The sequence below is a fragment of the Panthera tigris genome, chromosome A1, assembly GCF_018350195.1.
Source record: "Panthera tigris isolate Pti1 chromosome A1, P.tigris_Pti1_mat1.1, whole genome shotgun sequence".
Lineage (NCBI taxonomy): Eukaryota > Metazoa > Chordata > Mammalia > Carnivora > Felidae > Panthera > Panthera tigris.
Window position 1 is genome coordinate 124,766,815 of NC_056660.1, and position 144,179 is coordinate 124,910,993.

Genomic DNA, 144,179 nt, shown 5'->3' on the forward strand with positions numbered 1-144,179 from the left:
TTGTCTTTTCTTTGCTCTCGGTAAGGTATTAATTGCCCAAAGTGTCTATTTCCCCGATGCAAACTAAACTAGAAGGTTGGGAGGTGAAATTTTTGTTGAATTTACATTCAAACATTCTTTCAGGGAGCTTTTAGAAGCCGTCCATTAAACTACAAATCCCATAATGCATATAAAAGGACTATAAAGTTACTGTGTATGAAGGCTTTGTGGCTTGGGGGAGTGCAGAGAGCCAACGACTTAATTACTGGAATTTCTCTGGTTGAGACACCTCCCTTAACATTGTCCCTTAAACACATGTGATTACTTTCATTCCTCTTAGAAAGCTAACTTCACAGGTTTCAAAGTAAGCCTCCTGTTACAAAGGGGGAAAGTATCGCAACTAGGTAACTGTGAATACCATTAAATTCATTAAAAAAAAATTGTGTGGGGTGTGCCGGCCAGAGACAGCGCTGAAATAATTCTCACCTCATGTAGACTTAGCAGAAGGAAAAATGATTATAGCACGATTACATCTAGTAGCCATTTTTACCCTTTAAGAATCTGAGCTTAGTACCCACCGAGTTAGTCCCCTTTCTTCAGCCACTGGACTCCGGTACAAATTGTTTATGTCTGACACACTCATATTTGCATTCGATGATGGATCCATTGCTTCAGGGCGCCCAATTAGCCCTGTGCCTGCACCACCAGCGTTCCGCCCGCGCAGGGCTGTGTACAGGCAAGCATGTGATCTCCCTTCCGCCCGGGCCCGAGCGCGGTACCAGGCGAGGGGCGCGCGCCGCGGCTCCTCCGAGCGTCCAGCCCGGGAAGACGCCGTTGCGCGCGCCACTACAGCTCGTGCGGCCGCTTCCCGGCTCAGCCTTCTCCCCTCACCCGCTCGGTGGCCCCACCATCACAGCCTCCGGGGCGGCCCCGGGTGGGGGAGGGGCGGGAGGAGGGGCTCCTCAGGGAGCGGCGGGGAATTCCCCCTTCCACCGAACGTTCCCGATTGTTCACCGTCCTCACGTCAGCAGCAGGGGGTAATCCCCGACTCCAGCTGCTCTTGACGTCACTGCGCGCAGCCACCGCCCCCCACGCGCCCCTACCTCCGGGGCTTCCTCGACGCCCCGCCCCCAGACGTAGCCACGCCCCATTCCCCTCCCCCCAGCCGCCCCACGTAGAGGGCGGAGCTTCTTCGGCCGGGGCGTGAGCGGTTGCTTGGGCCAGAAGGTTCTCTGGTGGAGGCGCTCCTCCTGCTGCCCCGCCCAGTAGGTTCGTTCGCAGCGCTTCTTCCACACCCTTTCTCCCTCCTCCTTCTCCTCGCCCCGCCTTTTCCCTCCCTTCTCTTCAACCCGTCTAGTTCCTTCCCCGCCTCGCCACCTTCCACGATCTCGCGAGACTTGACCCAGAACATTGCGGATCGGGTCGGCGCCATTTTGGGACTGAGACTGGTTGTGGGGGAGGGAAAAGCGGCAAAAGGGGATTATTCAAAGTACCGAAAACCTTCTCCCGGGATCGAGCGCAGCGGCACCCCCAGGCCAGGGGCACCTCTGGTGTGGCAGAAGGTAACACCGTCTTCCGTGCTCCGCGCTGGAGTCTGGGGGAGGAAGGGGGTGCCCGTGTCGGCGTTGGGGTTTGAGGGGTCGGGAGCGGCGTTGGCGGCGCGAGGTGTGAGGCTGCCCTCGGACGCGGTGTGGGGGGTGGAGGAGAGCAAGGAGGGGGACGGAAAGACGGCGCCGAGAGGCCTCTATATATTTATTTACTGGGCCCCCATGAGGCGGGGGTGGCGGTTGTGGCGAGGGGGTGGGTGGTTGAGGCTTGGTGGCTGGGGGGATGTTTGGCGGAGGCTCAGAACGGGTCCGACGCCCTCCGTGCTCGGTCTTCCTCCGGCCTCTCGCACACGCCCGCCTCCTTTGGCACTACTGCTCCTCTTAGAGAGCTGAGGGAGTCGAGGCCGAGTTGTGGCCTTCGGTTGTTTTCTTCAGTAGCGCGCCCGCTTTCCGCCTCTCCCCGGTCTGTGGCACTAGCTGTGTACTGAGTCCAGTGCTACCATGTCCCCCCGAGTCCTGTGGGGCCTGAAGGGACCTATTCTGTTTTTGGAGAGAACCACTCTTAACGTGATTTACGAGAAGGGTTGAGTACCTACCACCCCCTCAGTGTTGGGAGAAACCTGTTTTCTTAATTCAAGGAAATGGGGACCGACACGTTTCTTCCACAGTTGCCCTCAGAAGCCAGGGAAGTCTCACCCTCAGGCGAGTTTAAGGAATGTTCATATCCCGTTTCTCACCCACCTACTTTCTACCCTTAATGGGGAAATGTGTCTTTTCTTTTAGACATTCTAATTTGGAGGGAGCGTCTTTCATTTTACATTCCTTATTCTCTTAAGTTGCATTTACTAATGCCCCATGGCACCACACCTGCCTGTTCGTTTTTCTTCGGTAGCGTGAATTGAAAATATGGAAGATCTTTTATAAGATTGTGTGGCAGTTTCATAGTTTTAATTTTTACTCCCAAAGTGTGGGGAAGGTTTGTTTATATAATCCCCCTGTATTATATCTGCACCCCCTTCCCAGTTGAAATCACTCCTTGTGTTCTGTAACATCATCTCCCACCTTTTCCTCTCTTATTCTAAAGTCTTTTTAATACATTAAAGTGTTTTTGGGCGCTTGCTTGGGCAGAGCCTTTTTTTAGATCCCAGTAGAATTGGATAGAGGTGAATTTCTCTCTAGAAGTAGGCTTCTTCAAGATGGGGGTTAATTTTTTGCTCAAAATTAAAATTTCAGTGTGTAATTTTTTTTTTGTTTTTGTAACTTTTACAGGTGATTGAATTACCCGTTTGTGAAGATCATCTTCTAGGTTTTGTGTTAAAAGGCCCCGGATATTTGAAGTGGCCATTTTGGGATTACAATATCTTTGGATAATTTTGCCCCAGAAGTTTATTAAAAGTGGCAAGAATCATCTCTGAAGTGAATTTATAGTAGTGAACAGTTCTGCAAGCTACTTAAAGAGACCCAGTCATTTCTTCAGTATTTTGGTTCAAACGGATTATATAACTGGTTAAATTATTTCAGCTGGTGGTATTTTTTTTTTTGCCCCTTCCCCCCACCCCCACCCTTCTCCTGTAGTTGGTGTTCTTCAGCCAAAACTATAAGATATGTTTGATTTGTGTACTAAGTAGTTTCGGTGGTTTCAAATTACAGTTTAAGTACTGCTGAAGTTTCATGGCATTTTATTTTTACCTTTATTAAAAGTTTTAGGAATTTTTGACCTCAGCTATTTTCATGTCACAATGGGACAGCTTTTCTAAATGAAGACGTTGAAAGAATACAGAGTTTTTTTCCTTTTATCTTTTATTTACGTGGAAATTTAAGATGTTGCAGTTTTCCAGCAGCATGGTAGTATTGAGATAGCTATGTGTCTCTCTGTGCTGATGTTTAGGAATGTTCTTCAGATGTGAAATTTTCTTTTTGTTTTTGCTTTTTGGCTCATAAATTGGATATTTCATCTGGAGTGGATAAGTACAACAGTGACAAGTACATGGAATAATAAAGAAGACTTTAAAATCTTAAATCCAAGGAACTTGGCTAATTCTGGAGATAGCCGTATGAAAACTTTAAGACAGAAGTATGGGTAGCTGACTTGAAGTAACTCTATGTCAAATAGTCATAGGTTAAGTATCTTCAAAGAACTTGGATATTATTTCAGAGGATACAAAATAAAAAAGCAAACTGGAAAACATAAAGATTACAGAGAAAAACCCAACACCTTCCTGTGCAGTCCTGTTGGAATTTGTAAGTATTAAATGGTGAGCAAATCAAGAGTTCATTTGTAAATTAATGAGTCAAGTTTATCCTATGTTGGAAGACTTTCTGTTTCTTGGAATAATACTGCTTGGCTTAGTTTCCTGGACAGTCTGTAAAGTACTGTTAAGTAAATTGAAATGAAGAAAGAGTTAAGATTTAAGAATATTTCGGATCAAACAGTCCACATTTTACATTTTTGTGTTCCGAAAGTAAAAAAAAAAAAAAACGCAAAAATCCTTATGATCAGTATTCATCTTAATTTTTATGGATTCATAGATTGTTAAAAAGGCGAGAAAAATGTTTCATGAGTCTTTCCAGCCAGTTTATTTTTAAAAATTTTTTTTAATCTTTATTTATTTTTGAGAGAGATAGAGAGGGAGACAGAATCTGAAGCAGGTTCCAGGCTCTGAGCTGTCACCACAGAGCCCGACTTGGGGCTCAAACCAGTGAACCATGAGATCATGACCTGAGCTGAAGTCGGATGCTTAACCGACTGAGCCACCCAGGCACCCCCAGTTTACTTTCTTAGTGTGAGTTTAGACTGCTTTCTAAAGGCAATTTTGTGTTACAGTTTAGTTAGGTAGTTTAAATTATAACATAGGGCTTGGTTTTTAAATCTGATATTTCATAATCGTTCATAATTCTTTTAAATAACTGATTTCCTTTTCGGAAGTTTATGCTGGCTTATGTTTATAAACAAAGCTTTTTTAAAAAATTAGAAATATTGCTGTAATAGAGATCTTCTGACAAATGAGAATTCTGATTTAATAATTGTTATATTTTTCAGAATTGAATAATAGTACTTTTAGTTACCGTATAATTTTTCAGTCTATTCTAGGCATAGGAGTGTTTTTAAAAATTTATTAAAATACATTTTTTAGATAGTTACTACTAGTGAATATAATAAAACTAGAGTTTATTTCATTTAATTACTTTTCTGAGATAAAAGATTGTAATTTTGAACATTTTGCCAAGATGGCCTTACAACTTGTCAGTACTTCACTTATTTCAAAACTTTTTTGCTTTGCTCTTGAATCCTTTTATCTCACTTAGAGCAGAAGAGGTAGTAGAGTCCAAAAGAATGGAAGTATCCAAATATAGCATTTATTTTCTGATCTAAAATTGAGATTAGAGTTCATTAATTTTGTTAAAATAGACTGAGTTAGTTGTGTTTTCTCTGTCAGTGCTATGTAGTACTTTTAATTGAACTTCCACCTTGATTTATGTAAAAAAAGTGGCAAGACCATTCTCCACACCTTTTCACTTCAGATTGCCTGCTATTTTATTCATTTCTCAATTTAATGATTTTTCAAGTAATTTGTCTAAGAATATATATCTTAAATGAGATTAAAAAGTTGAACTGCGGAGTGCCTGGATGGCTCAGTTGGGTAAGTGGCTGACTTCGGCACAGGTCGAGATCTCATAGTTCGGGGTTCAGGCCCCCCATCGGGCTCTGTGCTGACAGCTCAGAGCCTGGAGCCTGCTTCGGATTTTGTACCTCTCTCTTTTGTCTCCCTCTCAAAATTACATAAACGTTAAAAAAAAAATGTTGAACTGGAAGGGCACTTGGGATGCTCAGTCGGTTAGCACCTCCCTCTTGATTTTGGCTCAGGTCATGATCTTCGGGTTTGTGGGATTGAGCCCCAGTGTGGTTCTGTGCTGACAGCACAGAGCCAGCTTGGGATTCTCTTCTGTCTCTCTGCCCCTCTCCTGCTTGCACGCGGGCTTTCTCTCTTTCAAAATAAAATAAACCTTTAAAAAAAGAAGTTGAACTGGTAATTATTTTTTTTTCGTGGAAAAGAACAACATTAATTGTGATTATCTTCCTTTAAATTATTACTATGGATGTTACCTGAAAGCCTTGGTGTCGGGATAAAACTAACTCCAGAGTCAGGGTTTTTAACAATTAACTTTAATCTTTGAATAGTCTGACGTTGGTGAACTTTGCTTACAGCAGTTGTTCAAGGACATATTTACTTACTTGAACGTCTTGATAAATATTTTATTATATTCTTGGCATTGAGTAGATAGCAATACTAATTGGAACAGTTGCTGGGCTGCTCCCCCTACCCTCTTAGTACCTCTTTTGAGCCTCTTTTTCTCCCCTACTCTATTGTTTTTTTTTTTTTTTTTTTAATCTGTGCCTAGACTATAGACATAAGAAGTAATCTAGTAATGCTTATAGATGATGACAGTGTCACATATTCTGTATAATAAACATATTTACCTAGAATACCTTAACCTTAGAATAATTCTGTGAAGAAAGTGCTGTTATAGTGGTATAGATAAGAAAATTAAGATTTAGAAAGACTGTAACTTGGAGAAAGTTACTTGGTTAGGACCAAAGTTACCTAGGAGTCTGGGCCAAATCTCTCAGGTCTGACTGGAGGGCTCCACACTTTCAGTCACCATGCTACACTATAAATGCTCATTTGAGCATTATCCATGATATTTTTGTTTCTTCTCTTATACTGCTTCTCTTTGGTTAGTATTGACTACTAGTGGAATTTGGAATTAGGCTAAAAGGTAGAAGAGAAAATATTGTTCGTATTGCTGTTTGTTAGTAACTGGTAAAATTTTGGTTAGCCAAAAATTAAAATGTGGTTTCAGGTTTTGTTCATGTCTTACACACCCATAGCCTCTTTGTACAAGTATGAAGCTAAATTCATTTTAGCTTTGTTGTACTTTTTCTCTGGTTTTGAACTGAGATTAGTCCATGAATTTTTGTGCTTAAAGTTCCTGACGCTTGAGAATTGATGAAGGGAAGAATAGTAGGGAAATAAAAGGAATGGAAAATAATAGGGAAACAACAAGAGTGAGCAGAAGAAAGAAAAAAATGAAATTTAGAGAGTAACAGAGGAATAAAGATGGGAACCTCTAGTCTGAAAGTGAAATTAGCAATTGAGGATAGAACCTAAACTCCAGGCCAGGGGCCCCTGGGTGGCTTAGTTGGTTGAGGGTCCCACTCTTGATTTCTCCTCAGGTTATGATCCCAGGGTGGGTCATGGGATTGAGCCCTGTGTTGGGCTCAGTGCTGAGTGTTGGAGTGGGTTTGGGATTCTCTCTCTGTCCCCTTCTGCCGCTCTCCCTCATGCTCTCTTTAAAAGAAAAACAAAACAAAACCAGTAACATAAACCCAAGCAGGATCATCTAATTGTCTTTGACCTAACCACCTTTTCTGTTTAATTTTTTACAAAAACGTTAAGGTAACCATTTAGATCCAGGTAAGGGTAGTGATGTAGAAAAAGAGAAATGGCTGGGAGTTAAAAGAGATTTTTGGTTTAGGGATTGGAAAATTTAGAAAAGAGCCTATGTGACCTTGTATATTTACCTAATCTCTTTGGTGTTAGTGTTTTCATAAAACTGATGACAATAATATATGAAGGCTTTTTGTTAATGGAGAAGCATAATCTATAAAGTTATATTCTAATTCCAATATTTTAAGATTCTGAGTGTTACATGTCAAATCAGTATTTGTCATAGTCTGAAGTTATTTCTTCTTTCAAGTTTATTTGTTTATTTTGAGAGAGAGAGAGAGAGTGCCAGCAGGGGAGGGCCAAGAGAGAGCTGGAGAGAATCCCAAGCCAGTTCCATACGTAGAGGGTGTCTCTCTATCCTACAACCCAGGAGCTGAGCTGACATCAAGGGTTGGGTGCTTAACCCACTGAGCCACTCAGGTGCCCCTGCAGTTTCATTTATTATCCTAGCTTGGCCTTTGAATAAGAAGGTAACCGTACTATTTCATCTCTTTGCCTTTTAGTTCCATTCTCTTTTTTCCCATAGTCTCTCCGTGGCCAGAAAAGTCTACCTAAAGTAGGGCTCTTTGTTTTGTTATCTCACTAGCCTTTAAGGTGATGGATTTGACATATTTAGGAAGAGCAGGTTGGAAAGAGATTTGTTCACTGTCCCCTTCTCCCCTTTTATAAATGTTTTATATATCAGGATTTCCTAAAAATTTTTTTGGGTGGGGGGGAGGCAGCTACATAAGTGGGTGTGGGAGACTGTGGTTTGAGAACTGTCTAAAATTGATTATTTTGGGGGCGCTTAAATATTTTTTCTCAGGAGCGGGTCCATTGCTTTGAGCAGGACTCTCATTAGAAATTGAATGTTAGAATTACTGATAAACCTTTTGTGGTTTGATTTTCAGTTTTACCTGCTTGCTTTTCTCCTTTTTGTTAGCTGCTACACCCAGCAGAATAGTTAGAGGCTTTTGCTCTGTGTCTTTTCAAGTAATTACTAGTTTCTGCATCTTTTTATACAAGGTATCCCATTCTTGTTCTTGAGTCATCTTTGTGTTCACAGCTTTGGTGAGTGTAGTGTTTTGGTGTTTTATTTTCTGCCCTTTAATTCAGTTTACAGATTATATTTTTTGAAACCGTATTTAAAAGTTTTTTTCAGGGGCGCCTGGGTGGCTTGGTCGGTTAAGCATCCGACTTCGGCTCAGGGTCTGTGAGTTCGAGCCCCGCGTCGGGCTCTGTGCTGACCGCTCAGAGCCTGGAGCCTGTTTCAGATTCTGTGTCTCCCTCTCTCTCTGCCCCTCCCCTGTTCACGCTCTGTCTCTCTCTGTCTCAAAAATAAATAAAAGTTAAAAAAAAAATTAAAAAAAAGTTTTTTTCAGACTTATTTTTTAGCAAGAAAGTTTTAAAATTGTAGTTAAATATGTTGTGTTTCCTTTGAAACTCAGAACTTGCAAATACCCTTTAAGAAATTCTTAAACTGAAAATTGTCAGAAAGTTATCTATACGTATACATATTAGTAAAAGAAATTAGTTGGTTTTTCAGTGAATGTAAATATTTTAATGAAGGAGCTTTAAAAAATAAAAATTGTTACTATCTCACATGATTTCTGTGGGTGAGAAATTTGGCAACAGTTGAGCTGAGTGATTCTGACTCCCTCTAGGTCCGAATCTAAAATCTACATCAATATGGTAACCAGGGCTGCAGTTATTTGAAGGCTTGACTGGGGCTGGATGATCTTCTTCCAAGATGGTGTACTCATTGGCCTGGCAGGTTGATGCTGGCTCTTACCTGGAGGACTCAGTTCCTTACCGTACATGGATCTCCATGGAGCTCTTTTGAGTGTCTTCTACGGTTTCTTTTTTTTTTTTTTTTTAAAGTAATCTTTAGGGGTGCCTGGGTGGCTCAGTCGGTTGGACATCCAACTTCGGCTCAGGTCATGATCTCGCGGTCCGTGAGTTCGAGCCCCGTGTCGGGCGCTGTGCTGACAGCTCAGAGCCTGCAGCCTGTTTCAGATTCTATGTCTCGCTCTCTCTATGACCTTCCCCCATTCATGCTCTGTTTCAAAAATGAATAAACGTTAAAAAAAAAAATTAAAAAAATAAAAAATCTCTACACTCAACTTGGGGCTTGAACTCACAACCCCAAGATCAGAAGTCCAGTGTTCCACCAGCTGAGCCAGCCAAGTGCCCTTCCTCCTTAAGTTTCTTTAAATGTGGCAGCTGCAGTTTGTAGAGCAAGTCATCTGAGAAGAGAGATAGGTAGAAAGCACAGTACCTTTTAGGACCCATTCCAGAAGTCACTTCTGCCACATTCTTTTCGTTAAAAGCAAGTTATTAAGTCTAGCCCTCAATCAAGGGAGGGTAGTTAGGCTTCATCTTTTTTCAAAACAATTTCTGGGCATACTTAAAAACCACAATAGGAGGTAATATTTCACAACCACTAGTTGTCGGCTTAATTGGAATTAGGCAAAGTTGGAGCCAAAGTCTTAGCTAAGTATGGGTAGGTTGGGCTATTATAAGTTTAGAGAAAATATATTCTAAATTTAGGAGATTTAAATCTTTCTACTTTTTAGCCATGATACGAGATTTGGAAGTAAGGGTTTTTTTTTCCCCCGCCTTCATACTAATCTTCCAGTCATTGTAATGAGGGATAACTTTTTTTTTTTTTTTAATCCTGGCAAAAAAAACATAAGGTTTACCAATTTAGCCATTTTTGAGTGTATAAGTGGCATTGAGTGCCTTCACATTGTTGTGGATTCTTCATTTCCAGAACTTTTTTTATCTTCCCAAACTGATACTCTTTGTACCCATTAAACATTAACTTTGCATTTTTCCATCTGTAGCCCCTGGCAATCACCATTCTACTTTGTATTTCTATGAGTTAGGCTACACTAGGGACTTAGTGTAAGTGGAATTGTGCATATTTGTTGTTTTGTCATTGCCTTATTGTACTTTGTGTAATGTCTTCGAGGTTCATCCATGTTGTAGCATGTGGTAGAATCAATTTCCTTCCTTTTTAAGACAAAAGAATAATCCATTGTATGTATGTATCAAATTTTGTTTACCCATCATCTGTAAATCGACACTTCAGTTGTTTCTGCCTTTCTGAAATCATGAATAATGTTGCTGTGAAAGAGAGTGTACAAATAATTGTTTGAATCCCTATTTTTTTTTTTTAATCTTTGATTTTAATCCTTTTGGATATATACCCAGAAGTGGAATTGGTGGTTCGTATGGTAATTATATTTTTAATTCTTTGAGGAGCCCCCATAGTGTTTTCCATAGTGATTGCACCATTTTTTATTCCTACCAGCTGTGCACATGGGTTCCAGTTTATCCATATTCTTTGCAACATTTGTTGTTTTCTGTGTTTTTGATAATAGCCATCTTAGTGGTTGTGACGTATCTGTGGTTTTGATGTGCATTTCCCTAATAATTACTGATGTCTTCTCATTTGCTTATTGGCCTTTTTTTTTTTCTTTTTTTTTTTTTTTTTTAACGTTTATTTATTTTTGAGACAGAGAGAGACAGAGCATGAACGGGGGAGGGTCAGAGAGAGGGAGACACAGAATCTGAAACAGGCTCCAGGCTCTGAGCTGTCAGCACAGAGCCCAACGCGGGGCTCGAACTCACGGACCGTGAGATAATGACCTGAGCCGAAGTTGGCCGCTTAACCGACTGAGCCACCCAGGCACCCCACTTATTGGCCGTGTTGTAAAAAGTTTATTTATTTTGAGAGAGAGCATGTGTGTGGGGAGGGACAGAGAGAGTTGGACAGTCCCAAAGAGGCTCCATGGTGGTAGTGTGTAGCCAGAGGCAGGGCTCAGTCTCACAAACTGTGAGATCATGACCTGTGCTGAAACCAAGAATTGGATGCTTAACCCATTGAGCCACCCAGGCGCCCTTGCTTATTGGCCATTTTATATCTTCTTTGAAGAAATGTGTATTCAAGTCCTTCACCCGTTTTCAAATTTGAATTGTTGGAGTTCGGCATATATTCTGGATATCCACACCGGTCATGATGACTAGATTTTGATAGCTACTATTTATCAGTGTTTACCATGTTCCAGGCAGTGTTCTAAGCCTTGGAAGTGAATTAACTGTAATCCTCATGGACGGTGTGTGTGGGAAGGTCCTATTTTCATTTTACAAATGAGAAAATGAAAGCACAGAGATAGAAGTCACAAGGTCACATAGCCAGTAAGTGATATTTCTGAACCTACACATTCTGTATATCCAGAGCTGAGACTTCCAATTATGAGGGCTTATAGTTTAAGTTTTTAAGGTGTTAATAATGAGCAAAGTAAAAATACTACTGTTTCAGGACTGGGAAGATACTTTATCGTAAGCCAGTGACTAAATTTTATTTTCCTTAATGAGATACAGTTGTGACTTGTTTATAATCTACCTTTCACATGGGTATATTCTTTATTCTCATTCAGGAGTATTTTACTTTTGGATCACTTTGTAACTAGTATTCACAGTATTTTAGATTAGAAAGTGCTTTTCCCAGTTATAATGTGAAATAACTGCTCTTTCCGCTCTGAGGTTAATTTACCCAAGGTTGTCATTAAGTGACAGCCAGAATTTCAGTTCCGTTTATCTGTATTTCCTTAGGGTTCTAAGTAGATCTTATTCTAGAGCAGTGCTGTCCAATAGAACTTTGTGAAATGAGGGAAGCAGTCTGTGTCTTTGCTGTTTGTTAGGATAATCTCTAGACCTAGGTCATTATTTGAGGTGTGGCTAGTGCCGATGAGGAACTGAATTTTGAGTTTTATTTAATTTTAATGTACATTTAAACAATCACATGTGGCTGTTAGCTGCCATGTTAGTGCAGTTCTAGAGCCAGCGGTGTAGGATCCAGTAAGATCTGTGTATCTTTTTTTTTTAATGTTTATTTTTGAGAGAGAGAGAGAACACAAGTGCTTGTGCCCATGAGTGGGGGAGGGGCAAAGAGAGAGGGAGACAGGATCTGAAGTGGGCTCCATGCTGACAGCAGAGAGCCTGATGTGGGGCTCAAACTCATGAACTGTGAGATGTTGATGTGAGCAGAAATCAGGAGTCAGACAGTTAACCGATTGAGCCACCCAGGTGCCCCAGATCCATGTATGTTTTATAACAAGTACTTATCAAAGTCCCCTTCACTATCCTGAAATAAAATTTTATTCACATAATAAGATCATATTAATACACACCTGAAGAAAGACATTTATAATAATAAATTTTAATATGTAGTAGTACAGATGTGAGAATTCTAGAAGACAAATGTTTCCAAAACATTCTCACAAATTTCCAAACACTATTTGCCCTTCTTAAAAGAAACAAAGTGACTAGTGTTTTTTTTTAATAATTTTTTTTTTTAATTTACTTATTTATTTTGAGAGAGAGCGTGTGTGCACATGAGAGAGTGGGGAAGGGGCAGAGAGATAGGGAGACTCCCAAGCAAGCAGTCTCTATACTACCGGTGCAGATCTCTAAACAGGGCTTGATCTCACAGACCCTTAATGGTCTGAGCCACCCAGGTGCCCTAGGATTAGTGCTTTCTTAAGTACTTCTGGCTTTTTAGGAAGAAAAGTATGTCGGGTAGATTAATAATACAGTGATTAAGGTACGTTTCATTTATTTTTCTAATATTTACTGCCGTTTCAGTTGAGTAGGCAGTTAGCTAACATTAAATCTGTCTTATGGTGTAGTGGCATGGTATGTGTAGATATGATCAAAAGAAAAGTAATTATCAGCTTTCCTCTCATTTAAATTGAAGGTAAAAATCAGTATCCAATTTGGATTGGTGGCCTTGGTTGTTGATGTAGAGGGGAAATTGTGAGATTAATTTATAATTCCTCAGAGCAAAGAATATAAATATAGGGTCAAAGTAGTATAGGGGAAACACTATTAACAATAAAAATTAACATTTTAATAGTTTGTTTTTACAAAAGTGTGTGTGCCTGTTAGTTTATTTTAATGGAAGTGTGAATGCATTTTTAAACTAGGTGTTTTGAAGTGTAGTTTACATACAGTAAATTCACTCTTTAAGCGTACAGTTTGAAGATATTTTTTCAAATCAGTTGTGTAATCTTACCACGTGAGAATGTAGAGCATTTACATCACCTCAGTTACTTTATTGTCCTTTATGGACAGTCCTCTTCCCTCACCTCTGTTCTCTGGAAACCACCAATCTGTTTTTCTTGTCTTTTGTGTATTCTGGAATGTCATATAAAGGGAATCAGACACTGTGTATACTTTTGTTTCTGGCTTTTTTCATGCATGTTATTGCATATGTTATAATTCATTTTTTTTTTTTTTTTATTGCTAAGTGGTATTGTGTACACCACAAATGTTTATTCATTCTCTGGTTACTAGGCATTTGGGTTGTTTCCCATATTTGGCTTTTGTGAATAAAGTTTCTGTGAACATTTGCATACCGGTTTTGTTTTGTTTTGTGGAGAATTATTTTCATTTCTCTTGGGAAAATTACCTAGCAGTGTGATTGCAGGGTCATATGAATTTGTGTATTTAACTCTGCTGAAAACCTACCAAAGTGTTTTACAGACACTAAACCGTTTGCATTTGCACCAGCAGTATGGTGCATAGTTCTGCATTCTTGCCAGTATTTGATGTCAGTCTTTTAATTTTATCCATGGAGTTGGTGCATTGTTTGAATTAGCATTGTGGGTTTTTTTTTTTTTAAGTTTATTTATTTTGAAAGAGCACAAGTGTGAGCTGGCGAGGGGCAGAGGGTGAGAGGGAGAATTCCAGGCAGGTTCTGTGCTGACAGCGCTCAAGATTTCATCTCACGAACCATGAAATCGATGTCAGCGGAAACCGAGTTGGATACTCAACTGACTGAGCCACGTAGATGCCCCTTGCATTGTGGTTTTAATTCGTATTTCCCTAATAATGATGCTGAACATCTTTTTATGTTTTTGGTGGTGTCTGTTCAGATCTTTTGCCTGTTTAGAAAAGATGAGATTGTCTTGTTGAATTGTAAGAATCATTTATATATTTTTAGATACAAGTGTGTGCAATACATGTTTTGCACATAATTTCTCCTAGTCTCCTAGAAATCTTTCTTTAATCCATAATTGCAGGATTTTGTCTTGCTTTCTTCTAGAAGTTTTGTAGGTTAGCTTGTAAGTTTTTTTTTTTTTTTTGCATGTGGTGTGAGCAGTGGGTTGAGGTTCTTTCTTTCTTTTTTTTTTTTTAATACTGTAGATGTCCAATTGCTCCCCAAAAAAACAAAACCTTTTTTGTTTGTTTTGTTTGGTCTTTTTCCAGTACCATTTATTGAGAAGATTTTGTTTCCCATTGAATCAGTTTGAAATACCTCTTAAAATGCAGTTCTGCGAAACTGCTGATTTATTTATCATTGCCGTATATGTTAAGTCAGTAGTTGATAAATACAGATGCTAGCATAGATCTTTTCTGCCTTATTTTTAAAATCCGGATATCTCTTGCTTTCTAAAATCTTTTATAGGAAATGTGGACTTAAAAGGAGAAATTGTTTTTATGGGCATGTGAATAAGACCTGTTGCAAAATAATGCCATCTTGAATTGATAGAGCAATCTTCTTTTGAGTGGCTTGAAATGTTAGATATTATCTAATTTGTACTTGAACATAAGTGAAAATATTTCTTCATTGGAAGTGAAAGGAGGGAACAAACTATCAACTTACTGTAAAACACTGACTCACCAATGGTTCTGGGATTCTTGAGTGCTAGTCTGCTAGAGATGTTCATTGCCTTAGCAGATGTTTTAGTGCCTACTGTGTGCCTGCTCTTTCATGTACTGAACATTCATTTTACTTTTATTATTATTATTATTATTATTTTTACAATTTACTAATTTATTTTAAAAGGATATGGTAGAGGCACTGGAGTGGCTCAGTTTATTTTTTTAAGTTTATTTTGAGAGAGAGAGAGAGTGAGCACAGTGGGCTGGGAGAGAGAGAATCCCAAGCAGGCTCTGCACTGTCAGCACAGATCATGATGAGGGGCTTGAACTCAGGAACCATGATATCATGACCTGAGCTGAAATCAAGAGTTGGGACACTTAACCAACTGAGCCACCCAGGCTCTTCTGTACTGAATATTTAGTAGCAAGGCAAAAATGTACTATTTCTGAACTCATCTAGTCGGTCTGCTCTGAAGTTCTGTGAATGCAGAGTAAATAGAGTCCTTAAATTGGAATTGTGGTTTCTTTGCTTCTGGTAAATAATAGCTATTTAATGATGACCAGGGTAGCCTTTGTAAGACTCTTACTTTTGCTCTGATAAAACTGTTTTTTTTTCCTGCCTCACAAGATTATCCTTACAATCCAGTGAAATAATGAGTGCTGAATGCTTTGAAATTGTAAAATGATGCAGACGTTATTAGCAGTATTGTTCTGGCTTCATCACATAGATAGTCGTGATTGAGGAGCATTATGATCAACTAGGAGAGAGAGAGCTTGTAGATTGGGAGCATAGGTAAATGTAAATTGAAAGGACAGAACTAAGCAGAAACCAGGTATATTTAGATTGTATTTTAGAATGTTTGAAATTGATGAAAATATAATGCATTGCCTTCTTTTGAAGCAATATTTGTGTAATCTGGGTTATGGTACCATAGTTTATGGTACACAAATGATTTCACGTTAAATCTGCAGTCCATCTCTCTTCCCCATATTATACTCTTGTATTTTTTAACTGTCTTCTTGACCTCTCCATTTAGTTTACAAATTTAATATATCCAAAACTGCACTCTTTTGAGTCTTAACTTAGCTCTATTCTTTCTCCATTCTTTCCTAGCTCAATAGATGGCTACATAGTCCATCTACTCAAGCTAAAAAAATGTGGCAATCACCTTTGGTTTCTTTTTTCCCATCTAATTAGCTAGCAAATCTATTTGAAATATGTCCATTTTTATTCCACTGCCACTGGACTTGTCCAAGCCACCATTTTCTCTAACGAGAACTACTGCTATAGCCTTGTAACTTTGTTCCTCTGCCATTCTTATACACTTGTAGTTTATTATTCACAGAGCCCACTGTACATACATATAATATGTAGACTCTAGGCTGTAAGCATTTATGCATTGTTTGTCCCTTCCATTTCTTTGCAAGCTTCCTTAAGGTCTGATACCATTGGCCTTTGGCCCTCTTTCTCTTTGAACACAGGAGGCATTTTCTTTCCTGTCTTAGGGCCTTTATGCTTACTCGTTCTTCTGTTTTCCCCTTGTTAGCTCATTTTTAGTGTATATGTTATATTCTAAGTGACCCTAACCTTTCTGTGTGAAATTGGCAACCCCCCTTCCTAATCCTTTGGTTTCTCTTATCTGTTTATCCTATTTATTTCATTCAAAACCCGGTCTCTGTCTTGTTTACTTTCACCCATATTTATCACTTAACTATTCTGAGGGCAGGGACCTTGTCTCATTTATTTGTTATATTCTTAGTGTAGTTACTTGCAGAGTAAAAGAATTAACAATTTAGATAATTTAGGTTAACTTATTTGTTTCCCCACCTTTGAGTATGTGCACTTGGTATTTTTATTATAGCACTGCTTTTTAACTGTTGGGGGACTAGGAGAAATTTGTTAGGGATTATTTATAGCCCAGTTGATTTGTTGTCAGATCATTTAGAAGCTTTTTTTTTCTGCCTAGACTTAAATAATTTGTTTTATGAGCTTTTAGTCTGTTTGCTAGATTTAAGACTGGCTTTGAATTTGCTGTTAGCTTATTGTAGGAACTGCCTTTTAAGGACTTACACGTTATGACCCTTGCCTTTAAAAATGTTCCTTAGTTAGAACTGTTGAGTTGGAGGGATTAAAACGTAGTAAAATTGTTCTCTCAAGTTTAAAAAGATAAAACACACTTTAAATTTCAAGGAGTAACTTTGAAATAAGTGAGTGAACAGAATTTTTGGCTCCTCATTTTCAGAAATGAGAAAGGCCCCGACAGTTCATTTATATTAACTAATGTCTTGTTTTGAGAAGGAGACATAATCTTTTTATGTTTCTTCCTCCATGATACAAAAGGGGCTGTGTGCCCATAGAGTTCAATTATTTTTGGTATTAAAAATTTTCTCAGTGTGTTCTTGCTTTGGTTCTTTCTAAGAGCATGTTAAAGGTTGCTTACAAGGGGCTATACTTACCAAAGCTCTAGAAGGATGCTAAACTTGAGGCTGTTACAGTGGGTGATGAAATAATTGTTTGAAGGAACAGTAGCTAGGTTGAAAACTGCTTGAAAAATGCATTCACCTGATAATCATGATGTTTTAAGGACTTTTCGTTGTAACTTAGTTGCCTCAGTTTTTCCATTTAAGACAGACAACTGGTAGTTTTCAGATTTTTCACATGAATTACTCTTTAGTCTTTTTCATTAAAATGAATCCTTGTTATAAGAACATTGTAGAAATGGGGACAAGTGAGTGAAAATGTTTTCAAGTTAGTCCTTTAAAGTAGGACTTTGAAGGCAATTTGATGAGAGGAGCGTCGGTTGGACACAAAGTTGGCTTAGGTTAGTGGAAAGCAAGTTAGGACTGCAGTGGTAGCTTAAACTATTGCTCTTCTACGTGTTTTGGAGATTACGATTGTATTTTATATGGTTGTAGTTGTACCTCAAGGCAGTGCCTGACAGGTGAGACTAAAACTAACACACAGAATTTAGGGAATTACTAATACAGCTCTTACTAAGATTAATATTTTGTATAAGGTAAGATCTGTACTTAATGTATTCTCAGTTACAGTATGTAAATAGGCAAATATGTAAATATGAATTTCAGGGGGACCTGGGTGGCTTGGTATGTTAAGCATCTGACTTGGGCTCAGGTCATGATGATCCCAGTGTTCATGAGATCAAGGCCTGTGTCAGGCTCTGTGCTGACAGTGCAGAGCCTGCTTGGGATTCTCTCTCTCCCTCTCTCTTCCTCTCTCTTCCTTCCCTGTGCTTGCTCTATCAAAATAAATTAATAAACATTTTCTTAAAAAGCTTTAAAAAATAATTTCACTTATCACTGATTGGTGGGACCTTGGAAACTTATTATTTTTTTTTCATTTTAAAGCTTATTTATTTTGAGAGAGAACACAAGCAGGTGAGGGGCAGAGAGATGTATAGACAGAATCCCATCCAGGCTCTGTGCCATCAGCATAGAGCCTGATGTGGGGCTTGAATTCATGAACCATGAGATCATGACATGAGCAGAGATCAAGTCGGACACTTAACTGACCGAGCCACCCATGTGCCCCAGACCTTGGGAACTTTATTTACTTATTTATTTTTGACCTTGGGAACTTTAAAATGGGTTTCACATCTATACAAAAACCTATTTATCTTTTTTTGAAGAAAAGATTTTATCAGTATCCTCAGGGTGTACTGAGCACTGAGATACTTGTAAAGTCCTATGCAAATTGCCTAGTTAATAGTGTGTGTGTATATATTATGTATATTATATATATGTATTATAAATACATAATAAGTATATTATGTATTTTTAGCTATTGTCTTTATAATCAATAAATCAAGGTACTTGAGTTTCCAAATCTTTGATTTCATGTGAAGGTTCCGATCTCTGAACTCTTTGTGAAATGACTAGTTCATAGTGTTAGGTTCATTTTATAAATTCATTGGTTGAAACTTGTTTGCTGCTTTTCAGCCTTATTTGGCTTGAGAAAAAGGTAATGTTAGTTTGAGGATTCAAGAAATGATAAAGTTAAGTCAGAGTAAACAGAATTTAAAATTATTTTGAACACATGCACCCATTACAAATTACAAAAAGTACAAAGATTTTTAGAGATCACCCCCTCATGCCTGTTTCCCAGCACTTGTTCTTATCTGAAGAAACCACTGTTTTATGTACTTCTCTGGAGAGCTGTAATGTGTGTAAGCGCTTTATATTATTTTTAACGTAAGTAGTAGTAGCATGAGGTTCACCTTGCTCTACAGCCTATTTTTTTTTTCTTAAGGAAATATTTTGGATAGTTATTTCATAATAATGCATGTAAAGCTATAGCTATTCCATTCTTTTTATATTGATGGCTTAATGTCTGTTTAACCAGATCTTTTCATGTGCATTGTTGTTTTGTTTTTTTTTTTTTTCTATTAGAAATAATGGTAGTACCCTTGTAAATGTGGGATACGTTCTTTTTTATTTTTTAAGTTTATTTACTTATGGGAGCGAGAGTGAGCAGGGGAGGGACAGAAAAAGGAGACAGAGAAGAATCCCAAGCAGTCTCCATACTGTTAGTGCAGACCCCAGCACAACCCTTGGATCATGACCTGAGCTGAAATAAGAGTCTGACACTTAACTGACTGAGCCACCTAGGTGTCCCGTGGGGTACATTCTTACAAGTGGAATTTTTGAGTGCAATTTTGAGTGCTATGCTAAATTGCTCTTCATAGAGGTATAACAGCTTAAAGTTCTAACACTATGTGGTATCAGATTTTTTTCTTAGGTGTTTTATCTTTTGAATTAAAATGAAAATTTTTCATACATATGACCCTTTTCTGTCAATTCTGTTTATATGCTTTCTTCATTTTGAAGTTCTTTTTTTCTGTTGATTTGTAGGAGCATTTAATATATGAAGGGAAGTCAACCCTTTATATTTAATCTTTGTAAGGAGTATTCCCCCCATGTTGTTTGCTTTGACCTTGGTTGTGAATTTTGTCGTAGAAAGTGCTCTTTGTGTTTATCCTTATATTTGAATATATAAATATATTTTTATTACTTGTGTTTTGTATGTCATACTTAGAAAAGGCTTACCTTCCCCCTTCTGAGATTATAAAAATTTTTCTCATGTTTTTTCCACAATTGTGTCAGTAATTTTTTTGTCTCTACCCCTTTCAGTCCTCATATTCAGGATTTTTATTCTTCACAAATAAATCTGATGTGGAGTTTTCAGCACAGTGTAACCAATTATGGAATTACTTTGATATCATAGTAATTTAGTCTGCTGCATTTCCCATTTTGGTAGTTGGAAGATAATCCTTACCATTAATTGCACCTTTTTCTTTTTTACCTGTAATTGCTACTCCTGGTACCAGAAAGAATGCAGTAATCCCCCTACCTTCTTCACTTTCTTCCCCTCCATCCCCCTTCCTTCATTCCATAGTAGTATGCATTCTTGTCACAGAATATTGTTTAAAGTGCTTATGTAGAGTAGCTGCTCCATAAATGTTTGTGAATCAATTTTGTTATTCAATAAGCAGATATATCAAATGTTTCTTTAGGGAAAGCAGAATTTTCCTGTTTGTAAAGTGAAAAGAAATTTGAAGTTATTTTGGTTACTTTCTGAAAACATATTTGGCAGGGCAAGAGAATGAGTTAACTTTCAGTAATTTATGTTGGAGAACTTGAGAGATCCTGGTATTAAAAGAGCAAGCAAGGGGCGCCTGGGTGCCTGGGTGTGTTGAGTGTCTGACTTCAGCTTGGGTCATGGTCTCGCAGTTCGTGGGTTTGAGCCCCGCGTCGGGCTCTTTGTTGACAGCTCAGAGCCTGGAGCCTGCTTCACGTTGTGTTTCTCCCTCTCTCTCTGCTCCTCCCTCACTCACACTCTGCGTCTCTCCCTCTCAAAAATAAATGTTAAAAAAAAAAAAAATCAAACAAGGCCTTTTGAGACTGGAGGGGCTTGAGTTCTTCTTGTCTGTCCAGGTTCTGTCAATACTGGCTGTGTATCTTAGGGGTTGTTTGTCTCTTGGTAAATCAGTCCCTTTTTCAGAGCACATGTTTAAGCTGATTGCAGTGTATGTTTTCTTTTTTTTAAAGTGTATCAGTTTACTTCATTTGAACCCTCATAACTTGGGTATTTTCCTCATGGTAAATACTTCAGGTAAAAAACTAATTTGCTTTTACATCTCAACCTTTCTGATAGAAGGATTTGAGGTCACAACCTACCTTTCTTTTTTTTTTTGTTTGTTTGTTTCTTCCTTCTTTCCTTTCTCTCTCTCTTTTTTTTTAAATAATTATTTGTTAACCCTGTTATAATGTTAGATCTAGAGGGACGGCCTTCTTGAGTCTTTAAGGATCTTCACTGTTTTGACTTCACTTTGTTTTGAACACATAGGCTCTTTGGTAATTAAGTTTATTCAAATTAAGTTTTGTTCCAGTTGAGTCCAATTTGTTTGCGGTATTACTCTAAATTACAATATACCATTACCAATCCTTAAAGGAAAAGGGTTGAATTAGAAAAATAAGGCTGAATTAGAAAAAAAAAAATCAAGGATGACTTAACCTACTTGAGTTTTATGAAGAAAGAGAAGCTCAGTGAGCAAAAACTTGTTCATAGAGTAAGGCTTGTTTTTTTTGTAGTGAATTTTACATGAAAATTAAATCCTTTCATTTTATGTTTTTGAATTCTGTGTATTGTACCTTTTAGTAGTCTAGAAACTTGAGAAATAGAAGCATCGTGTTTCCAGTAATGATATTTTGTCCTTTAAAATTCTTTTTGAAGTGAATGTAGCAATTTCTATATGTGATAATTTAATAATAAGAGTTCTTTAATACTCTGGTTTTTTTGGGGGGTGGGTGGGTCGTGTAAGCAAAGCATGGGAAGGTACTGAGCAATTAAAGAAGGAAACGGAGCATAAGGGTCTAACAAAATTCCAGGGTAAAAGGAAGCAATAAAATGAACCTTTTTAATGGATGGAAATTTGTAATGCTCTAGATTTCTTTTTTTTTTTTTTTTTTTAATGTTTACTTATTTGAGAGAGAGAGAAGGTATGTGAGCAGGGAAGAGGCAGAGATAGGAGACCCAGAATCTGAAGCAGGCCCCAGGCTCTGAGTAGTCAGCACAGAGGTCCATGTTGGGCTCAAACTCGCACCACGAGATCATGACCTGAGCTGAAGTTGGTTGCTTAACCGACTGAGCCACCCAGGCGCCCCTGTAATACTCTAGATTTCTTGTGAAGTTTTTTAATGCTTTCTTATATTTGAATGTCTAATCTATAATTTTAAGTAGAGTTCGATAACTGAAAATACTGGGCATTGTTTCATGGTCCAAACTGTAAAATAACAAACTATAGAATATTTTCCTTTAGTGTGGCCATGGTCCTTAGGCAAGTATTTTTTTTTTTTTCTTCTTGATGTTTATTGCAGCATTTACCATCCTTTCTTGATGATCATCACTTTACTTATTTACTTATTTATTTATTTTAATGTTTGTGTATTTTTGAGAGAGGGACAAAGCATGAGTAGGGGGAGAGGCAGAGAGATGGGGAGACACAGAATCTGAAGCAGGCTCCAGGCTCTGGGATGTCAGCACAGAGCTCGACGCCTGGCCCAAACCCACAAACTGAGAGATCATGACTTGAGCTGAAGTCAGACACTTACCGACTTGAGCTGTCCAGGTGCCCCTGTGATAATCACTTTAAATGTTGATTTAAAAACATTTGTAGGCTCTGCTTAAGACCTATGGAATCAATCTATGGGGGGGGGGGGGACTCTTTTACTTCGTATTAGGGAAGTCTGGAAATCACTTAGCACTTAGTATGTGCCTACTTAAATATTAATAAGAATTTTACAACATTGAAAACAATTTCAGTGGAACAGGATGTCCTAGTATTAGTTCTCAAAAATTAGAAATGTGACTCACAAAACTATAGAATAAATGTCACAGACTGATCATTTTTAAAGAATGATTTTCCTTTTATAACCTGATACATGAAGGTTATCGGCCAGTTATTGTAGTATAACTCTTTGGAGAGTGGCATTTCTCATTCAGACAGGCTCTGCTTCTTTGGGTTATGCATCTTTGGCTAGAATATTACAAAGTAAAGTAGTGCTTTCTTCTGCTCATTGCATTCTATCATTTGGCACACTATTTCAGTTTGTTCTTTGACTGATGATATTCACTTTGATCTGTTGATTAAGGATTTCCCAGGCTATTTGCTTGGCTGTTTGACTGCAGAGCTGTAGTAAGTAGTTTGTTTTTGTTTTGGAGGGTGGGAGGTACTTAGAAATTGTGTAAATAACCTCTTCTTCCTTTAATTTTTCATTGTATGCCTTTATATCCAGATTCATGGTGTTTTATTCAAGGGGTTGTAGTACAGCACTCTTATATTTATTGAAGTGAAACTCATATTACATGATGTTAACCATTTTATTTTATTTTTTTATAAACAATGCATCAATTTTATTTCAGCCTTCACTTTTTTTTTTTTTTTTTTACATTTTTAATGTTTACTCTTGACACACACACACACACACACACACACACACACACACACACACACACACACAGCATGAGCAGGGGAAGGAGCAGAAAGAGAGGGAGACACCGAATCCAAAGCAGCCTCCAGGCTCTGAGCTGTCAGCACAGAGCTTGACACGGGGCTCGAACTCATGAACTGTGAGATCGTGACTTGAGCTGAAATCGGACGCTTAACCGACTGAGCCACCCAGGTGTCCCAGACATTTTATTTTATTTTAAAAATCATGTTATTTTTTAGAGGGAGAGTGTGCATGCAAGCTGGGGAGAGGGGCACAGGGAGAGGAAGAGAGAATCTCAAGCAGGCTCCATGTTCAGCCCAGAGCCCTAGACGGGGCTTGATCCATGACCCTGGGGTCATGACCTGGGCCAAAATCAAGAGTGGGATGCTCCACTGATTGAGCTATCAAGGCACCCCTGAAGTTAACCATTTTAAAACACAATTCAGTGGCATTTAGTACATTCACAATGGTGTAAAACCACTTTTATCAAGTTCCAGAACATTTTTGTCATCGTAAAAGAAAAATATGTATCGATTTAGCAGTCACTCCCCATTCCTCTGTCCCAGCAATTTTTGGCAACCACCAGTTGGCCTATCATCTCTATGGATTTACTTATTGTTGATATTTCATATAACTAGAATTATGCAATATGTGATCTTTTGTTTGGCTTCTTTTCACCACTTAGCATGTTTTTGAGTTAACTCTTTTAGCATGTGTCAGTACTTCATTCCTTCTTACACTGTATATATATATTATACCACATGTTTATACACTGATGTGTGATGGACATTTGGACATCCCACTTGTTATTGTGAGTAGAGCTGGTGTTGAACACTGGTGTGCAGGTATTTGAATACCCATTTTCAGTTCTTTTAGAGATATATACATAAATATATGTAGTATTTCTGGGTCGTGTGTGTGTGTGTGTGTGTGTGTATACACACACACACACACACACACACACACACACAGAGACATATATTTAACTTTTTGAGGAGTTACGGGAATTTTCCGCAGTGCTTGCATCAATTTACCTTTTTACTAACAATGTCAAAGGGTACCAGTTCCTCTCATATTTTTTTTATTTATTTATTAAAAAATTTTTTTTAAATCTTTATTATTTATTTTTGAGAGAGAGAGAGAGTATGAGCAGGGAAGGGGCAGAGAGAGAGACACAGAATCGAAAGCAGGCTCCAGGCTCTGAGCTGGTAGCACAGAGCCTGATGTGGGGCTCAAACACACGAACTGTGAGATCATGACCTGAGCTGAAGTCGGACGCTCAACTGAGCCACCCAAGCGCCCCTTTATATTTTTGATATTAGATCCTTATCATATAGGATTTGCAAATATTTTTTCCCATCCTGTGAGTTGTATTTCCACTTTCTAGATAATACCCTTTGCCATAGAAGTTTTGTATTTTTATGAAGGCCATTTTCCCCTCTATTGCTATTTATGCTCTTGGTGTCATCTAAAAATCCATTGACAAATCCAAAGTCATGGAGCTTTATCGCCTATCTTCTTCTGGTAGCTTTTATTTTATTTTATTTTATTTTATTTTATTTTATTTTATTTTATTTTATTTTATTTTATTTGTATTTTTCTGATAGCTTTTATAGTTGTTTGATGATCCATTTTGAGTTTATTTTTGTATGTGGTGTGAATAGTATAGTCCATTGAATATCCACCAGTCTCAGCATCATTTGTTGAAAAGACTGTTCTTTCCCCCATTAAATGTTCTTAGTGTTTTGCTCAAAAATTAACTGGCCATACATGTATGACCTCATTTCTGGACTCTTTGTTCTATCCCATTGGTTTATATATCCTTATGCTACTGTGATTTTATTTTTGTAGCTTTGTAATAAGTTTTGAAATACCCAAATGTGAGTTCTGTAAATGTACTCTCCTTCGCAGTTAATGTTTTAGATGTTTGGGATCCCTTGCAGTTCCAAGCGAATTTGAGAATGCCTTTTCTGTTTCTATGAAAAATGATGTTGGAATTTTAATAGATAGTATGCATATGTTATATACTTACACTGTGGTGGGCGTTGGTATGTTTGATGGTGTCCTACATGTCTTTTTGTAGCTGGGGTGCAGAGATAGGTGCAAAAGCACCTGGCTCTGAGAGTCCTCAATACACCAGGCTCAGCCCCTCAAGGCTGACAAAATCCAAAGGTAGAAAAGTGACTGGGGGTGAAACAAGAAAGGAATTTATTTCATTGAGGCCAACACCAGGAAGACTGTGGACTAGCATCTCAAAGATGATTTGTAAAATAACCAAAAATACTTCCGGGTTTTGCATAAGGAGAATGTATGCCAAGGAGAATGTGAGATAATTAAAATTTTAATGAAATTAAAAGAATTAATGGAAAAATCCATGGTGAACACAATGTAAAAGTGTAAATGAATATCAAGATCAGTAAGTTATCTTCTCTAAAGGTAGCAGATCTTTTCACACATGGGTCAAACGAGGAACCAACTTTTAGTGCTTACAGGTTGCAGCTTTTAATAAGACTTGACTAAAGATTTATTGGTTACAGAAAGTAATTTCAGTGCAATACAATAGGAGTTTTATTTCTGCTGTCTGCACATACTGCTACTTTGAGAGCTTTTCAAACAAGAGCCACTTTTACCTAAGTAGAGACCCCTTTAACCATGTTCAGCTAGTGTTTTGTTGGAGATGCATGTCTGAAGACAAAAAGGAATAAAAGTAAAGGAAAATTAAAAAGTAATTTAACTTTCCCAGTCTTTGCCTGTTGGGTCTTTGTTGGGGAATTTCTTGAATGGTTAGCCACACAGTTTACAACTTAGATTTCATTTCCTGCTCTTGTTGAAACTAAAGATCAGTCTGAAGTGAAAGTTGAGGGTTTTCTCAGGGTTTTTTTCTGAGCAAGTGTCTTGATCTGGGCATATATGGTGTGGTTTTCTAAGTCTCCTGGTATAAGGGAGTTCTCTGCAATGTCATAATTTCCCAGAGAAATTCTCTCTTGGCCTTTATTTACAGCCTTTGGGTGTGCTATTGTTTACTCAGTTATAAACCTTGGTCCCAGGGAGGAGGTTGTTGATTTGCTGTATAATGTTTTGCAGGAATGCCTCTAGCTTAGCAGTTTTTCCTTGCATGGTAGGTAAAACAAAGGCAGCTACCTCAGGTCATTCCTTAGCTCCCAGACAGGTTTATACAGACAAACATAATCCTTTGAGAATAAGGTCTACTTGACTCCAGAAGCAAACCTGGGTTTCACACTGGCTTCAGGACCTCCACTATGCTAGGGAAAGATGGGAGTCAATGACAAATAAAAATGCTATGAACCTTTTCTACTGTTTTTAAGTTTGCGTTTTCTGGATTCATTGTTTGCTTGATTGCTGTAAGCCTTTTGATTGTTTCAGAGTACTGACAAAGCTGATTTTGACAGATTTTGCTTGACTTTTTGGTGTTTCTGTGAAGGGGTAGGCTCTTGGAGTTCCTTTTTTGGTCATTTTTGTGTTGATGTCCTTCACATGTGTTTTCTTATTTTAATGTCCGTCTTGTCCCTGATTTGGCCACTGGGAACCCATTCATGCTGGTTTCTATGTCCTCTTGATACTTTGTAATCATTATTTAGACATTTCTTTGCTTTTTGCTAAAATAAAATATTCTGGGCTTATTTTGTCATCTTCTTTCCCCAGCCCTGGAATCAGCTATTTTTCAAAGCCCTGGTTTTGTTTAGTGGAAAACCATTTTTAGTTTAGTTTTAATGGAAAACCATTTTTAGAAGCCGAGGCCCAGTGTTAAGTATGCTCATTGCTATTGGAGTCACTATGCTCAGGCTCTCTCATTGCAGAGTTGGGGGAGGTGTATATACATAAACAGGAATATTTACCTTTATGGTTATATGTGAACATTAGTATCTTAATATTATTTTTTAGTATCTTAATATTGTTAATATGACTGAATTAATCGTTCATGATAGTGATACATTACATTACAACACCACAGCATTCTCCTTTAGTTTTCACCCTTTCTGTTACTAGTTGCTGTGTTCTTTGAATAGTAAGAAACTTACCTTTCATTATTCTGAATACTTACTTGATTATTTCCCCTGTATATAATCAGTTTTCTGTCGTAGCCATTGTCACCTGCCCCATGTGGATACCCACCTCTCCCAGCTTAGCCTCTTGACTGTGATCACTCCTTTCTTCCCCGCACATGGATGCCTTCCTTACTACTCTTTTGGGCTCAGTGTCCCATCCCTGACTGTCCCTCTCCGTGGATACCCTTCCTTACTTTGTTTTGATATCGACATCCTGTGCTGGGCCACTCCCAGGTGTTGATACCCTCTTATCTGACTCTGCCTGTTAAGATCTGGATCCCCTGGCTCCTCTGCTTTTCTCCCATATAATAACTGGGATAATAAGTGGGAAGAGGAAGACCCACTTTTTAAATAAAATCTAATATATTAAACTGAGCTTATACTAAAAAAGTATTTCACACGTGAATTTGAATAGTTGTTTTCTGGTTCTTACCTTATTAATGAAGGATTGTGAACAGTTTGGCTAAATGAAAAAGTTAACCTTGTTAAAGGGTTCTATGTAGATAGTCTGATAATAAAGGATAGTTGTCTTTTTAGAACTTTAATAGTTATCAAGTTGAATCTTGAAAGGTAATTGGTAGTTGTCTTAAATTTTAATAAAGAGAAGAAACATTTTGGTGTTAACTTACCAAAGTCAACCAACCTAGTAACTGAGTTGATTTGAATCTAGGACAGAGTCTGAAGCCTGTGTTCTTTCTTAAAAATCTTTCTTAGTTAAAAAGTTAAAATGCCTTAGCTGTTAGTTGGTTTTGCATGTTTTTGACGTGCTTTGTGACTTAAAGTTTATTTATGGTGTCTGAAATGTAAACCATTATAAAGATAGTAAGTTCACTGTTCATCTAAATTTGAGGTTTTCATTGAAAATATTTGGCACAAACTTTTGGTGGGTTCAGAAGTAAAAGCATTATAGGAATTAGGAAAAATCATATTACTTGTGTACTTTTTGCCACAGTGCATTTTTCAATCTGAAGAACTCCATTTTGGATATTTAAGTCTGGTGCGTACACTTAATAAATATACAGTATTTCAATTAGGGTTTTTTCAGAACCAGTTTTCCTCTGGAGAATTTTTTTAATAGTTGATGTTTTAGACTGAAGGCATTTATTCATGAACAGGTTGTAAGTTGGTTGAGATTAGAAATTAGTATTTTCATACCATCAGCTTTTTTTATAATTTTATTAAAAAAATTTTTTTTAATGTTTATTTTTGAGAGAGACAGAGTGTCAGTGGGGGCGGGGGTGCAGAGAGAGACTGAGACACAGAATCTGAAGCAGGCTTCAGCCTCTGAGCTGTCAGCACAGAGTCAGATGCGGGGATCGAACCCACAAGCTGTGAGATTATGACCCGAAGTCGGACGCTCAACTGACTGAACCACTGAAGCGCCACCATACCGTCAGCTTTTAAAACTCTTAATTATTTATGTCTACATGGGCCCATCAGACCTAATGGATCTGGTGGAAGTTTCCTAATAACCTGGAATTACTGGTTATTTACCCCCCCCCCCAGCAGTTTCCTGTAAGTACTAGTTTTTATATACAAACATTTTTGATGAGCATATTTCTGATACTGTTTGTATTCATTTGTGTTAAGAAACAATTCATCATAGTAAATTTAAAGATCAAATTGGTTTTATTCAGTTTCATGAATGGGGTAGCATCCTATCTATCAAATAGATAAGAGCTTCTAGGAGCTGTACAAAATGGCAGGCTTTTATAGGCAGAAGAGGCTAGGGACAGGGAAAAAGTGGACTACTATATCTTTCATTAGGGAATGGAAGGGGTCTATCAGGTGATTACCTCACTAGTGCTGACCAAGAAATTCCAGACTGACCAGCTAAGATTTGATTTTTGGGAAGGTCTGAAAGCACAGTCAGGTTACATAGTAATAAGTCTTGGTTTGTTGATGTGGGGCTTAGAATAAGTGACTCAGTTTGGGTCTTTTTGTTTCTTTTTAACGTTTACTAGGGAAGCCATAACAAAAACAAACTGAGTGTCTTAAATAAATTTATTTTCTCACAGTTTTGGAAGTTTAAAGTCCAAGATCAAGATGCCAACAGAGTTGGTTTCCTCTGAGACTTCTCTCGGTTTGCAGATGACCACCCTCTTGTTGCCTCTTCACATGGTCTCTTTTCTGTGCAACCCTGGTGTCTTTCATTGTGTCCAAATTTTCTCCTCTTATTAGGGCACAGAGAATTGGAATGGGACCCACTCTAACACCCTCATTTAAGTTAATCATCTGATTAAAGCCTTTATCTCCAAATATGGTTACATTCTGAGGTTGGGCAGTTAAAACTTGGATATGGGAGTTTGTGGGGGCAAGGGGGCACAATTTGTCTCCTAATATTATGCAGGGAAAGTAAGAATGAATTCTGATGGCACTAAGTGTGGCTAAAAAGAAAATGATAGGGTGGCACTTTCGAAAATTTAATTTGCCTTTATACAGGTAAGGGGGTAAAATTTCTTGTAGCCTCCTAGGTTCCCTGGTTTGGGGCACTGTAAATTAGACTGACAAAAGACAGATTAACAAGAGAAAAGAAATAAAAGTTTATTAGAATATTCTCTCATAGGGGAGTAATTTAGGGATGGTTAGAATTTGCTAAATAACTCTTTACCTAATTCCATTGGGGAGAGAGGGAGGGGAGAAAGGGCAGTAATGGAAAAACAAGATGGCTTGGGAAAGTTAGGTAAGTGGACCCTTAGGAAAATTGATGGGAGAAATGATAGTTTGTGGCAATATCTCCGTTTGGGACTGAATTTTTTTTTTTTTTTTTTTTTCTTTGTAGAGAAGAGTTGCTCCAGGGGAGCTGAATCATAAATCCTTTGGGAGGCTCTGCTTTTAGATAGATAAGGGATTTCAGGAACTAAAATGCTTTAGCTCAAAGCATTTGAGCTTTAGCTCAAAACTGTTAGGTTAAAATGGCATATTTTGGGGTGGCATATCATAATTCCTTCACACACTGTGTAAATGCCTTAATAAGCGTTTTTTACCTTTTTTTTCAGAACGTGAAAATTTCTACCATTAGCTATTCATACTTTGTTCGTTAAAAACTAGGTTCAAATCACATTTAAAGATATTGCAGAAATGAATATGTAATAATAGTGATTTGCCACCTAGGGATTGTTTTTAGCATATAAGTTAGCGAAGATTGTTTAAAATAAGCTTTAAATTATTGGTTATTTTAGGTTATCTGCATTTCCCTGTGAATTTTTGATATAAAGTATAAAAACTTTTTGTTCCCATTTAGTTACTGAAACTAATTTTAAAGAGTTTCCAACAAAAAGTTGTTGGAAAAGTAACATCTTGTCACAAACATCACAGAGCAGCTTAGTTTGTAGCTTCATTTCAGAATAGATAATGAAAATCCTTTATACATCCAAAGACACTTAAGTTTTACTTTTAATTTCAGAAAACTTGAAAATGTAGTGTAAGATGACAGTAGAATTAGAGTTTACTGGATTGTTTGAATTTTTATGTAGTTAAGTATACTCTTCCATTTGTTTCATAAACGTATTACTGGAATTTGTCTCATATTTTTCAGATTTTATCAAGGTTTTTCCACATTGGGCTCATGGCTCATACGAGCATTTAGTATTTGAACATTTTCATTACCATAGTGAGTTAACCATTTGTATCTATTTCTGTATCTGGACACTCTTAACCTTAACCTTTAAATTTTTAAATAGGTCCCTACTGTTTGGAATAGTAAAAAAAAGACTACTTCTGTAGTATTTGAGAATGTTTTTTTAAAAAGTATTTTAGCAAGTTGGTGTGACTAAAGGATTCTGCCATAGAAATTATATTTGAAAGAATTTGGAAAAAGGAAGATTAACAATGGTATCGATTATTATTATTTTTTTTTTAATTTCACTGTTGAGATTAAGCAATTGTAAATACATTAGTCATTAGTAAACTCAGACCTTGGTAATGCATAGAAAATTTGATTCCTTCATCAACTGATAGTCTAAACTTTATAATGAAAGGAGTACAGTTGTCCAGTTGGCTTCTGCATTATTTAAAACAAACAAACAGAGGCGCCTGGGTGGCTTGGTCGGTTAAGCGTCCGACTTCGGCTCAGGTCATGATCTCGCGGTCCGTGAGTTTGAGCCCCGCGTCGGGCTCTGTGCTGACAGCTCAGATCCTGGAGCCTGTTTCAGATTCCGTGTCTCCCTCTCTCTCTGCCCCTCCCCTGTTTATGCTCTGTCTCTGTCTCAAAAATAAAAATAAACGTTAAAAAAAAAACAAAACCAAAAACTATGAATTTCCTGTTTAGATTGGGCTGGCAACTTGAAACTTTGATGGAGTTGATAGAGGCATCCAAAAAGTTAAATTTAGAGTGCAGAAAAGCTGTAGCTCCTGAAATATTTAAGATGACTGTTGTGATGATTATAATTTTAAACAGCCATTTTAATTATGGGCATTTTCAAATACACCTGTGACTAGGGAAAAAGTATACACCTCCTTGTACTACCATTTATAAACATGTGCAGCCTTTTTTTAGAAAAAAAAAAATTTTTTTTTAACATTTACTCATTTTTGAGGGACAGAGAAACAACAGGAGTGGGGGAGGGGCAGAGAGAGAGAGAGAGAGACAGAATCCAAAGCAGGCTCCAGACTCTGAGCTGATAGCACAGAGACTGACGAGGGACTCAAACTCATGAACTGTGAGATCATGACCAGAGCCAAAGCCAGACGCTCAACCGACTGAGCCTCCCAGGTGTCCCAGCCCGTACCCCTGTTGAACATTATATGATTTTTAAAGCAAATTAAAAAAAAAATGTTTATTTTGAGAGGGAGACCGTACTCATGTCTGAGCAGGGGAGGGGCAGAGAGAGAATCCCAAGCAGGCTCCTCTTTGTCCACTTAGAGCCCCACTGGGGCTCAATCTGAGAAACTGAAATCATGACCTGAGTCTGCATCAAGAATTGGGACTCTTAACTGACTGAGCCACCCCAGGTACCCCTAAAGCTAATTTTAAAGCAGATCCCAGGTGGATCAGTTTAATAGACTTCAGTATTTCTTTTAAATACCACCATCACACCATTATTATATCTAAATTGACTAATAATTTCTTAATGTCATTTAATGTTCACTTCATGTTTAAATTTTTGATTCATAATATTCAGTCTTTAAAGGTTGTTTGGTTTGAGTAAGGATCTGTATAAGGCCCACCTGTTGTGTTTGATTATTTGCATATTGACAGCCATTTATTTGTTGGGGGGAAAAAAAAAAAAAACGCAGATCATTTGACCTGTCCAGTATCGTGTGATCTGGATTTGCTGGGTTATTTCCCTCAGATGTCCTTAATTTGTTCCTGTTTGTTGAGCTTCCTGAAAGTTGGTAGTTAGATCAGATTTCAGGTTACATCTGGGGTGGGAGCAAGAATGTATTATAGGTAACATGGTTGTGCATCTTCATGTGTCACATCTAGAGACACTTGATGTCTAGTCTATTTGTGATTAGACCATTGTAATTTTAAAAAATAAGGTTTACTGAGGTATAGTTTACTTACACTGAAGTTGGCCAGTATTAAGTGTACAATTTGATTTTTGACAGATGGGTACATTTGTATAACTACAATCAATATAAAAACCTTGTTAGCTCAAAAACTTCCTCCTTCCCTTTGCAGTCATACCTGTATGCCTCAGGCCCTCACCCCCACTCTTCTGATCTAGTTTTTGTTACTGTATTTTTGCCTATTTCAGAATTTCATTATAATTGGAATCTTACAGTAGTAAGATCATTGTCACTCAGAAGAGAGCATAAGAAGATAAATTGGGCAAGGAGCTCCAGGTCTAATTTCCTTCCGTTTTTATACGACAGGGACTTGCCATGAGGTGTTGAAGCCTTGTTTCACTGAGTTGGAGAGACTGGACCTAAATGGCGCAGCATGACTTTGCTCCAGCCTGGCTTAATTTTCCTACTCCACCATCATCAACAAAGGTACTCTTTCTTGCATTTCTCTTTGTCTTTTTGTGTGCCTCTCAGTTCATGTTCTACACAAAGGTAGCTTAAATGTGAAGCCTTAGTATTTTTGAGGAGAAAATTTGTGTTACCGTCTAAATTCTCTTTTTTTTTTAATGTTTATTTTTGAGAGAGACAGAATGCAAGTGGGGGAGAATCAGAGAGAGGCGGGAGGCACAGAATGTGAAGCAGGCTCCAGCCTCCGAGCTGTCAGCACAGACACCGACGCGGGGCTTGAACTCACGAACCGTGAGATCACGACCTGAGCCAAAGTCAGACGCTCAGCCGATTGAGCCACCCAGGCGCCCCAAAATTATTTCATGTTGAATTTGTCAGTTTTAGTATACCATCACCATACTTGTTTCATTTACTTTGGTTGTCTTTTGTGCTAATCAAATTTGTACACATTTTGTTTTTTCTTTTAAAGTTTATTTATTTATTTGAGCCCGTGCATGTGCAAGGGAGTGAGAGAGAGAATCCCAAGCAGACTGCATGCTTTCAGCACAGAGCCTGCTCAGGGCTCTATCCCATAAACCCTGTTATCAAGATGATTTAAATTGAAATCAGGAGACAGAAGCTTAACTGACTGAGCCCCCCAGGCATCCCCCCCACATTTTTATTCAGACCTGTTGGATACATTGAACTTTACTTTTGGATCTTCTTTGCCTATACTATTCTTCAAAGAAAATTTTTTTTAATATTTATTTTGAGAGAGAGAGAGAGACAGCACGTGAGCAGGGAAGGGGCAGAGAGAAAGGGAGAGGCTCCAGGTTCTGAGTTGTCAGCACAGGGCCCAACACCGGGCTCAAATTCCCCAGCTGTGAGATTATGACCTGAGGCAAAGTTGAATGCATAACCTGCTGAGCCACCCAGGGCCCCCTATCTGTACTATTCTTAAGAAAAATTTGAGGACTTTGAAGTCTTTCCATGCAACCAGAAGACTTTTCCAGATACATAAGACTTTGGCACAGCTCTAAAATTTCAGGAGTAATGAAAACTTTGCAGTGTTATAGATGAGGCCTCAGTAATGTAAGAAATGTTCCTTTTACTTAAAAACCCAAACATAATAGTTGGAATAAGATTTGTGAGGCACTGCAGTTGTCTTCCACTTAAAGACTTTTAAGTGTGGTGCCTGGATGGCTCAGTCCGTTTTGTCCGACTTCGGCCCAGGTCATGATCTCATGGTTCCTGAGTTTGAGCCCTACATCAGGTGTCTGCTGTCAGCCCTGAACCCGCTTCTGATCCTCTGTCTCCCTCTTTCTCTGCCCTTCTCTGTCTCAAAAATAAACACTTAAAAAGCTTGCTAAGTAAGAGAGGGACCTTGGAATTTGTTAGAATCCATCTGTCTGGCTTAATAGTTGTCTTTGACTTTGTTTTTTCCATAATGCAAAGGAATTGAGAGAGTCTTAATCATCTGTTTGCCTGTTAATCATACTCTACCATGCTAAGGTGTTCACCTAGGACCTTTTGAGGTACAGACAGTTCTTACAAAAACAGTTTGTTAAAAGTAGCTCTTATGGGAACAATTTTTGTACTTTGGAAAGTCGTTCCTCAGTCAGGACATGTCAGATCATAATAATTGGTCCATAGTTTTGGCTCATAATTTTGTACAGATGGATTCTCTGGAAGGTTAATTGAGTTCCTTGTTGTTCATACAATTACTGTGAGCCTAGACTAGAATCCAGGGTGCATTTCCTATTCCATTTCTTGACATAGGACTTATTTTGGAATGCTGTCAAATGATTAAACATCTCATTTCATAGCCTATAAAATGGGATTTGAGATTGGAGACTTCTGTTGATTAAGCTACTGAGATCACTTAAAAAAAATTTTTTTTTTTTTAACGTTTATTTATTTTTGAGAGAGCATGAGAAGAGGAGGGGAGAGAAAGGGGACACAGAATCCGAAGCAGGCTCCAGGCTCTGAGCTGTCAGCACAGAGCCTGACATGGGCTCAAACCCTCTAACAGCAAGATCATGACCTGAACCGAAGTTGGATGCTTAACCGACTAAGCTACCCAGGTGCCCCTGAGATCAATTTTTAATGTTTATTTATTTTTGAGAGAGTGCGAGCGAGCATGAGTGGGGGGAGGGGCAGAAAGAGGGAGACACAGAATCAGAATCAGGCTCCAGGCTCTGACCTGTCAGCACAGAGCCCTACCAGGGGCTAGAACTCACAAACCCCAAGATCATGACCTGAGCCACAGTTGGGATGCTTAACCAATTGAGCTACCAGGCGCCCCTGAGATCACTTCTTACAGATTTTCCTCCTTTCCTCTTAGGTATGGGTCTCTGCAGTTTGCTCCTCACCCTGTTAAAACCCAGCTGCTCTAATCTAGCCATTTAGGGGTCATTCTTAATTTGTGCCCACTTCACAGCCTGGATACATAAGAGTTTCGTGCTCCCCACCTTCCTTTTTTCTTTTTTTGTTTCCTTTTCTGAAATATGTATAAGACTTGTTTTCATTTGCAAGCCAATTAATAAAAATTATCAGTACCTGGAAAGTTAGTTACAACATATTAAAAAGTTTGGGAATACATCTTTTTTAATCAAAAGTGATTACTTTAACGTATAAATGTTATGGTCTGCCATTTTATTTATTAAAATTTTTTAGCTTTATTTACTTTGAGAGAGACAGTGTGAGCCGGGGAAGGGACAGAAAGAGAGGGAGAGAGAATCCCAAGTAGGCATCTCACTGTTAGCACAGAGCCTGTTGTGAGGCTCGAACTCATGAACTGCGAGATATGACCTGAGCTGAAGTTGGACATTCAACTGTGCCAGCCAGGTGCCCCTAAAAAATTTTTTAAGTATATCCATTTATTTTGAGAGAGGGAGGAAGACAGGCAGGGCAGAGACACTGGGGGAGAGAGAATCCTAAGCAGGCTCTGTACTGTCAGCGCAGAGTCCAGTGTTAGGCTCCAACTCACTGACCTGAGCTGAAGTCACGAGTTAGATGCTTAACTGACTGAGCCACCCAGGTGCCCCTGTGGTCTGCCATTTTAATCTGTAATTCTTTTTTATGTATGTATTTATTTATTTGTTTTAAACTTTGATTTAGTTTTTATTTGAATTATAGTTATTTAAAGTACAATATTGGTTTTAGGAGTAGAATTCATTGATTTATCACTTACAGTGCTCAAAAAATTGAGATTAATTTTTGTCTTTGTTCAGATGTTAATCTGAGATTTATATGTGGTGAAATCCTTACTGCTTTCCTGAACCTGACTCTTTCTGGATATAGGTCTACATGAATGATGATGATGATTTTAGAAATTGGGATTGCCTATTCTGAATCTCAATTCTAATTTGTTCTGAATTACCTACAGAAAATAGTATTTGAAGTCTTAACTAGCAGTAGTTGAAATTATTTGTTTAGACCTTACCCAGACCTTTTGTGACAAACACAAAACTTTTAGTAATGACTTCTTAAACTTTCCATCTTATCCTTTCATGTCTCAAAGTCTCACTATTCATCAAGTCTCATTTATAATTAACCTCTTGTTTTCTGCCAGAGCCCTTTTAATCTTCTATGAAATAAGTGGAACAGACATTAATCGACTGTGGGTTTCTCTATTTCAACATAACAGAATTCTTTCATTTATTTGTTGTTTGAAGGGATGATAAGAGGACTTGAAATAAAAAGAATGTTTTTAGAAGAGCATTTTAGCAGTTTTCTGAGGTGTGTAGAGTTTTAGCCCCATCATGTGGTGAAATTATAAACTGCATGTGGTTGATTATATGTCTGGCATAACCTTGAGCTGTTGATTGGGACCCAGTAAAAAGTAAATTTTACATAATGTTTTTGTATACACACAGGTGTAACTAAAACAAAAGTCAGTATACCTGTGGTGCACTAATATATTCTCTTGTGGTTTTCTGTTCTCTTTTTTTCCATTAAAAAAATGTAAATTGTTACTGTTACTATCATCCTTTAATAGGTCCTGAGTTGCATTTTAAAGAACATTTAAAAAGTAACAATTTTATTATTGAAGCATTACTGAACTGAAATGGTTGTAGATACTGGAAAGTTTTAAATAACTCTTTGGTTTAGAATCTTCTCCTTCTAGTTGTCTTACTTGAGGAAGGATGATAAAATGATCCCTGTAATAGGCTGCTCTGAAGTATCCTTTCATAGTATTGTTAGAAGGAGAAAGACTCCAGGGGCACCTGGCTGGCTCATTCAGAAGAGTACGTAACTCTTGATCTTGGGGTCCTCAGTTGCAGCCCCACAATGGGTGTGAAACCTACTTAAAATAAAAAGTAGGGGGGAAGGTGCCTGGGTGGCTCAGTCACTTAAGCTGTTAAGCGTCTGACTCTTGATTTCGGCCCAGGTCATGATCTCACTGTTCAGATGGCGCAGAACTTGTTTGGGATTCTCTCTCCCCCTGACCCTCCCTCTCTTTCTCAAAATAAATACACTTAAAAAACAAATTAAAAAAGAAGGAAGATTCCAGGGGTGTGATACTAAAAGAGCAAAGGGTGGTAGGAAATAAGAAAATATGGGAATTTTTATTCTTCTTAAATAAAAAGTGACATTAAACTTATGACCTTCCACTGCAGTTAATACATATTCATATTCAGTATTCTGTAGTTACTTCTGTCACTAGCATTAGTGCATTATGGATTCTTTTTTGGCAGCATCTAAAAAATAGTGGTTTAATATTTACCAAAACTTTGTTATTTTCCAAGTTTATTTTTGTGAGAGAGTGAGTGAACATGAGGGGGCGGAGGGGCAGAGAGGAGACAGAATCCCATCCAGGCTCTGTGCTGTCAGTGCAGAGCCTGACTCAGGTTCAAAGCCAGGAACCGTGAGATCATGACCTGAGCTGAAATCAGGAGTTAGAAATCAAGAATTTAAAGTTCAGGCTAAAGAGAGGATCAGAAAGTTCAGTCAGACTGGTAGTGGAGTTCATTGAAACTTCTTGTTTACTATGTAAAGTTTTTATTAACTAGGGACTCATATTGTGAGCATCTGAGAAAACATTGCTAAATTAATCTTTTAAAAGGAATCCAGGATAAGATTTAAAGTATGTAAAAGGTAAAGAGGGATAGAGATGGTTTCTTCCTTATTACAGATGTTGTAATAGCTTTTTTTTTGAGTCCTCATTATATGCCAGTGACTGTATATAACACTTGATGTGAATGCTAATAAAAATCATAGGCAGTAAATTCTCTTTTTTTCTCTCCCATTTACAAAGGAGGGAACTGAGGTTGAGAGAGAGGAATATGTGCCCCAAAGTGCTAAAGCTAGGATAGGAGTCCAGGTAGTAGTCTAATTTTCAAAAGTGCTTTTATGTAAATGCTTTTGTTAAATACTAGAATGCTTTTGTGTAAACATCAGAATATATATATTTTCAAAGTTTATTTTGAGAAAGGAAGAGAGGGAGGGGCTGAGAGAGAGAGACAGGGGATGGGAGTGGGGGGAGTGAATCTCAAGCAGGTTCCATGCTGTCAGTGCAGAGCCGGATGCAGGGCTCAATCCCATGCACTGAACTGTAGTATTGTGGTCTCAACTGAAACGAGCAGTCCTACGCTTAACCGACTGAGCCAGCCAGGCGCCCTTACACCAGAATATCTTTATTCTGGTTTGGATAAATGAAATTTTCTTCAGAGATGGCCTCTCCAATATCTTTCTATGATCATCAGTACATACAGATTGAACTATTCAGTGGCTGTGTAATCTTTTATTGAATATTTCTACATGGGTTATTTAATTAGTTTACATATTAATGGACTAAGCTGTAGGTTTAGGCATCTCTCAGATATATTTGTAGGGTGAAATTTAGCAGTATAATCAGTGGATCAGAGGGTTTGTACATTTTGGTTGGTAATGTGTAATTGCTTTCAAATTTTATGAGGGGGGCTAGTGTTCTCAGTTTTGGCAAAACTGGATGTTTTCACATTCTGTGAAATTAGATGTAAAATAGTATTTCATTGTTTTGATTTGCATTGTTTAATTATGGTTGAGTGTATTTTGGTGTTACGAAGAGTTTCTTAACTGCTTGTTCAGGGACACCTAGGTGGCTCAGTCTGTTGAACGTCCAACTCTTGATTTCGGCTCAGGTCATAATCTCTTAGTTGTGGGATTGAGTCTTGGCTTTGGCTCTGCTGACAGCACGTATCATGCTTGGGATTCATTCTCTGTCTCTCTTTCTGCCCCTTCCCCACTCTTATCCATGTACTCTTTTTTTTTCTCTCTCAAATAAAAAAAGAACTGCTTATTCATGTAATCTATTTCTTAGTGATTTGCAACATCTTTTTTCATATTGGAGAATTTGCTGTATGTAGTAAATATTTGTTTTGATAATTCTTCTTACATTTATTTTAATTCCTGTGTAGTTAACATGCAGTATTACATTAGTTTCAAGTGTACCAATGTAGTGTTTGAACAATTCAGTACATGTTTTGATAATTCTTTAAAAAATCATGTAGAGGGGTGCCTGGGTGGCTGAGTCAGTTAAGCGTCTAACTTTGGCTCAGGTCATGATCTTGGGGTTCATGAGTTCAAGCCCTGCTTCATGAGTTCAAGCCCCCCACGTCAGGCTCTGTGCTGACAGCTCATAGCCTTGAGCCTGCTTCGGATTCTGTCTCCTTCTGTCTATGCCTCTTAACCCACTCACGCTCTGTCTCTCTCTTTCAAAAATAAATATTAAAAATTTTTTTAAAAATTAAAAAAAAGTGACTTTAAAAAACCATGTCGAATTTTTTTTTTTTTTTTTTTTTTACACATTTATTTATTTTTGAGAGACACAGTGAGAGCACTAGCAGAGGAGGGGCAGAGAGAGGAGACCCAGAACCTGAAGCAGGCTCCAGGCTCTGAGCAAGCGTTCAGCATAGAGCCTGTTGCGGGGCTCAAACCCACAAACCGTGAGATCATGACCTGAGCTGAAGTTGCATGCTTAACTGACTGAGCCACCCAGGTGCCCCACCATGTAGAATATTTTAATGAAATACTCAAGCATACAAAGGAGTACAGATAATAATTAAATGAATACTTATTAAAAACACAAGACAGTCCTTTCTTAACATTTTGCTATGTCAGCTTTTATTTCTTTGGGAAGTAAGGCATTATGTATGCAGTGAAGTCCACTGTTGTTATTTCTTCACAGTCCTTTGTTTTTATTTTCCCCAAGTATTCTCAGTGCATGTTCTTATAACTACATATGCAAATGTCAAATAGTATTGTTATATATGTTTTTTATTAGTAATTATCGTTTATATAAAGTCTGCATCTTTTACATTCATTATATTTTTGAAAAATTTTCTCCCATGTTGATATCTGCAGAATTAGTGTAATTATTTTAAAACTCTATATGGTATCCTATTTTTTGTCTCTGTATTAGATTTAATTTGTCCATTTAAGTTTAGATTGTTTAAAACGTCACTCCATTGGAATGTTCTGGTAATATGTCCTTGAACACATGAATTAAGAATTTTTTAGGTCACTGCACTGCTCCTCACACTTTTTTTTTTTTTTAAACATTTATTTATTATTGAGAGACAGAGACAGAACATGAGCATGGGAAGGACAGAGAGAGAGGGAGACACAGATTCTGAAACAGGCTCCAGGCTCTGAGCTGTCAGCACAGAGCCCAATGTGGGGCTTGAACTCACCAATTGCGAGATCATGACCTGAGCCGAAGTCAGACACTTAACCGACTGAGCCACCCAGGCGCCTCTCCTCACACTTTGAATGGATAAGAAAATAACGTGGGGATTTTATTAAAATGCAGATTCTGATTTCAGTAGTTCTTGGATGAGACCCTAATTCCAACATATTCAAAGTGATGCTGATATCTGCTTCTCTGTAGACCAGTTTCAATAGAAGGTTCCAACTTACAGTTAGAAGAAAAATTGTTGGGACTTGGTTAGATATTGCCAAATTCATTTTTGTGTGGTGTAGTGATGTATACTCTTGTATGCTGTGTAGAACTATTGTCTTTACTTTAATTCTTGCCAAAATTTTGTCACAGTTAACTTCTCTGCAAATCCTTGTTTCTTGGACAAGGAGTTAACATTTCTGTGAAATGCCTCTTCACGTCATTTGTTAACTTCTTTTGGGTTGCTTTTTTTTCTCTTATTAGTTTAGGACAAAATTATACACATCATTACACACATATATGTATATATTATATGTATATGTGTGTATAGGTCATCTTTAATGTCTTTAAAATTACAGGTTTTTTCCAGTTTTTCATGAATTAGGTATATTCAAGTATTTCCCAGTACTTGTTGCTATTTTAAACAGTATTTTAAAAAGATTTATCACTGGGGAGCATAGCTGGCTCAGTCAGAAGAGCATGTGACTCTTGATCTTGGGGTTGTGAGTTCAAGACCCACAATGGGCGTAGAGCTTACTTAAAAAGTAGTAAGTGGTGCCTGGGTGGCTCATTAGGTTAAGTGTCCAGTCCGACTTTGACTAAGGTCATGATCTCACAGTTGGTGAGTTTGAGCTGTACATCAGAGAACCTGCTTTGGATCCTCTGTGTCCCTTTCTCTACCTACCTCCCATGGGTTTGCTCATTCACTCTCTCTCTCAAAAATAAATAAACATTAAAAAAAAATAAAAGACTTCATTATTACTGTTCGTTGCAGATATATTGTATCTTGTGCTAGTATTGTATCTAGCAACTTTAATTCTTACCCTGTGTTATATTTTGGATTTTTAAGCCTGGGCAATCATTTATTCACAAATAATAAGTTTCCTAGCTACCTTTTTGGTCCTATTGTATTTCTCTTTTTTTTCCCCCCGTTAGTTATATGTCTTATTCTTACGTTACTTTGCTGACTATATGTCAATCTGTGAAGGATCTGGGTTTTATCCTACTTGCAAGGTAATATAGATGCAGGGAGAAGACTGCTGAGTCCGTGACCAAGAGCTTTATTACTTATTAGCATGACAAATATGATATTGGCACTGATTCTTTATGCCCCCTAAAACTTTGGGTAGTTGACGTTGAAGGGCCCACGTGGATGCTACCCTTGGTGCTGAGTGGGGAATTTATTATAAGCCTGCTCTTTGTCCCAGAGAAGGATGTTACCTATCATCCCTCAAATGGTGCTTACTGCAAACTTCACCTTGAGAAATGGGCCATAGAAAGAGCAGTGAAGGTCTTGCATTTTTGGCATATTAGAACAGAAGGAAATGCTCACCGTCTGTGGTGGATTGCCTGTCCCAACAGCTCTACAATCAGCTCTATGTGTTCTTGGCCAAACTTGTATTTTCATATGACTACCATTCAGCCAGCCACTCTGATTATTTTGATAGAGGCTAGAACAAAATTCATTTAATTGTCTTAAACAGCATTTAATTAAGGCTACTGTTAACATCCCTGACAGCCAGGTGAGGCCAGGATTCAGCTGGATGTGAACAAGTCCTAGAGTGGATCAATAGGTAATTTTTCAGCCAGACAGTATATGGTCTATGCCTGCTGTATTATCCATTAAAATGCACTCAAGAGAATTTAAACTGATCTGAATTTTGGTGTCATTAACCTACATTTATAAGGATAATAGGTGGTCCAAAAATCAACTCTCACCCTTAATAGAAGACAATCTGTGACTTATTTTCCCTCACATAGAAACATTGAAGGGGTACACATCAGTTTAGTTAGGGATTTGTTATTAACCTTGTTTTGGATAACTTTTACATTAGTTCAGTTAAGAAGCATAGACGGTGTCACCATTACTTGCAGCATCATTTGCCATATGTGGCATAACAGAATACTGCTCAGGTGTTGGGAGAATCATGAATTTTTATCAGAATGAAACCATTTTTTTTAAGCGTTTTTTACACATTGACTTTCAGGAGCTGCTGTTGATATCAGGCACAGGAGAATATTTAAGGATTGTTTATGGCCATCTGAGTTTTTCTGATTTTGAAGTATGAGTAGGGATGACCCTTCTAGCAGTAGATCAGTGTTTTCTTCTCTTTTTCTGTTTGAATCAGGCCTTGGTGCTGTTTCTAGGGGATAGAGCATTAATTGTTTTCCTTTCTTCCAGTACTTTCTGGGGTCAGAGATGTTCCCTCTACAGATGCTAGGGGTTTTCTTTTTTAATATTATTTTATTATTTTTGAGAGAGAGAGACAGACAGTGTGAGTGGGGGACAGGCAGACAGGGGAGACATAGAATCCAGAGTAGCTCCAGGCTCCGAGCTGTCAGCATAGAGCCCGACGACACGGGGCCCGAGCCCACAAGCTGTGAGATCATGACCTGAGCTGAAGTCGGACGCCTCAACCAACAGAGCCACCCAGGTGCCCCTAGCGTTTTTTCTTTTACACCCATGAAATTGGTGTGTCTCATTTGTTGTTGTTGTTTTTTTAATGTTTATTTACTTTTGAGAGAGAGAGTGAGACAGAGTGTGAGCAGGGGAGGGGCAGAGAGAGAGGGAGACACAGAATCTCAAGCAGGCTCCAGGCTCCGAGCTGTCAGGACAGAGCCTGATGTGGGGGTCGAACCGTGAACCGTGAAAACATGATCTGAGCTGAAGTCAGACACTTAACTGACTGAGCCACCCAGGCACCCCTTATGTGTCTCATTTGGATAGCTGACTTCACTTAAAAGAAAATTCCCTACTTGTACCCAGATTTTTTGGTTTGGAAGAGTTGGATGTGAGTGGAACCAAGGACATTTTTACATAATTGCAGTGATGTATCATATTGCTCACCCTAGTCCACATTGGACCTTACTGAGGACTGGGTGAGAGATAGTCACACAAATGGTCAGTCTTCAGATACAGGACCATCTCCCTCCAAAAAGAGAATCCAGGTGGCCAAACCAGATTATTTGAATTCCTTAGATTTCTTTTTTGGCCAGTGCATCATCCTGAGAGGTAGATTGGCCTGCAGTTTCTCTTAGGAGAAAGAAACAACATGTCAAGGGATAATCAGGGCAAATCCTGGTATTTTGTTTTTTAAAGTTTATTTTATTTATTTTTGAGAGAGAGAATTCCAAGTAGGCTCCACGCTGTCAGTGCAGAGCCTGACGCAGGGCTTGATCCCACGAACCTGTGATATTAAGACCGGAGCCAAAAGCAAGAGTCAGATGCTCAACTGACTGAGCCACCCAGGTGCCCCCAGAATCCTGATATTTTAAAAATAGGTCTGTATTATCTCATAACTCATTTTTTAAAATCCTAAATACTACCTAGGAAATGGCTAAGAAAAGATGATTTCTTTATGGGTTTGTTGCATTCATTGACCAAAGTGTCTCATTAAGGTGTGTGAAATGAGGAATGTAGAGTTGTAGATTGTCCAGAGTTGAACGTTGAGACTGTTAGTGTTGCTTGACATTACTGGATGCCTGCGGATAGTAGAGGGTATAGAGTATCCATTTAGTATTTGAATATCGAACCATTGCAGGTTGAACTTTATGACAAAAGATGTACTATTACTGGAATGTTAGTGCTTGGAATACCAAAAACATGACATGGATTTATTTCAAGGGTCACGATAGTGTGACCAGAGTTAGAGTTAGCCAGTCAGATTGCAGCAACAATACTGTAACCTGAAAAAATTTCAACAGTGAAGAAACACTATAGATAGCTCCAAGAAGTGATCAATGATTTGATGCAGTTCATCTTGTGTAGCGTGGCCTCCTTTGCAGCCTCCTTTGCAGCACAACAAGTAGATGAGCTGTTGGCAGGAGTCTCAGGCTGGCATGCAGAGGTGGCTTCTGCATCAGAAAGGAAAAGTCGTTTATTTTGTGACCAGTCTACGGTAGTGGATTGTTACAGGTCTGGTGTGGTGGATCTAGGTAGCATGCTACAGACTTCAGCAGTATTCTGATTTTAGTTCTTTATGCTAGCGCATCTTACTGTGAGCATCTGAGTGACTCAGATTGTCTCATCAGCTATAGTTTCAGTTTGTGACTCCAAAGAATTACCTTTAATCTGCCAGTCTCTAGTTTCTCAGGTGACTGGCCAGATGACGTTGGCAACAGTGGAAGAGGCAGAAAAATAATAGAAAATGTCTAGTCCTTAAAGCTTATCTAAGGCCAGGGTCCTGCTTTTCATTTTAGCCCTTTGTGCTGACTGACAATCCATTTGGTCTTCCAGAGTTGTTGAGGCTGGATGGCTGCTGCCACCCAGTGGACACTGTCCTCTCTTAACCTAGTTGAACCAGACCCCGGGGAATTAAGGGAACTATGATTTGAGAGCCTTATTGAACCAGGAGCTTGTTAAGGTGGCAGGCAGAGGAATAAGGTTTACTGTAAAGGGTAGTTGCCACTTCTTTGTGCAAAACAAATGTCCCGGTAGCCAGGTCAGCTGCATGCTCAAATACTTTTCATTAGGTTGAGAGCCCTAATGGGCCCCTTTTTTTTGTTCTTAGTTTAAGTTGTTCACTTTAAGAGCTCGGCAGTAGGGCAAGAGCCATATTCCCTTTAGAAAGGGGATGTATGTGTCAGGCACATGGCACTTCTGTACTGGGAAATAGCCTCTCTGAATATCCCATTACCCATCAAATCTTCAACTCTGTCTCTGATATTTTTTCTTTCTTTTGAGAGGCTTTGGTGTTTCTGCTAGACGACCTGGAAGGGGGACAGAAATCACCTGTCATCCTGTCATATCCCTGAATGGAAGAATCTTGAGCATTTTCATTACAAGCATGTAACATTAGTACCAAGTTAAAACATAACAAACAATGGTAAATTGAATTGGCCTAAAGGCCCCACCTGCAAGATCACTTTAATTTCCCTTTCCTACTGCTGAATTTTCTCCAAACTCCAAAATCAGTCAAATTGGGTTTTAGTGGCATCTTTTCTCACTATAGTGACACTGACGGAGAAGTTTTGTCCATGCGCTTTAAGGTTACACTCTAAGCTTTCAGGAAATGATTTCTTCATCTGTGAATGAGGGAAAGTACAGGGTGGAGGAGAAAACCACTCCTTTGGGCATTGGATAGGTGGCTTGTAGGCTTTTTGTTTTCTGATTCCTCAACTCAGAGTTGATGTTGCCTCTTCTCTTGTGTACCTTTTGGCTTCATCAAACACCCAGGATGGGGCCTTTCCTCCCCCCATACACCACATTGACTTGGCTTTGCCCCACATTCCTCAGTATTTTCAGCCACCCTTCTCTTAGTACTGTGTTGCTCCTCATGGGAGTGAGATGGTGACTTGAGCATGTATGTCTAGCAGAGCTATAGAAGTTTGTCAGTTTCCTTAAATATCAGTGTACTTGACATTCTCATTAAAGTTGCTAAGGTTGATGTAGTTGAAAGTGGGGGGGGAGGTGGGATCAGGGAGTACAGAAGGCACAGAACACTTCCACTCCAGCATGCTAGGCTCTGCATTTACTTTGTTTCCAAGAAGTCAGTAGTGTTAACATAATTCCTTCTCATAAGTTTTTAATCTTCCTAAAACTCCATTTATCCTCATTGCTGACACCATTTATTTCAGTGTGTAGTTGCTTTGGCTCAGCAGCCACAGCAGTATTGCCTTTCACTTGGGGCCCCAGTCATAATAAAAAATCCCTTTGTTCTACCATTCATGGGAGAATTACAACAACTAAGGCACTGTTTGGGTGCCTTGTTTCAATTCTACTCCTTGCCACTTGGCTGTTAAACATTGAGGGATGCTTACTTCCACCTATCACTTGGATGATAGCAGTTGCTGCCAGGATCATGAGAGTCTTCTCTTACCCTAATCTGGCCTGCAGACCCTTGTTTTAATTTTTTTCTAGAGAATTTTAGCTCTGTTAGTGTTGCATCCTCATCACCAAAACTGTTAGGGTCTGTGAAGGGTTTGTGTTTTTATCATACTTGCAGGCCTAGCATGGTTAGCCTGTTGTTGTTTCATGGATGCTGGTGAAGACCTGAGATGGTCAAGGACTATCTTTCATGGCACAATAAACAAGCATCAAGATAAGGCTGGGGCAATAGGGGAATGATACCACAAGGTCCCACAGTGGCAATGTGGAAAGGCCCAGGGGATGACCCAGTATGTGCAGTGGTTTACATTTCAACTGATGTACTCTGCTCATTGTCCTGGAGATGGTTGTAACAAAATCCAACCCAGAGAAATGGTCAGGGCATTTAAAAAGTTGGAAGTTTTGATTGTGATTTTATCAGATTCATGGGCTAATGCTGGGGAAGAAGAGCAACCTTTAAAAACACTTGTGGCTTTTTATGTTCTTTGTAAATCCCTAATTTTTAAAAATAGTTTTTATAAATAATTATTATTTTTTTAGATTTTAGTTATAAGTAATCTTTACACCCAATGTGGGGCTTGAACTTACAACCCCGAGGTCCATAGTCACATGATCCACTGACTGAGCCAGCCAGGTGCCTCTATACATTCTTTAGATAATTTTCAAAAAACACTTGTTGTGGGGAAGAGGAGTTTGGAAATCAATCTGGAGAACTTAAAATAGAACTTAAGCTTCATTTGCCATAACTTTCTGTTCAAGAAAATCTTGAGCCATTTATATTTAAATTAAGTAATGTATGATACAGAATGTCAAATTCTGTTACTTAAGAGAAGTGTACTACGTTTTGCCTTGTTTCCCTTACAGTGGTATTTTACTTTTAAAGTTTTTGGGTAAGTAGATGTGGTTGTTAAGCTCTTTCAAAATAGCTTCCATTAGACAAGGAAAATAGACCAACAGTGGAATCCATCTTTTAATATGTTACCAGTTAACCAAATACATGGGCAGTAAATACAGAATGTTCTTAACCATTTAGAATTCTTGGAAATAATGTAGGCCGGATTATTACTAGTTTTTAAAGTTATATTTAGGTTTTATGTGTATGTTCATGTATGTGTTTATGATTTCAGTCGTCACTGAATTTTGAGAAGCATTCTGAAAATTTTTCATGGACAGAAAATCGTTACGATGTGAATCGTCGACGACACAACTCTTCAGATGGCTTTGATTCTGGTATTGGACGTCCTAATGGAGGTAAAATTTGCTAAGAAATGAGAGTGTAGGATGATTTTCTTCATGTTGTTTTAAGAATGTTTTGTGATTCAGTAGTTAACCAGAGCCATCTTTGAATTTATGTTACTTTACCATTCTTAAATAAGGTAACTTTGGAAGGAAAGAAAAAAATGGATGGCGGATGCATGGAAGAAATGGTACTGAAAACATAAATCATCGAGGGGGATACCATGGTGGAAGTTCTCGTTCTCGTAGCAGTATTTACCATTCTGGGAAAAGCCAAGGACTACATGAAAACAGCATACCTGACAATGAAGCAGGGAGGAAAGAAGACAAGAGAGAACGCAAACAGTTTGAGGCTGAGGATTTTGTAAGTTTCTTGTAACTTTAATACAAATGAGGTTTCTGCAAGCGCCATTTTAACATCAAGGCTTTCTTATGAGATTTTATCACTATGGTTCATATCTATAGAAATCACACTTGGTTCAATTATGTTTAATCTTTAACATTTTGTGAGGCTCTTTGTTTATATAATTCTCTTTCCTCAATTCCTCTCCCTCCTCCTACTTACTCCTGTGTCTTAACCATATAATCATTTAAAAACTTTCGATAATCTGTGTCATTTTATTCCTTAAATTTGAACAGTTTCCCTTAGAAACAATGGCTGAGCTTGCTAGCTTTTTTGCAAGTGCATCGTAACATCTCTGAAAAGCTTTTAAGCTTTTGGAAAGAATATTTTACTAGTACATTTTATTTAGACTGTCTCTTTTAAGTAATGTTTTATTATTCATTTATTACCTTTTTTTATAAAATTATTTTAACATTTATTTTTGAGACACACACACACACACACACACACACACACACACACACGCACGCACGCACACAGAATGTGAGTGGGAGGTGGTGCAGAGAGAGAGGGAGACACAGAAGCTGAAGTGGGCTCCAGGCTCTGAGCTGTCATCACACAGCCTGATGCAGGGCTTGAACTCAACTAATGGTGAGATCAGACCCAAGGTGAAGTCAGACACTTAACTGACTGAGCAACCCAGGTGCCCCCATTCGTATATTACTCTTAAGTTACTTCCAGGATAGTTCTCCTTGTCTTTCAGCTACTTTATTCAAAAGTTTCTTAGTGGTTAGGGAAGGTAAACCACTTGTTGGCTTAGGTCAGATACAATTAGAAAAGTTAACTCCACTCTTAAAAACAAATTATGAACTAGTTACAGACAGAATTTTTTCTTTCTGTATGTCTGTCTCCCTTTCCTCCTCTTCCTTCCCCTCCTTTTTTTGAGAGAGCACGCGCAAGTGAATGATGCGGGGCGGGGGGAGATAGAGAATCCCACAAGGGGCAGAGGGAGAGAGAAGTGGGGCTCATCTGAATTGGGGCTCGTGCTCACCTGCTGCAGGACTCGAGTTCACTAACTGTGAGGTCATGACCTGAGTTGAAGTCAGATGCTTAACCAACTGAGCCACTCAGGTGCCCTACAAAAATTCAGAATTTTCTTAATTCTTCTTTATTTTTAAATCTCACTATGTGACTGTCTAAACACACTGCTTCTCTAGTTGCATGAAAAATTGGTCTCGTGTAAAATCTTACTGATCTTGGCATTTTTTCTTGTGGTTCATCTCTGGTAATTTATTATTTGTATATGTTCGTTCTTCATTCAGTATATATTTGAGTGGCTCTGAGTCTCGCTGTTTTGAAAGGTGAAACAAGATAGCAAGGTCCTACTCTCACTGAGTTTCTGTTCTATTAGATGTATTCACAACATAAAAAGAAAGTAATTAGTATTTTGTAGAAAATTTAGGTAAAAAGTGACAGGACGGCTACTTTTTGGAGATCAGGAGACGTTTCTCTAGGGAAGTGACATTTAATCTAGGGCCTGGTTGGTAAGGAGTCAGCTTTATTAATCCTGGGAAGAGGGCCTAAGGTGGGGAGCAAGCTTGTAATGTTTGAGGGGGAAAAGGTCAGTATGGGTAAAGTGACTATTCAACCAGATTAGAGAGGTAGCAGAAGGTTTTGATTGAGTAGGACCTGGGCAGGTAAAGGGAAAGACTTTCAGTTTAATTATAGGTGCAGTAGGACGAAGCTCCTTTGGATCAAAGGAAAACTTTCGATCATTTGATCTGATTTTAATTTTTTAGAAGAATATTTTAGTTGTTCGATCTTGAATGAATAACAGTGAGTGAGAGCAGGGAGACCAGTTAGGAAATAGTGGTATTAGTTCAGAAGAAAATGATGGCTTGGCTTGAACTGTGTAGCTGTGACTAGCAAAGATAGTGTTTTTGTTACTTTATTACAACAGCCTTGTTGTCGCCGTTGCTGATAACTTCCGAGGTCATGATCCTAGCCCTGAAGATAGATAGACCTATAGTTAATTTCTAATACTGTATTTTTTAGAAAGCACTTATTGCTTCCACGAAAGTCTTCTCAGTCTTGTTAAGTTTGTATCAAGGAATCATACTGGTATGCATGTATACTCTTTTGGGACTTTACTTACAGTAATGTCATTAGAGTGTAAATAGTTTACTTTTGTTGGTAAGTAAAATATATCAGGATTCATTTTATTCAACATGTGTTAAATACCTTCTTTAAGGCAGGCATTGTTACTAGGTAACACAGAAAATACCTGGAAATTTAGGATTCTAAAATTGGTTTTGAGTACACATTCAATGCTGAAATCACTTTTCTTTTTAATATCCTGTGAATCACTTGTTGAAATAAAAATTTGTACTTTGTTTTGAGAATGAGTGTGTTACAACGAATGCATCCAGCAACGAAAACCTAACACCTGTTGGGAGTAGTCTGATTTTTCTCTTCCTTGCTTTTGACTTTAGACTAAGAAAGGGTGATTTTTTCCAGTTGATGAAAAGACCACATTGCCTTGTTTGCTCTTTTTTTTTTTTTTTTTTTTTTTTAAATCCACGCATTCTCAAGTAGTTGGGGGTAAGAATATTTAAAGACCATTTCCTTGTTTTCTCTTTAGTAGAAGTGAGTATAGATAGATAGTAACCATTTTGATGGTTAGCAGAATAAGTTAGTGAGGTTCCTGAATGGTCTTTAATAGTTAAGAGTTCATCGTATCATATCAGGGTTTTTATCAGTATGGTTTTGAGATTACTTTTAAAAGGTTTATTTTTAAAAAATGTGAGCAGCGTGAACATTTATTTTCATTCCAATTTTTTCAGCCATCTTTAAATCCTGAATATGAAAGAGAACCAAATCAGAATAAATCATTAGCTGCAGGTGTATGGGGTAAGTAATTTTTAATTTAACTTTGAGGGGTATAAAATGTTATTTGTATGTTTCACTTTGTTGTGTTTTTAAAAATAAAGAGTAGTCTAGAATTAAACTTACTCTTGTAAATATGTTTTTGAGTGCTCAGCTACACAAAACGGTAGCACTTACCTTTTAAAAAGATACTGGGGATAGAAGGAGTTTGATTTGAAATACTTGACTTGCACAGATTAGTACCATTAAGTATACTCACGAGTTTTTTTAATGGTTGTAAGTTAATGTAATGAATCAATGTTGTTTCAAACTCAGCCTGATAATCTTAAGGAAACAAAAAACTTAGTTTAAATTTAATTTTTAGTTTTTCACAGTTGAAAACTTAAACTGAAAAGATAAGTACTTCTAATCATAGTGTGACATAAAATTAATCTTTTTTACTTATGAAAATGGTTATACGTAGAGAGTATTAAATACTTGTATAAATTTGCCTATGGAACTAATCTGTTTGGAATTGTCTTTTTGATTGTCAGAGCTTAATGACTTTTTTTTTTTTTTGGTAATAATCCCTTTTCTTTAAAACTGCTGAGTTTAATTTGATAGCATCTTACAGAAGATTAAAGCGCACTCATATAGTACAAATCAGACAGCTTTTTAAAAATTCAAGTGAAGTTTAAAATAATGGAAAAAATTTTAAATATGAAGATTTGATATCTGAAAAATAAATTATTTGATGCCAAATTCAAAGGTGACGAATCCACTTTGGAACTTATACACATGTTCATTTGTATTTTCCTATTGAAAATTATCAACTTACCAAATAAAAGGATTGTGGCTTGTGACAGCATACTAGTGCTAATGATAAAGGCATTATTTTAAACTTTGCCACTTCCTATGCTGTTCTTTAATGTATTTATGGGTGATAACTCTGGGGCATTACTTTGTTTTCTTTTGATCTCCCGATTTATTTAAGGGCTTTTTGAGGGTGGGGGTGGGGGTGGTCAGACACTTTTGTTAGAACCATGTGAATGGCATTGTTTTTTCTGTATTGCAAATTAGTATTTCTACCACTCTCCCCAGGCCTACACGCCCAGACACACACATACCCAACCAAAAAAATCTCCCAAGCTCCTCTCTTAGGTATGTTTCCTTATTATTCAGTTTTTCTGGGAACAGCTGATTGCATAAGAATATAGAACCACCTGGAAGGTGTTAAATAGAGTCTCTTAAGAAATTAGGAATAATTTGGATTTGATTAGAATGAAAGTAAATAAAAAATTAATGTCAGTGAGCTTTTGTCATATAAAATTACCTATAGATACTATTGGTGCTGATCCTTGGTTAATTTAATAATTTTAGAAATGATTTAAAGGCAAGTACATCTTTGAAAATATTGAGAATAAAATGTATTAATATAAAGATTTTGGTTCTACTGTTTCAGGGTTGGTCTAAGGATTTTGAGCACTAGTTGAAAAGATGTTTAAAAGGAAGATGTTCTGTGCCTTAGGTAAACTAAGAAGTGTGTTTGCATTAGAAAAAAGAAAATGGTTAATTGTGGCTTGATTAACTGTTAAATTCCCAGTACTTCCCATAGGAATACAATGAAGTTTTCATTGTATTACACTTCACTATTCCTTTCTCACTTTCCCCCCTGGGTTCCCAAATATCGTTTTCCCCATTGCAACATTTAAAATAGCAATGTTCCTGAGGAAGACATGAGAGAATTTTAGGAAAGACTTCAGTAGAACTTTTCTAGTGCTACTTCCTTCCAGGTAAGTAAAAATTTAATAACCAAAATGTAATATGTATTAAACAAACCAGTTTGTCCCTGAAACTGTCCTTTTGTAGATCAGAAATTGCAAGAATCTAAACAAAATATCCCAATTAAAAAAAATACCTTGAGGGAAAGTAATTAAACTGTTTAAAATATAATTACATAAGTGTAATTCTACTTAGAACTTATTTAGCTTTTTTTAAAACACCTTCCTGCAGCTTATATCTGTGACTTTTTTATTGTTTTGATCTTAATCAGGAGCACTGTTGTTGGGTGTCCAAGATTAATGCTTACTAAATTAATCTATATCTTTAATACTTGAAAACTAAAAGGTACTTGAGTGTGCCTGTGACCTTTTTAAAATACTCAGTTGTGTGACTGATATATTTGGGAGGTGAGAAAGAGAAAAAATGATGTGTATATGTTTGTATACAATTTGATACATAATTAGTAATTGTTGATTTGTGTGTTTTCAGAAGTACTACTGGCTATTTTTGTGTTGATGAATTATGTCAGCAATATATTATTGGCAGAGTCTGACATTTAGTTCTAAAGATACTAAATAATGAAAAATTTCACTCATAGTAATTAATTTAAGCATAGTGTTGTTTAAACTTAGCATTTATTTTTGTGTCTATTCCTTGATAACTTGATGAGCTTTCCTGTTTTTTGCTTATATTTGATATACTACTTAAGAGCATCAATATTCATTTTTAAGAATTTTATTTGCTTGGCTTTCTAACAGCAAATTGGTGACTATTTCTTAAAGATGGGTTATTTTCTAGAGAATTCCAATTATAGTAGCCAAAAGCATACACATTGAGTGACATGCATGTTTGCATTAAGTGAATTCGATTATGATGAAAGCCAGTGAATTTTGTTTTTTAAAGGAGCTCTGTAAGTAGAATTAGGAGAAAGGAATAATCCTTACCGAATTTCTTTGTAAAAGTATCTGTTGGTAGTTTATACGTGGAAATGACTCCACTTTCCTTGAATGTCTTACGAAAATAGTTTTTAAACTTAGAACAAGAAGAAAAAGGTAATGCAACATACGTTAAATGTTGATGAGGGAAAATTAATAGAGTTTGATTAGACAACTTGACAGAAGTCAATTTTACTTGGTTGGAGTTAGAAGTATTAATTTGTTCATCGTGTAAGTTCTTTTAGAAGTATGAGTGATGTAGGGGGCCTTATTAAAGAAAAAACACCATACCCCTATTGTTGGCTTACATTATAAGTTAATGAAACTCATTTGTTTCAAACTTCTATTGTGAAACAAAACAGATTTGTACATTAAAAAATTGAAAACCAAAAAGATTCAAACCACGTCAGTTTCTTTAAGTCGGAAACATTTAGTTTTCTGCATTAAAATTAGCGTTCACAATAGGAATTTGTTTTTATTGCTGAGGTTTGGGTTTGATATTTGTGTGTTACTGTATTTTATGTGACTAAGTTTCTTCTTCAAATTAGTGTGAAAACTTAATTCACATGTGATTCACCCTTCATTTGGCCATATGCTTTTGTTCACCCCTTAAAGTTAACTCTTTTGTCAAGATCATGAAACCAAGTCAATAACTTGGCATCAGAAAAGGGTGGACTTTGATCTCACTTGGTAGTACGCAGACTTTTTTTCTGACCATTTAGTTACAGGCCTAGTATGCTTATTTTTAGTTGGGGATGGTAAAAATTTGAAGTATTTGGCATAGCAGTAAATACTTGAATTCCCATTTTCTCCACTAGTATATAATATAGTAGTTAAGGACATTAGTTATGGAATGAGATAGATCAGGGCCCCTAACATTAGGTGTTTTACCTGATGGTTAGACTTTTGGGTAGATTACTTAATCTGAGTGAATTTTCTCATCTCAGAGATGAGGGTGATCACAATTTTAATGAGAAAAGCAGTATAAATATTAAATTGCATAAAATATTAAAATTATTGTGTAAATCAATCTTTGTAAAACACTTGATCATGTTAGAGTTGTTTAATGAACCTGAACGTTAGCTAAGTTATGTTCAAATCTAGTTAAGTGATGGATATTCTTGTAGATTCATTAAAAGGCAAAAAAAGAGGAATTTTTAGGTTAGAGATCAAAGAATAAAGTAATAAGTGATTGAATCAGAAAACGTATAGAAGACACTTGGAGGGAATGTAGTGAAAGACAAGAGGATGAAGAATTGAAATGTTTGCTCTTAACTACACATGTTGCCAAATTAGTTTGTATTATAGGTGGCAGTATTTTAATTGTTTTTTTCTAGAAAGAATTGAGCCAGTCCTCCTCCCACCATTGACTTTGTATTTAAGAAAAAAAATCTCTTGTATCCATAGATATTGGGAGAGTATAAATAACAAGGAAATAAAGGGATATTTAAAGTCAGTTATTGTCAGATAATAGTTTGTGAGGGTAGCAGAAAACAGGTATATGAAAATCTAAAACTCCTTTGCCTTCAGGTGTTTTTAACTTAAATTTCAATGACGATGCCTGCTTATCTGAGTTGGAAATAATATGGACATGTAATTTACAGAGGAAGTCACTGAGATCACTTACTTTCTAGTTTTTTTTTAATACAAGTGTTTGCATATTGTTAACCAGTTGACAAAGTAAATGGAGAAAGAATAGAAGGAGACATTGGATACTGTTTGAATCTAACTGCTTCAGCACTTGAAAGATTAATGTCAGAATTTGTAGGGAGAATCTGAACAGATGAACATGTTTATGTTTATAAGTACATTTGATTCTTGAACAGTGCAGGAGTTGGGGGCCTTAATGCCTCTTACCCCACCCCTTTGGTCGAAAATCCCTGTATAACTTTTGATCCCCCCGCCCCCCAGACTTAAGTACTACTGATAGTGTACTGTTGATTGAAAGCCTTACCGATAATATAATTGATTAAAACATATATTGTGTATTACATGTATATTGTGACAGAGTAAGCTACGAGAAGAAAACCTTATTAAGAAAATCATAAGAGAAAATATACTTATAATACTGTTATGTATTTATTGGAAAAGTACTTGCATGTAAGTGGACTGGTGCATTTCAGACCTTGTTATTCAAGGGTCAACTGTAATATAAATGACTCAAAATTTGGACAGTTAGTGCTGCCATCATCCTTTCCATTACTTTTATTGTAATGGTTGCTATTAAGAGCTCTTGTTATTAAATGGGCAGGTTTATGTAGTATATTCAGCACAGTTACATAGGATATAGGTTAGTCTGTGTTTATTTCTGTTAGAATTTTTCTCATCTTCTGTAATTTTGTAAATCAACTTAAAGTTTAATACAATATTGAAATATGATTGGAAGCATACTATAATGGAGATAGTCTGACTTTTCTAGATTTTTTTTCTAGTATTTTAAAATATTTTACAGTAATTCTCTGACAGGAGCTATTGTTTTTCATTTTATAGATGAGAGAATTAATAGAGTTGGAGCAAGATTCTATCAATCTGGTATAAATGTCCATGTTCTTAACCTCTGTACTGTACTTACTTTGCTACTTAGTCTTCTATGATTTATTTCTTAGGCTTCACATTTCTTCTTTTTTTTTTTTAAATAGGTTTCACACCTAACGTGGGGCTTTAACTCAAGACCTTGAGATAGAGTTGCATCCTCTACCGACTGAGCCAGCCACATGTCCCTTCACCTTCCTTCTTTATAGAATATTCTGTCTTTGCCCTGAAGGCTTCTTTGAGGAAAAAGCCACATTATTTTTTGCTCTAGATGTCCAGGAATCCAGTTTTAGGAAAGTGAACTTAGTAGTCAGGAAGTATGTTGAGGTTTAAAGATAACATACCTGTTTGCTTGTCTGCTCTCTCTCTTCTGCCTTCTAATTTTGATTAATGATTGCTTATACACAAAAGTTTTCTTTATTTTTTTCTTGAACCTTCAGCTTTCCATGTGGGATCATTTTTCGCCTGCCTATAGTACATTGTTTAGGATTTCCTTTAGTAACTTTCTTTTCATAGCGATTGATCTTTGAAAAGTTCACTTTTGCCCTCTGCCATGTGTGGCTTTTTCAAGTACAGGTCTGTAATCCAAGATTCAGGGGTGGATCAGTCCCATCCTCAGCTGTTAGGTTCCTTTGTGCACACTCAATAAAAGTTTTTTTCTTTACTTCTTGATAAATGTGGGTTGACATCACCCCTTGCTGATGATGGTGACTCTTTTCCTGTTGTATTTGTTTTCCTCCATTATAGTAATTTTAACATAGGACCTACTTTAAGGTAAAGAAGGTAAACTTGTGTGCTTAATGGGCCATTTTGAACTGGAAGTGTGCTTACCAGTCATGTTTGAACTTCTTTAATTGTGGTGTACTGATAGAAATGTCCTCTGTTTCAGCACTTGACTTTCTGAGACCTTGCAAACTCTTACTGCCTTTTGCATTTCCCAGTATCAGTCATTACTGCTTCTTGAGATTCCTTTTAGCAATCTTTTTTTTCCCCAGTTTTATTCTCACTGTCATCATCTGTTTACCAGAATAATTGCAAAGCTTAAATGGTTTAGTGCTGTTTCTAGGGTTCTTTTTTCACCTGTGAGATCTTTCTTTCCCTTCTTTCTTCCTCCTCCTCCTCCTCCTCCGGGCACCCTGAAACATCTTTATACTTAATTTTTGTTTTGTTGACTTAATTGTGTAAATTCTTTAGAAAAGCTGTATATTGCCGATTTAATTTCTGTTTTTGTGTGACCAAAGATTTCTTTCTTAGCCTTTATTCCTTGGGCCTTGTAAGGCATCCAAGAAGTTGGAATATTTGCCTTAGTAGATTAGCCATGTGTTTAACTTTTAAGAGGATTTGCTCAGTTTGCTCTAGGTTCTTGTTCTTTTATACATCAGCAGTAAAATGAAGTAGCATACCAGCTCTATATTTTGAAGATTTTGAAGCCTCAGATGAAGTTTGAGAGTCTCTTCATGCCCCTATAAGTCCTTGTTTAGTTTTTGAGATGATCCAGTAGGAATTTTGGTTTGGTTTGTTTGAGGTGGGGCATCATCACAAACATTTAGGCAACTCAGCATGTCACAGGAACTTATTTAATACACAATGCTAATTTTGATTTAGATTTCCTAAGCTTTCTCCCCTTAATTCTTTTATTCTAAACTCTTCAACTATGAAACTGACACTTAGAGAATTTTTGTAAAGGAAGAAAGACATACTTCACCACAATAATTGTGAACATGCTCATGTGTAATACCTACACTAACTAAATTCTAGGATTAAAATTAAACTCTATGGGCAGTTTTTCATATTTTAGCAATTGAATTTCTCTTGAGAAAACAGCTCTGTTAGCAATTATTCCTAGTACTATCTTCAGAAGAATTGAGTTTGTTACCCTATAACTTACATAATGCCTTCATTATAGTTAGATGGCCAGTAAATATTTGAATGACTTGGTATTGTGAAAATAGAATTCTGTTTTCTATTAGTCACAACTTGAGTAGCAATTTAGAAATTGGACTATAGTTCTTTGTTTATTGATAGTAACTTTGTGAGATAAGAATGAGAAGGAGTTAGAAAAACTATTTTTTGAAAATGGAGAAGAGGAAAATATAATGTACTTTATATTCTAAGCCTTAGGAGACTAGAATGAAATTTGCAATTAAAAAAATTAATTAACGTTTTAGGCCAGTGTTCAGCTGAATTCATTTGTATTACTTGACATTGTGCAATCCTTGCTATATTCTGTTTATGTTTTAGCTTTATTTCTGAAGCAGGAATATAGCTTATACTTATTTAGCTTAATTATTTTGCCCAGGAAGCAGCAATTATTTTTAAATATAATCAAGGATTGGATTATGCTGTTTGTGTGTGTGTGTGTGTGTGTGTGTGTGTGTGTGTGTGTGTGGTTTAATTTTATGCTAAAATTTAAACTGTATGTAACTCTTGCTCGTGCTTTATTTATGCAGAATATCCTCCGAATCCTAAATCTAGAGCTCCAAGGATGCTGGTCATTAAGAAAGGTAATACAAAAGACTTACAGCTATCTGGATTCCCAGTGGTAGGAAATCTTCAGTCACAACCAGTTAAGAACGGGACTGGTCCAAGTGTTTATAAAGGCTTAGTCCCTAAACCTGCTGCTCCACCTACAAAAGTAAGTTCTAAATTGTTTAAAATGCAAGTTTTAAGTTGGTACCAATTGGGTTACTTTGAGAATAGAATGTTAAAAAATTTTATACCAAAGTGGGAGGGGTTGTTGGTGGGATCCTGACTTTAAAGTGGAGAGTTCACCCATTGTGTATCATTAGTTTTAATTATCTTTTAAATGATGTGTGTGTTTGCTCATGTATGTGTTTTCTTATATTATTGGTAGTAAATCTATAAAATTTTGTTTTGCTAAATAGTACATAGTGCTGTTTCCTTGGTGTTCAGTTTTAGGTTTTTGGAACTCGTACTTGTGTTTTCTTGATATTAGGCAAAACAAACCTAACTTCAGGTTTGTAAGACCTTGTAAAAATAGTAATGTAGTCAGATGTTTTTTGTCTAAATACCAGGCTTTGATTTTAGTTGTAGAAAAAGAAGAGAAATATGTAGGAATGATGTAATACAATAATTATTTTTATGAGTCACACACAGTCATCTGTATTGTGTTCACTTTGTTTTTCTCCTCTGAATAATCTGTTTTTGATAGACATTAATGTTTGATGTTTTCCTCTAGCCTACTCAATGGAAAAGCCAAACTAAAGAAAATAAAGTTGGGACTTCTTTCCCTCATGAGTCTACATATGGTGTTGGCAACTTCAATGCTTTTAAATCAACTGCCAAGAATTTTAGCCCATCTACAACTTCAGTGAAAGAGGTATGTTATTTAAAATTATTCCTGAGGAATGCAACATATCTTAATCATACAGTGTAATAGTGAACAAAAGGCATAGATTGATTAAATGAATACATTAAAACGAGATATTTTAGTTCTTCCCTAAAACTTGATTCAAGTACTTTGCTCTTTGCTTATCAGTTTTGCACTTTAAGTATGGATAATTTAAATATATATTTAAAAGTTTATTAAAAAATTTTTTTAATGTTTATTTATTATTCAGAGACAGAGCATGAGCATGGGAGGGGCCGAGACATGGGGAGACAGAATGTGAAGCTGGCTCCAGGCTCTGAGCTGTCAGAACAGAGCCTGATGTGGGGCTTGAACTCACAAACTGAGATGATGACCTGAGCTGAAGTGGGATGCTTAACTGACAGACACCCAGGCACCCCTCTTAATGTTTTTTTGAGAGACAGAGCACAAGCAGGGAAGGGTCAGAGAGAGGGGGAGACACAGGATCCAAAGCAGGCTCCAGGCTCTGAGTTGTTAGCACAGAGCCCGATGCGAGGCTCGAATCCATGAACCATGAGGTCATGACCTGAGTGGAAATCAGGAGTTGGACACCCAACCCATTGAGCCACCTAGGCTTCCCATTGCCACAAATAATTTTTAAGAAAAGAATTATGACAGTTGCAGTTTTGACATTTGTGTTAAGAGTTAGGCTATGCTGTAGGATTGAACTTTGACTGAAAATGAGGATTTGTATCATATAATCTTCCATTGGGTATGATGGACATTTCATTATTTTATTAACATGTTTTATTAGTGTTAACACTTAAGGGGCAAGAGAGGAGAAGAGGGAGGGAAAGGTGCATATTGTTACTTTATGGACTTAATATGCCTGGTAGCTTAAGTATTTTTTTGTCACTTGGCCAGGTTTCTGAAACTTCTAGACCAGGGAGTTCTCTGATTAGTTGAGGATCAAAAGACACTTGTGACTATGTTGCTACATTTGAAATTGCTCTCAGTACTTTGTTGGAACATCATAGCCCCTCATAATCATAGAAATTTAGAACTGGAATGAAGGGACCAGCATTCATAGCTGGTAATTGTGGCTTAGATTCCTTATAGTTTGTAGATAGTGTTGCCAATAGTTAAGCATTACGGTAGTTTTCCATGGCTACAAATTTTTGTGACACGGAGTGGTAACATTCTATTTTCTAATGTATTCCACTGTCAGAACCCCCAAAACAAAAGGGCTCTAGTACAGGTCTCTCCCTACCTCCCTCTTGCCCAACCACAAATATTTTCCTTGGTGAAATCCTACCTGATAAACCCTCTGTGTATCTGTGTGTAAATAATTATAAAATAGGTTTTATTGGAACTATTATTAGGACCCTAAAACTGAGGAACACAGTTTTAAAAACCACTCTTATATGTATTTTAGGCATATTTAAATAGCTTTAGAATATTTTATAAAATTGTATTTAAACTCTTAATTTAGGGAGCACCTGGGCAGCTCATTCAGTTAAGCATCTGGCTCTTGATTTTGGCTCACATCATGATGTCATGGTCGGGCTCTGTGTTGGGTGTGGAGCCTGCTTTAGATTCTTTCTCTCCCTCTCCCCACACCCTGCTTGCACACATGCCTTCTCTGTGTCTCTCAAAAAAAAGTAATTAAAAAAAACCCTCTTAATTTAAAACAGTAGTTTTCAGTATTGCCAGACCTTAATTGTTTTATGCTATAACAAAATTGTTTTGGTTTTGTTTTGGTTTTTAACGTTTTTATTTATTTTTGAGACAGAGAGAGACAGAGCATGAACGGGGGAGGGGCAGAGAGAGAGGGAGACACAGAATCGGAAGCAGGCTCCAGGCTCCGAGCCATCAGCCCAGAGCCCGACGCGCGGCTCGAACTCACGGACTGCGAGATCGTGACCTGAGCTGAAGTCGGACGCTCAACCGACTGAGCCACCCAGGCGCCCCTGTTTTGTTTTTTTTAAAGAAAAGTCTTTTGGGCACCTGGGGGGCCGAGTCGGTTGAGTGTCCCACTTCAGCTCAGGTCATGATCTCGCGGTTCGTGAGTTCAGGCCTCACATCGGGCTCTGCCAACAACTCAGGGCTTGGAGCCTGCTTCGGATTCTGTGTCTCCCTCTCTCTTTGCCGCTCCCCTGCTCACGCTCTGTCTGCCTGTCTCTCAAAAATGAATAAATGTTAAAAAAAATTTATAGAAGAAGAAAGAATCTGCTCATTCACTGGGGTAGATAAAACATACAGGTATAGAAGAAAATAGACTTAAAATCAGTTTTGTATTGTGAATAAAGATGAAATAGGAAGTTATGGTAGTTGTGAACTTTATATTGATACGCTTTGTCTACATGTTTATTAATATTTCTGAATTTTTTCTAGTGTAATCGCTCAAATTCCTCTTCACCTGTTGACAAACTTAATCAGCAACCTCGTCTAACCAAACTGACACGTATGCGCACTGATAAGAAGAGTGAATTTTTGAAAGCATTGAAAAGGGATAGAGTAGAAGAGGAACATGAAGATGAAAGTCATGCTGGCTCAGAGAAGGTAATTGAACTTGTAGTAACTCTTGGTTTGACATTAACATGTCATTGAACTATTTAGACAAATAATCATTTAAGACCTTTGAATAAACTTTATCAAAATAATCATCTTCCTGAAAGCAACGCTAGTTTGTTTATTTGCATAAAGAATGACTTCCTTTCTGAAGCAGTTTTTGCTCATTCTGGTGTTCCTGTGCAAAAATAATGTTTTCTTCTGTTTTCCACATTGCCTATCTTCATCCTTTTGATTTGCCTTTGTTGAATAGTCGTGAAGAAATAGTTGGAAAGCTTTGGGGTATCCTTCACAGCTTAAGTTTACATGGTCTGAGAATGTCTCCTAAATTTAATGATTATAACATTTATGTATTGTCTGGAAATGTAACAAGAGTCTATTAAAATTTTAGCAATTGTATTCTCTATCTCATTCTTTTTTTTTAACTCCCCCCAAACCAGGATGACGACTCATTTAATTTGCATAACAGCAATAGTACTCACCAAGAAAGGGATATAAACCGAAACTTCGATGAAAATGAAATTCCACAAGAAAATGGCAATGCCTCAGTAATCTCCCAGCAGATCATTCGGTCTTCAACCTTCCCACAAACTGATGTTCTTTCAAGTTCGCTTGAGGCAGAACACAGGTTAGTATTCATTTTTATTCTTTTCTTTGTGTTCTTTACAGGATTTTGATATTAGTATGGAAACGTTGTGATCTATTTAACAGTTTTATTGAGTTATTTACCACAAATTTTGGTGGTAGATATTGGGAGTGGAATTGATATGTTTAACATTTTGAGACTGCCAAACTATTTTCCAAAATGACTGTACTGTTTTACATTCTCATCAGCATTATATGAAGGTTCCAGTTTCTCCATATTCTCACCAACATTTGTTACCATCTGCCTGTAATTTAGCCATTCTTTTTTTTTCTATTTTTTTTTTTTTTTAAGTTTTATTTGAGAGAGATAGCACAAGTGGGTAGCAGTGAGATCATGACCTGAGCTGGCCCCTAGAGTCAGATACTTAACCAACTGAGCCATCTAGGTACCCCTAATTTAGCCATTCTAATGGAAATGAAATGAAGTGCTATCTTTTTGTGGTATCTTTAATATGTGGATAACAAGAGGTATCTTTAATACGCATTTCCCTTAAAACTGACAGTGACGAACATCTTTTCAAGTACTTATTAGCCATTTGTATGTCTTTTTTGAAGAAACTTCTGTTGAAATTCTTTGTCCATGTTTAAAGTATTTGTCTAATTGTAAACATTCTTTATATATTTTGAATATAAGTCCTGAATCATAGGCATAATTTGCAGGTATCTTTTCCCATTGTGAGTTGTCTTTTCACTGTTTCAGTGGTACTGTTTGAAATAAAAAACTTTTGATGAAGCCCTTTTACCAATTTGTGTGTGTGTGTGTGTGTGTGTGTGTGTGTGTGTGTGTGTGTGTGAGAGAGAGAGAGAGAGAGAGAGAGAGAGAGAGTGAGTGAATGTTTGTCCTGCCTCCCCCTTACTCTCCCGGCCTTCCCGTAACTCTATAGTTAAGAACAGGTATTTTTTTGTAGAAATGCCTTACCCTTCATGTGGTCTTGAAATAAACCACATGGTTTAGCATTAGTAAATGAAAGATTTGTGGACTTCTGCTTAATTGCTTTTGATTGTTTTGTTTGTTTTAATTTTAAAAGAAGACTTTAGTTGTGTTACAGAAATATACTTCAACTGATTTAACTCCTCCATGAAGGGAGAAATTATGGCACCAAAACTTAAGCTCTTCTGCCATAGATACTAGGATTATTTTAGATTACTGTTCAGTCTACAGTTTTCATTTTTATAAGCTTGATTCCATACATATTTATGCAGTTTGCCAATACAACTTCTAAAGCAAGAAAATGCTAATATATGCAGTTATATCATCATGTATTAGTCTGCAACTGCTTTGTGTAAGACGAAATTTAAAAAATTTTGTTTATTTTATTTTGAGGGGGAGAGACAGTTGGGCCGGAAGGGGCAGAGAGAGAGAGTGAGAAATTCCCAAGCAGACTCTGTGCTGTCAGCAGAAAGTCCCACGAGGGGCTCGAACTCAGGAACCTGCGTGCAGATCATGACCTGACCCAAACAAAACCAAGAGTCTGACGCTCAACCGACTGAGCCACCCAGGTGCCCCAGTTGTCAGGTTTAATTATATCATCAAGATAGTTTGAATGGCTCCACCTGATAGATTTGTGGTATCATGACTTGAGCAGAAGTCGGGAGCCGGACATCTAACCAGCTGAGCCACCCAGGTGCCCTTGAATTGTTGTTGACTAAAAATTCTTAACACCTTCTGGGACCAGGCTAAGTGTCAAGTGATACTTGTTAACTGCCTTAGTGATCAACTTGACTTTCTGTTTGGTTTAATGCCATTTCTCAGAGAATTTCATTTAATTCTAAGACAAGGGGAAGTGGGCTATACCTACTGTGGAATAACTTAAAAATTTATATTAAAGACTCCTTTAAGTCTTTGGTCTTTTTGGCCCAGTTCATTATTATTTATTATCCTGATGATTTTGGTTCCTTTTTACCAAAGTATGTTCTGCTCTTTTTAGATGCAACTGTAACTATTGTATATTAGAATACAGGCATTTGTTTTGATTTTTACAATCCCATACTAACGTGGACTTCATTTTTCCTTAAAATAATTTATTGGGCTGATGATAAATGGAAATGCCCTTTTGATGAGAGTTAATTTAGCTAGATGAATTTCGAGCTGACTTAACTAGGTAATATCTATAAATTTCCTTGTTTGGGCAAACTGTATTTTATTACTGTACATTTAGTATGAATGGATCAGTAACTACACTTTTTATTCCCACCCCAGCTGTAGAATTCCCGTTTACCTCATACTATATAGATTGTGGCTGAGATTAGGCTGAGTAATGTCTGCAATGTCCTGTGATGCAGAAAATAATAATAGTAAGCATTAATTCCTTTTTTAGAATATAGGCATAAGTAGACATTCCAGTATTTTTTCCCATTATTCTAGTATATCATCTTATATACCCCCTTTGAAGCTACTGTTCTGTAGTATAGGTATAATTTGTGACACAATTTCTCTATCAGGGATCTGTTTCTCTTTTATAAGTAGTGCTGGTGCGATCATACTTGTATTTATATCCGTAAACATTTGTATAAGTGTGTATAAAACATTACTAGGAATGAAGTTGATTGGTCACATGGGCACACCTAATTAGACTCTGCTTTGTTAGTACCCAAAGATGTTTTTTCCACTTTCCATTTTTACCAGTAGTCCTTTAAATATTTCTATTCAGACAGTTGATAGAAAAGAAGTCTTGTCCATAGAAAGGAAAGTATACAAACCAGACGTTCTAATGATAGTAAAAGATGAGTTTTCTTTTAGGGAAGATACAGTATAGGCGATAAAATAAAGGTAAATTATTTACCTATAAAATCTCTTAAGACTGTGGTAAAAAAAAGTTGAAACTTAATGCCTTTTGATTTTTATATATGCCTTCAGTATTTTGTAGCAAAAGAAAGTTGAGCCATACTTGTTTGAAAATATTCTTGATAACCCCGATACCTATAATGAGTGTTTTAATTTTAACACTTCATTATTATTTCTTCATTTGCAGACATATTTAGTGTAGGAAGTATTTTGGTGGTTTCTTTGATTCATGAAGACTCCGGGAAGAGAGATTTGAAGTTCCACACCTCAATACAGTTTGATCCTCTGGTGGTGACTAACAGGAGAAAATGGAGAGAATAGGGTTTAGGAACCAAGCTAAATAGAGCAAGAAGAGAACATTCTAAATTGGAATAAGCTGTAGCGGGGATGGGTGGGAACCCATGCTGCATAAGGAGATTATCAATGATGACTACTTAAATGAATATTTCATTATATATATGTCTTTTTTTTTTAAGACCTAATATTATTTTGTGGAAATGTTGTGTGTTCTAAAAAGAATTCCAAATCAGTAAAAAGAAGTAAACCTACTACTACTTTGGAAACATTTTAACTTTTTAAAATGTTTATTCATTTTTGAGAGGGTGAGTGGGGGAGAGTCAGAGGATCCCAGGTGGGCTTGGCGCAGTGAGTCCAATCCAGGGATTGAACTCCTGAACCTTGAGATCATGACCTGAGTGGAAGCCAGAATTTTTTAGCTTGAGTTTTCTTTCTGCTTAATATAGTATATGTTGTGTATGTGTTCCACAGATAATATATTAATACATTTTTTAGGTAACAAAGTTAATGGCTTCTTCTAGATGTGGGGTTTTATTTCTTTGAAAAGGAGGTGGTATTTCTTTTCCATGGCTTTAGATTTCTTGTAAACTTTGGTTCTTAAGTTGTGTGCATATTAAGTACTTACATTAATTGAATTTAACAAACCAGGTGTCAGCGATACAGATCACAAGGATGAAGATTGTGTTGCTCACATGTGTAAACTAAAATATAAAATGAAAAGTTATAGAAAATGTAAAATAGGAAAAATACGGTATTTTTAATTTGGTGTCAAGTTTCTTAATTATTTTTTTAAGTTTACTTATTATGAGAGAGAGAGAGACAGAGAGACAGAGAGAGAGAGACAGTGTGAATGGGGAAAGGGGAGAGGGAGAGAGAGAATCCCAAGCAGGCTCTGTGCTGTTAGAACAGGGCCACATGTGGCGCTTGAACTCAGAAACTGTGAGATCATGACCTGAGACAAAACCAAGAGTTGGACGCTCAACCAACTGAGCCACCCAGGTGCCCCAGTTGTCAAGTTTCAATATATCATCCAGATAGTGAGGATAGCTTGAATGTTAGAGGGGGTAGTTGTTGTTAAAAGCATCAAATGAATTAGCACAAATGAGTGCCAGAGAAATTCAGGGGGAGTTTGGGGTAAATCTCATAGCTTGAGTACCAGTCAGAAAGTTGTAATTCAGAGCTAAATTAAATCTTTAAAGGTGAAACATTATCTTATTAATGTGGATAACTGGATAGTCGTTTTGGAAGAAGAGGGTGTGAAGGGATGTTTAGGGTTGAATACATAACCTCGTTTGTTTTAGGAGCAAGGAGTGGAGTATCTTGACAGGAGAGTATAGTCCTTAATGGAATTAGAGGTGATGTTGAAGAGGCAGGGCCTTCCAGATTAGTCAAGCACTGTCATTGCTTCAGATGAAGAAATAGCTCAGGGAAGTGAAGGAATTTACCTTTGTTCTTTACCTGTTTGTGGCCCAAGTCTTCTGCTTCTAAACCTATGCTTTTTCTAATGTAAGAATTTGAATTTGTGGTCATGGTGTTCAAGTTAAGGAGTTTGTTCTTGAGGAAGTGGAAAGCCTTTGGAAACACTTAGTATGTAGTTATTGTGAAAGTGGTGTAAGGGTGATTTGGTAGTATTGTGAAAGAGCACAAGGAGAAACGCTAATGAGAAGTAAAGGTACAAATAACAGTCACAGTATATTCCTAACTGTGGGGAAAATTATTTGTTTTGGAAGCTATTTCAGGAACAGTTAACAGTTACACCCTCTGGAAGCGGAAAGATGTGAGAATGGACATTTAGGAATACTTGTCTTTTATACAATTTGAAATAACTTGTTTTGTTTGCATTATTGTTTGGTTAACATGCAGTTTTTAATAGTGAAACTAGTGAGTATCTAGCAAAAGAAGTTAGATTGCTTTACCAATCTAAATATGTAGACTCTGGTCTGGATGGCATTGGGAATGAAAATACCATTCCACAGGGAAGCCATCTAGGTTAAAGAGTGAAGACTGTGTTGGAAAAGTAGTGTTAAGTGATTAAAAGGATAGTAATTAACGATGATTATGACATTTTGGTCTAGAGGGTTTGGTACAATATATACTAACTTGGGAAGCTGGAAACCAGAATTCTGTTTCCTTCTTTGCTGTCAGGTAGGCAAGTTATTTTACTTTAGTGATCTTGGTCTTTTTACATTTAGAGTATGAGTGTAGTGTTAAATTTTATTCAGATTCTCTGAACATTGATATTCTGAGATTATTTGAAAAGGTACAGGACTCTTGTGGCAGGCTCAAGTTGAAAGATGAGTAGCCATAGAGTAACAAATATTTAAGAGATATAATTATTAGAAAACAAATTATTAACAGACCAATACATGCTATATATATATAAGTGGCCGAAACTTTGAAATTGTTGAGTCAGATGCATCAGCTATGACTATGGTGGTGGTGTTTACCTGAGTGGAGAAGTGGTTGGTTCCCCCTCTCTCCCCTTTGGGATTCTCTTTGCCTAAGATGGAGGTATTTTCTTTAAAACATGGAAGGAAAAGAGAATAACCTTATGATTTTACTTACTTGGATCCTAGTTAAGAGTGTTTAAAAAAGTTGTCTTTCTGTTATTGTAGAGCATAATGCCAGTTTCAAATTGAATTATGTGTTAAGGTTGATGACAGGTGGTATCAACAGAAAAATACAGTGTAAAATGCAAAGTAGGGAGTTATATAACTCAATCTTTTGTCTTCAAAGTAAAAAACTTAATGAGTAGCTAAGAATATGATGGATTGTTGTGGTGTTAAAGAAAATGAGGAGTATTGCTTTTACTTTTAGTGTAAGAATTTAGCAAAATTTTTTCAGTGTCTAGAGACCCTTTTGCAAATTTCCAGCCTAGAGAACCTCTGACAACAAGGTAAAGCAATTGTGCAATTTATTCTGAAGCTTATTGGGGTTTAAGCTTACTGGTTCATTTTCAGAAAGATTCAAAAACAGAGTAAAAAGGCTCTTTATGTATTTTGAGGACTGTGTGTAATGGATCTGGATGGTGTTTTCTTGCACATAATATAAGTGGAATTATCTTACTTGGGAGAAGCTCTCATTTACTTATTTCCTGTCCTTTTTTCAGATTATTAAAGGAGATGGGCTGGCAAGAAGACAGTGAAAATGATGAAACGTGTGCTCCCTTAACTGAGGATGAAATGAGAGAATTCCAAGTTATTAGTGAACAGGTAAGAGGACCTGAATCATACAGGTTCATTTTAAATTGCCTTTTCTTAATGAGAACAACATATTACATTAAGCATTTTTTAAGGAATTTCCTACTTAGGAATTTATTAGCCATCACAGCATAGGTCAGACTGCACTGACAGTGTGGATGGAGCTCTTTGTGAGACTCAGTCACGGACTGCGAGATCATGACCTGAGCCAAAACCAAGAGACAGAGGCTACCCAGGCACCCCGGAATTGCCTTTGTTTTAAACAGGTCTGCAGTGTTTGGGAATTAGTGTAAATAATATGTCTATGATTTGTCATGTTCCAGACTTTTTTTAAAAAATAGTATAGGGATAAAAAATAGAAAACATCAGTAGCTTCCCAGATGGCTTCACCTTTTACCTTTTCCTTACATAAGAATATTTAATGCTCTAACACATCCTGGTTTTTTTTTTGTCTTCATAGTCTCCTTTTTGAAAGAGTATTAGGAAATGTTTGCTAGAATTGGAATTGCTAGATCATGTGGTCATCTGTGTTTAACTTGAGGAACTACCATACTATTTTTCCACTGTAGCTATACCATTTTACATTCCCACCATTGGTGCTCAAGAATTTGTTTGTTTGTTTGTTTATGGTTAGTAGCTATCCTAATGGTTGTTAAGTGGGTATCTCTTTGTGGTTTTGATTTGCACTTCTGTATTGGTTCGTTGATGTTGACTCTTCATGTACTTACTGGTCATTTGTGTATCCTCTTGGAAGAAACGTTTATTCAAGTACTTTGCCCATTTTTAAATCAGGTTGTTGCTGAGTTGTGGCATTTCTGTATGTGTTGTGGATTTTCAATCTTCTATGATTTACAGATAATTTTCTCATACTCTGTAGTTTGCCTTTTTTACTCTTTGGATTGTATTCTTTGATGCAAAGAAGCTTTAAATTTGATGTAGTCCAGTTTATCTCTTGTTTTCCATTAGTTTCCTGTACTGTTATGTCATATTCCAGAAATTATTGCCAAACTTAATGTCATGAGTGTTTTCTTCTTATTGTTCTGTAGTTTCGGTTCTTACATTTAGATCTTGGATCCATTTAGTTAGTTTTTTGTTTGTGTTGCAAGGACTACCTTAATTCTTTTGCATGTAGATATCTCAAAACTTTGTCAAAAATCATTTGAGTATGCATTGTCTCTTGAACAACACAGGTTTCAGCTGCCTGTGTCCCATTTTATATGCACATTCTTCACAGTAATATACATGTATTTTCTGTCATGATTGTCTTAATGTTTTCTTTAGCTTTATTATAAGAGTACTGTGTCTAATATATACCATACAAAATATGTTAATTGACTTTTTGTTATCTGTAAGGCTTCCAGTCAACAATAGGCTATTAGTAATTAAGTATGGGGAGTCAAAAGTCATACATGGATTCTCAGCTGTGTTAGGAGGGGAGTTGGTGGATTCTCAGCTGTGTTAGGAGGGGAGTTGGTGCTCCTAACCCCTCCTGCATTGTTCAAGGATCGACTGTATATGAAGGGATTTATTTCTGGGCTTTCTGTTCCATTGGTCTTTGTTTTAAAAAAAAAAAAAAATTTTTAATGTTTATTTTTGAGAGAGAGAGAGAGAGAGAGAGACAGAGCTCAAGAGGGGAAGGGCCAGAGGAGAGGGAGACACAGAATCTGAAGCAGGCTCCAGGCTCCGAGCTGTCAGCACAGAGCCTGATGCAGGGCTTGAACCCACAAACTGAGATCATGATGTGAGCCGAAGTCAGACGCTTAACCGACTGAGCCACCCAGGTGCCCCATTGGTCTTTGTTTTTATGCCAGTACCACGTTGTTTTGATGATTGCAAGTCTGTAATAAGTTTAGAAATCAGAAAGCATGAAACCTCCAACTTTGTTGTTTTTAAAGATTGTTTTGGTGATTTGGAATCCCTTGAGATTCCATATGAATTTTGGATGAGTTTTACTGTTTCTGCAGAAAATACCTTTGGGATTTTGCTAGGGATTGCATTGAACCTGTAGATTGCTTTGGATGTAATATTCACATCTTAGTAATAGTCTTCTAACCCAGGAGTATAGGATGCCCTTACATTTATTGGTCTTTTTAAAAATTTTTCAGCGGTGATTTATAGTTTGTCTTGTGGAAGTTTTTTGCTTCCTTGGGTTAAGTTTATTCCTTACACTTATTCCTAAGTATTATCTTTTTAATACTATGGTAAATAGAATTGTTAATTTCCTTTTCAGATTATTTATTGTTACAGAAACACAACTGACTTTTGTGTATGGATCAGTATACAGCTTTGCTATTTTTGTTCAAAAATTTTTGTGTGGAATCTTGAGGGTGTTCTACATAAAAGGTCATGTCATCTGTGAACAGATAATTTTACTTACTTTCCATTTTCATATTTCTTCAGAATTTAAATTTTTTATTCAGAAGTTCTTACTGAGCCATGTGTTGTTCACAACATCGTTGTGAAGTTAATGATGGGTGATAGTTGTGAAGGGTTTTTGGTCAAGTTTATTGTACTATATATTTTACATATAGAAGTTTGACTTTAAGTGTATGGTTGGCTGAGTTTTTATAGGTGTATATAGTTGTGTAAACCATCATCTCTTTTTGCATTCAGTTCTTTTACTTCCAGTTCCAGTCCCTGGCGGACGTTGATTTGTTTTATGTCACCATAGCTTGCTTCTAGAATGTTTTTAGTAATTGAACCAAGCATTAATTATATAGTCTTGGATTTGGCCACTTTCATGCTTTTGAAACTCACCCATGTTTGGTGAGTTACTAGTCCATTGTATGGATTTACCAGTTTGTGAATCTCTCTAAACAATTTGTTCTCAACTAGGAAAAGGCCATCAAGAGAAATCTACCAGGTGCTGTAACCTCGTGATAAGTACAAGGTAGTAGTTTCAAAGAATACAAATATCGTCTGACTGAGATAGTTGGCTTTAAACATTGTCATAACTGGGGCAGGTAGAGAAAATCTTACTAAAAATGTGGTAATAAAATATGACATAAGAATTTTGTGCATACTGTATGTTGGAGAGCAGTGGCATGTAAGTATAAATTTTTCTGAACCGATGATAAGGACGTGGATACATCTGTTAATACGATATTAACGATTACCTCTTATTTGACATGTAGATGCCTGAAAAATCATTAGGGCTTGATACTGTTAATAAAAGGATTTATATTTTATTTGATAACATAGGAGCATCTGATTTCAAGCTTCTGTTTTTAAATTTCACAAACACCAAATAATCACTATGCCCGAGATGTTATGGACTTTACATAGATGAGCTTCTTCATAGAGTGACAATTAAATGAGGGTAAGAAGTGTTCCCACATAAAGCAGAATGTGATAGTTTTCAAAATATTTAAGGTGAGGGCAAGAGAGAGAGGGAGGGCCAGCATGCGTGCATACGTGTCATGTAAATCCATCAGATGTTTCTTGAGTGCTTACTGCATGCCAGGCCCTGACCTAGAATGGAAAACCACAAGATTTTTGCCCACATAGAACTTCTATTCCTAGGATTAATCTAGGCATTAATTCCAGTTGTATTTTGGGAGAGTGTATCTGAGGAGTTGGATTTGAATTGGCCTTTGACAGGTAAGATGAGGGAATGACATTCCTTCTGCAAGCCGTGAACAAAGGCAAAAAGAGTAGAACGTATGTTGGGATTCACAGTTCTTGGAGCATGGGGCAGAAAAGTTATTAATGAAAGATTATGTTAACAGTAATAGGGTAAGTGTTAAGTCCTGGTTTATTCTAGGGAATCCCAGTTTGTTATTCTGCTGTAGTTAGTAATAGCAAGTGCTCACTTTCATTCTCAAAAGTGCTCTCATTTGAATGATAAGTTACATGGCCTTCTAATTTAAGTAAAATTATATGAACTCTTTTTAAAATTAAAAAAAAAAAAATTTTTTTTTTTTTTTTTTTTAATTTTTGAGACAGAGACCGAGAATGAGCAGGGAAGGGGCAGAGAGAGAGGGAAACACAGAATCTGAAGCAGGCTCCAGGCTCTGAGCTGTCAGCACAGAGCCTGATGTGGGGCTTCAACCATGAACTGTGAGATCATGACCTGAGCTGAAGTTGGATACTTAACTGCCTGAGCCACCCAGGCGCCCCAAAATTATATGAGCTTTTAATGCCTTCTAGCTATTGTGCTAAGTGTATTTTTATAGCATTTGTATGAAGTAGGCACCGATAGTAGTCCTGTATAGATGATGAAACTAAGGTGCACAGAGGTTGTGTAATTTTCTCTTGGTGGTAACAGTTTATTAGTAGTAGAGTTGGAAGTTGAGCCCAAATCTGGTTGATATTGTATTCTGGGAGTTTAATCAAGATACAAGGTTGGAAAATACATTGGGGTCCTGTTATAAAGGTGCTTGTATGCCATGCCAGAAGTATAGATTGTGTTCTATGATTAGAAAGTTCTGAAGGTTTTTTTAGGGATGTGAAACAGTCATTTGTACATGAGGAAGTACAGGTGTAGTGTGAAGTGTACCTTGGAAAACTAGAATCAGGATGATCAGTTGGGAATATATTGTAATAATTAGAGGAGGGATAAATGAGGGCCTAAAGTAGAGGAATGATAGTAAGAAATGGTCTTGATGAAACTAAGATCTGAAATAGAATCAGCAGGATTTGAAATTTCAACCTATGAGCCGACTATTGTTTGATTATCAACAGAAATAAAGGAGGTTTTTAAAAAGAACATACTAAGATGTTCTTGGGGCCAGTGCAGACATTTAGAGAAAATACATGTATTTTTGCTTTTTTTATCATCAATATTCTGCAGCTGATTGCAAGGTGTGGTAAGATTAGGCAGCGTTGATGATAACGATGTGAAAAGCAAGGATAGAACTTTGGGGGATGGGAAAGGTGTACCTTTAAAAAAGGGACAGAGTGTATTTGTAATCATCACAGTGGCTGAGAATACCGGAGGATGCATACATAGGCCTTGGCTTTTCTCAGTAAAGGTGGTAGGAGGTTATTTGTTCAAAGTGAAGGGGAAGGTAATTTTAAGGTAAGTTCAAACTGTAGAATTTAGGTGGGAAAGAAAATCTGCTATGGAAAATAGAGAATTAAATAGGGTTAAAGGAAAATTGAGGGCTAAGACTCCAGACTTGTTATCTCTTGTTTGTCAGGTCTGTGACAAAAGTAGCTATGATGTAAGCAGCCCTTGTCATTTGGACCCTAACCTGATACAATTAAAAAAAGAAGCCCTCTAGAGTGTCAAACTTATAGACAGTTTCCAATAATATTATGTAGCTGGATTTGGTCTTATAGAAGGTTGTATTTAGGGATTTTGGTGTAAATTTCCAGAGTCTCTTTTTCCATTAAAGAAATTCAGAAGACCAGAGTTAATAGAGTGTATGTTAGCACTATTAATTTTGTGTCTTTTAATTGCTTCCAATTTGGATTCCGCCCCCCCCCCAAATATGTGATCTTTGGACCCTGTTCTTATTTATTACCATACCAACCCTTTTATTTCTGATTTCTCATTTTCAGAAAGAAAAGACTAGTTTTTTTCCCCCCAGTATCAGAATGTCTTCGGTTAAGCAAAGGGCTCTATTTGATTTTGTTATTTTGTTCACCTTAACTTGAATACTTAGTACTGGAATAGTTAGTATTCTTCTAATTCTGCAAAGTGTGAATAAAGCGGTTTATAGGGTGTGTTAATAGCCTAGTTTGGTCAGAATAATAAAAACAGCTAAAGCTTTAATGGCTGCTGATTATTTTCTGGTTAACATCTGAAGGTATTTATTACAGCTTTCACTTAAGGAAATTAAAATTTGGGAATGCTTATTAGTACCTTAACAAGTGATAGTGGCACTCACCCTGTCTGTATCTACAATCCATGTTCTTTCTACTATGCTAATACACACTAATCTTACTTATTTTTTGGTTTGATAGATGTTAATTGTGGTTCTCTCAAAGGTAAAGGTTATTCCTGGGAAATATTTTTTAGTACAGTTGGATCAATTACCTATATTTAACTAGTTTTTCAGAAATGATACCATCTGGGATTTTCAGGGTAGAATACAATTTTATTAATATATTCATGGTTACATTGAATTATTACAGTATTTTTAATTTCGAAGTTACCCCTGGAGGATAGATTGTTTATTTAATTTACTTATTTTTGATCTTTTAGTTACAGAAGAATGGTCTGAGGAAAAATGGTATTTTGAAAAATGGCCTGATCTGTGACTTCAAGTTTGGACCCTGGAAAAACAGCACTTTCAAACCCACTATTGAGAATGATGACACAGAGACAAGTAGCAGTGACACATCAGATGATGACGATGTGTGAAGGATTTCCTAACAGCTTTAGAAATTTTAGTGTGATACATCTCTCATGCAGTTTGGGGTGAATTGTAAAAATGAAGAACTATAATTTATGTAGTAAAATACCCCATTAGAAGATGATTTTTTTGAGGGACTTCACTATGAAGAAAACCAAGAATGTTGTGTTGGGCTGTGTTGAACATTATTTCTTTGTAAATGAATGTTGTAGAAATGAGGACTTTGGTTGATCCAACATTGACTATCTTCATCACTGCAGCATTTCTCTGACTAGCAATGTGACGATGTAACAAATGAGATTTTCTCATTTAATAATAAAAAATTGTGTAATGTTTTGCAAAGCTTCTGTCTTAAAATGTCCAGGTCTTAAGAAAAAAGGCAGCTTACACTGTTTGCTTGCAGAGTCATATCTTTTCGTACAATGGAAATCCTCAAGTCCACTTTGTGCCCCCCCCACCCCCACCCCCAAAGGACAATGTAGCATGTTGGCTAAAACTGGAGCAAAGTGCACTAAAACATTAATTTCCTGAACTCAAGTGTTGTACTAGTCACCTTTTAAAACATAAATTGCTCTTTAGCCATTTGTAGTTCAGTAAACTTTACAGGAAAGACTTGACACACTTTCTTCCAAATTTTAAGAGACGATTTTCAAGAATTTTATTTGGGTATGTTGTCAGACCAGGACTTTCAGACTTGATGGAAGAGTCTTGTGGGAAAACTTATTTTGATAAATTATTACACATGCAGAAAAACTGATCACACTGACTGGATCTGTCCACACATGGAAAATAAACTGGATTTTCAGAAGATTGTCGTTCTCTGTAGTGTTCAAGGTATTGGTGTCTAAACACAATGTGCTTTATTTACTTATTAAAACAAAGTTATACTTTCTTTATTAAAGATAGTGATTACTTTCTTAGTTTAGAAAAAGAAAGTTAATGGAAAATAGCCTTTTTATTATCAAATGCTTAACAAGTTTATTAAATGAATGTTAAACAGTCACTTTATTTTTCACTTGCATATTAATTTTAGAATCATTTGTTTCATTGCTGACTGGAAGAGTAATTTGGCTGTGTATATTTGTATTTTGATTTTTCTGGTTTTGTTTACCTGCATTTGCTTTTAGCTTCCCTCATCCCATTTCCATCCATGTTTAAATATATGTTGATTGTAAAGAGTGTAATCTCAGAGCAAAAATGTAGGTTTTAGGTCAGGTTAAGCTAATTCTCAGAGTTTTTTCATGTTTTAAATTGTATTTTCTCAGAAGGCTGCAGTGTTTTTTGCTGTTTCTACCTCAAGATCCTGCCCAGACCCCCCCAGCTTTCAACAGAAGCCAGATTTTTTTGTTCACACTGAGACTGGTAGTGATGGGGAAATTAAAAAAAACAAAAACAAAAACACAGTTTTACCCCCACAAAACCCAGAGGATGAGTTAGAGTGGTAACAAAGTGTTCGATCTAGCTTAAAGTTCTCTTTTAAATTACTATATAATATGCCACAATGCAATCTAGTCATCAAAAGTTAAATGTAGTGTTATGGCCACAGAAGAACTAGAAGTATGTTTTGACAAAGCTCTGTCAGTATCACATATTGAATGTTTGGGACTCTTAGATTGCACCATTTGGTTAACAGATTAATGAAATCTATCAGATGGAAAATGTATTTGGTAACAACATAAACTAGAAGGGACCTGAGAAATTTGGTTTACATTAAAATCTACCTGTGTCCACGGAATAGCTTTCAGGAAAGATTTCTTAAAAATGTTCTGGAATTTTCTGCTTTATATTCAGATAAATTTTTTTTGGCCTTAATTCTCATTTATCAGTAGCTAAGTAATGTTTATCGTGCATTCACACATTGATAAAGAATGTATTTAGTAGTTTACCTTTTATAAGCATGGTAAGATATGGTTGTGTGGTTATTCTACTTATTAAATGATAGCTGCAACAAGTTTGGTTACTGAGCTGGTGGATCCGTACACATGTATTTCAATAGAACCATTAAAGCTTAGCATAATTTTAACTTGCTGTCTGAATAATGGGTAGCTAGTAAACAGTTTGGACCATAATTGAAATGGAGCTCACCAGCACAGAAACTAGTTCAACTGTACATCTGATGTGGAATTGTTGAACTCTGAAATCGACCAGGGAGGTATGAAAAAAAAGTACTTTGGGCCGCTTCATACTCAGTTTCTCTGTAGCAGGTTATTTTTTTACAAACCACTTTATTAAAGTATAACTTGACATAAACTACACATTTAAAGCATATAATTGGATAACCTTTGACTTGTGAAACCATCACTGCAATCAAGGTAGTGAACAATATATGTCACCCCCAGAAGGTTTTTGGTGTTCCCTCCTTTGTAATCCTTCCCTCTTACTACTACCTCCCTGCTCTCAGCGCCCCCTGTTTTTTGGTATGAAATGTAATTAATGAACAAAAATCTTATGGTAATGGGTTTAAAATAGCATTTCAAAAATTGTATCTTATTTGCTTTATATTAAGATAAGGATTAGAATAATTTATATTTCCATAAATATTTCTATTGAAGTTGAAATAAATGTAGAAGTGTTAACCTAAAAATAATATTGATTTGATAACATCAGATTTGTGTTAACTATTAAAATTCACTGTCTTGAAGGGCCTGATTCCTATATACAAATACTTTTAAGTTCCTTTTACTAGTGTTTATTATATACTGTTGTTAAAATATGGTTATATGAACATATTTTAAACTTAGTAATATGTCAGAAATGACTTGTTTTTGACCCCCCCCCCCCCCGCAACCTATATTAACCTGATACCACATTCTCATTGCTCCGTAATCTACTCACAAGTTTTATAAAAGATGTTTGATTAAGAAGTACTCTTATTAGAATCTAGGTACCTGGATTAGAAAAGACACACCCTTTAGAAGTTTTTTTTTTAAATGAGATTTTAATTTTATTTTGGCTTATTACATGATAAACTTAAGGCTATATTGCTTGGGCTATTTAAATAATAGGATATCACTATTTGAGAGCTGGATATTTATTTTTAAGGTTTTTTTTTTTTTTTTTTTTTTTTTTTGAGGTTTATTTTTGAGAGAGGGGGACAGAGGATCTGAACCAGGCTGTGTGTACACAGCAGAGAGCCCTATGTGGGGCTGGAACTCATGAACTGTGAGATCATGACCTGAGCTGAAGGCAGACGCTTAACCTACTGAGTCACCCAGGCGCCTCACGGCTCTTTAATAGTTCTGTTTCTGGAGGTTATAGTGGCCACCTAGCCATAGGGGGTGGGTGGAGCATATCAAACAAATCTTTATTCTATTTTGCTATTTGATGATAGTTCCTTGCTTTAGGACTGCATGCTAGAACTTAAAAAGATGATCCAAAAGACATAACGATTGTTATAAAATATGGCACTTTGGGACACATGGACCTGAAAAGTTTTTAGTTAAGAGCTTGGAAAAGTGTAAGTCAGTACCTACTTTAAAAGGTTTTGTAATTGGGCTTTCCTTGTTAAGAGCCATAAATTGTGCAGTTAGTCATTTGATGATGTTTAATTTAGCCTGTAGTTTCACTCCACTTACCCTTGGTATTTGTAGAAACAATCTGGTACAATGATTGAAGTTTATAGCATGTCAAATCCTAAGATCTTTTGGAAGGACACTTCTGTGGCATGTTCAGTGCAATAGTATCCTATTGGTATGCATAAGAGCCCAAGGAGTAATGATTCCCAAACTTGTCTGTACATTGGTGTCACTAGGAAGCTTTAAAAAAATGGTGAATCTAACATATTGACAGGTAGTAGTATGGTGAAAATAGTCACACTTAGGTTTGAAAACTGACTTTGCACCTTAGGATCTGTGATTTTAATCCAGATACCTAATGCTTTTAGATGTTAATATCCTGAAGAGCTACTATGAGGACAAAAATCATGTAGGCCACCTGATGTAAATCCTGGGCACACAGTAGCTGTTGTGTAAATTTAACTTCACTGCTTAATTAATTTTCTTCACTGCTTAACACCATGTTATTCAACATGAAGTCCAAGGAACATAGAGTGTATCGTTTTAAAAGTACATGTTAGATTACACAGGCAGATCCTATTCTAATTGGTTGTATATGACAAGAAACATCGGGTTGAGTTCTCTTGTGAACTAAAATTTAGCTATTTGAGTCTTTGCTTCATTTTTTGGCATTATCTTCAGCTATAAATTAAGCTTGATCTGATTTAATATTTGAAGTCAGTTTCACCAGTTCCCTGAAATGTAATCGTTGTACTTTTAATGGTAAATCATGTCCTTGTGAACTAATTACAAAGATGGAGTTCAGTGCTTTCAAATCTTTAAGAATTGCATTCTACACATCATGCTTTTTGTGGAAATAACAGTTCTAAGCTGGAGTTTGACCAGCTACCTCCACTACATTTCTCTTTCCTTTTTCTGGGATGCTAAAATGAACAGATAATGAGCTGGTGAGTTGGGATGAAAGAGAACCTTTCTTTTGGCTTTGAGAGCGTGCTTTCGCGTAGGGGAGGGCAAAGAGGGGGGGACAGAGGGTCTGAAGAAGGCTCTGAAAGCAGAGCACTCAATGCAGGGCTCAAACTCACGAACCATGAGATTGTGACCTGAGCCAAAGTTGGATGCTTAACTGACTGAGGCCCCCAGACGCCCCTTGGCTTACCGTTCTTAAATGGACATTATATTAATAGAACAAGCTCAGTGAGACCAGGTGACGTTGATTTGAAAATAGATTATAGGTGCCAGCCTTAGCATAAGAGGTTTATGATTCTGTAATGGCATTTTTATTTAGATGTAAGCATGCTTTTTAAATAGGGAATATACTTTTGTCATCAAAGCCTTAATTACGTTTTAATGTTTAATGACCAAGAAAAGGGCAAACTGGTATGAATTGTAGTCATATTGCAAAATAGATAAAACCTATGTGTTGCAAAGTAAGAATAGAGACCATCTCTTGTGCCTAAAAAGAGGCATAGAGGTTTCATGACACCTGTTAAGATGTATGCAGTTTAATTTTGAAAGATAGTTTCTCAGTTGGGTGTTGGCAAACTTTCTGTAAAGTCTATAAAGGGTAGACAAATATTTCTGCCCATATAATGTCTTGCAACTGCTCTGCATCTTGGCACAAACATAATACCTAAATGGATGTGTCTTTTGCAATGAAAATGGCCAGCTCGGGGCAGTAGTTTGGTGATACTTCTTCTAAATATTAAGGATCAAGTATCTATAAACTTTAAAGTGAAAGAGATGTGGTATTGGATCATTATACCATTACCAGGATGATTTCTCAGTCTTAGAAATTGCTTAACTTAAACGTGTTTATTTATTTTAAAGTTTGTTTTGAGAGAGCGACAGAACCAATGGGGGAGGGGCAAAGAGGGAGGGAGAATACTAAGTAGGCTCCATGTGGTCAGTGCGGAGCCTGATGGCAGGGCTTGAACCCATGAACCATGAGATCATGACCTGAGCTGAAACTAAGACTGGGATGCTTAACCAACTGAGCCACCCAGGTCCCCCAAATGTTCATTTTTGAGAGTGTGAGCGGAGAGGAGCAAATGGGGACAGAGGATCTGAAGTGGGCATTGCCCTGATAGCAGGGAGCCAGATGTAGTTCTCAAACTCATGAACTGTAAGATCATGAACTGAGCTGAAGCTGGATGCTCAGCTGACTGAGCAACCCAGGTGCCCTAGAAATTGCTTAACTTTTAAGAAATTAATTTTGTCCTTTTTAGTAAGCATGGTTGTAGTATTGTGGCCACACAGGATAAAATATATTGCATACTGAATCACATGGAAAGAAACGCAGGTTTATCAGTGCAATACAAATGAGTGTTTTAGTGAGAAAGTGGGAAAACCTTAGTAAAACACAGGGACAGTTTTAAAGGAGAAAAATCTGATTCATTTCCTGACTTCTGTTACTCTGCCAGTATTCTCTACTTAGCATTTTTATAAAGATAAAAATTTTTGTCTTTTTGTCATTGGTATTGTGCCACTAATAATATAGACCATTTATTTTAAAGAAAGAGACTGTCTTCCTTCCTTTGGTGGAAATAAGAGCTTTTCTCTAAAGTGAGGGAAGTATTTGGTAAGGAGAATGTCAGCTCTGTTCTGAACATGAGTTGAGAAACAAGCATCTCTTTATCAGTAACAGGACATAAAATGGGACAAGAGCTCTCAAATAAGTGAGGGTACAAAGTTTGGTATCGGAAGTTGCTATTCCAAGGCCTCAGGTTCCCCTCAGAATTTTGGTGCCTGCAATGAAGTCTGGTGGATGCTGGTTAGACAAGACCCAGATAATAACTCCAGTAATTGAGGTGATGAAATTAAGTCTCAGTGGTGCATGCTTCAGGCTAACAACTGGGCATGTAGAAGAGGGCAGTACTGAAATTCTTCCTGGAGTGGAGGTGACGGAAAGATCTTGTGTCTGATAGAGGAAAAGTAGGGTAAAAAAAAAAAAAAATAGCATTATCAGTGTATTGAATCTGAGCCCAGGAACTGGACGTCGGGAACACCTTCCTCAGCTAATGATGGGGTTAAGCCACACCAGAGGTACCACACATGGGCTCTAGGTCCATAGAATAGGGAACAAGTTGCTTCTGGTTTCATTGATCTGTTCTACTGTTTGGTTGGTTGGTTTCGATAGCATTGATTTCTGCTCTAATCTTTATTATTTCCTGTTCCTGCTGGTTTGGGGTTTTTTATGTGCTATTCTTTTTCCAGCTCTTTAAGGTGTAAGGTTAGGTTGTGTATCTGAGACCTTTCTTTCTTCTTCAGGAAGGCCTGGATTGCTATATACTTCCCTCTTATGACTGCCTTTGCTGTGTCCCAGAGGTTTTGGGCTGTGGTGTTTTCATTTTCATTGGTTTCCATGTACTTTTTAATTTCCTCTTTAATTTCTTAGCCCATTCATTCATTAGTAGGATGTTCTTTGGTCTCCCAAGTATTTATCTTTCCAAATTTTTTCTTGTGGTTGATTTTGAGTTTCATAGTGTTGTGCTCTGAAAACATGCATGGTATGATCTCTATCTTTTTGTGCTTGTTGAGGGCTGATTTATGTCCTAGTATGCGATCTTTTCTGGAGAATGTTCCATGTGCACTCAAGAAGAATGTATATTCTGCTTTAGGATGAAATCTTCTGAATATATCTGTTAACTCCATCTGGTCCAGTGTGTCATTCAAAGCCATTGTTTCCTTGTTGATCTTCTGTTTAGATGATCTGTCTATTGCTATAAATGGGGTGTTGAAGTCCCCTACTATTATGGTATTATTATCAATGAGTTTCTTTATGTTTGCGATTGATTTATATACTGAGGTGCTCGCACATTTGCAGCTTAGTTACAGCATTTTTTAATTTCATCCTGACTAGTTTTTACTTCTTTATCTCTGCTGAGAGGAATTCTAATCTATTTTCAACCCCAGCTAGTATTCATATTATCATGATTGTAAATTCTGCTTCAGACATCTTGCTTGTATCTTTGTTGATTAAGTCCTGGCTGTCATTTCTTCCTGCTCTTTGTTTTGGGGTGAATTCATTTCATCATTTTGAAGGAAGAAAAGTAATAAGAAAAAAAAGATTACAGGTAAAAAATTAAAAACAACACACACAAAAAATCAAATAAATGATGCTAGATCCTAGGTGCGTTTGGCCTGGTTGTTGAAAGATGCTTGATATATTAGAGAAAAAAGGGAAAGATAAGAGAAGAAAAAAAAAATGTTTGAAAATTTGAAAAAATGTAATGAAATATAATAAAATGAAATGATGGCAGTAAAATAGAATTTAAGAAGCTTATAAAAAAGTAAAAACTATAGTAGAAAAAAGTTAAAAATATTTTTAATAAAAATTGAAAATAAAAAATTTTTTCTTTCTGTATTCAAGAAAAAGCAATGAAAAAGAGAAAAAAATTGAATAGATGGATCAGCGATCAGATTGAAATACGATTGAAATTACATCGTTTTCCCCTAGAAATCGAACTATGAAGCACTTTATATAGTCCGTAAACTAAGCAGGCAGAGAGACTTGTGTTCATCAAGAGTGAGGTTGGCCCCGTTGGCCCCGTTGGCCCCGTTGGCCCCGTTGGCCCCGTTGGGCATGGCTTAGTGTAATGGCTCCATTCTCCACTAGATGGCGCTGCTTAGCTTACTCGGGTAGATTGTGGCGCTTGTAGGTGTGTGCGCGCATGTGCTGGAGGGGTGAAAATGGCGTCCCCCAGCTACCAGTCTCTAGTAGCAGAGGTCTGTTCTCGATCAGCGATCGGGCACCCGTCGTCTGTTTCTGGCTTCCATCTACACTCCACTTTTACACTGTGACCAAGCCGTCAGATTGCCAGGCAGCATCTTCCTTCTGAGTTTTATCACAGATATGGCTGTATTTCCCAATCCCTCACTTCTGAGGGACTGCGGCTTTCACCTGCTCAGACCTTCTGGGGGAGGGTCTCACCGAGCAATGGCCAGGTGCCGGCCAGGCGGGACTGTGCTGCTGCCGATTCCCAGAGACTGCAGCTGGGTGCCAGCCAGCCCCAGAAAAAGTTAACACGATTGTGTAGCAGCAGTACTTCGGGGATTATGGAAAATCACAACACACATTTGGTACTGGACTTCACCCTTAACGTCCTTGTGCTGGCACCAGCAAATGTGGCTGTTCTCTGGGGTCCGCTGGGACGTTTGCCTGTGGGGAGGCCGCACAGCCTCTACCAAATGTCCTCCCAGGAGGGGACCCAACTCTCCTCATGTGGTCCAAGGACCCAGTGGACCTCCCTCTCTGATCCTGGGGATTCGCCCTTCCCATCACAGCATCACCAGGTATCCAGCTGTGGAGTTTCAGACTCTGACCTCCCCGTTTATAGACTCTTAATGGAATTTAAACCCTCTCCTTTCTCCCTTTTTTGTTCAGTCTCAGCAGCAGTTTCCACTTTTCCACTTTCTCTCCAGCTGCTTTTGGGGGGTGTGCTTTTCTCATACTCTCCCCCCATCTTTGTCCTCTCTCCACAAGAAAAAACAGTTCCCTGCACAGTGCAGTTCCCTGCACTACACGGCTTCTCTTTCCCCCAGTTCGCCTCTCTGTGTCACATATCTACTGAATTCTGTGGTTCAGGCTGTGCAGATTGTTGTGTTAATCCTCAAATGAGTTTTCTAGATGTACAGGATATAGTGTTGACCTGGCTCTTTTTCATGGATGCAAGAGGTGAAAAAAAAAACCCCTTCCATGCTGTTCCGCCATCTTAAACATGTTCTTCTTTGAACCTTAGACCAATTGCTGGAGTGTAGTGAATAGCCTTAGTACTCCCCATTCATACAATCTGAAACTCAAGGAGGTTAGCAAACTGCCCAAAGTCTTCCTGCTAGTATATGAGTGCACTGGAACTTGAATGAGGGCTTCTAATTTCCTAAATCATTGTGCTTTTTACTATATCAGGCAACCTTAATGAAGCAGTTAGGGCCAATTCAAAGATGTTGGATGGCTGCAGAGTTCTGTCACTGAATGAAAAATCTTTTACTAGAGTTCTTGCAAAATGGTTTGCTTGTAAGGAGAGAGTGAGCAGTGGCGGTATTCAAGCAAGAATTTGGTGACTGGTTTTCATAGATACTGTGAAGGACCTCTTGCATTTGGGAAAATCTTGGTGCTGATCACTGTCATGGTCCTTTTGACTTAGATTGTTTGGTCTTAAGGAGATTAAATGTGTTAGCTCATACTTTTAAAGTTTTCATTATTTTTCATTGTGATTCATCTCAGAGTTGTAAGAAATGTAAGCTGCTTTCACTTAGATGTTTTGTGTAATTTATTTGCCTTATGTTTTCTGATAGCAAAATGTGAGTAACATGACCTGGAATATTTAGCCTTATGTCTGTCCCAGTGCATCACACAGAATATTAAAAAGGCATGCACTCAAGTGTTGAAATCTAGCAAAATTAATAACTTTTACTGTTTTAGCAGAACATTCCTCTTTTTTAAATCTTTATTTGTTTTGTGAAAGAGAGATGAGAGGGAGACAGAGCATCCCAAGCAGGCTCTGTGCTGCCAGCGTGGAGTCAAATGCGGGGCTCAAACCCACAAACTGTGAGATCATGACCTGAGACAAAACCAAGAGTTGGACGCCTAACCGACTGAGCCACCCAGGTGCCTTTTTAGCAGACATTCTTAAAAAAATTTTTTGGGGGCTCCTGGGTGGCTCAATTGGTTAAGCGTCCGACTTTGGCTCAGGTCATGATCTCAAGGACTGTGAGTTCGAGCCCCATGTCAGGCTCTGTGCTGACAGCTCAGAGCCTGGAGCCTGTTTTGGATTCTGTGTCTCCTTCTCTCTCTGCCCCTCCCCTGCTTATGCTCTGTCTCTCTTGCTCTCAAAAATAAATAAAACATAAAAACAATTAAAAATGAAAATTTTAAATGTTTATTTTTAAGGGAGAGAGAGAGAGAGAAACAGAGTGTGAGCAGGGAAGGGGGAGAGGGAGAGGGAGACAGAAAATCCAAATCAGGCTCCAGGCTCAGGGCTCCAACTCATCAACTTTGAGATCATGACCTGAGCCAAAGTTGGACACTTAACTGACTGAGCCACCCAGGCGCCCCAAGCAGAACATTCTTAAGTGACTATTTTCCCCTCTCACCTTCCTATTAGTGTCTGAGAATTAAAAAATAGAATTATTACTAATACTGTTTGGTGTTACCACCTTGATTCATAGTGAAGTACCAGCAGTTTACCCGTTTATTTTCTGCCTGGAGTATGCACCCTTACCTGAATGTTAAGGCCTCCTTTTGGATACTGTAGAAGGAAGGGAGGCATAGGCACACGCATAACGACGGCCATACCCAGGATGGTCCCAATAAAGGCACTTTTACTTCAATTAAAGGGCTGGGAGTTGGCTGGGAGTGTTGTGGGGCTGGGGAGGAGTTATTTAAATGGAAGTGTTATTTGCAGGTTGCAGAGAGAAATGAAGGAGTTCACCTACATGGCACCATCTGCAGGTTCAGTAGGGGCTGCTCTATGTCTGTGCTACGTCAACTGGAAGGTGATGTAAGGGCATGATAGCCACAGAGGCACGTACTGATTAGGCCCGTACCCCTGCAATGATTTTGGAGTGGTTCTTCAACAAGGACGAAAATAGAGGTGATCAGGTAGAGGATGGCTGCTATGAGGGTTCAGAAGAAGTCACTTCTAGGCCAGTGATGATTTGTATCTTGGTGTGCAGGTCACACATGTAGATGACAAAGAAGATAGCAGCAAGGATCATCTCCACTACTGCCAGGGAGGAGTATCCTGGTGTGGAGGCACTGAAGCAGATCAGAATCACCAGGTACCATATAATCTCAGCAAAGAGGAGAATTCCCTTTCACGTTCATGAAAAGTTGGTACAGGATGCCCACCAGCTGGAGGCTGACAGGGGCTTGGAATCTGGCACGGGGTGGGCCGGAGTCCCTTGGGGCACAGATCTTGCTTGCTTGTGTAGTCAGAGATGCTTGCATACCCTGTCGTCTTGCTTGCTGTCTGGCCAGAAAGGGGGCTCCTGTGGCAAAGGAGGGACTGAATCACCTTGCTACCTTAGAAATTTCTTTTCTTGTTTTTTAAATGTTTTAATGTTTATTTATTTTTGAGAGAGAAAGAGAGCATGAGCGGAAGAGGGGCAGAGAGAGAGGGAGACACAGAATCTGAAGCAGGCTCCAGGCTCTGAGCTGTCAACACGGAGCTCGATGTGGGGCTCGAACCCATGAATCATAAGGTCGTGACCTGAGCTGAAGTCAGATGCTTGACTGACTGAGCCACCCAAGCTCCCTTGTACCTTATAAATTTCTTTAAAAACACAGTATATAAACGCATTTCATTAGCAGAGCAATAACATTAGTATGCCTTGAAGTCTCTGGAAATCTCACTGTACATGCATGAGAAAAGGAAAGTGACAAAAGTGAAAACATGTTGGTATTATAACAAAAATAGTGTGAACTGAACCAACCCTCAAAGAGTCTCAGAGATTCTCAGGAACCTGGGCTCTAGTTAGAGAACCAGTGTCGAGGATAGATGGAATATACTTACACCAAATGCCAGTAAGTAATTCAAAACATGACATTTTCCTCTGTAGCACTAAGACCACTCCCACCAGACCTTGAACTCACTCACTGAGGGCACTGATCATACTTTATTTGTACTTATATCCTTGTTACATCTCCTTGTTCATAAAAAATGAACAATACTTAATAAATGTTCATTGAAGAAATTTGAGGAACTTTTTATTTCAGAAAACGTGGTGAAAATATTTTTAAGTCTCCGGTGCCCTCAGGTGGCATAATATTGCAAGGCAATTTAGAAAAATACTGCACGTATTATTTTTTAATCCTTAAGCCCAGTTTGAGTTTAGGTTGCTACTTCTATGTGTTAATAAATCTTTTCTTCCACCCCAAATTATCTTGCATAATTCAAACAAATTATTTGGATATATTCTATCCCTCATGTGAAACAAACAAATAGCTTTCATTATATAACAAAACCATAAATCTGTATGCCCTTTGATCCAGCACTCCTCAGAAAAAAATGGCAGGATGTAAAGATAAGTTCTGGTTCTTTCTTTTTGCTATTTCATATGAGTATATATTTCCTCACATATACCTGTATTTTTGCCACCATATTACATACAAATGATATGTGTATGTATCATATACCTCTATAATATAGTAGCAAAAAGTCAGTCAGTAGAAACAACCGAAATGTTCATAAATAAGGGAATTTTGAATAAATTATGATACATCCATTCTATGGATTATTGTGAACCTATTAGAAAGAATGAAGTATATCTATATATTACCTGACGAAGTATCTTTGAAATATTATTAAGTGAAAAAAGAAAATTATAGAATATTATGTGTAGTTTAATTCTATTTTAGAAAAATAAAGAGGAGAAAGAAGTCTATGTGCATCTATATTTGTGTATCTTTGAACATAGAGAAAGTTATGGAAGGATTCTTTAAAAAATTTTTTTAAAACTATACATTTTGTATGTGTGTGTATTATATATAATATAACACACATATATACACATTATATATAGTATATACACACATATATACATATATATTATATATATTATACATATAATATACGCACACACACACACACATATATATATATATATATATATATATATATATATATTTACCAGAGGCCATTCTCTACCATTTCCTAAACTAGTTTGGGATTAGAAGGGCAGAACTCTTTGGCTGTCTCCAGTCCTACTTCCCCTATCCTACTGCACCGAGAGATGGACATTGCAGATGCAGTAGTTAGGGAAGGATTCCTAAGGTTGATTACTTCTGTGGAGTAGGGATTGGATGGGGATGGAGACAAGATTATCTTTACATTAATTTTTAATTACTGATGTAATTAATGAATCCATATATTTGTAACCTGGAGCCTTTGCATACCACTCCTGGCCCTCTTCCCTTCTCTCTCCCTTGCTATCTGTTTAGTATGTGGCCTTCCTGATATTTTCTGCATATTTACATGGTTATGCACATGGAGAGAATTTGTAGTATTAAAAAAAGTACATGACACCATGCCATATGGATCTTTCTACAATATACTTTTTTCCCTTTATTGTGTTTTTTGGATATATATCCATGTTAGCACATGTAAACTACCTTATTCTTATGAAATGCTGGATAGCTTAAGTAATCAATCATAGCATAGATAATCCACCATCTATTTGGCTCTTCCCTTGCTGATGGGTAGTTAGATTGTTCTCATTTTTTAGATATTACAAACAATGTTGCAGTCCCCACCCTTGTAGCCTTGTATACATGTGCCTGTTTTTCTGGGAGAGTCACTAAGTGGTGAAATCGCTGGGTCATAGGGTATGCAATTAAAAAACAACAACAACACAGTTTTAGGGCACCTGGGTGGCTCAGTCGGGTGAATGCCCAACTCTTGATTGTGGCTCAGGTCATGATCTCACTGTTGGTGGGTTTGAGCCCTGAATTGGGCTCCACAGGGACAGTGCAGTGTGGAGCCTGCTTGGGATTCTCTGTCTCCCTCTCTCTCTGCCCCTACCCCATTTGTTCTTTCATTCTCTCTCTCTCAAAATAAATATACTAAAAAAAAAAAAAAAAAGTTTCAAAAAGGATTTTGTGGAAAGGATGCTATGACAATTTAAAAATGGGTCTAAGTTTTAAAGCCAGCATGTATTCCAGGTAATGAAAGAAAAACAAAAAGAAAATCCATAAAAGTCTTTGCTAACTCTCTCTAGACATGTGAATGAGATTAGGTGGATTTTTGCCTGTCTAGGCTTTCTCTAGGGATTCTTCCCATCTGAGGCAGGAGGTAGAGAAAGTCCCCTTAGACAGCAAAGACTAATGAATCTTCAGAGAACTTATTTCTGACCATATGGCATCTGGAACTTAACTGCAAGGATGGAAAAAATCTTTAAATTTACCATTTGATATTCTCTTACAGTTTTGGCATGAGAGAAAAGCATCTTTGAGCACCAGATGATTTTATTGATTTATTTACTTTGTTTATTTTTCTTTTAAAGTTAATTCTACCCCTAACATGGGGCTGGAACTCACAACCAAGAGTGATCAAGAGTCACATGCTCTGTCAACTGAGCCAGCCAGCTGGCCCAAGATTTTGAGTATGTGAAAATAATGGCTGAGGGGAAAAAGTTCTTTAGAATTCATAGAAAAGTGTCAAATGGAAATGTTTCCTTCTATGACACCACCAGTTGTTGTAGAACATACTCAGATAATTTAGTGGCGGTTTTAATAGAAATAAAACTACTCAGCTAATGAATTTGTTAGCTTACAGGATGTTCTTAGGGAAGACATCCAAGCAGTATTTTCATACTTGTTGACAAGTGCATCACTTACCAGCAGAGGGGGCCAAAGAGCTTTCCATGATTGGGAAAATCCTTGACTACAGAATTCCGGTCAGGATCACCTTTGCTAGCCTAATGGTGCAGCCTATACAGTGTTTAAAACTTTGGTGTCCAAGAAACAATGTCATAGCTTTCATTAACATTATTAAAAATTTATACATAGAATAACATATGCTTATTTTTAAAAATATAATACTAAAATATAATGCTAAAAAACTAATGCAAAAAATCTTTTTGTATATAAAAATAGAAAATGATACAAGATATACCTACACTCTCCACTCCTTCATTCTCTTCAATTCTACTGTCCAGGGGCAACCATTTTCAACTCCTGTTTATTTAGCCTTGGAAAAAAAAATCACGTATCTTTTTCATAATACAACATCAAAGCACAGATTTAAAAAATATAGAAGGAAGCTCGGTGAAAAATATTTTTTCTCTCCCACTTGTTTCCCCAGCCTCCTATTTCCCTTCGCTAGTGGCAGCCATTGTGAGCAGTTCATTGACTATCCTGCCAGAGGGAATCCATTTGATGCATCTTTGACAAAATAATTGCAGAAATGCAATACATGCATATGGTTCAAAGTTCAAAAGCTTCCATTAGGAATTCAGAGAACAGTCTCACTCTCACCTCTGCCTCTCAGAGGTAACATATTAACTCATATTTCTGAATTTATCAATTTGAGACTTTAGCTACTGGCTTTATATTAGGGTAGATGGTTGGCCTCTACCTCATTCCCTTCTCCAATGTCCATCCTCATTCCCTTCTCCAATGTCCTGATGTAAACATAACAATGGCATCATTTTGTAGACCATACTTTTCACTGCTGAGCTTAATATTGGGAGTAATTTTTCCTTTCGTTTTTAAAAAAAATTTTTAATGTTTATTTATTTTTGAGAGAGAAAGAGAGACAGAGTGCGAGCCAGGGAGGGGCAGAGAGAGAGGGAGACACAGAATCTGAAGCAGGCTCCAGGCTCTTAGCTGTCCGCACAGAGCCCGACGCAGGGCTTGAACCCATGAACTGTGAGATCATGACTTGAGCTGAAGTTGGACGCTTAACCAACTGAGCCACCCAGGCACCCCCATAATTTTTCCTTTCTTATATAATATTTAGTTAACCCGGTATTAATTGCTTCACTTTTTCATTGGCTTCACTTTTTTATGCACTTGGCCTTGATTTTGCATGCATATCATCCGATTTGTCAAATGTCAATGATATTTTCCAAATTAGCAAACGTATTTTTTCCCCTTCTCTGTCTTCTTGCTTTAGGCTGAACTGCTTGTGCTCTGAGCCTGGACAGAGCTCCTGTCCTCCAACTTGCCTTCATCCCTTAACCCTGTTGGAGCTCCTTTTGCCTGGGTCCCATGTGTTACATTAATTAAACAAGGAGGCCACTAGACTGAAGAGGTTTTAATGCATTATGGCCTATGCAAACAAACCAAAATCTAAGCCCACAAACGCCTCAAAGTTACAAAATTGAAATGCTAAAGACAACCAGTCACAGACCGCCAACTCACCTTTAAGTTATAACCACTTATATGATTTCCTTTCTTTGCCTCCACACCTTCTCTATATAAGTTTTTCCCCTGCTCCTGTTGGGGAAGCCCTCCTGCCCACCTCTGGTTTGACACTACCTGAATCAATTTTGGCTTTAACTCTTAACAGTTTTAATGTTTAATGTTCAGTTTATCTTTTAACACATTTAATTTTCTGCGTTTATTCCCTTATTTGCTGGAGGGAACTTCCCAAGGACCTTCCTAAGAGAGAGTGCCTATTTAATATTTTGAGTTCCTTTCAAGTCTGAACATGTCTTATTTCTTGATACATACTTTGGCCTGATGTGTATATGTCTAGGTTGGTAATCTTTTCCCTGTGAAATTTCTCCATTGCCTTTCAGTGTCTCTGGTTGAGAAGTTTGATGGCATGACAATTCCTGATCCTTTGTATGTGACCTGCTTTTTTTCTTTCTTTATTCCCAGGCTCATGGAATTTTTTGCAGATATTAGTTTGTGTAGGTCTTCCTTCATTTATTCTTCTAGGCATTGAGGAGATCTTTTCAGTTCATGGAACTTTCCCTATATTTCTTTAGTTTCTTCCATCCAGCAAGTCACCTGCTGTTGTATCCTCTCCTGTAAAATTGTCCCTGTGGGTTATAGGTCTCCCATGCATTTCGTATTACTTTAGTGAAGTCCTGGAAAGATTGAGGACATAACATGGGTGCTTAGTTGTCCACAGTAAACCAAGTGTTTGTGTCCCTTTACTTGTTGGAGGATTCCTGAAAGAGGGGCCCCCTGGGAATCTTTGGAAACCATCTTTCAAAACACAAAACGCAGAACCAGCAGAATATCTTTAAGTAAATGGTTTTGTAAGGGGAACGTTATAGAAAAGGCTCCCTTCTCTTTTGACCTTGTCCCGTCCTCAATGCCAGAATTAAAGTGGGCACTGTAGACATGGAAGGGCTGCATTTTAGAGAAATTGACAGGGAAGCATAAACAGGATGTGGTGGCTGCCTGGCTACGCAGAAGAGGATCCAAGAGACTACCAGTGATGGTGTGAGCTTTGCACCTGGCCCTGCTTAGGGCAGATGAGCAACAGAAGCTTCTTTCTTTCTCCACTGCCTCCACCCCTCCCATAATGGGGCTCTTTCACCTTGGGTGCCAGATCCCAGATCCCTGTATCACCCTGGTGGGCCCCTTCTTGGCCCCAGACAAAATCCTCGACTCCATTGTGCTTCCTTGCTCTTCTCTGCTATCAAAAATTGACTTTTTATTTCTTTTTTTAAAATTATGTCTTGGGGTACCTGGATGGCTCAGTCGGTTAACTGTCCAACTTCGGCTCAGGTCATGATCTTGCGGTCCTTGAGTTTGAGCCCTGCGTAGGGCTCTGTGCTGACAGCTCAGAGCCTGGAGCCTGCTTTGGATTTTGTGTCTCCCTCTCTCTCTGCCCCTCCCCTGCTTGTGCTCTGTCTCTCTGTCACTCAAAAATAAATAAACATTAAAAACATTTTAAAAATTCTGTCTTTTAGATGTTGTATACACATCAATCCTTGCTCATGTAGTAGTTCAGTGGTTCTCAAATCTGAATGTTTAGTGGAATTAGTTGGGGAGTTTTAAAAAATACAACTGTCCCATCTCTACTTATTCACAAGGTCTGGCGGTGAGGCCCGGGAGTCTAGACACTGCTCCACAGATGCTTGGCCTGATAGGGAAGTGCTGGAGTAGCTTATGGCTTTTCTTAGGTAGACAATTACCCTCTCCTTAAAGAGACCATGTTGAAGTGACATGATGGTGACTTTTGTGGTTATGGCTTTGTCATGTGGTCCTTTGGAGTCCTTCCTGCTCCCATGTTGATGGCACTGATTGGTGACTGACAACTAGGAGGAGAAGCAGAAATTGTATTTCTACTGTAAGCAACTGTCATGTATGTGGTAAGAAGACCCTTGTATTTTTTTAAAATTTTTTTAATGTTTATTTTTGAGAGAGAGAGAGAGAGAGAGAGAGAGAGAGAGAGGGAGAGAATGAGCAGGGGAGGGGCAGAGAGAGAGGGAAGCAGAATCTGAAGCAGGCTCCAGGCTTTGAGCTGTTAGCACAGAGCCCGATGTGGGGCTTGAAGCCATGAATCACAAGATCATGACCTGAGCCAAAGTCGGATGCTTAACTGACTGAGCCACCCAGGCTCCCCAGAAGACGCTTGTCTTTAATTTAACCGAGTTGTCTTTTAATTTGGCTATTTCAGTGACACTCGAGGGATAGTTATCCTTAGAAAGACTGGGAGGGAAAAGAAAATGGAAAGTTAATAAGGATTATTATAAGGATTTGTTAAAGTTTTTTGATAAAATAAAATGAACACGAGGGGGCAGCAAACCACTGCTCAGAGGAGGGTCTGTACAAAATTCAGTAGGGCAAAGATTGTTTTCTTAAAAATTTCATGTGTTTGTTAAATATCTTCTAAAAAATGTGGCCCTGATATCAGAGCCACTCTTCCCTGAATGATAGTTTCAGTCTTTTCAATGTTCCCTTCCACATTATCCTGATATCCCATATCTTCTCATGAAGCACATTTGAATGTGATACTTGACACTTGAGTGTTTCCACACACTGGGGCCCTCATAGGGAACCCTCCTCGTTCCTTTCCCAGAGACTCCTCACACTGATCCTCCAAGGACACCCCATCTCTTCTGGAAAGAAGCAGCTTGGGTAGTTCACTGACTGCATCTTGAGGGATGAGGAAGTAGAGGTCTTTGAGTATGGAGTTGACCAAAACCCTCACACAGGTGATAGCACTTGGGCAGACCCGATCAGGTGTGTATGTGTGCTGAGGGATGACCCTGAGGCCCTGAGATATACTGAGGGACATTCTGGATAGCCAAAGGCTAAGGGGTGTATGGCTAGGTATTTTATTCTACATCACCTATGTCTGTTTCCTCTGCTAACTCTGGAAGTTATTACCCAGGTTATCTTCTTAACTAGAACTTTCCATAGTCCATCCAAACATGGAAAACAAAAACAAAAACAAAAATTATGTCCTGCATTTTTACTGTTTAAGTGGCCTGATATGGTTGTTTTTGCTGAGAGGAAGGAGTTTTTCAGTTGGTATTCATAGGGCCTTGGTACCATATGATGTTTTCTGATAAGTACTCCTAGTGGAGACTCCGCCAGAGTGTGGGGTGTTTATTGGGTTATGGTATTCTCTTCCATGAGCTGTGTGACCTTGAACATGTCACAGAACCTCTATTTCCTCATTTGTAGAAGGAGGGAGTTAACCTAGAAAGTGGCTCTTAATCAGAAGTGAAGACCAGTGGGTCTGGTTCGAAGCATGTAGGTCCCCAAGCTACATACTCTCCCACAAAGTCACAGTGTCCACAGGTGGGCCCCTGGCATGTGTAAGTGGCTGGTGGGGGCAGGGAGACTGGGAACTTAGCCTACTCCAAGTGATTCTGGTTAGCTCCCCAGGGGATGAACACTCAGGTTAGGATATTGCAAATATTCCTTCTAACAGACATTCATTCACTCACTCATTCATTAATTGACCAAAAATTCAGCAAAAATATGCTGATGTAAAGGTATTTATAATTACATTTGGAATTCAGATCCACTAAAAAGTTGCCACAAAGATTATACAGAGCATGCCAAATACACACAAGAACTGTTCCAATAAATATAGTAATGGGTACTTGGTCAGGTAACATTAATAACATTATTTATTTTTTAAGTCTCAGTGACCTGATAGTAGCTGATGAAATGAAACCCCCTGGGACATATGAACCAAGAAGTGAGTGACACTGAATGAAGTAGCTGTTGCATGGAAGGTTCTGGAAAGAGAATCTGAAGTTCTGTGCCAGATACCCCTATGCCACACAGCGATGGTGTGATCTAGGCAAATTGTCTTGGGTTTCTTCATCTTTCTTAATTATTCCTTTCCAATGGGGTTTATAAAAACTACTGTTTATTGCCTGGGATGAAGACTGGGATTAAATGAGATCACGTGTGCAAACACACTTTGTAAACTATAAAAGCCACAGGCCTTAATAATAATATTGCCTTCCCTGCCATCTGGTCTTCTATCAAGCAGGAGTGGTGAGAATTTTCCCCTCATCCTGCATCTCTTAAAGACAGCAGTAGACTGAGTGGGTTTTTTTTTTTAAATATATGAAATTTATTTGTCAAATTTGTTTCCATACAACACCCAGTGCTCATCCCCAAAGATGCCCTCTTCAATATCCATCACCCACCATCCTCTCCCTCTCACCCCCCCATCAACCCTGAGTGGGTTTTTAGTTTGCACATGGTGAGTGGCCACTCTGTGTTTTCTCTCTTTTACTTTCCATGAACCACAGCAGTGCACATTTTCATGTGCTCGGCCTCAGCCAACTCCTCTCTGAAGTTCCCTTCATACAGCATTCATCTCCTCCACCAAAAATTGTGCCCTGTGGTCCAAAGTACCTCAGCCGAAGCCTTTTCCATTTTATTGTTTAGTTTCCCTGTAAATGTTAGGCTTGTGGTGAACTGGGGCCTTGGAGCTACAATAGCTCCATTTTGGTTTATTTGGGATAAGATTCCTGAGAAAACAAAGCTGAGTGAGCCTGAGAAAAGCTGACCAATGTGTCCTGCATTGTCCTCCTCATCTCTCCCTTGAGGGGCAGGGGACTTTCATATCTTTGTCTTGGGCTTCAAGGTAAGCCTTTCTTGCTTCAGATATTGAGGGTCTTTTTTTATGCTTCTTCGTTTCTAGAGTGAGGAGAGGGATTGGTGCATTTGTTTTACAAGAGGGAAGGAACATAATGTTTAGCAGGAGAGGCATTCTGGGATCAGATGGACCAAAGAAACAGGTGTGGAGATGCCATAGCAACTGCTGTTGTTCCTAGGGAACATGGTACCCTGGCCCCTTACAGTTTCTTCCTAACGGAAGGAAGGGAAAGGAGGCATTGGATGACCTGATTCAAGATCACTCGCAATGCTAAATTTGTAATGAAGTCTCTGCAAGGCGCAGAAGCTGTGCACTTTCTAATTTTACAAATCGCTGGGGGAAAGTTCTGGCCTCACGAAGAGAACTGAGGAGATGGCCAGCCCTGTACCTCTGCTCTCCCAACTCCCCTGGCCCTATGTCTTCTCAGTCCCTCTCAGTGGGCAGCTGGCTCCTTCCCAGGACACATGCTCTGCCACTTAACAGTGATCCCCAGATGAAGACAGATGGGGAGTCAGGGTCCTTTTTATCAGTGCTGAACTTGGGATGGTTTCTGAGTTTCAGATCAGTGCTTCTCATACCCTCTGTAGGGGAGGACGAGCTTAAAAACGTTCCTAGTCCATCACAATTTTGACAGATATAACACGACTGTCAAATTTCTATAAATGTTTCAGAAGACTTGCTTTCAATTGCTACCTGAAGCCATTCTGTAACAGTTCTCGCCCTGGGACAGCTGTATGGGCCGTGTTTTGGGAAGCACTGCTCTGGAAGACTGTGAAAGCCCACACTCTCCAGTCCAGGGCTCACCACTGCGGGGCTGGGCAGGGTGCAACTTCCATGCCTCAGGCCCTTCACCTGCAGATAGAATAGGGCAATGACAGGGCCTGCCTCCTGGAATTGTTGTGAAAATGAAGTGCGTTAATCCACACTGACCTCTTAGAACACAACTTTGCTATTATTAAAGTGTGAGCCAAAGGCCAGTCAGTCCCAATCGACAATCAACTCTTGATGTTGAAGGTGTTTGTGTCCCTGGGATGGTAGCCAAGCTGGTAATAAGGGCAGAACTTTGAGCCAGCCGCCCCTGCTCATCACAGTAGATGGCAAGACCTCCTTTCTCACCCATACTCATTCAGGTGAGGTGGAACTGCAAACATTTCATGCCTTTTGCTTTTTCTGCTTTTTTTTACCGTTTGTAGTTTTGCTTGGAAAATAAGAATCTATTGAGTCATTGTGTTTATCTTCTTTATTTCTGGTTAGTTTCTCTTTCTAATTAAAATATACAGAAAATTCTAAGCTCACAGTACGTCAGGGGGATGTTTAGATCTAAAATAAACTTTTTGGTCAAGACTAAGAAACAAGAAGGAAGGACTCATTTAATACATTCACCTTTTCCTTTAGAGATCTTCAACTTTTCTCTTAGACGAACATTCCTTTTAATTAGTATAGATCATCTTATTTCTGGTTGGCATTTTACATTTTGACATGTTCTAAAAGCAGAAAATATCAGTAAGATGTTTTAAACCAACTGAATCATTCTTACCAAGTTATCAGCTTAAAGCTGATGCCTATAGCATAAACACTTTAAAAATGACCATTTCACTATATTCCATCAGAACTTGGCCTCATGTTTACACTGTAGTTTTCCTAAAATACAACAGAAAACTGGGTGAGAAATTTCTGTTTACAGTGTGAATCTTATTTCTCCACTGGCTTCTGTTTTGTTTAGAAGTTGCCTTTTCACAGCAGGTCTTGTGACCTGAGCAACACACAAAATAAAGACTGTGTGGTATTTCTGTGCTGAAAGGTCCCATTCAATCTGAGGGGGAGAATTGGTCAGATGAGCAATTGATGTGTGGCTCTCTGTACACCTACAGAGGAATAAACCACAGTGAATAAACTACACCAAGATAATTGACAGGGTGCTCCTTTTTTTTTTTTTTTTTGATGGTGATTCTGGAGGACTTCACCTGTGTGTTGCTAGCCTCACCTGCTCACAAGTGATAAAGGAGCCAAGCAAATGGCACCAATTCACAGTTCTCAGGGTTGTGTGAGATGCAGGAGGACACCTGATTTACAATGGCCACCACCCTGCTGCCCCTAGAAGGGCTCTTTGCTGTTCCTGAGCTACTGGCTGCTCTATTCCCTGCAGCCCTGACTGAGCAAATGCCAAGTTATGTTCCTTGATGAGCTCGAGACTGTCACACTGGGAGTTCTGACCTCTCTGCCATCCTGTGTGTACCAGAGCACCTCCTGCTGAAGCACTCTCTCTGACTGGGTCTAGCCCTGAGTCCTGGGCATCTCCCTCCGGGACTGGTGGACAGACTGTGTTGTTGGCCTCTTGCCTTAGAGGCACAACTACCTAAATGCCTTAGATGGTACCTATTCAGCTGCCACCCTCCATTTTCATCAACACCTTTAGAACCTTTCTCTAAAATTAGAGTATTTCTTTTTGGAGAATGTAACAGTCCCCTGGTGAATTTGTTCTTTGAAGTAAGCCTGCTCAAGGGAGTGATAGAAATATTTGAGGTGTTTCCACTGTATTCGTTGAAAAAGTATTTATTTGTGGGGCACCTGGGTGACTCAGTTGGTTAAGCGTCTGACTCTTGATTTCGGCTTAGGTCATGATCTTATGGTTCCTGAGACTGAGCCCTACATCGGGCTCTGTGCTGACAGCGTGGAGCCTTCTTGGGATTCTCTCTCTCTCTCTCTCTCTCTCTCTCTCTCTCTCTCTGTCGGCCTTTGTGGGCCTCCCCTGCTTACACTCATGCTTGTATTCTCTCTCTCTCAAATATTAAAAACAGAAAGTATTTGTTTGAAATGGATAAATATCATGGCCTCTCTGTTAACACTCTGCCCCTCCATTCCCACTCCCCACCCCCAAGGCATAGTGTCACTAAGTGGTAGAGTGTAAGATCACTTCTAGGGGCCCCATGAGAGGGACCTCTCTGCCTGATAGAATAGGATAGTCACCTGAAGCCTATCTGCTCTGGCCCATTCTCTCTCCTCTTCTCTGGGTCTCTAATTGAACATATTTGATTTTCTCACTGTGGCCTTTATATCTTTCCCCCACTCCCTTCTATATTCCATTCCCTTTATTCTGTGTTTCATTGTTTCTTGTGACATAACTTCCAGTTCACTAATTTTTTATTCAGCTTTCTCTAACCTGCTGGTAAATTGGTACATTATTTTAAAGTTTGGTTATTGTATTCTTAAGTTTTGAATTTCTTTTTTTATTTTTATTTTTATTTTTATTTATTTATTTATTTATTTATTTATTTATTTATTTATTTAACGTTTATTTATTTTTGAGACAGAGAGAGACAGAGCATGAACGGGGGAGGGTCAGAGAGAGGGAGACACAGAGTCCGAAACAGGTCCCAGGCTCTGAGCTGTCAGCACAGAGCCCGACGCGGGGCTCAAACTCACGGACCGTGAGATCATGACCTGAGCCGAAGTCAGCTGCTTAACCGACTGAGCCACCCAGGCGCCCCCCCTTTTTTTTTTTTTTTTTTTTTTTTGAATTTCAACTGATTTCTTTTCCAAATCTACAACATTACTTTCTCTCTTTTCCAATTTCATGCCAAAATTGCTCAGGTTTCTTTTTTTTTCTTTTTGATCACATTGATTATCGTAGTTTTATTGTCTTTATCTGGGATTTTATTATTTGGATTACCTGTGTGTTCATTCCTATTGTTATTGTGCTATTATTGTTCATATTGTCCTCCCCTTGAGGCCTGGTTATGTTTGATTGTGTGTTGGACTCCACGTTTGAAAACATTACTTGTAGAAATAATTTGAGACCTACAATGGTATCTCTCACCAGAGAGAATTTTCTTTTGCTTCTGCTAGGTGCCTGGATGTAACTAGAAGTGCAGTCCAGGGTTAAGGTAATATAATTGCAGGGTTTCAGACTTTGTGGGAAACTCAAAAAACTTTTTAAAAAATGCTTATTGATTTATTTTGAGAGAGAGAGAGGGAGAGAGAGGCAGAGAGAGAATCTCAAGCAGGTTCCAAACTCATTGTGGTGTCTGTCACAGGGCTCGATCTCATGACCACAACATTACAACCTGAGCTGAAATCAAGAGTCAGACACTCAACTGACTGAGCCACCCAGGCACCCCTACTCAAACAACTTTCAATCTGGCTGCAACTGAGAGCAGGTTCAATCGTGGTTCGCACTTTATTCTAGAGTACTGCTCTCAGGATACCAACCAGTGAGCAGCTCCCTGGAGCGCCTTTATGGCAGGTTCTGTCTTTTGCTCTTCTATTCTCATGAGCTACTGAAAGTACTTCTTTGCTTTTTAACTACCTCTTTAGGGCAAAGGCAGCCCCAGAAGTGGGGCCCATCTCTCTGAATTTCCATTTTTTAACTAGACTATGGCCATGTAATTCTTCCCTCTCTTGTTAGCCTTTATGAAAATATTTTTGTATAATTCATCTAGCTTTTAAAAGTTGTCTTCATGGGGCGCCTGGGTGGCTCAGTCGGTTAAGCGTCCGACTTCGGCTCAGGTCATGATCTCACAGTCCGTGAGTTCGAGCCCCGCGTCGGACTCTGTGCTGACAGCTCAGAGCCTGGAGCCTGTTTCTGATTCTGTGTCTCCCTCTCTTTCTGCCCCTCCCCTATTCATGCTCTGTCTCTCTCTGTCTCAAAAATAAATAAACATTAAAAAAAAAATTAAAAGTTGTCTTCAGCAGAAGAGTTTATTTGAATGATCTGGTCTGTCTTTAATGGAAATAGAATTTGAGAACAGTTCTGTAAAGGCTGGCTGGTGTGTGTCTTCAAGGAGAGAAACTCCGAGCTGCTTGTTCTCTGCTTCTATGCCATCAGAAGTCAGGTGTATGCTCACCGGCTCCCCCTACAGCAACAAAGGAAGCACCTCACCTGGGGACCTCCGGTCTTGTCATTCAGTATCATATACCCAGGGCTGGCTTGAGGATGTAGCAGGTGGCAAATTCAGAACACAAATAGTAGTACAGAGTATACTCTTAGGCTCTCAGTGTAGTGGCAAAATCCTGAGTCTATGAAATGTGAGGAAAGGGCATGGTGTCTGAGAGAAGGCAACAAAACCGCGTCTCCAGACGCAAGCTGGAGTGGGCGGCCAAGCAAGAACCTACTCCCACACCGCCTTCTACCGTGGACAGTGCGCTTATATGATCATCCGTAACTTCTTGTATGTGTCTACTTCACTGGCTTTCGAACTTCAGCATGCATGAGAATTATTGGAGAGCTTGTTATAGCACACAAGTTGTTGCCATCACCTGCCGTCCTAGAGTTTCTGATTCAGTAGGGCTAGAGCCTGAGAATTTGCATTTCTCACAAGTTTCCATCTGGTGCTGCTGGTTTTGGCACCCCATTTTGAGAATCCCCAGTTTACTCTATCCTTTAACTAGATTATACATCTCTTAACAATGGGGACTTTAGCTCCTCCTTGGTCTCTCTCCACCTAGCTCAGTAGTAGGACCCACACAGAACCTGCTTATGTAATACTTACTGACCAAATACCTTCAAGGGTTGTTGTGTGTGTTGGGTTTCATGGTAGCTCTGCTGTCTGTGGTAACAGTCACTCGGACACTTGATCTATATGTTTCCCCTGCTTGGGTTGTAGAGACAAAAGTGTTCTGGGCCGATAACTGCTGTTAAAGCACTTTCCCTCTTAAGGGCATTTCTTCACTTGTTGCTTTGAGAAATGAGCATACTCTCTTTCATGAACAAATGCTGCTAGTGACAGGCCCTAATTTCTAGAAATCAGGGCTGGTTAAATTTAATCTAATCACAAGGACAAAAGGACATTCACCCAGAAAGAGAAGCAAAATAAATGTGAAGATAAACAGTCAAGAAAGAGAGGAAGTAAGAACCTTCAGAGTCTGAAACAGGTGGCTCACATACAGCGTTTGACCACTGTCTGAGTGTGTCTGGAGAAGGATCCTGGCAGTTTGGCCCTTGGCAGTTTGGCCTTGGTGTTTACTGTCCCCAGCTGGTGGGTAGGGAAGGCCGGCCCAGTAGGTAGGTAGTGAGAGAAGCTCACCTTTTCTCAGGCACTTGCTGGTCTTCTCTGAGGGCTCTTTCTACCCTCTGTGGCCCAGTGTTTTCCTGATGTTAGGGGTCCCTCCCGTCTGGTGAACTGGTAGGTGGCCAGACATTAGAGTATTAACGACTGAAGGGCATTTTCATGTTGTTTAGTTAAGTTCCACAAATTATTGATTACCTTCCAGATGTCAGGTATCTCTAGCTACTGGAAGTAAAGAAGGAAATGTTGCCCAGCCTCTTCTTTCATTCTAGTGGGAGACCCAAGGCCTTGTGGCAGGGGTGGGCAGTAGGCAAGAATGGGCTCAGTTGACTGGAGCACTTTAGAAACTGAAAGGAGGTACTAAATTGAAAAAAAAAAGTTTTTGAAACGTTTATTCATTTTTGAGAGACAGAGGAAGACAGAGCACGAGCAGGGGAAGGGAAGAGAGAGTGGGAGACACAGGATCTGAAGCAGGCTCCAGGTTCTGAGCTGTCAGCTCAGAGCCTGATGTGGGGTTAGAATCTCTGAACAGTGAGATCATGACCTGAGCAGAAGTTGCCCACTTATCTGACTGAGCCCCCGCCCCCTGCCAGGCACCTGAGCTTTTGCATTTTAAAGCAGGACCCTGAGGAAGAGGAGCAGCTCTTTCCTTCAAATAACTCTTCTGGTGGAATTTAGGGTGCCCTGGCCCCTGGGGGTGCACAGGAGGAAAGCTTTCAAATGAAACTACTCTAGGTGACCACTGATAGGACCTTCTTTACTTAACAAGTATTTATCATTTGTAGGGGCAGCAAAAGTCACTTGATAGTTCCTTGTTCCTCATTTCAGAAAAATAAGAGACCAATTGATTAACTCAGAGCTCTTGAAAACAGGGAGAAGCCCTTACCCCACCTTTCCCATACGTACCTCTGTCTCTCTCCCACTCGCTAGAAAGTAAGTAAAGCCAAGGTCAGTAACAAGGTAAGCCAAGGTAAGTAACAAGGTCAGTCCCAGGCTAGGAGATATCTCATCATATAGCTCTAAACATTTAGACAAAGCTAAGTTCTTTGCATTACAGCTAAATGGCATCTACTGGGCTTGTCACTCTCTCACCTGGCCTCTGCCCCATGTCCTCCCTTCATTGCCAGGTTTCTTTTCTAATCACCTGGCCTGGGCTTGCTTTCTCACCTGCTGAGAGCACATTCTCACAGTAGTATAATTGCATAGCTGTGGCTTATATTTTGCTACTACTTTGGGTACAGTTTGCTGCAAATAAGGACATTTACAATCCCTGGGAGATGTTGAAACAGTCCCAAAATGGCAGACATGCAAATGCTCTGCCTGATTAGCTGCTACTTATTAAAACATATGGTTTAAGGACTGAGTACCAATTTTATGTTTCCATATAGTACTGTATGGTTTTATATAACAAGGAAAATTGCAGAATGCTGATGTTTATGGAGCAGTCAAATCTGTGCATTTCATAGGCATAGACCATGAATTCTAACTAGGAGTTTCATGTTTATAGAGGCTTTTTGCATTATGTATTTTTAACATTTTTTATTCCGATGAGGATTGAGTTCTGTTTGTTTCCCTTGTTGTATTATACTTCTATCCACTGTCTTTCCTTGAGATTTTTCTGGGTATGCTAACAGTATGAAAAGCTTAAGGTTTTTCTTTCAGAAAAAAACTAAGAGCCCAGCATCTGGTTAGGTAGATGGTTGTTAAGTGTTGAATTGTGTTCCCTGAAAAAGATGCATTGAAGTCTTGGCTTATAGTCTCCAGAATGTGATCTTATTTGAAAATAGGGTTATCACAGATGTAATTACTTAAGATGAAGTCATGCTAGAATAGGGTGGGCTCCATATCCAAAATGACAAGTGTCCTTATAAGAAGATGGCAATTTGAAGACACAGACATTCATGGAGAATGCCACATTGAAACAGAAAATGGCCCTGTGGACACCTTGATCTTGGACTTTTGGCCTCCAATGTGGAGACAACACATTTCCATTGTTTTAAGCTGCCCAGTTTGTGGTAAGTAGTTAATACCCCCTTATCTACAGTTTTGCTTTATGAGGTTTCATTTACCTGTGGTTAACTGTGGTCAGAAGCAGGTGGTCATTCTTCTGACAAATTGTCAGGTTGGTAGTAGCCTAACATTTTATCACAATGCCTGTGTCATTCACCTCGTTTCTTCTCATCACAGAGGTCTTTTATCATCTCACATCATCACAAGAAAGAGAATGTAGTACAATAGGATATTTTGAGAGACAGAGGCCACATTCACATAATATTTTTTTTTAAAGTTTATTTATTTATTTTTGAGAGAGAGAATGTGAGTGGGGCAGAGAGAGAGGGAGACAGAGAATCCCAAGCAGGTTCTGCTCTGTCAGTGCAGTGCCCGACGTGGGGCTTGAACTCCAGAAATTGGGACAGCCATCCTTCACACTGTGGGGTTCCTTTGTGTGGATTGTTTTAAGCCTCCTATTCTGCTCAGTGGCTTTTCCATTTCCTTCCTTCTTGGTTTCAGCCCCTTTGATAATGGGTAGGATGATGGGTAGGATGCTCATGGTCCTGACAAGACCAATCATTATGATGTATTCCTTGGCAACAGTGGCACATAATTCAGAGCCAGAAAAGGTATAATGTCCTTCCCCGTAGTGGATAGAGAAGCATTGAAAGTAAGTGCTTCCTTCCCATTGGAATGCTAACTGGGACTACAGGAAGCCATATGTATTTTTTTTTCCTGAGGTAGAGAAGGCCTGTCTGCAGTGAGTGAACTACTGAGAAGTCCTGAGTTTTTGAGTTCCCGGGTCTCATCTCCAGGCTGCCAATCTTGCCTTTCTGACCTCCATTTTGTGACCTACTGTCAGATTCTTCCTAACTACAAGATTCACTACATTCCATTTCTACTTGCACTAGTTAGAATTCCTTCTTGTCATTTATAACAATCCAGCCCCACCTGCAAATCTTTCCTGAATCCTCTTCCTCTCCCTCTTTCCAGGTAAAGAATTATTTTCTTTTACTTCCATTACACCTTATAAATCCTCTTAGAGTATCAGACAATAATTTTTTTTTTTTTTGGTTTGTATGTTGCTGGATCCCAACAGACCATGAGTTTCTTGAGAACAGAGGCTTCATCTTATTCATTTTTATTTCTTAGTGCTGTGCCTGGATTATATCTGTGACCCCCATTTTTAGGGAGCTTGACTGGCTACATGATCAAATGAGTAATGAACTAGCTCTAATGGGATCACAAAATGTTAAAGCAGTAAAGGAACCTAGAGTTTTTCCTACTGTAATGGTTTTCAAATTCTAGAAGCTGAATCCTTTCTTCAAGTGAAATCTTAGGTTGAAAGTATCCTGTGGTTCACCCAGGATACTGCCTGCCCATCCTTTTCTCTGACCCTCCTGCCCCACAAGGTGACCTCTGTGGAACTTTTAGGGTTTTGTGGATCACTGTTTGGTAACCATGTTTTCTTTTTTTTTTTTTTTTAATTTTTATTTTAATTTTTATTTTTGAGAGAGGGAGAGACAGAGCACAAGCAGGGGAGGGGCACAGAGAGACACAGAATCTGAAGCAGGCTCCAAACTCCAAGCTGTCAGCGTAGAGCTTGGCCCAGGGATCAAACTCACAAACGATGAGACCATGACCTGATCCAAGATCAAGAGTCAGGCGCTTAAACATGTTTTCTTAGAGTCATTGAGCTTGGGTTTCTCCATCTGGCTTCCGTTCCTTATAAAGAGATTTTGACATGTCATAAGGTGATGCTATTATACCACAAATACTTCCTTCACATACGTGCATGCACTCAGGTACACATACACATCCCTCTCTCAGGTCCTGGTGAAAATATTGAAGAAGATGATGTACATAACTCAAAGTCTCATAATCTGTGGAATTCACAGTGGCTATTGACATTCTGGCAATAGGACCAGCTCAAAGGATTAAAGCTTGACCAGAGTTTATGTGGGAGAATCTACTTTCTGAATTATAACACCTTTCTCAAACCCCTTTCCAATTATGCTCCTCAATCTACTACTCAACATCATCAGAACACCTCATGTCCTATCATAAACCACTGACCTGCCATGAGAGATTGAAAGGCAGCATATTAATACGATATTCCTCTTCTATTAAAAAATGTTCTTGTTAAGGTTTTAACTTACCTTACCTTTTCAGGATTTTGGTATCTGGTATCATATGGCTTCTACTTGTTTACAACAGTGAAGTCCTCAAGTATATTTGGGTGCCCCCAACATCTTGCTACCAGGATGACCCTTTCCTATGCTTGGTATTAGGGAATAAATGTAAATTTTGAGGTTGCTGGTACTATCAGTAGGAGACTCTTGAATTCACATTAGGGCAGGGTGTCTGAACTCATTTAAACAAATGATACTCTACAAATTATAGTGAATTGAAAAAGCACCAAAAGAACTTATTAAATGAAATTTGCATGTAAATTACAGTATATAGCAAATATGGAATCACTATGAATTAATTGCTGCAAGAAATAAATTTTATTAAATTTTTAAAATAATATTAATGGGACAAAATTAGATAAGTGAAAATTTTGTTAAGAATAAAAAATAGGGGCATCTGGGTAAGCATCTGACTCTTGATTTCAGCTCTGGCCATGATCTCATGGTTCATAAGATTGAGCCCTCTCAGATGCCGTGCTGAGCGTGGAGCCTGCTTGGGATTCTCTCTCTCCCTCTGCCCCTCCCCCTCCATAGGCATGCTCTCTCGTTCTCGCTCTTTCCAAATAAAAGTAGGTTGAATTTTTCATTTTGTTAATGATTACTTTTTCTGGCAGAAACTTTTTAGTTTGATGTAGTTCCTTGTTTACTTTTGATTTTGTTCCTTTGCTTTTGGTACCAAATCCAAAAAATAATCTTGGCCCAAACCTATGTTAAGGAGCTTACATCCTGGATTTTCTTCTAGGAATTTTATGGTTTTAGGTCTTACATTCAAGTCTTTAATCCATTTGAATTGATTTTTGCGTATGGTGTAAGAAAGTGGTCTAGTTTCATTCTTTTTCATGTGGTAGTCTAGTTTTCCCAATTATTGAAAAGACTGTCCTTTCCCCATTGTATATTCTTGGCTCTTTGTTGTAAATCAATTGATCATGTAAGTGTGAGATTATTTTTGGGGTCTCTATTCTGTTCTATTGATCTACATGTCTGTGCCTATACCATACAGTTTTAATGACTATAGCTTTGTAGTATAGTTGAAAATCAAGGGGTGTGATGCCTTTAGCTTAGTTCTTGTTTCTCAAGATTGATTTGGCTATTTGGGATCCTTTGTGGTTCCATACAAATTTTAGGATTATTTGTTCTATTTCTATGAAAAATGCCATCGGAATTTTGATAGGGATTGCACTGAATATATATGAAAGCAGTGTTTTAAAATTTTTTTAAAAAATGTTTAATTATATTTGAGAAAGAGAGAGAGATAGAGTGAGACAGAATGCAAGTGGGGGAAAGGCAGAGAGAGAGGGAGACACAGAATCCAAAGCAGGCTGACAGCTCAGAACCTGATGTGGGGCTTGAACTCACCAGCTGTGAGATCATGACCTGAGCCAAAGTCAGACGACTAACTGACTGAGCCACCAGGTGCTCTGAAAGCAGTGTTTTAAATAATTTTTCTATGTCTGCTAAATTTTACAATGATATTTCTGAGTCAGACTCCCACATCAAAAGCAGTTTAGAACCCATCCATATATATATATATCCATATATATAATATAATATATATCCATATATATGTATATATATTATGTATATATATGTGTATATATATATGGATATATATTTTATATGGGTGTATATATATATTTATATTTGTAATGTGTATTTATTTATTTGTTTTGAGAGACAGAGAGCAACAGTGTGAGCAGGGGAGGGGCAGAGAGAGAGGGAGAGAGAGAATCCCAAGCGGGCTATGCATTGAGTGCAGAGCCTGATGCAGGGCTAGATCCCATGAACTATGAGCTCATGACCTGTGCTGAAACCAAGAGTTGGACATTCAACTGACTGAGCCACCTAGGCACCCCCCCCATTCTTATACATTTTAAAATTACAGTCTAATTTGGAAATTTCATTTTGCATTAGGAATGTTGTAGCAGAATGAAGATGAATATCACCTATACATTTTCTAATATTCAAGTCAATATGAATTAGATTGCTTTAAAATTCATTAATTGCTTTGTATTGGACAACCTCTTTCTCAGTTTCTTAGAAACTCAAGACAGAAATTTTTCATTTTTACTTTGGAGAATTCCAAACTTTTGCATGTTTTATTTGGACACACTTTGAGAGCTACAAACCTGTCTACTTTTTATGCAAAGTATCTTTCTTTTAGAAATAGCATTGTGGGGAGAATGTGTGTGAGGTATAGATGTTCAGTACCCAATAAAATAAAAAATATCAATCCATATCCTAGACCAGCCATCATTTATGAGATGACTGTTGGTAGACAACCTGCCTTGGAGATATGGTTTGCCCTGCTCACAACACCAAGAAGTGCTCTGCGAGCTCACCATTTAGAAAAATGCCTGGTACCTAGTGTCCCAGCTGTCTGTGGGTTAGGTGAGGTAATCTCTCATATAGTATTTCATTGCTTTGAGACACCAGTGGTTGCACCATTGATTTAATAATAGCTTTTTAGGGGGCACCTGGGTGGCTCAGTCAGTTTAGTGTCTGACTCTTGATTTTGCCTCAGGTCACGATCTCACTGTTGGTGAGTTCGAGCCCTCATCAAGTCCTGAGTCTGGCTCTATGCTTACATAGACTTCTTGGGATTCTCTCTCTCCACCCCCCTCTCTCTCTGCCCCTTCCCCGCTCGCACACACTTGCATGCTTGCATTCTCTCTCTCTCAAAATAAATAAATAAACGTTAAAGAAAAATAATTGCTTTTTAGGAAAAAAATCTGCCACATCAATTACTGATTGCGTTGATTCTAGAAACTTTAAAATGTGAAAAAAAATTTCATTTTAGAATCAGAGAAATAATAAAGCTACACACATGTGCCTAGCATTTTTCTAATTTTTGTATATTTAGAAGAAAAATATTGCCTCCTACATATCTCTATCATACATATAATTTATTGGAGCATGGTTTGGAAATATTACTGTAAATTGAGAGGGGATACAGAATGTCATTGAACAGAAAAAAAAAAAAACTGTCATAAAAGTGGTACTAGCCAAAGGAAGCTGAAATGGTAAGGAAGGCAAGCTAAAGGCAGCAGATATTCACTGAAATATTTCAGGACTCAATAAAATAAATAATATTCACTGACAGCAATCAGGACCCCATAAGCAGATTGCCAGCAAACTGCTCTCTGCTCCCAGGGAATGTCCCCACAAAAAGAAATTAGTGTAAAATTTGGGCAATTGTTTTGCAAACCACAAAAGAGCATCTGAATGTTGTGTTGTTTTCCACATTTGTTCTTGCTTAGCTGAGAACAGAAAGCTGCAGATGGCCATCAGTCATGAATTTTGAGGCTGAGAGTGATTTCTTGGCCATTACAGATAGTTTTTGGAGGGACCAGACTCCCATGGCCTTGAATTCAGTCATTGCCCTTTCTCTCTCTTTCTGTGGCCCCATTCCTCCCAACCCAAGGCATCAATCCTGCCCTGTTACTGTGCAGGATGGAATATGCCTGGAGGGTGTGTGTGTGTGTGTGTGTGTGTGTGTGTGTGTGTGTGTGTCAATATAGCTTCACATTTCTTCAACTGCTGATTCTTTGGGGCCAGATTAGGAATTTGCAACTATCGATTCCGGCTCCCTCAACCTCCAGGCTTTTAGTTGTTCCGTTCATTAGCACTTCCCCCAGAATTTGGCCAAAATACAGAAAGGACATGGTTTCAAAGGTACATATTTTAAAGTATCCCAAAAAGATTCATTGGAGAAGTAGGTTAAAATTGATAAAGAGAAGTTTTCAGATCCTGTGTTAGGATGTTGGCTGACCTGAGCCAGTTATCAGGTTCAGACTTAGGAGTGTGAAGGATGCCATGCCTGAGTGTCTACAGAATTCTAGTGCAGCTGTTCTGGCCCTGTTAGAAGACAATTGATAGTTAGCAACAGAAATTTTTTCACCCCTTGTTTATTGTTGCTTTTCATTATTATTATTTTAATTTTTGTTGTGGTAAAATCCATATAATACAAAATTTATCATCTTAACCATTTCTAAATGTATATTTTAGTAGAACTAAGTACCTTCACACTGTCATACAGCCAAGCTCCAGAAACGTTCATCTTGCAAAACTGAAATACTGTACCAATTAAACAACAACCTCCCACATCTCCCTTCCCTCAGCCCCTGGCAGCCACCATTCTATTTTCTGTCTCTGTGAATTTGACTATTTTAGATATTTCATATGAGTGGACTCATACAGTATTTGTCCTTTTGTTTCTGGCTTATTTCATTTAGCATAATGTCCTCAAGGGTCATCCATGTTATCATAGGTGTCAGAATGTCCTTCCTTTTTCAGGCTGAATGAACAATTTTAAAGAATCCAGAGAGTTGACCACATTGGCCAGGCACATAGAGGGCACTTAATAGCTATAGGATAATTTTTATTTTTCAGGTCATGTTTCTTAAAGTGATTTAAGTATTTGTGTTTCCAAGTTTCAATAAGCAGAACCAGTAAGAATGCCCTGTGGGTGTGGATGATGGATGGAGGAGACCTATCTGAGGATGCTCTGAGAGTCGCCGAATGTTCTACAAATGGTCTCTGCCCTTGCTGGCTTTTGTAAAAAAACAAAACAAAACAGAACAAAAAAAAAAACACCTTCCTTTTTCACTTTGAGTGGTGGTCTCAAGTTAGGTGGGTCATGATTCTGCCCTCCTCCATGGGATATTTGGCATCGTCTGTAGGCATTTTTTTTAATTAAAAATTTTTTTTGTTAAAAAAACTTTTTAAAATGTTTATTTGTTTTTGAGAGAGAGAGGCAGAGCATGAGCTGGGAAGGGGCAGAGAGAGGGAGACACAGCATCGGAAGCAGGCTCCAGGCTCCGAGCTGCCAGCACAGAGTGCGACCCGGGGCTCAAACTCACGGACTGCAAGATCATGATCTGAGCCGAAATCGGACGCTCAACTGACTGAGCCACCCAGGTGCCCCTGTAGGCATTTTTGATTGTCACAACTTGGGGTGTGGTGGTGTGCTGTTAGCATCTAGCGGGTAGAGGCCAGGGATGCTGTTAAACATCCTACAATTCACGGGACAGCCCCCCACCGCCTCCCAAAAAGAATATCTAGTCCACAGGTTAATAGGGCTGAGGTTGAGAAACCCTACCACAGAGGCAGAAATTCAAGAAGGTCACACTGTGTATGTAAGTTCAGTCAACAGAGAACTTCCAATCATTACACATACTGATGATTCTCCTCTCTGAGATCTGGCATATACTGAAATAGAACAACGTCCATCTACGTCAAATGCTCAAAGTTGATACAAAAGATCACATCAACAGAGGCTTTCTTACCTAAACACCATTTATCTAAACACAAAGCCCTTCAAACAGCTGACATTCAGGGAACACAGCCTCTGCCCTGCTCTGGGAGCCCCAACCCAGAATATTTCATGCTAACGTAAACAGGATAAGTCTTTTCAGCTGCAGTGCTGTTTACCAGGAACCTGCTAGAATAAACTAGGTTGTTAAGTTTAATTTAGTCAGCAGCAGTAAACACGAGGGTTCTTCCATTTGTTGAGAAGCAACAAATGTGTGGGCACATCTGACAGATGCTGTAATCTGGATTTGCCAAATTCTGAGGAGCACTTTGGAGGGCTTTTTTCCCAAGCAAATGATGAACTTATCGATAATAGCCTCCTTCCCTGACAGCAAAGAGCCAATTTAAAAGTGGAAGAATCAAGTCTCATGGCTTTGCTCTGACTGGGGGGTGGGAATGGAAATGACCCCTGGTGTTTCCCATTACAGCTGAGAATCAGTGAGTCAGTGATTGAGTTGAAAATGAAATAGGAAAGTTTTGTATATTATTTTTCTCCCCATAGGTGGAGAAAATACCATGTAATAAAAATCGTACAAGACTTTTTCATCTTTGCCACATTAGAATTCCCACTTAGAGGAGAGCAGGGAAAAAACTCTCAATACCGAAAAGAAATGCCATGTAGCTCAGCATCCCTTAGAGGTCCAGTGCCACCCTACTTAAGAGCAGAGGCATCCCTTTTTGTTGTAAGTATATTTCCATGCCAAAATGGACAGACTTTGGTCTAAATCTGGCCAATCTGGTTGAACTAGAGAAAGCTCAAGTTCAAGTGTGGTAGGTAAATGCCTCACAGGGAAACACAAGTGAGTTCACTTCCAGGGGCTCATTTCACTTATGCCCTTTCTATTATTTCCTCCTGTCTTTTGCTCCATTTGACATATTAGAGTTATAGTTGGTCCTCAGTGCAGTGGTTAGGAGTCCAGGCTGTAGATTAGAATCTGCAGGTTTGAATCTTGGCTCTGCTACTACTAGCTGAGTGTGTTTTTGCATATCATTTTCCTCCCTTGCAAAATAAGGATGAAAATACCTGTACCTACTTCATGTGGTTATGCTGGTTTAAATGACAGTATTTGTAAAGCACCCAGAACAGCTCCAGACGAATGGTGAATACTGTACTTACTAAGTAAATAAAATGACATTTGACATCTTAAACTGGAAGCTCTAAATTCAGGCATTAGACTGCAAGCAGACTTGGAGTCTGGAGCTAAATCGTTATGGGGTGCAGGTATCCTAAAAGTTAACCTGAATTTACCAAATAGCCCACTTCTGCAGGTCTGATTTTAACTGATTGTAGAAGCCTCCACCCTCTTAGGCCTGCCCTGCTAAGGGTGCCAGACATCCTGGAAAAAGTGGGAGGTGGTTTTTATCAGACCAGCAAGGGACAGATATCTGCCTTTCCATCCACTGGGTAGGTGTGATGTTGAACTAACTGCAAATTGGGTGAAGCTGGGAGCTGAATATCAGAGGACAAACTCTGTAGGACCTCTGGCATGGAGCTGTTTATGGCAATTCAGGCAGGAGGTGACAAGACGTGGGTCAAGGGGGCAGAACCAGCAGCTCACACCAGCTGTGGGATATGGCTGTCCTCACAGTCAACTGTGATGAGAGAGACTACAACAGGTGACTTATTCAGTGGAGAAAAGGGAATTGGGAAGGGGTATTTGCAGCCTGTATGGAAGAGTTTTTTTTCCCCCCTAAAGTTTCTTTATTTATTTTGAGAGAAGAGAGTGAGCAAGCATATGAGCGAGTGGAGGAGGGGCAGAGAGAGAGGGAGAGAGAGAGAATCCCAAGCAGGGTCCGCACTGATGTGGGGCTCAAACTCCAAGAACAGCAAGATCATGACCTGAGGCGAAGTCAAGAGTCAGACGCTTAACCAACTGAGCCACCCAGGCACCCCCGTGGAAGAGTGTTAATGCCCACTTCTCCTATCACAACCTGCTAAACAGTGAGGGCTTTAGCTTCTTCCTCCTCTGGGCCCCTGGAGTCCTTCATCTCAGGCTCACTTCCCCTAGGAGGAGGGGTGAAGACCAGTGGTCTACAATTATGGACATTTGGGGGTCTCTCACTGAAACAGTAAAGTTCTGCTTGATTACCCTACAGTGAAGCCCATCAACTGTAAGCTGTGCGGGTGCACTGGAGCTTCTGTTTTAGTGCTCTCTCCTTAGATGTGAAGGCGGGTCAGGGACTGCTTGAACCAAGGCCAGCTGAGCATAGCAAGGAGCAGGCTGGCACTTCCATCCCAGCCTGGTTCTCTGACACCTTCTTTCTCTAGAGCCCTCCTATTCCCCTGTGTAACAGGGAGGGCACAGATGGCTTTGAAGGAAAAAAACAAACAAAATGACTTGGAAAACAATTGTATACAAATAGCTTGCCTGCTCTCTTGAATCCTGAGAAAGTTCAACCAAAACAGCATGAAAAAATTTGCAAGTCTCAAGTGCCTGTGTGCGGGCTAACATGGACACGGCTCTATAGAGAGAGATTGGTAAAAATCATACACGTTGCTGCCTGTAAAATTGTTACTTCCCACTTTATGTTTTTCCTTTGAATTTCCTATGGACAATATTCTTGGTATTTGAGGTTGAAGAGAGTAGGGAAGGAGCCAGGAAGGAATTAATTATTTCGAGGAGAGCAGAGTGGAATTAAGACTGGTAACCAAAGGGTGACTATTCCCCATCTGCCTTGAATTTGGGGGAAGAAAGGCTGGTTTTGAGTAGGGGAAGCCTAGTGCCTGGCACACCCACTGCTCCCTCAGATTTAGCTTGATTTTTATCCATCTCCTTGAGGAGAGAAAGGACTGGCCCTCTGAGAGCAGAGGGCTCAGACCTAACTGCTCCTCTTGAATTGTCCACTTCCTTATTCTTAAAGAGAACTTTTCAGAGGTTAGCTCTCCCTGAAGGACTTTTGGAGCCCATAAATGTGCTCTCCAAGCCCCAGGAAGGCCATGGTTTTTCTGAAAGGCTAACAACATAATCATCCCACTAACTGTTCCCAGGGCTGATTTTTCAGCTTCATTGTCAGGATGCTTCATATCAGGCCTTATTATGGGTTGAATTGTGTCCCCCCAAATTTGTGTGTTGAAGTCCCCAGTACCTGTGACTATGACCCTATTTGGACAATGGTCTTTGTAAATATAATTAGTTAGGAGAAGGTCATTAGGGTAAGTCCTAATTCAGTATGACTCATGTCCTTATTTATTATTTAAAAAAATGTTTTAAAAATATTTATTTATTTTTGAGAAAGAGAGAGAGACAGAGAGACAGAGTGCAAGCAGGGGGAGGGGCAGAGAGAGAGGAAGACACAGAATCCAAAGCAGGCTCCAGGCTCTGAGCTGTCAGCACAAAGCCCGATGTGGGGTTCGAACTCATGAACTGTGAGATGATGACCTGAGCTTAAATGACTGAGCAACCCAGGTGCCCCATCAGTATGACTCATGTCCTTATAAAAAGGGGATATTTGGAGACAAACAAAGACAACAGGGAGAATGCTTTGTGAACAAAGAAGGCAGAGATCAGTGTGATGTTTCTATAAGCAGGAAGTACAGAAGATTGCCAGCAAATCACCAGGAACTAGATGAGGCCATAGAAATCCCTCATGGTCCTTAGAAGGAACCAGACCTGCTGGCACCTTGATCTCAGATTTCCAGCCTCCACAACCGTGAGACAGTACATTCCGGTTGTTAAAGCCACCCGGTCTGTGATACTTTGTCACAGCAGCTCTGGAAAATTAATACAGGGACCACTTGAAGGTTTGGACTTCCCAGAAGCAAACACACAAATTCATCACTGCAGGGATAATCGACTCCGTGTTGTCCACACAACCCTAGATGTGGCTTTTGCCAATAACGTTTTGTGCAGTGACTCTTGGTTTCGTTATGTTCCGGATACCCCTATATCTCTCTGGTGGAAAATTTCCTTGCTGCTTGAGGGTGTGTGGGGGGGGGACCAAGAATGGAGCTCTTTGTTTAGAATTTGCGTGGTATACATAAATAACGAGCATATGGGGAGCTTTCAAGCCAGAGGCATTTCAGAATTAGGCAAGGGAAGAGAGGCTTCATTTGTTAAAGACATTTCCTGTTCAAATTCATCAAGAGCTTCCCTACATCCTCCTTTCCCGGTGTCCTGCTTTCCCCACAAACCCCAAGTATGTAAGAGGCTTTCTTAGCAGCGTAGGCCCAGCAGGATGTTGAGAGAAATGGATAAGAAAAAATAGTACATCAAACCAGATGAATGGAAAAAGCCCTGTTTCTTTCTATGCCTGTAACTGCAGAATTGTGAAAAATGAGTAAGAAAATTTCTTCTCAGTGAACATGCCATTAAGTGTGTCTAAAGCATTTATACAAAGGCCAGCCTTTAGAAATTAACCCCGGTTGTTTCCTTTTAGATACTGGGATATGTCCTCAAGTTCTGCCTTCAGGCTTCACACAGAGACTTCTTATACTACTGGCTTGTGTCTGGCCCAGGTTGTATAGTATGGTGAGTGGGTCAAGTTTAAGGTACAAAAGTTGCTCTGCCCCAGCCCTGGCACTCCAAAAAAGGCTTGGCCCTGGGACGATTTGGACTCCTTGTTCCCTGAATGCATGATGCCCCACTTAGTGAGTGTTATTTCTTATCATCATGTGAATGCTCCATAGCAGCTTTACCTAGTGGTTCTGGAAAAGCCCTTTTAAATTACATGATTTCATTAGCTGCCAGGGAAGTAGTGAGGTGAGCTGTGAAAAAGGCAGTTGCATTTGCTTGTGTCTGGGAAGGAGGTTGCCTTCTGGTTAGTCCAAGCATCCCATTTTCACACCCCATTAACAGGGTGTCAGTCTGATTTCTTCCTTTCAACCCAAACCACAGCCTTGGGAAAGCCAGCCAGCCTTCCAGTAGCTTCTGGTGCAGATCCTCATGGCTTCTTGGTCCAACTTAGTCAAGTGGTTTCTTACAACAGTTTCAGAAGAGGCACTTCCACATTCAAATGTAGCCACAGGAACACATTGTAATGATAAATATACATTATCTGATTGCTTCGTATTTTGACTATGGTGCCTTCTAGACAAACCTCCTGAAGACCAATGTGTATAATTGGTAATTGGTAGTAATATTAGAAATGTAAAAGTAACAAAATAGTTATGATTTCTGCTCATACAAATATTTGCTAAATGGTATGGTGCAAGAGGTAGACTATAGAATATAAAGCATAAAACTAAAGAAGTCAGATTTAGGTAAGACTTGTTTTGTGCTAGGAAATGCATGTGGTTCTTTATCACGTCTCCTTACAGAGCAAAGAGACTGGGGTGCAGGAAGGGAGGGAAAGAGAGAGAGGCAAGGAGAGAGAAAACTTAGGTGTAGTTAGAGAACTTCTCCCATATCATCGAAAGGGTTATTTATATGAGTGTCATGAAAAGTCATTTAAGAGTCTGAGGGGAGGGGTACCTGAGTGGCTCAGTCCATTAAGTGTCTGACTTAGGTTTAAGTCATGATCTCGAGGTCTGTGAGTTTAGCCCCGTGTCAGGCTCTGTGCTGACAGCTCAGAGCCTGGAGCCTCCTTCAGATTCTGTCTCCCTCTTTCTGGCCCTCCCCCACTCATGCTCACATGCTCTTGCTCTCCCTCTCTCTGTCTCTCAAAAATGAATAAACATAAAAAAAAAAATTAAAAAAAAAGAGTCTCAGGGGAAGCATAAGGGAGGTAATCATGTAGTAACCAAACCAAACCATTTTTCTGATTTTCAGTAGGGTGAATCCCTTGAATAATGTTTTCAAGGTCAAGGCCCAAGCTGTTCTTTGAAATAATTGGCCTGTTGCCTGGAGTCAGTGGTTTGGCTTTTGAAGACAAGTACACAAATTAAAAACAGCTTTCAGGAAGATTTTATTCTGTCCCAAGCCTACCACAGCTACTTGCACATAGTATGCCCTCAAATAAGATTTTTGTCTAATGGATGCATACAAGATTTTATACTGAAGGGTTGTTTGTAGCAGGCGGTATCTGTTTGTATTTTTTCACTACAAATGAAGAGGAGAGACTTGTCTGAATTGCAGTAAGAGAAATACAGTTTAGAATTCCCAGCTGCAAGCAGAAAGAGTACTGGTAAGAGCTTAGCGGGGTTATTGAAGTTCTTTCTGGAAGTATTTATGGCAACATAAAGGCCAAGCATAGTCCCCTACAGAAGAAAGGGTAGGACCTTGATGCTCTGTTCCTTACTTCCCTTTCTCCCTCCATTTATTCTCTGCTAGGAGACCCAGCCATGCCCAGAAAAGTACTAAATCCCCCTGAGTGATGGGATTTTTTTTCTTATAGTCAAGATACTCTGTCTTTTTGAGGACACAAGAGTGACTCAGCTCATATTGCTGGAACCATGTTATAGTATAAAAGGGGTTCATATCACTTAAGAATTGGTTCATCTGAGAGTAAAAGAGAACTCTGAATAAAATAGCAGAAACAGAATAGACATTTAAGAATTTCAGTTCATGACATCATCAGGAACCACTATTCTGCCATCATGTCTACATTCTACCCAGGAGGAAAGAAAGGATGAATAAGGGCATGATCCTTTCCTACAAGGACACTTCCCAGAAGTTGCAAAAGACACTTTTGCTTACATCTCACTGGTCGGAACTTTCATGCACATACCCTAACTTTAGAATGGCTGAGTAATGTGGTTTCTTTCTTTCTTTCTTTCTTTTTTTTAAATTTTTTAATGTTTATTTATTTTTGAGAGAGAGAGAGAGAGGCAGGCTGCAAGTGGGGGGGGGGGCAGATAGAGAGACACAGAAACTGAGCAGGCTCCAGGCTCTGAGCTGTCAGCACAGAGCCCAATGCGAGGCTCAAACCCACGAACTGTGAGATCATGACCTGAACCGAAGTCCATTGCTTAACCCACTGAGCCACCCAGGTGCCCCAGTGTGGTTTCGTTCTTGGGCATTAAAATACCAACTAAATATCTGGGGTTCTATTCAATGAAACCAGAGGAGAATGGTTTCATCGAATAGGGGACAACTTGTAGTCTCTGCTATAGGGGTAAAATGGGCATCAGGGACGTTTAATGCAAAGCTTGTCACCTCAGCCATCAAAACATTATATTTTCCTCTAATTGTCCACACTTAGGTTCCCACCAATGGTAGGCTACTCTCAAATGGGAATCCCTCAACACTCCCCTTCATTCTTCTCTGGGTTTTTCTGAGTAGCTGAATTTGATTTGAAATCTTGACAGCAGGAACTTAAAAGGCAAATCCTGAAGGCATTTACAAGGTCTTAGGGTCAGCCTGGGTTTCCTGGAGCAGCCACTCTGGAAAACAACTGCTGGGTTTCCACCAGCAGCCACTGGTGCAGCCACTCTGGAAAACAATATGGAGGTTCCGCAAAAAATTAAAATTAGAACTACCCTATGACCCAGCAGTTGCGCAGCTAGGTATTTTTTCCAAGGGATGCAGGTATGCTGTTTCAAAGGGGCACATGCACCCCAATGTTTATAACAGCACCATCAACCATAGCCAAAGTATGGAAAGAGCCCAAATGTCCATGAATGGATGAATGGATAAAGAAGATGTGGTATATATACATACAATGGAGTATTACTTGGCAATCAAAAAGAATGAAATCTTGCCATTTGCAACTATGTGGATGGAACTAGAAGGTATCATGCTTAGTGAAATTAGTCAGAGAAAGACAAAAATCATATGACTTCACTCATATGAGGACTTTAAGACACAAAGCAGATGAACACAAGGGAACGGAAGCAAAAATAATATAAAAAACAGGGAGGGGGACAAAACATAAGAGACTCTTAAATATGGAGAACAAATAGAGGGTTCCTGGAGGGGTTGTGGGAGGGGGGATGGGCTAAATGGGTAAAAGGCATTAAGGAATCTACTCCTGAAATCATTGTTGCATTATATGCTAACTTGGATGTAAATTAAAAAATAAATAAAAAAAAATAATGTAGCTTAGTTTATTAAAGGGGAGACATTTTACTAATCTTTGTCACCTAGGAGAATGTCGTCAAAGGCATATTCATCTCCATTTCCTGTTTTGGAGTTAAGGGTTTTGTTCCTTTTTTTTTTTTAATGTTTATTTAATTTTGAGAGAGAGAGCATATGATCAAGGGTGGGGCAGAGAGAGAGGGAGACAGAGATCCGAGGCAAACTCCACACTGTCAGCACAGAGCCTGACGTGGAGCTCAAACCCATGAGCTGTGAGATCATGACCTGTGCTGGAATCAAGCATCAGACTGAGCCAACTGAGCTACCCAGGTGTCCTGGGTTTTGTTCTCCCAGGAGGTTTGGTGGTCCCTTTGTCAGCTAGAGTTGCAATAACAAAATACCACAGACAAGGTGGCTTAAACCACAGGCATTTATTTCTCACAGTTCTGGAGGCCAGATGTCCAAGGTCAGGGTACCAGCATGGGTGGGTTCTGTTGAGAACACTCTTCTTGGCTTACAGTTAGCCTCTTTTTTTTAATTTTTCTTTAAATTTTCTTTTTAAAATTAGTCTGACTAATTTCGCTTAGCATAATACCTTCTAGTTCCATCCACATAGTTGCAAATGGCAAGATTTCATTCTTTTTGATTGCCGAGTAATACTCCATTGTGTATATATATACCACATCTTCTTTATCCATTCATCCATCCATGGACATTTGGACTCTTTGCATATCTTGGCGATTGTTGATGGTGCTGTTATAAACATTTGGGTGCATGTGCCCCTTCGAAACAGCACACCTGTATCCCTTGGATGAATACCTAGTAGTGTCATTGCTGGGTCATAGGGTAGCTCTCTTTTTAATTTTTTGCGGAACCTCCATACTGTTTTCCAGAGTGGCTGCACCAGTTTGCATTCCCACCAGCAGTGCAAAAGAGATCCTCTTTCTCCGCATCCTTGCCAACATCTGTTGTTGCCTGAGTTGTTAATGTTAGCCATGCAGACAGCCTCTTTCTATGCCTGCCTTGTACCTGTAACTTCATGTGTGGGGGAGGGAGAGAGAGCTTGGGCCTTGTCTCTTTTTGTAAGGGCACTAATCCCATCAGGGCCCCCACCCTCATGACCTCATCTAAACCTAATCACGCCCCAATACCATCAAATTGGAGGTTAGGGCTTCAGCATATGAATTTTAGGGGCATAAAAACAGAACATAACAGGGAGATTTTGCATCACTGAGAAGAGTGCTGGCAGATTAGCTAGACGTCTCATGGGGAAGGGGCAGTTGTGGGGAAGGGGAGAGGAAGAATCAGAAGGGAGGAAGGTGGAGGGGAGGGGAAGAAGTCAACCTCTCCTGCCATCTTCTGTATGCAGGCACTGCACTAGCAATTGTGTTAGCAGTCAGATAATCGTCACCACTACCCTGTGAGGTGTAGGGACAATCCTCATTTACCTCAGCTATGTTTTAATACTCTTTGGCACATATTAAATCTTTAATTTAATAAGAGTTGGAGGAAAGGGATGGCTTTTGTGACCATAGGATGATAGAGGCCTTTTTGCCTCTACCTTTTTCACTGACTGGAAGGTATTCTCCCCTCCCTTCCTCGCGCCATCCTGTCTCCAGCTCCACTTTATCACTTCTATCCTCTAATCATCTCTACTTATAAAGACCTAGTTCAGCCTTCCCGACTTGTTATCTCTCTTTTAATATAAATAAATAAATACTAAAAAAGATAAAGGGGCACCTGGGTGGCTCAGTCGGTTAAGTGTCAGACTCTTGATTGCGACTCAGGTCATGATCTCATAGTGAGATCGAGCCCTGAGTGGGGCTCTGTTCTGAGTGCAGAGCCTGCTTGGGATTCTCTCTCTCCTCCTTTTTCTCTGCCCTTCTCCCACTTATTCTCTTCCTCCCAATATAAGTAAATAAACATTAAAAAAAAAAGGCAATTTCAGGTTCCAAGTGAATTTCTCTGTCACCCTCTCTAGGAGTCATAGATCATAGCCTCGTGCATGGTTTCAATCTTCCATTCACGTGGAAGAGGTTTCCGCAGCCTGGGGACTCATTATATTGGCCATGCCTTTTTATTTTATGCATTTTCCATGCTTTGACATCTGGGGCCTTGCAGAGGCTAGGACTGCCCCTCTCAGGGTTAGCCAATGCCTAGAGATAGGGAGTGATGAGCCTACTAGTGTCTTTTATTTGCAAACCAGCAGATATAGAGCCCACCCCTCAACTACCTCCTTTATGGAGCTGTGATATCCCAGGCCACTGTCTGCTTGATCACATGTCCTCAGGGCTGGGTACCAGGCAAGAAAGGGCAGCCCCTGTGCCATACAGGCTATGGAAATCATTCAAGCTATCCAGCCTTAAGCCTCATCATCTTGCCTGCAGCCCTCATTCCTTCCTGTGGAAACTATAGTTAAGGCTCTTGCCCCCATTTCCCTCCCCCCCTCTCCCATCTACCTCCTGACGCACTGGTGCTTTCCTGGGTGACCCCCTTGGCCAGGCATGCCCAGCCCTTTGGGATCTAAGTATAACACACTATTTTTTCACTGACATTCATCTCCTGATCTATAGTTCTTACTATACCTGAAAAACAAGAAACCCTACATTTTATTAGCTTATTTTTTATTGAGGCATAATTAACATACCATATTATATTAGTTTCAGGTCTACCATGTAATGATCTGATATTTGTATGTATTGCAAAATGTTCACCACAATGAGTCTAGTTAACATCCATCACCATATTGGATTTTTGTGTGTGTGTGTTGAGAAATTTTAAGATCTACATTTTTACCAACTTTCACATATTGAAACAAGGCCACTTCCTTAACAGAGCATCCAGTGTTATAGTCACATAGATATTCCCTGTCTTCAGTCCCTGCAAATGTTTGGAACTAATGGTAGTAACCTCTGCTCTACTAGAACATTGAAGTGTATATTATTACTTTTTCTTGATATTGTGATATTTTGACATCTTGGAAAGTCTTTCTAGCTGGGGAGAGACTGCCCCTCTGGAAACCAGCGCAGACCCAGAGATAGCAGGGGCTCAGCAGGACCATGCTTTTGATATGCAAACCAACCAGTCCAGAGGCAACTTCCTCCATCTGGCTCTACATCCCAGGAAGCAGTACACCTCTGCCTTAATTATCCCAGGGCCATGTATGAGACAACTAGGGACAACCCCTATAGCCAAAGCCCACCAAAATTATTCACACTAGCTGATCCCAAACTATCCTTGCCCTGGGAGGAACCCCAATAAAGGCCAGGACCTAGTTGCTCTCATTACTCCTGTCTTCTGCTTTCTGGCCATGCTAGTGTTTTTCCATGTGATCCCACCTGGTCCCATTTCTAGGACCTGGGAATGTAATAGATTTTGTCTTCTTGAGTTCTCTGTGTCTCCTCCTGTGGCTGTACCTGGCTGATCATCTCATAAAAGAAGATAAAAGAGCTGACCTTGGGGCTTCAGGTTCATATATGCCTGGCTAAAGCTCCTGGGAGAGAGCTCAGGGGACTGGGCCTTCTACTACGACTCTGCTTGTCATCCCTTCACCCCCCACCATAAACCCTGTTTTCTGTTTGTACCATGCATCATAAGTGCTGTGTGTCCATGACCCCTTTGTGAAACAGTTTCCCAACTGGGCATAAGCCACTCCTGAGTTTAAGGATGAAGTGACTTCTGTGATGACAGGAAGTTAATTTAATCCTCTGATAGATTGTGGACTAATTACAAGTGGTGGAATCATTGCTTTCTTCCCACCTAATAAATATTCCATGAATAATTGAAGCTTATTGAATTAGTTGGGCCACAAAGGCTTCCTCCTTCTTCGTTGGGAATGCAGCCAGAGCTGTGTTTAAAAGACATGTGCACAAGTGCTCATGCTAAGCAAATTCCCTGGGAGAGAGAAAGCAGAGGAGTTAGAAAGGCAGAGAAAAGCAGAAAGCAGCACCAGAGGGAAGAAAGATACCAAAGCTTCAGTAGTTTATACAAAAGGAATGGCGACACATTCCCCATGAGAACGAGATGATGCTATTTTTGCCTTTGTCTATCCTGTTTCTTTTTGTGATTCAACTGAAAGAAATGAATAATGTGGGGAGGGTGGGAAAGCTGATGGAAATTGAGAGTTTGATACCTTGGTGTTGTGATGCTGCCTTTGTCCTTCTTTTCTGACTGCCAACGAGAGCAGCCTCTCCTGCCTACTGGAGAAACAGAACTTGTTTCCACTCAGCCTAAACAGCTGGGACCAGAGATAAGGTGCAGAATTTTCTTATTGGCTCAGCAGCCTGTGCCTTTTCAGTTAGTGCAGCCAACTTGGGTGGGAGACATGGGAGATAGAGAGTGAACATCTGCTCTGTTCCCAACAGTGGAGGCAGACCACAAGGGTAGACTGCGTGGAGCTTGTGTTCTGCTTTCTCTCTGAGAGAGGAGGACCATCTCAGAGGCAGTCCTGTGAGTGGAGAAGAGAGAGAGCTCTGGACAAAGACCACCTGGGTGCAAATCTTGCCCATTTGGTGACTCCAAGTCCTTGGGCAAATTACACCATATACATGCCAAGTAGAGTTCTGAGTGCTGAAGATAGAGTCTGTACAGAGGGACTTTGATTCTAATAGAGAAGATACCAGGTCTAAGAACAGGTAAAGAGAAAGCAAACGAATAGCAAATTATAATACATATTACAAAGGAAACGCAGAGGCTGAGAGACTGATGGTGAGGAAGGTGGGGAAGATAATCAAGTTGGCCATGTTCCTACAGTCAGGGGACTCATGTCCTAGTGGGGGTCTCTCTCTCTCTCTGTCTCTCTCTCTCTCTGTCTCTCTCTGTCACACACACGCACGCACGCACGCACACACACACACACACACACACACCATTAAAAGTTATAAAAGAAATAAAGAAGAGCCTGAGAGAAAGAAAGAAAGAAGAAAGGCAGCGGCACGTAGGTGGATGAATCTACTTTATGTGGGTTTCAGTGAGGTCAGGGGTGGCCTCTAAGGAGGTGACACCTAAGGCAATAAAAGATGAGACAGCACTTGCTCTACAGCAATGGGAGAACATTCTGATTCCGAAGGCAGCAAGAACAGCCTATACAAAGGCCCTGAGGAGAGAAAGAGGTTGGAGCTCTAGAGGAAGTGGCAGAAACCCAGTGTGTCTGGAGTGTCTGACACAGGATGAAGCCAGGGAACCTGCTGGAGGCCTCCTCACACATGGCCATGTAGGCTTAGGGATTTTGGATTCTCTCCTAAGTGCAGAAGAAGGTATTTTAGGCAGGGAAATGACACAAGCCAGTTTTGTGTGTGTGTGTGTGTGTGTGTGTGTGTGTGTGTGTGTGTGTGAAGAGGTTCATGTCAGTTATTTTTTTCTAGTATTATTTTATTTTATTATTTATTTATTTATAATTTACATCCAAGTTGGTTAGCTGTGTACACAAAGGCACAAAATAGAGCAGTGAAACATAATTTTGATGTCACTGAAGCAAATATCCATCTTGGCAGAATGGAGACAATCCAGTAATTTTAAAGGACCTTGGGTCCTTAAGAAAGACAGTCACCCACAGGTAGCTGGAGCCATGTTCCATGTATTACTGAGATATGTGCAAAAGGTCTAACTGTAATAGGACAAGTGACCAACCAGAGGAAGGTAAGAATTCCCAAATCCCTTAGAATAAATGAAACAAATTTCAAAGAAGCAAGGAGTTGGTGTCACTGATTGACAGTCCTTTTTCCTTCTTAGTGGTACATAAAGAAATGGTGTGTCTTACAAATTGCTGGCATCTTAGATTCATTGAAATCCTGTATTTCCTAGAATGCCATTTCCTGATTTCTAGCCCATGTATCGACTCCAGTCTTACCTTTCCAGTAGATTTACAGAGAAACAAAGCATAGCAGTTATCCTCAGACTGGTGGAAGATGTGTTTCTCGACTCCCTGTTCCCAGCCTCTGATCCCATATACCACAAAAGTTTTTATATTGAGGCTTGATGAGTTATCAAACCTCTAGAGAGGTCCATAGGCTCCCCAAGTGCTTGGAGAGGAAATTGCTACCTGGAGGGACAGTTCTCCTTAGCTGGGGTAATTCGACATTTTATACCTACAAGTCTTGATGGAATAACTGAGAATAGGCCTTAAAATATGATTCTAAAAAGAAATCAGGCTTCAATCAAATAAAAATTCAGTAAAATAGGAACATGTGACCTACAGCATTGCTGCTATTTTTGTTCAGGATCCTGATGGCCAAGACCACAGTGTCAGATGGCCTTGCTGAGGAAGCTGGTACAGAGGCTCCTCAGATGGAGATGATGGACGCATAGCACTTTATTTAAGTAGAGTTGAAGTTGCGTAAACATACCTATTTCCCCAAATGAAAATAAGCATGATCTGCTCATGTATATGTATAAAAGATAATGCTGCTTTTCAGATACGATCTTCCCCACATGATGTCCTCATGGATAAATGGCTTAAGTGTGGTCTCTGTGAAGATGAGTTTAGAACTCTGTCCTCAGAGTTGAAAAGAAACTAACTTAAGTAACATCTAGAGGTCTGTTAAAGGGCCATGTACATAAAGGTAGGAATCAGAATCAGAGATGGATGGAGAAACTATGGAGGTGGAGATTTTATTTTCAAGATAGTTCAGGTGCTGTGCCAGGTATCCCGCTTTTGTTTCCTGGTCCTTCCCACCTCCCTCATTCTCTATGGTTTTGTTTTTTTCTCCACCTGGCTCTGCTCTGAAAGTTGACCTGTGTGGATTCCACAAAATGTCTCTCTTTCTTTTGGCTTCCAGTTATGTCTGCTCAATGCAGAGCCCAGTGGATCAGAAGAGAGGGATGGATGAGGCCCAGGACTCCTCATCCTGGTTCCCCACTGCGAGGTCACCTAAAACGGCCATATCCTGCTGTGGAATCATAGCTCTTCTCAAGTTGTGGTCTCTCCACATTCTCGACTTCTAGGTTCCCATGCCTTCTCCTTCCCTTCCCCTCTTTAGGCCTCGCCAGTAACAGTTTGGCTACTAATAAGTTGCAAATTACTTCCTTGTCCCTGAGGCTCCCCTATATCCACACCACAACTTTGTAAATAAATTCTCCTTATGTTATCTTGACTTCAGGTGTTCCATCTGCTTCCCACAGAACCCTGATGGTGACAGGTCCAGATACTTCTATTTTCATGGGGAATGTTGTCCTCTACATTGAAAGTGAGAAATTGGAATTATTCTGGTTCATTTCATTAGCCCTGAATTTCAGGAGATAAATGCAATCTGACCTGATGAGCTACTTCCCTGACCCTTTCTGGGTGTCCAGAAGTTTGGATGAGTTTAGATCATTGATTTTTGGGGTTTTGGAGCTCTAGGTCTGGGACGAGGAGGGTGACTTATTTGGAAAGTTATGTGTTGGCTTTAGTGTTCATCTGAATAAAATAGTTTAGTGATGACCATTTCCACATCTCTTACTCTTTAGCTTGTCCAACCCTTCTCAGAATAGCAAAATCAGAGACAAGTTCAAGCCTGAAAATTAGTGTGGAAAGCTAAAAATTTTTTGTTTCTCTACAGTGGAGCTTGAATAATAGTAAAAACTTGCTGAATATGGAGTTCGGTGAATTTGTCTTTCTAAAGAGAATTAAACTTTAAGATTTTGTAGTTACAATTGCAAGGGATACCTAAAGGGGGAGTAGGGTTTCTGTGGATAGTTGTTGAGGATGTGTACTGATACCTGCGGGGGGCACCATTCATACACACTATTATGCAGTGCACAACCTGCACAACTGTGTGCAGAAGCCCAAGGAGGGGCCATAATTACCTTCAGTGCTGATGTGACACAATTCAGGTGGAGCTGAAGCATTGTCCACACTGCCTTTGGCCCTTCTGCAATTTAAGCTTATGCCTTAACTTCAAATATCCAATTTATGGTATGAATTTTGCTTTTATTTTTAGCTCTTTATGTAATATAGCTAAATATTACACTTAAGAGATTTCATTGTTTGAGAATGGTAATTTTCAATGGTAAATTAAATTTGAGGAGCACCAGGATGAAGAGAAGGAACAGTGGATCTAGTATTTGGAGACCTGGATTCAAAACTTGGCTGGACATTTATGAACAGTTTCCTTTGGGACTCTCAAAAGCTCAGGTTTCTTAACTGTAAAACAAGATTAATAGTTATTATTTTGTAGATTTCAATGGATAAAGAAGATTGCATATTTGAAAGAGCCTGACACACAATAAATGCTTGGTAACTATTGGTTTACTCTTATGGCAAAGCCCATAAAAGAGAAATAGCTTCTTATAATGCTGTTATATATAAGCTTTTAGAAAGACATGCCAGTTTAGAAACATCTTCATGCTAGAAGAACTGAGAAGCTTAAGAGGGCCATTCAGTTGGAGTTGAGGCTGGCTGCAGATAGAATTCAGCTCCAAGGATAGAAGTCTGAAATAACTTAGATCAGAAACTATTCCTTGGCTTGTGCTTTCCTCTCTAACATCTTGAGTTTTCCTATCTATTGACAGGGTCATCTGGTGAAAAGGCATTTATCTTTGCATTCAAATGTTTGCACAGCCTCTTTTGTGATTGGAAAAGTCACATTGTTAGAGCCAGGTTTTTTCACCTTTCTCCTGATTTGGAATTCATCTCATCTATTGATGCTAGATATTGGGGAGGTGATATTTAAACAAAAGCATGGTCCTTCCTATCAAGATATTGGGGTATCCTCAGTGTATAGATGCTCTCAAACACAGTATGTGTGAGGTCCAAAAAGAAAAATAAGGTAAAACCACTGGGTGAGGTCTCCAGGGATGGTCACCTCTGCAGTAGACTCTGGTTTGCTGGCTTGCTGATCTCAACTCTGCTGGTCATGTGTCTTGAATATTGTTTTCTATTGTGATAGGATTGGGGAATGGGAGGTGAAGGATGTTATAGAGAAGGATTTGATTTGAAAAGGGCCACCATCTATTCTACTAATAAATGACTCCTGATTATTAAAGCCAAATTTTTCCATCTTTTGTGATTCCAACAGTCAAAACAAGCAAGGAGGATGAGTTCCAGTAACAATAAGGGTATCTTACATTTGTATAATGCTTTGTATTCTGGAAAGCAGCTTTGCCTCTGTAGTCTTATTTGACCCTCATATAAACCCAATGAGGTGGTTTGGAAGGCATTATTTTCTTTATTTTACAGCTGTGGAATCCCACAAGATATTAAATGTCTCACCATGATGTCATAGCATGTAAATGATAGAGTCCAGGTCTCCTGGGTCCTACTCTAGTATTTTTTTATATTATACTGAATCATCTTGAGCATTCATATTCTTCTTAAAATAATTTAAATGAAGATTTAATGCTTATGTAATATGTGCACATGATTTAAAATTCAGAAAGTATAATAGATATGGAATGAAAAGTAATTCTTCCTTTTTTCCACTCCCTCAGCAATGTATTGACCCTTTGTGGATGTAGTTGCCATGCCTTGTTATATGTTCCTTTGGTGATAGTCTGTGCATTTATGAGTGTAACTGTGTATCTCTCCCCTTTCTCCAAGGACTTAAAAAATAAGGAAAACTCTAGGGAAGTTTTCCTGGAGAAGTCAGGAAATGATCTTACTTGGAGTTTATGAAAAATATAGCTGATCTTTGTAGTTTACCTTTTGAGGGGTCTGAATTGTCCATTTTAGCTTTACAAATATAAAAGACAATAGCTTTGCACTATAGATCTTGAAAGTAATTGAGACACATTTTAAAGAAGTCCTTACTGTGAAACTTTTTCCTCAAATGATAGTAATAATAATAATAATAATAATAGTAATAATAATAGTTATTAAGAGACTTACTAAATGCCAATGACTATTCTAAGTACTTTTTGTGTAGTATTTACTCTCACGCTACTATGATAAAGGTACTATTATTATCTATTTTTACAGCTGAGAAAACTGAGTCTCAGAAAAGTGAAGTAATTTTCCCAAGGACACACATATAGTAAATATTTGAACAGGTATTCAAAACCTGACCCCAAAGTGCACATTCTTAACCATTTTATCAGTGTGAAGAAAATAATTCTTGAAAGTTGAATAGCTCCTGGGAAATATTCCATTTAGAAAGCAGGAATAGTTGGATAGCTTGCCCTTTTCACTCCTGGCTTACTTCTGTTGTTAAGGTTGTCACTTAGTCTTGGTCTGTTTTTGCTTTCTATCTGAAGTCTTTCTCACTTCCTGCCTAAAATTACGGTTGAGAATATGGAATTTGCTTTCTGGTTCATAAGGTAATTTCCTATATTCCTTTACAATCTCTAAACTAGGGCTCGAAGAGCTTTCTTATTAGTGTTTGACAATGTTTTCTAGGACTTGAAGTCATCTAGTTGGGACTTGAGAAATGGCAGTCGGAGAAAGCCACCTAATGTAACAGAACTTTGGGTCCTTCCATACCGAGTCTTAGAGTTACCTTCCCTAATAAAGCTTCACTATTCCGCAATGTAGCAATGTATCAGCTCTCCTGATAGGGTCTATTGTATATAATCTTGTTCTCTAATTCTCTGAGGTTAAGGGCAAGGCTGGTTTTTCCTAATCTATTGGACACTGATGCTAACGTTCAGTTCACTCCACGTGAACGTCACCAGGTGAGTCCCACACCTGAACTGTTCTGCTCCTTATTCAACAAGGTAAGTCCACAGATAGTGCACTTGGATGTCATGTTATTGTCAAGCTGCTAAAGGTGTCAAGCACCTTTAGCCAGGTGCTGGCTCTCTTTGCAAATCAACAGACACAGAATCTGAAGCAGGCTCCAGACTCTGAGGTGTCAGCACAGAGCCCAATGCGGGGCTCAAACCCATGAACTGTGAGATCATGACCTGAGCTGAAGTTGGACACTCAACTATAGACTAAGCCACCTGGGCTCCCTGACAGAACCTATCATTTAACTGACATTCTGAAATGTGGTTTGAGGAAAACTGGTTATTTCTTTGAAAAACAGAAATCCTCAATTGAAGTTTCTTTCTCTTAAGTCAGTGAAAAAATTTCCCCAAATACTATCAATCATTTCTGAGCATTATTAACCCATCAATGGATGCCAGAGACTCTGTAGAGAAGAAAGCCTTTGTGATGTTTTGTTGTAGTCCTGGATCACTTAGACAATGCAAAAGATCATGAGATCCAACTGCCTACTCCTGTGAGTGTTGCTGCATATTGTTGTACACTTCCTTCTTACTCATTGATAGGTAAGACTAAGTTAAAACTTCATGAGAATTAGCTGGAGCTGCTTTTGATGAGAGGCCAAGAAGAAAAATCTCTTCAGGAAAGGTTCTCAAGCTATCATCTGAGTATTATACAGACAAGATAACCTGGTACTTAAAATAATGCAGATACCAGAGACACTGAATCAGAATCTCTAGAGGTGGGGTTATAGCATCTAAATTTTTAACAACCTCCCTATGGAGTCTTAAACTTATAAAAGTTTAATAACCACTGGCTTGGGGGTGACACTCATTTCAATGTAATCCGTAGGCTCTGCCTATGTATTTCCAGGTGTTTCTCCAGATACCATTATCCCAAGTATGCTAAAATGAAAGAATTTGTGTCAAAATAACACCAGCAGCAATGAAAAGGCCTAATCTTCCCAAAAGTCCCAAACATCTCCCTGAAGCTGTCACTGTTGATAGGCTCCCAGCTCTGGTTTTCCCTCACTGTTGGCTTCCTCACTTATGGTGCAGCTCCTTCTGTGCTGGGGTCTGCTTTACCCCTAGTGCACACTACCAGCATTTTCTTGTGAGTCTGTCATGAGCAGGTTGCTGTCAGTCTGTAAAAGCTCAGCTCCGAAGGTCGGACCAACTAGGGTTGGGTCCTGGCCCTGTTGTTGACCATCTGTGACCCTATGTTGGTTAAACTCTTAGACTCAGTTTCCTCATTTCTGAAATGGAGAGAATGATGGTCATACTTTATAGGTTTGTGTCAGCATTAAATGAGACGATCCATGTGCCTGACACATATTAGTACTCAGTAAATTTCAGCTGTCATGATACTAATATGAAACATGGAACCATAGCATTTATTATCAACAATACCACAATCCCTTGGTATAGGGCCATATCCTTGGGCTTGCACCTCAGTCTAGGTGATGGACTCCTCTACCCAGTCCCGGGCAGAGCAATTCTTGCCTCTTGAGGCAAGCACTCACTTGGCCAGATTGCTGTTTGTGAGTGCACAAATCCACCAATTATCCCTGCCTACTCTACATCTTTGTCTGAATCTCCCACAGGGTCTGTATTCTCACATGTCCGAAGGTGAGCATCCACCTTCCCTCCCAGGCTGACCTCTTCCACATTTTCTTTCTTAGCAAAAGGCACCACCATCTTCCCAGTTGTACAAAACAAGAAACCTGAAAGTCATCCTTCATCCTGACACCACCTTACCCTTTAACCCTCGTACTGAATCTGTCACCAAGGCTGGTAAACTTAACTTTAAAAATTTCTCCAGCCCATCGGTTTCTCTCATCTTTACTGCCACCACAATAATTCAGGCTATCCTATTATTATTTTTTAATAACGTGGGCCATGTTGTTCATCCCCCTAACTGTTTTTCTGATTCCCCATGTGCCCTCTCCAATGCATTCTCTCCATGTCAGACAGAATAATTCAAACACAAATTTGGTGAGAGGACCATCCTCCCCTTTCCATTTATTCCAGGATATTGTTCTTAGCATTTATTTTACTTGACATTCTTGACAAGTATATTACTTGACATTATATTGCACAGTTTTTGCTCAATTTCTGGCTGCCCCCTGGAATATGAGCTTCATGAAGGCAGGAGCTTTGTGTTTATTGTAGATGAGTGCCTGACTCATGGGAGACATTTGACTCTTCAGTGAATAACCTCACCCCCTTCCAAGGCCTTCCCATTGCTCTCAGGTTAAGGAACAGATCCATAGCATGGCCCACCTGTGGACTCTGGCCCTTAAAATCTCTCTAGTTTTAGCTCCCACTCATCCCCTCAACCTTGAGCATTGAGGAAAAGCTACTTTTACCTTTCCTGAACAGGTCAGGCTACTGTCTGCTTCAGGCCCTTTGCACATGCTGTTCATTCTGCAAGGATCCTCTTTCTTCACCTAGCTGACAACTTCACCTCAGTTACATCTTCTCTCTGGAGGGATATCTATACTAGCCTCCCCAGACTAGGTTAGGTTTCCTTGTTATGCTATTGACCCTGTAACTGTCTTCGTAGCATTTATCACAGTGTGCAGTTCTATACCCGTTTAAGGGGTTATTTGATTCATATTTCTGGTCTAGTAGACCAAAGATCTGCAAACTTTGTTCACAGACCATATCTGGGCCTGCACCTGTTTTGTACAACCTGAAGATATTGTCACAGTTGTTTATTTATGTGTTGTCTGTGGATGCCTACATGCTAGAATGGAGAATATGTGACCTCATCGACTGAAAATCTAAAATATTTACTATCTGGCTCCTTAAAGAAAAGTTTTGGTGACCCTTCTCTGGACTATAAACTCTACAAGGGCAGGGGCCATGTTTGTCTTCTACATTAGAGCCCATTGTAAGTATTCAATAATTATTAATTGAATGAATGAATGACTTCAAGTAGCTAATATTCTTTTCTCCTACCACCTCTATAGAAGGTAATAAGTCTCCATTTTGGTCTCCATTCCTAGACTTTTATTTTATTTTATTTTTTAGAGTTTATTTATTTTTGAGAGAAGGAGAGAGTGCAAGCAGGGGAGGGGCAGAGAGAGAGGGAGAAAGAGAGAATCCCAAACAGGCTCCATACAGTCAGGGCAAGATCCTGTGAACTGCAAGATCAGGACCTGAGCTGAAATCAAGAGCTAGAAGGGGGTGCCTGGGTGGCTCAGTCCGTTGAGCGTCTGACTTTGGCTCAGGTCATGATCTCATGGTTCATGGGTTCGAGCCCCGCATCGGGGTCTATGCTGACAGCTCAGAGCCTGGAGCCTGCTTCGGATTCTGTGTCTCCCTCTCTCTCCGACCCTCTCCTGCTCACACTCTGTCTCTCTCCCCAAAATAAATAAACATTAAAAAAAAAAAAAAAGGGCCGGAAGCCTAACCAACTGAGCCACCGGGATGCCCCTCCATTCTTAGACTTTTAATTGACTTGAACTAGTAGTTGCACAGAGGAAAGTTATGACTCTCATGCATTCATTATGATTAGTATTTGTTAAGTGTGTTGAATTGGTTGTATGCATATTGTACAGTGGCAAGTGGAATGGTTGTATAAGCAGAACTGAGAACGACATTTATTTGTGGAGATCAATCAAAGACAATAGAATTAATACCTATTGTCTTTTATTTATAATAGAAGCATCAAGTAAGTCTAATAAAAATGTTTTAGGTGGAGTAGAAGTGCATATTTGGAATGAAAAGAAAAGGAAAGAAAAGAATACATTGTCTGAATATTTAACATTCTGTTCCATTAGTTCTTCCTTCCTCATCTTGCTTTGGGATTCTGAACTCCTCATTAATAGCCCGGGGCTACAGAAAACACTTTTTATTGGAAAATAAAGTATCCATTGGCTGAATTTTTGATAGATGTTTGGGTCAACTTAATGGTTTTTCTTTTCTTTTCTCTTTTCTTCCTCTCTCCCTCCTTTCCTTCTTCCAGAAAGCAGTAGTATCTAGTAAGTTCTACTGGGCTGATTTCCTGGGATTAGATAGAGTAGTGTATTTTACTAATTAGGAGTTGGTTGGCTACAAATAACATGATATCCTTGTTCAAGCTGGGTTCCATCAATGAAGAAATGTATTATGTCACAAAAATCAAGTTCAGAGGTGAGGCAGTTCTAGGTGTGAGGCATTTGTTTATTTAACAAATATATATTCTGTGTGCCAGGCATTGTTCTAGGTATGAGCAATATGGCAATAAATAAAACTGACAAAAATCCCTACCCTCTCAGAGATACACTCTAGTGGGGTTAGGGAAGATCATTGTAGGGCCATAGTTGGCCTTTCTGAGACTTTGGATTTTACTCTGAGCAGTATTGAGAGTCATGGAAGGATTTTGAGGAGATGAGTGACTTAAATTGATCTAGGTTTTTAAAATGTTTATTTATTTATTTTGAGAGAGCAAGAGAGAGAACTCAAACAGGGGAGGGACAGAGAGAGAGAGAGAGAGAAAGAGAGAGAGAGAAAGAGAGACAGAGAATCCCAAGCAGCCTTTGTGCTGCCAGTGAGGAGCTCACTGTGGGGCTTGAACCCATGAACCATGAGATCATGACCTGAGCCCAAACCAAGAGTCTGACACTTAACTGACTGAGCCACCCAGGAGCCCCAAACTGATTTAAATATTTAAGAGGATCCCACTGACTGTTGTGTTGAGGATAGTTTGTAGGGACAAATTCATAAGGGTAGAAGCAGGGAAATCAGGAGGCTACCACAGTAATTCAGACCTTGGACCAGGGTAGTAGTGGTGGAAGCATTAAGAAGTGGTTGGAGTCTGTATACCTCAGGATGAAATATAGTGAAATTTCAAGAGCTAGAGATGATACTACTGTTCTGGTGGTTGTGAAATGTGCCTGAAAAAAATGTTTGGCAACAGAAATCTTTGTAGGCATAGAGTGGTTTTCATTAAAATAATAATAGCAGCAACAGTAACAAACAGAAAGATAAATAAAAAAAAGAGACTCAGATTCTATAGACCTCTGAAGAGCATTTGTGTCAGTTATTAATTTATTACTAACCTCTTAATTCCATCTCTATCCTTCATTACTTGCTCTGAGATGATGGATCTGGATCCTTTAAACATTCTTCTTTGCAGCAAGAACAGTGATGTTGATAGAAGGCACTGGTAAGGCATTAGAGGAGGAAGGGGGCTACTCTTGCTGGTTCCAGTACGTTCAGCTCATCAGTCTTCCATATTGACATGGCTGATGAATATGCATACTGTGTGCCTGTAATGGCATTTTGCCAAGTTTACCTGACATAGATTCTAGGCAGCATGATAAATGATGAATCAGTATACATTCTACTTCCGTGATCAGAATATGCCACATAACAATACTGCCACTGTCACATTCAGTGCAGTCATGAAGATGGTCTGGATGCTGTTATCCATTAACCCACATCAGATGGTCTCAGTTTTTCCTCTGTTCAGGATGAATGCCATGTTTTTCTGCTCTGCTCTTCTCTCAGAACCAACAAAGGGCAACTGAACAGGGTTTAGAAATAGCTTTGATTGTCCCATACCTAGAAGTGGAAGGGCTAGCCACTTCACACTCCCTGTAACACAAGTGACCCACATTTCCCTTTTGTCTGTGTCTTTTTTGTGAATTTTATTTATTTATTTTGAGAGAGAGAGAGAGAGAGAGAGAGAATGAGGAAGCGTGAGTGTGAGTGGGGGAGGGGCAGAGAGCGAGGAAGAGAGAGAATCCCAAGCAGGTTCCATGCTCCATATTGAGCTCAACATGGGGCTTGATCTCATGACTGTGAGAATATGACCTGAGCTGAAATCAAGAGTCCTCCACTTAACTGACAAAGCCACCCAGGCATCCCTGTGAATGTCCCTTTTTAATGTTTCTCTGAGATACTCTCACCCCACTCCATTCCTGGTTTTGCTGCGTAGGTCCCTTTGCTGTGTGCCACAGAAAGTTGACAATAGGTCATTTAATGCCTTGGTGCTATGTGTCTCAGGGCTAGGTCCCATTCTGTTGTTCATTTCTGCTTATCAGCTGCAATTCTTGACATGATCCATATCTCTATCTGATGCTATCACTATGTTTGTAACATACTTCCAAAGTTTTACTCTTGCCCTGTCCTAGATCAGATGTCACTGGTTCTCTGTGTATACCTGGGATTGGCCCTGCCTCTCTTGAGTCTGGTCCCCGATTATGGATCCTTGCCTGGAATTCAGTACGTTTTGTCCCCTTTTTTGCTCTGATTATCTTCCTACCAGCTCTCTGCCTCCAATTCAATACCTCCTTTGCTTCCTCAGGTTGAGTATCCAGTGCCACTGCCTGGAAGCAAAGAATTGACCCTGATTTGGTCTAATTACATTAATTGTGAATCTATAGCCTAATAAGAAACCATCTGGGGTTTATTGCATCCCATTTATATATGGGAATATATCATATACCAAGATATCAACAGTGGTTATCTATGGATGATGTGATTGTGAGTTTTAAAAATTCTCTTCTCTTTTATGTTAGGCTTTCTATGATGAATAATTACTTTTGTTGTAAGAAAAAGAACAAAGTTATTTATTTTTCTGACAGGAAGCAGCATTTATTGGTGGGCATGAATGGGGAAGGGCAGTGCTGAGGTTCTCATGAGTGCAGAGCCTGCCATTTGTCCAAGGGGCCACGATTAGGGATGTATTTGACCCCATAGCCGTCTGGGATGAACCACTTTTCAGCCACCATGTCTTCAAATTTGTCTGCATTAAACTTAGTAAAGCCCCACTTCTTGGAAATGTGGATTTTCTGGTGGCCAGGGAACTTGAACTTGGCCCTATGTAGGGCCTCAATCACATGCTCCTTGTTTTGCAACTTGGTGCGGATGGACATGATGACTTGGCCAATGTGGACCCTGGCCACTGTGCCCTGGGGCTTTCCAAAGGCACCCCGCATACCTGTCTGGAGCCTAGACTGGAGAAAGAGTGAGGCCAAACCTCAATGTCCACTGGAAAAAACTGTCTCCAAGGTCCATTAGGGCAACCTGTACAATCAACAGGCTGCATACACTACCAAGGAGGCTGCTGTTTGCAGCCATTGCACACTGGGCCCCATGGAGAAGAAAAAAGTTACTTTTAATTTAAAAATGTATACAACCCTTCATCTTCACAACTGAAAAAAATGGCATGCCTTCCTGGTTTTTAATATTAAAATTTCCATGAGAGAAATAATTCAGAGATAACCTCATTTAGCTGTGATTTGGGGAGGGAAAACTCAGACTCTCCAAAGGAGGTAAATCTTATTTTTATCATTTTCCCCTGCTTATTTTCATTGCTACATGCACATCTCCAGGGAGAAGTCATTTGAACATTTGAACTTCCTGAACACATCCTAGTTAGAATAAATATCTGTAGTTGTTAGAGGTACCTCAGGGGCCTGGTGTTACTGAAATTTGAATATATCCTCCATTTTGGAAGACAGGTCTATAATAAGGACATGTCTACTGTTGTTTTGGGACCTCATTTGCAAGACTTTCCTTTCAGACCTACAGTTTGGACAGGGTTCATGTGCCAAGGTGTATGATGAAAAATAACCAGACCCAAAATAAACCAGGCAACAGGACAAGTTTTGAATTTTAATGCATATTAATAGTGTTACTCCATCTTGGGGCTGCATTCCAAAGAGAGATTGAAAAATAAAGGTAGGTATTTGGAGGTATATTTTACTGGGTGACATTGTATGGTGCAATAAAAGCTGACAACTGCTGTGTTGGACAGCGACTACTTAGGGGCTCACTTACCATTCGTTTATTTTTGAATCCATGAACTGTAGGGGTTAAGAACATAAACTCCGAAGCCGAACCGTGTGAGTTTGACTCTGCTGCTCACCAGATGAGTGACTTTGGGGAGCTACTTACTCTATATGTGCCTCAGTTTCTTCACCTATAAAATAGAGATAGCAGAATCTCAGAGTTGTCGTGAAGATTAAATAAATTAATAGGTGCCAAACATTTGCATTTAGAATCGTCCTTGGCGCATAGTACATGCTGTAGGAGGGTGAGCTGCTCTTGTTGTTTTCATTCTTTGGGGAACTGGGTAGATGAGGAATTGTTGAGATTGTGGTATGGCAGACATTCTTGTGTGGTTAAATCAACAATCCTTCTCAATCCTTCTTCTCTTACCCTTTTCACCAGAAGGGCAAGAAAAGCTAACATTTGCTCTTGCAGTCGACCTTGCAGTGAGGGATGGTCGTACACACAGCTCTACCTAGGAGACATCAGTGAAATTCTATGGCACAATTGTTTGGGATGCTTTTGCTTTCCCTATAAAAGGGACAGTTGCATGTGTCACTGCTCACCCTTCTTACTCTTGCTTGGATCATGTGATATTTGCCACTTTAGCAGGAATTTATCACCCACAAGATAACAAACAACTAGAAACCAAAAGAATCTCAGAGATACCAGCTCTAATATCCAGAAGCCTGATGTACATTAAATTTGATAAGCCCTGTTCTCAGGTATTCATTTTTGTTGGACACTCATGGAGCATTTAAGTGTTAGGTGCTTTATTAGGCACTGTGGATACAAAGGTGGGTAAAACAACAACTTTTCCCTGGAGGGGCTTACATTCTGGTAGTAATTTTAGTGCAAGGTTGCTTGCAAAAATGTTAGCAAAGCAGGAGGCTGGTCTGGGAGATGTACAAACTCTACCTGGTTAGGAAGGATATTTCAGTCCTGTAGTTCCAATCAAATGGATGGTTTTACCCTGCTAACTTGACTCTGTGGATGTTCCTTCTCTATATTTGTGAATGTAACATTTAAAATAGTGTCATCTCCACTTTGATAAAATTGACAGCATATTGTATGGAGCTAATTCCATAAAGCCAACTTAATACCTCCATCAATTTTCAAGATAGTTAAAGTAATCCATTACTATCTATTTTTGTTATTATTTTACCAAAATTATTTTCCTTCAGAGCAATTCTTTTGCATGGAAAATTCACAAGGACAGTTTGCCAGCTTATAGTTGTGTAGTTGTTGTATTATATTTTGTGGTAACTATGTCAACCAGGCCTAATTTACTCAGTGAAATATTGCAGATTCACATTTAGTCAAGAAGGGTTGATTTGTCTGTCAAACTTAATTTTTACCATGTCATATTTTAGTTGTGGTTAGTTTCATATGATTTTGATTATTTTTCATAGGATAATTTTAGGTTTACAGCAAAATGTAATTCTTAGATAAGGTTTAAAAAAATCTTTTAAGGCTTCCACTTATGGGATGAATATGTCACAGGAATAAAAGGTACAGCATAGGGAATATAGTCAATGATACTGTAAAAGTGATATATGATGACCGATGGTAGCTACACTGTGGTGAGCGTAGTGTAATATAGAGAGAAGTTGAACCACTATGTCGTACATCTAAAACTAATATAATATTGTGTGTCAACTATACCTAAGTAAAAAAAAATCTGTTAGAAGTTTTCCACATACATTTTTTACTTTGTCACTATTTTAAGTTGATTATTTCTACTGGTTTCTATTCAATTTGAGTTAAATATTTCTAATATTTACTATAAAATTAAAAAATTAAGGGTTATTTAGTTTTCTAAGCTCATTCATGAGAAAATTGGACCAATATATCTCAGCTATTCCAGGATGAAATTTTAGGCAGTCCCTGGGAAGACACGGAAGGAAGCCCCACTGAGGAAAATGCTGAAGCGCAGGGAAAGAGGATTATCAATAGAGCACCACAAATGAGGAAAAGTGAAGGAACAGGACCAAGGGCAGAGATGGAAAGCTCACTTTGAACTAGAAGGCAGGAGTAAAGGTTGGTGCATACATTACTTTTCCCAGTAGAATAGGAGGCTAACTAAGTTCTCTGCTGAGTAGCAAGGATAGTTGAGGACTGGGTTATGTAGTGGGGTATGGAAATGATTAATTTGTCTTGGCCTGCAGGCTTTTCCATCTCCTTTCTGGTAATAACACTCTCCTTCATTTGAGATTTGGCATGGAATCTAGACTGAGTCATCAACTGAAATGAGGGAAGCCTTGTGTCAGTCTAAATGAACACAATCAGAAGGTCAGTTTGAGTCATATTAAATTTAAGGATGTCTGTTACACATCCAAAAGGAAATATTAAGTAGAGAACTGGATATATAAGTAGACATGTGGATGTATAAGTTCAGAGCTCAGAGGAAAAGGTAGACATCATCTGAGTAGATGGCATCCAATGACAGAACTGGATGGATCAGAGATCATGTAGATAATTAGTCTCCATGAGTTGGAAAGGAGGCCAAATAAGGAGTCCTGGAGCATCATTTAGCTCTACAAGGTGGGCTGGAAGAGGAGGAAAAGGTCTGAGCAAGGAAGAAAGCTGGAGAGCATGGATTTGATGAAAAACATGTTAAAAAAATTAAAAAGGTGGGAGGGATTCACTGTGCAAATAATGCTACAGGTCATGAAAATTGAGGACTGCGCTGACATTGGATCTGGCATGGTGAAGGTTTTCGGCTTCGACAAGAGCAGTTTTAGTGGAGAGTAGAGATTAAAAGTCACATTAGACTTCGTTGAAAGAGACAGAGTGGGTCGAAGAAGAGGAGAGAAAGTGTAAGTAATCTTGCAGGGAGCAGAGAAATGGAGTAATAGTTGGATGATGGATGTGGGGTTAGGGGAACGTTTTGGTTTTGTTTTGCTTTTTGTATTGTTTTGCTTTTTAATAAGAAATATTACATCACACATATATGCTGGTGGAATGATCCTATAGCAAAGGGAAAACTGAAGAGGTAGGACACAGAGGGAATAACTGTAATGGCGAAGACCTTCAGAAGGTAAGAGTGGATGGGAATAGTATCAAGTGGAGGGTTTGGACTTAGGGTCAGGGACAGTTCGTCTTTTGTCATTTACATGAGGCAGAGTATATGGTACAGATGAGGCTAGGTTGGTAAAATTACTGATAGGGAAATGAGGCAGTTTTCTGTTGATTGCTTTTAGTTTCTTAAAGAAGTAAGGAGCAAGATTATCAGCTGTGGTTTCCTAGGGTAAGGTCAGTCAGTTTGGATCATGTAAGAATGTAAATAAATTAACAATAGTGTTGGAAACATTGAGGTCATTGGTGACCTTAACCAGAGCCTTGACCAGGCTGTAAGGGTAAGGCAGGTAGTGCTGGGGCTGGGGAAGGAACTGGCTCTCTAGGAGCAGGAGCTCTGTGCTTCTTCTGTTATCCTGCTGAAGCCAGGATTCAGACTGGAGGAGGTGGGGGGGTGGCCACAATATCACTGGCAGTGAGGATATTTCCAGTGGGAAAAGTTAAGAGAGGAAAGATTTTTTTTCTGCTCTGGTTCCTAAGTGTTACCATGTAAGCCTGGTATTTTGTCTACTTGCACAAAAGAAGAAGCCTGACTCCAGAGAGGAGAAGATACCTCGAGGAAGGCTAAGGCAAGCAACAGTGAGAGAGAGAGAGAGAGAGAGAGACAGTGAGTGAGACAGACAGGGACACATCATATCCACTGTTGCATCCAACTGTGCCATTCATTCGTCCTCCCATCATTTCCAAATTGTGAAAATAAACAAAGACCACTCAAATGAGAACAAGAAAAGTCTATTTATTTAGAGCTTGCTTTGGTGAAGGAGTCAGCCATCATCACTGTTGCTTGCCAGAGACTCAAGGACAGTCAGAGCAGTGGGAAGGCTTTATATTGGAAAATGTAAAGGCTTCAGGTATGTCCTAATTGGAGGTTGTTGGTATGGGACATCCTGTGTGATTGGTTGGGGAGCCATACTTCACTTTGTCTCGTTGGTCCTAAGTTGGAAGCAGGGTCAAAAATTAGAGAAGCGGGAAGTTACTGACCAAATCTTGAATATTTTGAGCCAATGGCCATGAGGGTTGTTGTTTGACTTCCTGGGGTGGTTGCTACAGAGATTGTGGATAAGAGTTCTCTTTTTATATATGGTCTGGCCATTGTTTGTTTCTATATTCAGTTTCTCAAAACCTCTATATTCTCTTTTTGCTTAAGCTAATTTGCACTGGATATCTGTTGGTTGTGATTGAAGGACTCCTGACCACTATGGTAAGGGAGTTTGGGGGCAATTTGAAAATGACATTGGAGGTTGGAGGGCTGGGTGGGTAAGCAAAACAAACCCCAGAGATGATAATCACCATTTTTAACATCTACTTTCTTTAAAAAAATGTTTTAATGTTTATTTATTTTTGAGAGAAAGAATGAGTCAGAACACAAATTGGGGAGGGGCAGAGAGGGAAGGAGACACAGAATCCGAAGCAGGCTCCAGGCTCTGAGCTGTCAGCACAGAACTGGATGTGGGGCTCAAACTCACTGATGGTGAGATCAAGACCTGAGCTGAAGTCTGACACTTAACTGACTGAGCCACCCAGGTGCCCCTTGAGCATCAACTTTCTATCAGGATCCTACATATATCGGTTCATTTAATCCTCAATAACCCTGTGATATAGGGTTATTTTCTCTCTTTTTCAGATGGGGAAATAGCCTCACAGTAGGCAAGTAAGTTGCTTCAAGTTAGGAAGGGGCAGAGCCAAGGATTCACACTTGAGTCCTCTGTTCTGAGGTGCAGGTTTTCTGCTCTCAGGTTATGCTACTTTGGATCAAATAGAAAATGGATTTTCTTCCTTCCAGGTCACCAGCTGGTGACTCTATACCATGACTCAGAAAAATACCTACGGATTGTCTGCATGTTTCCTGCATCATATTTAAAGAATTCCTAGCAATGTGTGTTAACACATCCTTTATGGCTGATTTATTGGTAGATGTCTATTTTGTGACCTGACTTTATAAAGAGCAGTTGTGATATTCATGAACACTTAATTTTGAATCCTTGACCAAAGTTTTCTCTCTTTCTTATCTTACTTCTTGAAACTCATACAGCGTTCAAGATGATTTATTGATGCTAACAATGATTATGATGGGCAATTCTGCCATGCAAATTGATCTATAAATTTCACATTGTATGGTCCAAGAGACATCATGTCTTGATGATAGTGGGTATGTGTTAAAATAAATGCACAAACAGTAAGAAAGAAATTATCAGTGTATTATTGAAGGAGCATTTGGTGAGAAAGTTATTTTCCAACATGAGGAAGAAAGTCTATCCCTTAGGAGAGCTGTGGGACAGGGAGGGAAATAGTCTTTATGAGGGTGGAAGGGTTTGTTAGAACTAAATAGAAATTGACTGGCATGATTTGAGAACTCTGTTCCCCAGTCAGATCAAATCACATTGCTTTAGCCAAGAAAGACCATGTATTTATTTTGTTTTGTTTCATACATTCATGTAATCTCCATGGATGATTAGGCAATTTCACTGCTTTCTGGATCTTGATAGAATTAAAACAAGCTCATCTTTCCTCTTCTGTAAGATTCTTGGTTAGAATTCTTGATTTTCTCTTGTTCCCTCTCCCCCTCCTTTAAAAATCTTTCTCCCTTAGAAACTTGTGGTAAA

General features: G+C 38.9%; 1 protein-coding gene, 1 long non-coding RNA gene, 1 other non-coding gene and 1 pseudogene across 7 annotated transcripts; 1 reads left to right on the forward strand and 3 right to left on the reverse strand.

Moving 5' to 3' along the window:
* The first annotated feature begins 1,188 nt into the window (after window positions 1-1,188).
* Window positions 1,189-76,016, forward strand: GPBP1 (GC-rich promoter binding protein 1). 4 transcript variants are annotated; one of them, XM_042987197.1, is made up of 13 exons: window positions 1,189-1,248; window positions 2,796-3,767; window positions 33,085-33,204; window positions 47,999-48,122; window positions 48,248-48,471; window positions 51,294-51,360; window positions 52,417-52,476; window positions 59,015-59,199; window positions 59,764-59,904; window positions 62,269-62,436; window positions 62,886-63,073; window positions 69,282-69,384; window positions 75,524-76,016. In XM_042987197.1, the coding sequence occupies exons 3-13, from the start codon at window positions 33,142-33,144 to the stop codon at window positions 75,680-75,682; spliced, it is 1,482 nt and encodes a 493-aa protein (XP_042843131.1). In that variant the 5' UTR covers window positions 1,189-1,248; window positions 2,796-3,767; window positions 33,085-33,141; the 3' UTR covers window positions 75,683-76,016. The 4 variants fall into 4 exon arrangements, with proteins under 4 accessions (XP_042843131.1, XP_015392072.1, XP_007079986.1 ...); XM_015536586.2 differs by lacking the exon at window positions 1,189-1,248 and adding an exon at window positions 1,269-1,541 and having other exon boundaries at window positions 2,796-3,781; XM_007079924.2 differs by lacking the exon at window positions 1,189-1,248 and adding an exon at window positions 1,269-1,541.
* Window positions 76,017-86,574: 10,558 nt separating this feature from the next.
* LOC122230571 lies at window positions 86,575-90,552 on the reverse strand (annotated as a pseudogene).
* A 10,922-nt stretch (window positions 90,553-101,474) lies between these two features.
* Window positions 101,475-104,854, reverse strand: LOC122231350. 2 transcript variants are annotated; one of them, XR_006208551.1, is made up of 4 exons: window positions 104,795-104,854; window positions 102,924-103,085; window positions 102,744-102,839; window positions 101,475-101,573 (listed from the first exon to the last, which is right to left on the reverse strand). It is a non-coding gene; the product is annotated as an uncharacterized LOC122231350 (long non-coding RNA). The 2 variants fall into 2 exon arrangements; XR_006208553.1 differs by lacking the exon at window positions 104,795-104,854 and adding an exon at window positions 103,632-103,644.
* Window positions 104,855-137,723: 32,869 nt separating this feature from the next.
* LOC122232345 lies at window positions 137,724-137,859 on the reverse strand. Its single transcript, XR_006209702.1, has one exon. It is a non-coding gene; the product is annotated as a small nucleolar RNA SNORA70 (small nucleolar RNA).
* Between the last annotated feature and the right edge of the window lie 6,320 nt (window positions 137,860-144,179).

Coding starts and splice junctions, on each gene's coding strand:
- GPBP1 (XM_042987197.1), top strand. CDS start 33,142: ATGGCGCAGCATGACTTTGCTCCAGCCTGGCTTAATTTTCCTACTCCA. Junction 48,472..51,293: donor AGTTTGAGGCTGAGGATTTT/GTAAGTTTCTTG, acceptor CAATTTTTTCAG/CCATCTTTAAATCCTGAATA. Junction 69,385..75,523: donor TCCAAGTTATTAGTGAACAG/GTAAGAGGACCT, acceptor TTGATCTTTTAG/TTACAGAAGAATGGTCTGAG.